Source organism: Vombatus ursinus, unplaced genomic scaffold (assembly GCF_900497805.2).
Source record: "Vombatus ursinus unplaced genomic scaffold, bare-nosed wombat genome assembly UNPS02014812.1, whole genome shotgun sequence".
NCBI lineage: Eukaryota > Metazoa > Chordata > Mammalia > Diprotodontia > Vombatidae > Vombatus > Vombatus ursinus.
This window is the reverse complement of record NW_020954590.1, coordinates 71357344-71501522: the sequence shown is the minus strand read 5'-3', so window position 1 is coordinate 71501522 and position 144179 is coordinate 71357344.

Here is a 144179-nt window from a genome sequence, read left to right as displayed (position 1 = left end):
CTACCTGCCTCCTTCCTCACTCCTCTAGATCTCATCTCACATACATTAGCTTTCCAATGAAACTCCCATAATGCTCCATTCTTATTGCATAACATATGACCTTAAATCTTTTTTAGATTCCATTGATAGTGAAGAGATCTTCTCTCCAGTAGGCTTTCTGTCTTAATCACCACCAAGAGTACAAGTACAGGGATAATCAGCCTAATTCACTTTATAGCTCAAAAGGAGAGGATGAAAAGGAGGCAGAGGAATGAGTAATAAAGTCAAATGAAACAGAATGTCTGCTGGAAATATAGTTCAGTAGACTGGCTTAAAATGATGTAGTGGTGGGGTCAGAAAAAAGTCAATGGAGAATTACTATGTGAGATTTAAAAATGCACTGAGGATGGAGATAAAGAAAATTATTTACAAATGGAAATATGTGCTCCATTTCTGTATCTGATGAAGACAGAACAAGAAATATGATCACACTCATGATTGCTTTTAAATGATAAAACCCATTTACAAACTAATAGTACTGACACTTGATTCCTTTTGGATTTCACATCTTTATCCTCTATGGGTAGAATGCAAGACGCATATTATATAGGTCAAACACCTCCAAATGTTTCTCAAGATGACATTAAAGAAAACTGTCAAATAAAACTGTTCCTTGTAGTTTGGTTTTTGATATTTTATGTGGTATATTGTTCACATTTTATTATAAACCTATATTCAGGGAATCAAAACCATGCTTTCTACTCTATTTCTATGTCCCAATGGATTCTAACACAGTGCTCTGAATACAGTGTATGTTAAAGAAATCCAGGTGACCATATTTGCATGTATAATGCATATAAATTAGCACTTAATAAATGTGAGACAAATTGAATTGATATGATTGCTTATTACTAAATTATTTTATACCAAAAATGCATAAAACAAGGAAGAACAAGTATCTCCATACATGCTGTCTCAGAAAGGAAGAGAAGACAGCAGAAGATGCTATGTTTTGTTGAAATACTTAGTTAACATCACATGCAGCATAACTGTTCCTGTTACTGACTATTCCAGAATTTAAGCCAACAGCTCTTAAACTGGAATCTATGGATAGCTTTCAGTGGGTGAACTTGGATGGGAAATATTATACCTTTATTTTTACTGACATTTAACTGAAATTTACTATTTCCTTTATAATTAAAAAGAAAACACATTATGTTGAGAAGGGGCTCATAGGCTTCACCAGATTGCCAAAAATGTCCATGATACAAAAAATGATTAAGAACTTCTGACCTAAGTGCTTTAAATAGTTTCCACTCTTTTCTCTCACTACTATGCTAACTGTTCCTTGAATTTTTTCCATCTTGACTCTGCCATTTTGAGTTATTGATTTATTTATTGGGGCAGGAAAATGGCGTAGTAGATAAAATGTTGGGTCTGGAATCAAGAAGACATGAGTTCAAATCCAGCATTAGCCACTTACTTGCTGTGAGATGTTGGCAAGTCACTTTACCACTGTCTTCCTCAGTTTCCTTACTTGTAAAATGGGGGTAAGAATAGCACCTCCTTCCCAGGGTTGTGCTGCAGAACAAATGGTATTATTTGCAAAGTGCTTAGCATGGTGTCTGGCTTATAGTAAATGCTATATAAATGCTAACTATCATCATCATCATCATCATCACTGTAATTATTATTATTTCAATGATCCAGTAAAGTCAACAAACATTTATTAGGCAAACCTCAAGATAACATCTCTGAGAGTCCTCTTTTATAAAACCAGACTCCCATCCCCTTCTTTTACATTCCTGAAGTACACATGACTAAAGTCTCTAGCATGTATAGAAGCCAATCCATACTATCATTTGCTCTATGTCATGTCCTCTGATTAGAAAGCTAGAAAAGGGAGAACTAAACTCCTGGAAAGCCAGACTTCCTTTATAAACAGCAGGACTCTCCACTTTCTTTCTATAGCTCTGCTTCTTTGAACTATACAACACAAGATCCCCTGATGCCAGCTACGCCTGATGTGCCCCACATTCCCAGGTTCCTTCTGCATTGTCTTCTCTTATTAGATTGTGAGACTTTTGGGAGCAAGAGTTGTCTTTCTTTTGCTTATTTATAGTCCCAGTTCTTGACAAAGTGCCTAGCACATAACAGACAATTAATAAATGTTTATTGATTGAAATTGAATGTGTAATCTTAATTCATTTCTTGCACACAATCATTCTCTAGTTGTTTCATACATTCCTTATATTATCAAGTAACCTATAAGCTAATCAAGGCAGAGAGTTTCTCATTTATATTTCCTGTAATTTCCTCACAATTTCTAGTACAACGTTATACCCACAAGAGACTCACACTTGGAGCTTGTTCAGTGAATTAATGCTTTCTCTTCCACACATCCTATGGACTCCCTTAGTCCCTTAGAACTGGAGCAGCAATGTGGATAACATGTGTTTGAGAGCAGGCATTCTCACTTTTCATTTGGTTCTTTGAACTTCCTTCTCTAGCATCTCACCATCTGCTTGCCTATATTCCCTTGTTAATGCAGGTAAAAAATCTAGGACAATAAATACCTCATGATAAAAGTCTACTTGTAACCACATAGTTTCCATTAGATGTCCCACTTATTCAAGTAATGGTTAATGAAACAAAATCATACAACCAAAAAAAAAAGAATTCAGACTCTCCAATGTAGTTTTGAGTAACGAAATTGAAGTTACAAAGTCCTGAGGGACCAAAAGTTGAGAGAAATACTTTTGGTCCATACCCTTAAATCAGATTGAGAAAATTTGATGATGTTAGGTTGCTGTGTGGGCCATTGAAAAAGCAAGATGTGAAAGCACAATATTTTTCTCTATAAAATTAAAATGTTCCCTAGAGCCTATTGTGGATCCTGGACCCAGGGAACCTAGTCATGTGTGCTGGACAATGACTGGGTCCCTGGGAGAAGTCACAACACTTTTCCTAATCAATGTATGTGGAAAGGAAAAGTACCCTCAATGTGAAAACATTCAAATTAAATAGAAATAACTAGAGGGATATCTACATTTTAGAGCAAGTACTAGTAGAAATAATAAAGTCCTCAGGCAAATAAATTGGACTTAATGGTTCACAAAAAAGATTCAGATGACCTTAAAATAAAGTAAAACCCAGTCATTAATATTCACCATACACAATCTCATCTGTAGAGTGGGAGAGACTGCTATCTCTCCATATCTTTCCACCTGCCAAAAAAGCCATCTTTTAAGCTGATGGAACATGATGATTTCAGTAAGTCCAAATCTTAAGTAGCTCAAAGGTAACAGAAAGGCACATGGTAAGTCTCAGTATCATACAGTGTCCTGCCAATGAGTATTTGCCCACAAGAAGTGGCAGAAAAACCAAGAATATTTATGAACAGAAAAGATCATTATTTAGAGAGAATGAGGTACAGCAGATGGATAGCCTAATGATAAATCAATATTAAAAGAAAATCCACAAGAAAAATATTGAAGTGATTGTATATGCTTCCTACTTTTATACATGTATGTATATGGTTATGTACATGTATGTGTATGTATATGGTGTATGCATGTATATATTTATATGTATGTGTACATAAATGTATAAGTAACAGTGTGAGTATGGTATATACATATATGTGTGTGTGTGTGTATATATATGTATATATGTATGTACCTATGCATGTGCATGTGTAGATGTAGATATAAACATAGATTATAACAGTGTTTCTGCACCTACTTTCTGGCTTCCACTTATCTTGTCAGGATGTGTCCAGAGACCAGTAATTAGTGTAACAGGCAGCTAGATATTGCAATGGACAGGACAATGGGTTTGGAGTAATGAAGACTTGAGTTTGAATTCTGTCTCAGACACTCCCTTACTCTGTGACCTTCAGCAAATATCTTCTTGGTCCCTCAATTACCTTACTTGTAAAATGGGGATAAAAATAGGAACAAGGTTACTATGACAAAGTAGCTATGAGGATCAGATAAGTTGAGTTAAGTTAAGTGCTAGCTTTTATTACTATTTTCTAACATCAATGTTCTAGGGGTAACTTTAAGATGATTTGGTTTCTAGTTCTGTTGCTCATAAACTTCCAATATTGTATTCTTCATTGATTATTAACCAGAGTTAATTAGCTTTTAGAAAGTGTATGAACTAAGTGTGTGTATGTGTGTGTGTAAACAATTGATGTGGAAACAATAATATTTGGCAAATTTGGATATATGGTTGAATGAGAGTGATGGGTTAGGAAAGAAAGGACAGAAAGAAATGGAGTAGTAAAAGAAGAGAAGAGAAAAGAAAAGGGAGGGAAGAGAAAGACAAAGGAAAAGTACAAAGAGAAAAAAGAAAAAGAAAGATGAGAGAAGAGAAAAAATGAGAAAAAAGCAAAAAGAAAGAAAGAAAAAGAGAAAAAGTAGCAAGACAAGTGAGAAAAAAAGATATAAAGAGGAAAAAAAAACATTTTCATCACTAATATCCTCCTTAGGTGTCTTCCAATCTTGTCTCATAATAAATTTATATAATATATTAACACAATAAAATAAACATTTAAGTGTCTACTGTGTGCCAGGCATTGGGCTGAGTATATAAAAAGAGACAAAAGACCACTCTTGTACTCAAAATGTTTTATTGTTGTTGTTCAGTCATTCAGTTGTGTCAAAGTCTTTGTGACCCTATGAACCATAGAACAACAATAGATGCTGGTGTGGTTTGCCATTCCTTTCTACAGTGGATTAAGGAGAACAGAGATTTAGTGACTTGCCTAGGGTCACACAGCTAGTAATTGTCTGAGGCTAGATATGAACTCAGATCTTCCTGACTCCAAGCCCAGTGCTCCATCCACTAAGCCACCTAGATGCCTCTCTCAAGAAGCTTACACACTATACTATAGGGGTAAACTGACTTCTAGAGGATCTTCAACCTTTCTCTACCTAAGTCCTTGTATAAAGGGAGATCTTCAGTTTTCTTCTCTCAACAAGGATTTGATTTCTCAAGAAATGTGATGACTTCATTTTAATCAGTCTTAACTTCTGAAAATTCTTGAGTGCTTTAGACTTCATTGTCTGTCTACAATCTACAATATGCTTCTTTCCCCTTGCAATTTACAAATAGATTTTTTTTTCTTCAGGCTAAAAAAATAACCTTATCAAATATGTTGAATAATTGGGGATTGAGGTGGAGGTAGAAGAGATTCAAGCTGAGTTTACCATCTGGACATTTGATACTAAGATATATTAAAATCTAGAAATATAAAGATTTTCTTTTTGTTTCTCCTTTCCCACCCTCTTCCTAACAACACGTGTGCTCCACAGGAGCAATATATGCCTGTTTTAAGAGTATTTGTTCACTTTTTTTTTCTTTCTATATTTTTTTCCCCTGAAGACAAAGTTCATCTTGAGCATAGAGTAGGGTGATGAAAGGTTAAGTGACTAGCCAAAAATTATATAGTCAATCTGTATTAGAGGTAAGATTTGAACCAATCATATCTTTTACTTATAGTAATAAAGTATATATAACCAAGTTCATATGTTATAAGGAAATATCTATGATATATTTCCGTGAGTGATCAACTTGAAAAGTGACATGTGGCATATTGAGATTGTTACTAAAATAAGGAAATGGTAATTCCTAACTAAACTCCCAAAGGTGTCAATTTGGAAATATCTTTAGCTTTTTCAGGCTCCAACTTAGTCTGGTCATCTCAAAATGATCAAAATTATTGAATTATTTGGTTTTTCTAGAACTAGATAGCACACAGAGAAAGCTTAGACAGAATTTAAAATAAAAAAAAGTTAAAAAACCACTGTGAAAAGGACAACTAGAATTTTGTGCTAGTTCAAATAAAGATTGCATTTAGCTATTATTTCATTTAAACAAAAGGAAAATGTCCTTTGGTTCATTCCTATTTTAATGTATTCTAAAAAATAAAAGTTACAGTGAAAAGTGATATTATGAAGGATATTGTACTATTTAATTATTTTAAATAAAGACACAAAAATGTGGAATTTCAAATTAAGGATTATGAATAACACCCTTTTGGTAAAGGAAACCAAACATAAAGCCTATTTTTACATATTTACTACACCACAACTTTGTAAAAATATGCCTACTTGCTAATAATCATTCTTTATCTACTTTTAGATATGATATGGGTTTAGTAAAAACCAATACCTAACAAAATTTTAAATAGAACCCAGAGTCATATAAACTGAGGCTTATTTCTCACTTGAGCCAAGCAAAAATTAATAAGGCAATAGATTCCTTAACAAGTGTCAGGGAGATGCTGAGAATTCAAAATTTTTGCCTTAGAAAAATAGAAGAAGTACTGGGACAGGTCTGCCTCTCTCCCTGCTTTCTTTCTTTTAAAAAAAAATTATTTTTAACATTCTTTTAAAAAAATGTTGAATTTTGAATTCTCTCTCTCCTTCCTGTTCCCTGCATTGTGAAGGAAATAAATGTGACATCAATTACATATGTGAAATCATGTAAAACATATTTCCATATTAGCCAACTTGCAAAAAAACCCGAGATAAATAAAGTGAAAAAATATGCTTCAATCCACATTCAGCCTCCATCAGATCTTTCTCTGGAGGTGGATAACATTTTTCATCATAAGTCCTTTGGAATTGTCTTAGATCACTGTATTAATCAGAATGGCTAAACCATTCACAGTTGAACATGTTACAGTATTGCTATTACTATATACAGTGTTCTCCTGGTTCTGCTCACTTCACTTTGCATCATTTTATATGTTTTCCCAGGTTTTTCTGAAACCATCCTGCTCATCATTTACTATAACACAATAGTAATCCATTATAATCATATACCACAACTTGTTCAGGGATTACTCAATTAATAGTAGGTATCCCTTTAATTTCCAATTCTTTGCCACACAAAAAAATTCTTTTTTTTTGTACATATAGGTCTTTCTTTCTTTCTTTTTTTTTTGTTTTGATCCCTTTGGGTTACAGACCTAGTAGTAAAATTAGTGTGTCAAAGGGTATGTACACTTTGATTGTCCTTTGGGCTTAGTTGTATATTGCTCTCAAGATTAATTGGATCAGTTAACAACACTACCAGCAGTACACTAGTGTCTCAATTTTTCCACATTCTCTTCAACATTTGTCAATGCAAGTAGAGGATACATAGGTAGGATTCTGGATAAATCTAGGTTCTATAACCTAAACTTTTACTTCCTTTTCCAACCTCTTGAGGTGGGGCTCAGTAGGATGTATTCTGTAGCTCTTGTCATTAGCTATCTTTCTGGTTATACTAGAAATGTTTTCTGATAATACTTTGTCATAAAAATAGCACAATACTATCTACTCTTTATTAAAATCGACAAGAACCACCCCAACTTAGGAATTTCCCCAATTCATTTTGTACTTTTGAAAATATGAGAAAGGGAGAGGCAGATAGAGTGAGAGAGGGAGAGGGAGGGAGAGGGAGAGGGAGAGGGAGAGGAAGAGGGAGAGGGAGAGGGAGAGGGAGAGGGAGAGGGAGAGGGAGAGAGAGAGAGAGACAAACAGAGAGAGAGAGACAGAGACAGAGACACAGAGACAGAGACAGAGGGAAAGAGAGAGAGGGAGACAGGCAGATAGAGAGATAGAGAAAGAAACAGAGAGAGAGGAGAGAGGGAGGGAAGAAGGAAGGAAGGAATGAATGAAGGTAGGAAGGAAGGAAGGAAAGAAGGGGAAGGATAAGAAAAACAGAAAATTAGGAAACTATAAAAATGCATTTAAGAATTTACTATGTGTAAAACCCTGTGCTAAGTGTTGGACATAAAAAAGAAAAAAAATATGACAATCCTTGCTTTCAAGGGACTCTTATTCTAATAGAGGAGACAATATTTACAGATTTCAGATACAAATCAGATGAAAAGACCCTGTGGTTCTTACATTTTAGCAACAAAAAGCAACAAAAAAAGTACATCTTCTTTAATTTCATTTCCACTAATAAAATCACATCAAGTTCTTATATTCAGCCATTTGACAGTGAATTTCAGTGACAAGAACTTTCCTAGATGGTCAGTAATTGTAGCTTCTGAAGAAGCAGGTCCTATAGCACTTTCTGAGGGAGTCGCCAGGATGAATCTCCACAAGGACTGCTTCCCTGTAAGGTGGATACAGGCGCCAGGCTGGAAGTGGCCCAGTTGTTTGGGAGATGTTGTTGTTGCCAAGGTTCTATAGCTTATCTGCCAATACATGGCAAGTGGTTGGCAGTTGATGGTGGTGGTGATGGGAGATGGCAGGCCCCTTCTCTCAAAGAGTTGCTACCCTCAATAATGGATATTAAGACTGGCTGAAGTGGAATCAGGTAGAGTGGTTTGGGAGCACTGTTATTTCCAGATCACTTGGGCTTAGAGTTCTGATCTGTCTTCACCAGGATCTGAGAAGAAGTGATAGCAGTGGTTTAATCCAACTGAAGTTTACTACTTTCTGTCTCTGCCTCAGGGTGGCTTGCCACTTTCAGTCAGGTTGGCTTGTCTGTCCTATGGATAGCAGACTCATACTTGGAAGGGATCTAATTGTCTATCTAGTACAACCCCTCTCATTCCATCAATAAAACAACAACAACAACAACAAACTGAGGCCTAGGGAAATTAAGTGAGTTGCCCAAAGTCGCATAGCTACTAAACATCAGAAGTGGAATTTGAACCCAGGCTCTCTAATGGCACAGCTTTTCATCTATACCATAATATGTCACTAATGTAATATCATATGCTGTCAATCAAATGATAGATTCTCATTAAAACATAGACTGTATTAGTATGAGTTTGCCACAAACTGGTTCTCCCTGGGCTATTGTTTTTTTGCACAAAAAATAAGTTGTAAATATGTTTTGAATCCTAAGTTACATTGCAATGATCATGATGGTAACCATGGCTTCTTGCTATTTATCCATAATTCATGCTCATGAGAGCATTTACTTTGACAGATGTATATTCCAGAATATAAATTGGATCCTTATATGAAATAATTCCAACTCTACACATTATTAAATAAAAACAATCTAATAAAGGCCCTGGACTCAAGCCGAAGAAAGAAATTGTTATGACACTGGCCTTCTGAGTCCTTGAATTTACAACCTATATAACAACATCAGTACTGTAACTTAAAGAACTCTCACATTCCAATTTCTTTAAGAGGGCAGATGTGACTGTAAGTAACCCAGTATCAGCAACATTCCTGGACAATTTTGCCAAGATATATGATTCTAAACAACCAATCCTGGGGACTAGTTTTGTACATGTAGCATTCTGACAATGATAATGATATTTAAAATATTTAGGAATCTTCTTCTATGGATTTCTAAGCAATTTAAAGATTTTAAAGTATCTGCCTCCCCTGGAATACCTATATACATACATACATATATATACATTCACTCACATATATATACACATATGTATGTATATGTGTGAATCTTATAAAATAAAGTTCACAGTTTTTATATAACAAAAGTAGAATACAATGTTCAGTGGTGGTAATGAGGTAATGGTGATTGTGGTCTAAGTGGAAATAGCATGATGTGTAAATGATTGGGAAGTATAATAGAGAAATAATACTAGGTAAAATAAGGAAAAAGCTTACCTGGTGAACCCAATGTCCGGATAGGGGATGGGAGATATGGGGCTGATGGTCATATTGTAAGTAGCAAAGTATAGAGATGAACAGGATTGATTGATTGCCTTTATATAGAAAAAGTCATCTCATGACCCAAAGAATTTCTGGAGAAAGCACAATTCTAGAGACTGTCTGGTAATAGAGTCAAGGTAGGATTGAAATATGCTTTAAAGAGAATGAAAGTGTTTAGTTAAATAGTGGTTGAACCATTTAAATGTAAAGATGTTCTATCGTTAAGAGATATCTCTATTTATCTAACAATAGCTCCCCTTTGTTTTTGTTTTTATGTGCGTCTCATGCCTTTAATGTGCAGTAAATTTCAGTGCATCAGAGTATCTGAGGAATATCATTGTGGATATATTGTGGATATATATCCTACATTGATATGTCTCTATTCAAAATGCTCAGAAAAGAACTTACAATTTTCCTCCCAAATCCTCCCCCCATTTTCAACTTTTCTCTAATTAAGGCTACTATCATTCTTCTAATCATCCAGGTGCTTAACCATAGTGTTACTCTTGATTCCTCACTTGCATATAGCCCTAATTTCCAATCTATTGTCATATCTTGTCATTTCTACTTTTAAAACAAATCTCATATAAATCCCTTTTCCTCCACTCACTGCCACCACCATAGCAAAGGCCCTCATCTCTTCTCTCCTGGATTCTTGCAATGTCTTTATGGCTGGTCTCCATGCCATACTGTTTTTTTTTCTCTCCTGACTTCTTTTTCTGTCAATCATACTATTAAAGTAATATACTTTATTAGATTATAGTATTAGCAATATACTGTTAGAAGATTCCTTTTTCACTCTATTATTATTTTTATTTATTTCTTCCTTTATGAATATACACTCTTGCAAAACTCACTTGGATTTAAGAGTGCAAAGAAAGGGGAGAAAGTACAGATACAAAAATTGGGTAATCAGAAATAGTGATAATTTGAACAGGAAGAATCTAGGTCTTTGGACTGACCAGGCTTTAGAATATTACATAGAGTATTAATGCAGAATTGATATATCTTCAGGATCTGGACAGTATATTAGCTCACCTTGAGGTAGGTCCAGACATTTCAGCCAGATTTGAAGCTATATCCATATGGCTCAACTAATTGGTGTGGTGTATCTACATCACAGTACTATAAGATAGCAACCTAGAAGAACTGCTCTTAAATTGCAATGTTGGGCAGCTGGGCCATCCTGACCAGTTTGAATGAAAATCATGGTTCAAAGAGTTTCTTTGCCATGCACACAATTCTTCATCTTTCATTCAAACATTCAGTGCAAAAATTCAAATAAAATACATTCCAGGGACAACTGCTCTATCATCCATGAATTTTAAAGTCATGAAAAGCAGTTCAATTTCTGGGTCTTTAGGATTCCACACCTATCCCAGTGCCATTTTCTTGTATATGATGTATATATATATACATATATATTTGAGTTTGCCCTTTGAACTCCAACATATGATTGGAAAAGAAATGATAGAGTTCTACATAATTCTACAATCACACTAAGTAATGCTATTGTTTGAAAATTGGAGTGGTGACCTCATGGTTCAGGTTAGAACATAAATTTATATTTAATACACTACACTTTCAACATGGAAGAAATATCTTGACTATAATTGGATTTTTATTTACTGAAAGTAGTCCTTATCCTTCAAAGGCAAGTCACAAAGTCATTAGAATTTTGCACTTCCTGGGCAAAGTCTAACTTTTCATTGGCTCTCAATTTCTTTGCTACTGTCTATTTAGGTCTGAATATTTCACCCTTTTACTCAATCAATTCCAATGGCTATCTATCTCCTCAAGAATCAAATAGAAAGTCCTTTGTTTGGCCTTTAAAGCCTTCACAACCTAGTCTCTGCCTGTCTTTCCAACCTCCTTATACTTCCCTCCACTTGCTCTATGATTCAGTTACTTTAGCCTACTTAGCAAGTTCCTCTAACATGACCCATGACCCTATATCTCCTGTCTTCATGCCTGCACTGTCTATCCCTCCATACTTTTAAAGCTCTGTCTCTTTACTTCTACCTCCTGGCTTTCTTTAAGACTTGGCTCAGGTCAGAAGGACCTTTATAAGAGGTCTTTCCTTGTCCCTCCAGCAGCTAGTTTCTTCCCTTCTCAGATTACCTTCCATTTAACAATCATGTCTCTGAGTCAGTTCAAGCTGTCTCCAGGATTCTGAGGATCCCTGGGTAGCAAAAAAAAAAAATAGTATTTTAAGCATGGTAACATGAACCTTTCCTCCTTTAGGTTTTTCTTGTTAGTAACCAATTATAGGGGAGGGTTGTTATTGCATTTGGTCATAGTGTGAAATATTTTCCATTACAGCAACCACACATTTACAAGAACATCAGTGCCCCCATGCTTTAAAATGTCATGTATATAACTGAATGAACAGTGAACATAAAAAGTGTGAGAAGATTGTGCTATTTGATGCTTCACATAGTAATTGCTAACATCTGGCATCCTCCCTGCTTACATATGTAGAATTTGATGCAAGTACACATTTAGAAGCCAAAAGATTATAGACAGTTTGAGAAATTGCCAGTCTTAGTAAATATTCTTAGACTTACATTCATTGAAAAAATATCTATTAAATGAATACCCATGATCATGGTAGTACAGAGTAAAGTAAAAGGAGCACAAGGAAGGATTTCACATAGAGGACATAATTTCCTACCCTCCAGAAACATGCAGTAAGGATATGTAACATTTATATACTGCTCTACTTTTGCTAACTTGCCTAGTAATTTTGTTGGTATGGGGAATTCCCTATTATGAAATTCCATATTAACTCCATGTTAACACCTATACTGCATCTGGTAGCCTTAGAGAGCTTCCTGGGTTATTGACAAATATTATTCTTGTTCAAGCTCACACAGACAGTATGTGTGAAAGAGAGTACTTAGTCTGCTTTACTCAGGTCTTCTGGACTCTAAAGCCAGTTCCCTACCCACTATATCATGATCTTTCATATATGTGTGTGTATGCATGCATTATGCATGCATGCATGTATATATACATGCATACACATATGCACACACATACATATACATATATGTATATATAGTGCTTGATAATAATAATAAAATGCATTAAATACATTTTATCACAACTACTCAATAGCATAGATAGTGTATATGGTATACTAATCCTACAAATAAGACAATTGAGGTTCCAAGAGTGTGACTTGCTCTGTACCACATAGCTACTAAATAGCTGAGTAGGTCTGTCTCCCTCTGGTCCTGGGACCTTTCTATTATGCCAAATTGACACCCCACTATTTGATTCTGGAAAATAACATACAGCGTGAAACAATTTAAAACACGAGGTCTTATTGATGGTCAAGTATACTGAACTAGTCACTGAAAATGATAAAAATAAAATTTGTGATTGTAAAGTGTAATCCAAGATAGGGTTTAGTATTTCATGAAATGATGGGAGAGTACTAATGTTGATTCTGAAGGCATAATCAATTAAAACAAATTAGGGACTCATATCTTATTGTTTGGTATAGTCTTGTCAGTGACTTTCCATCCTTCCTATAGCTAGATAGCATCTATATATTTCTTTAAGGCTTGCAAAGAGTTCTATAATTATTTTCTTGTTTTATCCTCATAATGATCCTGGGAAATATATCATATTATTATCCCTGAGGCAGAAAGAGGTTAAGTGACTTGTCCAGAGTTAATAAGTTAATAAGTGGGTTAATAAGTATCTAAGGCTGGATTTGAACTCAAGTTTTCCAGCTTCCAAACCAGTGTTCCACCTACTGTGACTTTATTCTGTGACAAACATTAAACAAAAAGATCGTGGAAAAAATCAATTCAATAACATGATAGTGAAGATTTTTTTGGCAGATAAGAAAGTTCTGAAATACTGCCTTTGTGTTATACTTCTCCTATTTTCAGCCTAAATAATTTTCATAAAGTTTTCCCTGCTCAAGTCTTTCCTCTTTAAGAAGGACATTCATAACCAGGAGAAGAGCTAAGGGAAGCATGAAAATAGTTAATAAGTTTTGAGGAGAGTAGAAAGATTCATATGGAAAAAAAATCTAGAGGAATTAGGATTATTTAGGCTGGACAAAGCGAGATTGAGTGTTGGCATAATACCTATAAATACATGAAGTGTTATTATATAGAAGATGGTACCCAGCTGTTCCCCATCTGCGTTGAGGACAAAACAAGGACAAATCTGCTTAAAAATAATGTCAGGAGAATTTAGGCTAATATAAAGGAAGAAAGTCTTTATGAGAAAGTTGTTAAACACTTACAAGGAATTCTGAAGAAAGCTGTAGAAAAAGGCAGATTGATGCAAAATACTTTAAATTATAACCCTCTGGAGGAGATAGTATGACAAAAGTGAAAAGATAGGAAAAGGTGTTCTATGACAAGAGACATTCAAGAAAATGGTGACAGGGGCAGCTAGATGGCGCAGTGGATAGAGCACAGACCCTGGATTCAGGAAGACCTAAGTTCAAATCTGGTCTCAGACACTTGACACTTACTAGTTGTGTGACCCTGGGCAAGTCACTTCACTTCATTGCCTTGCCAAAAATAAAAAAAGAAAAAGAAAAAAATGAAAAGGAAAGAAAAAGAAAATGGTGACAGGCCACATACATGAAGCTGACGCAGGAAAACATTAAACTTAGACTCATGGATTATATAGTCCAATTATCCTGTTTTACATATGAGCAAAGTAATAAATACCAAAGAGAATAGGGAATTCTGGCAAAGTTATCCAAATCTTGGCAAAGATATCTAGAAACTTTGGACCTTGTTCTTCTCCTAATGTAAAGAATATTAGACTGGGATGCAAAAGACTTGATGTTAGTTCTGACTCTACTCAGAAAATGAACATTCCTTTATTATGCACCTCTTTTGTGAAAAGCACTGTGTTAGACACAGGAATCACATAGATAAAAATGAAAAATTCCCTCCCCTCATCATTTTTATTCTATCAGGGGGAACAAAATATATGTATGTAAGTATATATAAAGTACATCTAAAACAGTAAATTTTTGAGTAGGTATTAACAGTTGGGAAGAATAGGAAAGATCTGAAGAAGGTGGTATTAGAGCTGAGATTTCAAAGAAGCTAGGGATTTTTAACTGCAAAGGTGAGGGAATAAGGCATTCTCATCATGGTGGACTGGCTTTGTAAAGGCATGGAAATGGGAAATTGGATGTGATGTAAGAGGAATACCATGTTTTTTTTTTCTTCCATAGAGTGAATAAAGAGGAATATGTAGTGACTCTGATAGACTTTAGTCGAGTTATGAAGGAGTGTAAATTAATCAGTCAAACAATAAGCACTTATTAAATGGTTACTATGTATGTCAAGTAATAAATAATTATATAAATATATAAATTACAAATGAAGGTATTTGTATTAGATACTAGAGGTAATAGGGAGTCACAGGAGTTTATTGCACAGGGAAGAGATGAGGTCAGACATATGATTTAAAACCATCACTTTGCAGTTATGTGGAGGAAGGATTTGAGAGGGGAGAGATGAGGCAGTGGTACTAAATAGGAGACTATTTTAGTAATTCACAGAGAGAATGAAAACCTAAATGAGGGTTGTTGTACTATACATGCAGGGGCAGCTATGTGGTTCAGTGGATAAAGTGCCAAGCCTGCAGTCAGTAAGACTTATTTTCCCGAGATAAAATCTGGCTTCAGATTTACTAGCTGTGATTTACTTACTAGTTTACAGATTCACTTACTAGCTGTGTGACCCTGGGCAAGTCACTTAACCTTGTTTGACTCAGTTTTCTCACCTATAAAATGAGCTGGAAAAGAAAATGGCAAACCTCTCCAGTATCTTTGCAAAGAAAACCCCAAATGGAGTCACAAAGAGTCAGATACAACTGAAAAATAACTGAACAATGATGACCGTTTATGGAGGAAAAGGGATAAAGCAAGTTATTTCGTGCAAGATTTGAGAGATTTGGAACTGAAAGGATTAAATGGAATAGGGCAAGTGAGGACTTACAAATGAGTCTGATTGCAATCCTGGGTAATTGGAATTACGATAATAACTTCAAAAGAAATAGGGAAGTTAAAAAGAAAGTTGGGTTTTAGTGTAAAGACGTGTTCTGTTTAGATATGTTGAATTTGAGATGCCAATGAGACTTTCATCTCAAATGTCCAATGGGAAATTGATGATGCAGAGTTAGTGTTCAGGAGAGAGGCTAGGACTGGTCACATACATTTTGGGGTCATCTGAAAAGAAATGACAATTGTACTAGTGGGAACTAAGGATGTTGCTAAGAAAGCTGCAGAAACAATGGACAAAAGGGTCCAGGACAAAATCTTAGGGGCCTCCATAGTTAGGCTGTGGAATGTGGATGTTGATTCAGCAAAGATGACTGAGAAGTTCTCAGACAGCTAGAAGGAGAGCCAAGGGGAAGAGAGGGGAGAATTTCTAGGAGAGAGAGGTCAACACTTTCAAATACTTCATAAAGAGATTGAGAAGGATGAGGAATAAGAAAAAGGCCATTGAATTTTAAAATTAAGCAATTATTTGTGACAGTAAATACTGGGAATACTGAAAAATGTCCTGGCAAAAATTATGTTTAGACAAACACTAACACCATATACCACAATGAGCTCAAAAGGGATATAAAACATGAATATTAAATGTCACATCATAAACAAAATAAATTAAAAGAAAATCAAATCAGATACCTTGCATAGCTACCACGAGGGAGAATTCTTAACTAGGCAAGGGAGAGAAGTTATCACAAAGGATAAAATAGATCATCTGGTTTGCAAAAAATTGAGATACCTGTGCAACAACAACATCAATCCAACTGTGATAAGAATGAAGTCTGTCGATTGGACAAAGAGTCTGATATATGAGCCAAATAGAATACCTACAAATATACCAAAGCAAGAGACATTTCCCAATAGATGCATTCAAAAGTTATGAACAAATAGACTTCAAAAGAATTATAAAATAATAATCATATAAAAGATTTTTCAAAAGCATGAATAATAAGATAAATGCAAAAATTTCAAATTAAACAAACCTAAGATTTCAACTCACAGTGAATAAATTGGAAAATATGACAAAAGAAGAGAATAATTAATGCTTGAAGATCTACAGAAATATAGCTCTATTAATGTGCTGCTTGCATAGCTATGAATTTAACCAATCATTTTGGAAAATAATTTTTAATTGTGATAAGAAAGTAACAAAATGTCCATACTCCATTGGCTCAGAGATCCCCAAGAAAGTGAAAAACAGGAAGATAGATTCCATATTGACAAAATATTCCTAGCAGCACTTTTACAGTAGCAAAGACCTGCAACGTAGGATTAGGAGTTAGTAGCAGAGTATAGATTCAAAACCAAATTCTCTAACTCTAAATGCAGATATAAAGATGAATATATTCACAGGCTGTCTGGTTTGGAATGTACCACAGAGGCTGCTTAATCTTTCTAGTACATTTAAGAATAAAAATTCCCTCCACAACACAGCCAACAAACCATTATTCAGATTTTGCTCAATGTCCTTCAGTGAGTGGGAAACCTGCCTTCCCAGCACCAAGGTAATCTATTCTACTTTGTGATAATTTCAATTAAAAAAAAATTAGGGGCAGCTAGGTGGCACAGTGGATAAAGCACTGGCCCTGAAGTCAGAAGGATCTGAGTTCAAATCTGACCTCAGACCAAACATTTGACACTTACTAGCTCTGTGACCCTGGGCAAGTCACTTAACCCCAATTGCCTTAAAAAAAATTAAATAACTTCTAAATTTGTTTTCCTCAACTTCTTTCCAGTGTTTTTGCACTGTACTATATAACTTCCCTTACCATCATGGGACAAAACTGTACACAAACACATGTATCTGATTATTCCAAAGTCAACAATAATCAACTTTTAAATTAGTTATTATTTAAGCTTAGTTTTGTGTTAGTTTTCCTTTCTCAAACCATTAACAGGGAAAATTTAGAACTCATTGTGTATGTGTCATAAACACCCCACACTGGCTATTTATCCACAACCGCAAAAAACAATTAACAGAATCACTTGTTAAGATATCTACTTGTACTCCTATTGTCAATGATAATCATTGATTTGATTTACTTAAGATTTTCTCCCTTGATTAAGACTATTAGTGTCCCAGATTGATTGTACACTTTTACTTTCTTATTATTGTCTTTGAATATCAGATGGTACATTGCATTTTATACCAAATTTGGATAACTATAATCTGATAGATTCCCATCTTTTCTTTTCTGACCCAGTACTAATGATAGTAGGTAGCTTAAAATCAATTATTTAGATAAATAGGTTCAGCTTAAGTGCTGTTAGAGCCTTACTTTAAAAATACTAAAAGCAGTTTAGAAATAAAGGTATTACCAAAATAGTGAAGACTAATCCATTGAAGTAAGCCTCAAGGAAATATCACCTGAACATTGTAACACTAAAAGGTAGTTAATGACAATAAAGAATAGTTGATAGGAGAAAAGGAAATTGCTTCTCTGTCCATTCCAGGCTGAAGCATTTGCAAGTACTAAGCATAAATCAGTATTATCTAATAATGTGGTTCCCTGTAATTATACCTCTGCTATATTTTCACATCTGTAGAATAAGAACTATAGAATTTTAAAACTAGAAGTCAACTACTTTAGCCTAGTACTATAATACTAGTACTAGATGATGAAGTACTAGTTTCATACTTTATTTTTCACTTTTATACAGAATTATAAAATCTAATACTTTATTTTTCATTTTAGGATGTTGAAGTCTGAAGAATTATTTTCTTAATTTCAAAAAGGAAGTTAGTGTCAAGTCAAGGACAACAATCCTGTTCTGCCATTGAACTTTTTCATTACTCTCTCCTGGAAGATTACAGTGGACAGCTAAATGGTCCCCACTTTCCCATTATAGGGTCTCCAAAATCACCACCCACCTTCTCCTATCTTGTGATTGTTGCCAGAATAATCTTCCTAAAGTCAAACTTTGATCATACCATTTTACTTCTCAAAAAACATGAAAGAATGAATGATTATCATACTTCCATGCCAAATCAAAGGCAAATTTCTTACCCTTGGATTCAAAGCCTTCCAAGAACAGTCTTCCAGTTATGTTTTCATGCTCATCTTACACTACTCTGCTTCATATCTTCAACACTCCATTCAAACTGGAATACTCACACTTCCCTGAAAATGGACCACATATTCCAATCTCTGTGTTTTTGCTCAAACTATTCCCTATTTCAGAAATGCTATTAATACCAATTATATCTGTTAAATTCCTCAAATGTCACTTTCTTCCTGAAGTCCTCCCCAATACCCTAGTCAGAAGTCTACCCTCTAAAGTTCACCTCCAATACCTACTGGCTGACTGTTAGATCCTGAGCATTTCATTGAAGCTCTATGACCCTTGGTTCCCTTACTTCAGGCCATTTACTCACCTTATGTGGCACTGGTAAGTATCCAGAGGACAGCTAATTATTTCTTCTATCAGGATGCTAGAGGAAAACCTGAAGGACTTTGGCTTCTAAAACTATTACTCATAAGCCTGTGCAATTTGTGAAGTATTAACCAGTTGATCTCAATTAGTTTTTACAAATAGAGAGTTACTGAGAAGACATAGTAAGGACATAAGTAACTAAAAACATCTCCCCAAACTAAGAGGTGCATTCTCTGCTTATACTCACACACAAATGTACACACACACACACACACACACACACACACACACATGTACACCCACCCACACATATACACGGTGGGGGAGAAAAAGAGAGAGAGAGAGAGTGAGAGAGCATGAGCAACCCTGGGAATAATGGGCTCAAGCTTAAAGTCATTGGTATAAAATATTTCTCCCAACTTGGAGGCATGCCCTGCCTTTTGCACAGTCATTTGGGGTAACAGTGAGGAAGAATTTAAATACCATAGTAGTGAGGCACACGTGTATGAAACACAGAAAGCCAAGGGTTACCTCATGTTTCCTGATTCTGGGAATCCTCTACTTCCTTCCCAAAATAACCATCAATTAGCCTTTGAGGAATGATATCATTACACATTGTAAGCACTTAATGAGTGCTTGACTGACTTGACCATATGAATCACTCCCTTGCTCATTTAGCAGGTTGGCTCCCTCCAGAAGGAGACTCTAGTTATTAAGGGGACCTCATGAGGCTTCTGTTGACCTTTCAAACCACACAATTAGCTTGGTTAATTCTCTCTAGATACTCATTCATCTTATAGGAGAAAAGAATAAATACAAAAGACAACAAAAAAAGCAGAGGTACTATGTGGTCAAAGACACAGCATCAGATGGGGAATCAAGGCAGCTACTGCCTGTCTCCTCCCAACCCTTTAACCTAGTGACTCACACACTATGCTTTGTTACTCAAAAGCCCCCAGGGAATAAAGTGAAAGACGGTATTTTTTAATCATTTGTTCAACCTTAATTCTGGTTCAACCTCTACTCAGCTATCAAAACTTCTAGCTATTCAGTCAATCAGAAGACTTTTCATTATCCCATAGTATTAACCATGAGTCATCATGCCTAAAACCAGTTTCTGGAATATCAGGTGTTGGATTGGTCACCGGCAGACAATGTTTGGTATGTTCTCTATAATCCATCCAGAAATGTATCTTTGAACATGCTTCAAGGATAGGACCTTTATTTTCCTGTCCCCCCATTGTACTCATCTATAAAAGGGGGAAATAATGGTACTTGGCTCATAAGGTTGTAGTAAGGATCAAATGAAATGATGTATATAAAGTGCTTTGCATATTAAAATGTTATATGTGAGCTACCATTACTCTTATTCTTATTATTTATCTATTACATTGTTCTTTCATGTAATGGTTTGTGTATATATCTAAATTGTCCTTGATGGCAGAACTTCACTTTTTGAATACTGGTCCCCCTGGCTTCAGGGCTAGTTCCCTATCTACTATATCATGCTTGTGTTTCTCATGTATGTATGTTCACACGTGTTCATACATGTGTTTGTATGCATATGTTTACACTGTAGCACTACTTCATTGACTCAATGTGATATGAGCTCATTGTCAAAATACTCGACTAGAATAAATTTGATAGTCTAAGGAAGAATTTGTTATCTACTGATCTGTATCAGTGGAAGGAATGCCCACACTGATGAACTGAAAACACTACCAAATCACAAAATATAAGTTGTTAAGAACATATCCAGTGTTCTCTATATCACACTGGTTTCCCTATTACCCATCCCAAATAAGTTAGTGCCCTGGACAGTAGTTTCTTAGTTTTTGTTGTCTTTTGAACCAGCAATTAGAACAACTTGGGTTTTAAAAAAACTTCAAGATAAACATACTTTAGGAAAGAAACCAAAAATTTCCCAGAGCAAAGAAATTGCTACCAGATGTCATGATATTTATCCATATTCTCTTGTGCCCCAAGGAGATCTTACTTTTATAACACCATCTGAAAGAGTTATAAAGTACCACCTTAATGACAGAAGTATGTGATTCTTTGAATGCCAGAGGTTTATGGTTTGCACTGTCCTCAAAAGAGTTTTCCCCAGTTGGTTTCTTTCTGTAGAATGATAATCAATTTGATGGGTCCCCAAATGCAACCAAACTGAACAACTATTTAATATGCAGTAGCTGGCTTCTCCCAGCACATTTTTGCACAGCTTGCTTCTTATGGCAAGTTTGAAACATATGAGCACATGTTCCAATATGTAGAGAAAACTGCCAACACAAGGATGTACTTCTAATAGTCAGTTTTCTTGAGCATTCTATACAGTGAGACCAATGTCTGATATTCAAATATATTAATAATAATTTGCTTTTAAACACATAAAAGTCCTGCATTGATACAGTAACAAGTATTTTCAACACAACCCTCAAACTATTAGTTTGTGGGTGTTATGTTCTAATAGGTAGTTGTAAAGTATTAAGCCTTCATAATAGTATTTGACAACAGCCTAAACAAGAATTATGACTTCAGTACAGAAGGAACTTCTGAGTTCATCTAGATGAGGAGTGACAAACTCCAATAGAGGTGGGGGCCAGTGGTCTGTGTATAAGGATTCCTGCAGGTGGTATATTGACTTAGTTTTAAAAGGTCATCTTATCTATGTTTTATGGTATTTTTAATTATCTCATTCCATTTTTATTTTAATCTGGGTCAGGCTGTCCTTGGGAGTATTGTGGACCACATGTAGCCCTAGACCATCTGTTTAACACCTTTGATCCAAACCACATTCCCTGACTCATTTTATAGGGAAACCTGAAATTCAAAGAAGTAAAATGATTTGCCCAAAGTTGTGAAACTCTTAAGGGACAACCCCAGAGCTCTGTGCTCAGTACTCAGCTTCTAGGCCTGTTCTGATTTTTCCCCATTTATCATGCTTTCCAAGGCAGGCAATGCTATAAAGATATTTTAATTCCCTAAGGGGCCCAGTGTTGTTCTTCAGGTAGATTGCTCATTGTTCACAAATGAAAGGGAGGAATGGAAGAATAGAAGAAAGGAAAGAGGGAAGGAAGGAAACAAGAAAACCTAATAAAAGAGAATATGAAAAAGAAGAGGGTGATCATCAATATCAGAGGCCACAAAAAGATCAGAGAAAATTAGGGTTGATAAAGTCACTGGATTTGTCAACTAAAAGATCATTAATAATTTTGGAGACAACAGTTTTGGATGAATTATGAAGTCAGAAGTCAGACTGTATGGGGTTAAGAAGAGAGTGAAAAGAGAGAAAGTGGAGGCACCTGTTTTTCCCTAGCAAACTGACTGTACATTCAAAATCCCCTATTTAGACAAGTCTTAAATAATCCATATACAGTAATAAACCCTACTAAAATGAACTCTGAAGGATTAAGTTGTAGAGCTAGTAAGTGTTAAGGGGGCACTTCTGAATTAGGTCTCTCAAGATACGAGGTCTATGACTTTTTTTCCAATTATTCCAAGTAATGTCATTTCCTAAATGCACTATTCAATATCTCATATCCTGGCTTGTTCAATACAAAATTTTAGAACCTGCAAATATTGATTGGACTTTGTGTTCTATCTCTTTGATGTGAGTGGTGAATAACTTTAGTAAGTATATATATCTCCCTGCTATAGGACTTTTTGAGTTTAATCACCTAATCATAGAATTTCATGTAGTCCAATCAATGCAAGAAAATCTATATGAAAACAAATGGGCATCTAACCTCTGCTGGAATATGTCCAATGAAGGGGGACCCTTTCACCTCTCTATGCAGCTCATTCCACTTTTTGACAGTTCTAACAGGAAGTTTTTCTTGACATTAAGTCTACACTGTCTTCTTTGCAATTTCCTCACATTGCTTCTACTGTTGCCCTCTCAGACCAAACAAAATAAGTCTAATCCCTCTTCTATGTCAGAGCACTTCCCGTGTTTAAAAACACTTAGATACTCTCAGAATCTTCTCTTTTGCAGACTAAATATCTCCCCCCTTTTCAAAATTTATTATATGAAAAGCCTTCTTCATTCTGGTTGCCCTCTTTTTGAGATTTTTCAATTGACCCACATCTTTCCAAAATTGTGGTGATTACAACTGAACATAATCCTCCAGACATGAATGCAGCTCCAAATAACATTAGTTTCTTTTGTTTTTATTTATTTTTTGTATCATGCCACATTGTTGACTAAGACCTCTATGTCATTTAGAAGCAAACCATTGTCTACTCATGTCTTCACACCTTCTATTTGTGAAGTCATAAAAACTCAATAAATGTAAGTTTATAATTATCCCTATTTAAATTCATCATATTATATTCTTCTTAATGCTGTAAACTTTGGGTTTTTTGTTCGTTTGTTTGGCTCCTGACTCTCTTATCCAGTGCATTAGTTTTTCTCTCCAAGTCTGTATCTATCATCTCTAAGTTTGATAGGCATGTTATCTAAGCCTTATCCAGGTCATTGAGAAAAGTGTTAAACAATACAAGGTCAAGCACAGATTCCTGACGTACTCCAATGGAGAGCTCCTGCCAAACTAAGATTTAGCAAATAATGACAACTTTTTGAATCTGGCCATTCAAATAGTTCCTATCCATTATATCTCTTTCCCTAAATAGCATGAGATTTTTTTTTTTACCAAATGGTTTACTAAAAAATAAGCAATTCAGAACTTAAACTATACTACGAGGCCATAATTGTTCAAACAATCTGGTCCTGGGTAAGAACTAAGTTGATTATAGAACAGCTGAAATGTACAATGTTTGGAAGCAAATTAGTAAAATAACCTACTGTTTTATAGACCCAAATATCCTAGCTATTGGGACAAGACCTCATTATTTGTTTAAAAAAACCATTGGGGAAAATGGAAAGTAATCTGGAAGAAATTAGGTATACACAATACAAGAAGAAAAGCTACAAATGGGTGAAGGCTGTGATATGAAGAGTGAAATCATAAATAAATTAGAGAAACATGGAACAAATTACCTGTCAGATCAATGGATAGTGGAAGAATTCATAATCAAAAAAAGATAGGTTCAGAGGATGTCAAATGGATAATTCTGATTACATAAAAATAAAAAGATTTGGTACACAAGACACAGTAGTCAATGGCTATAGTAATGTACTGTTTGATAAACCCAAAGACTTCAACTTTTGTCACTATTTGACAAAAACTGCTGGAAAAACTGGAAAATAATATGGCAGAAACTAGACATAGACCAACACCTTATATCATATACCAAAATAAAGTCAAAATGGGTATGATTTAGATACAACAACTGATACTATAAGCAAACTAGGAGAGCAAGTAATAGTTTACCTGTCAGATTTATGGAGAACTGAAGAATTTATGACCAAAAAAGAGACAGAGAACATTACGAAATGCAAAATGGATACTTTTGATTACATTGAATTGAAAAGTTGTTGCACAAAGCCAATGCAACCAAAATTAAGAGGGAAGCAGAAAACTGGGAAAGAGTTTTTATAACAAGTGTCTGTGACAAAGGCGTCCTTTCTAAAATATATAGAGAACCGAGTCAAATCTATAAGAATACAAATCATTCCTCAATTGATAAATGGTCAAAGGATATGAACAGGCAGTTTTCAGAGGAAGAAATTAAAAATTTGAAAATGTTGAAAAAATGTGAAAAAATGAATGAAATGAATGAAATTGAATGAAAATGAATGAAAAAAATGAATAAAAATGTTCTAAATCACTATTGATTAGAGAAATGCAAATCAAAACAACTCTGAGGTACCATATCACACCTATCAGATTGGTTAACATGACAAAACAGGAAAATAATAAATGCTGGAAATGTGGGAAAATTTAACACTAATGCCTTGTTGGTGGAGTTGGGAACTGATCCAACCATTCTAGAGAGCAATTTGGAACTATATCCAAAGCACTATAAAACTGTGTATACTCTTTGACCCAGCAATACTACTTCTAGGTCTTTATCCCAAAGAGATCACACAAATGGGAAAAGGACCCACATGTACAAAAATATTTATAGCAGCTCTTTTTGTGGTGACAAAGACAATTTCCAATTGAGGGGATATCTATCAATTGAGGAATGGCTGAAAAAGTTGTGATATATTTTGTGATATACACACACACATATACACATACACCTATATATATATATATATATATACATATATAAACATATAAATGTGTGTATATATATATACACATATATATCTATAATATCAATACTATTGTGCTATAAGAAATGATGAGCAAGAAGACTTCAGAAAAATCTGGAAAAATTTATATGAACTGATGCTGAGTGAAGTGAGCAGAACCAGGAGAACACTGTACACAGTACCAGCCACATTTTGTGATGACTAAATTTAATAGACTTATCTCTTTTAAACAACACAAAGATATAAGAAAATTCCAAAAGACTCATGATGAAAAATGCTGTCCACATCCAGAAAAAAGAACTATGGAGTCAATGCAGATTGAAGCATATTATTTGCTCTCTCTCTCTGTCTCTGTCTGTCTCTCTTTGTCTGTCTTTATCTGTCTGTCTGTCTCTCTCTCCTTTCTCATGGTTTCTCCCATTGGTTCTAATTCTTTACAACATGAGTAATGTGAAATTGGGTTTAATATGATTGTATATGTTGAGCCTATATAAATTTACACAGTCTTGGGGTGGGTGATGAGGAAGATGTGGAGAAAATTTGGGATTCAAAATCTTATGGAAATGAATGTTAAAAACTAAAAAATTAAATAAATATTTTTTTCAAAAATAAAATACATAGATTTGCACAAACAAAACCAATATAACTAAAATTAGAAGACAAAGAACAATTTGGGTGGAAAACAATTCCATAACTTTTTCTGATAGATTCTCATTTCTAAGAATTGTTGGGAATTGCATCAAATTTATTAGAATAAGAGCCATTTCCCTAACTGATAAATCATAGTATGTAAATAGATAGTTTTCAAAGGAAAAAACATCCAAGGTATCAATAGTCACATGAAAAATTCCTCAAATCACTAATAATTAGATAAATGTAAATTTAAACAATATGGATACCACCTTATACCCATCAGATTGCAAAGCTGACAAAAAAGGAAAGTGACAAATCCTGGAAGGGCTGTGGGAAAATAAGCATATTGACACACAGCTTGTGGAGTTGTGAAGTTGTTCAACCATTCTGGAAAGCAGTTTGGTACTGTGCCCCCCAAAGCTATTAACTACACAGTGCATTAGCCTTTTACCAAGCAGTACTACTCAATACTGCTATGTGGTCTATACCCCAAATAAATCAAAGGAAGAGGAAAAAGACCCATATGTATCAAAATATTTGTAGCAGCATTTTTGAGGGGGAGAGGTGAGGGACAAGAATAAGAAACTAAGGAGGAGTCCATCAAATGGGGAATGCCTGAACAACTTATGTTAGCTGAATGAGATGAAATACTACTATATTGTAAAAAAATGATGAAGGGGATGGTTTCAGAAAAACATGGGTAGACTTGTATGAACTGATACAAAGTAAAGTATAGAGAATGAGGAGAACAATTTATACAATAATAGTATTACAAAGACAAAAATCTTTGAAAGAGAGAACTCAGATCAACACAATGGCCAACACAATTCCAGAGGATTCATGATGAAAAGTGCTGTCCACTTCCATATTGAAACCTGATGGAGTCAGAGTACAGACTGAAATATATCTTTTTTTTTGGACATGGCTAACGTGAAAATGTGTTTTGCTTAACTATGTACATTTGTAAAAAAAACTTTTTGTTTTTGCTTTCTCAATGAGTAGGGTAGGGGATATGGGAGGGAGGGAATTTATGACCAAAAATAAAATAAAATAGAATTTTAAAAATAAAGACAATATAGACAAACTATACCTACAGCATATATTTAATCTTTCAGTGTGGGTAGTCCACTAAAAAGAATAAAAGGAAATAGTATTATTCTTTTACAATATATTTTTAAGAAAGTCCTTATGGCTCTTAAAAATCACTGCTTCCTTTTTCTAGATGTTTACTTACCATCTCTTTAACATAAGGTTTTAGAATTTTTACAAAAATACATGTCAAATTGAGCTACAGATTCCATTTTTTTCCTTTATATGAAAATTTTGACATTTATGCTTTTCTAGCTTTACAGTACATTTCCCTTTCTCTATGATATTTCAAATATCACTGACAATGTCTCAGTCCTATCCTATAGCTTTTTGAGCATCCAAAGATGAGATTCACTTACACCTGGTGACTTGAATTCCTCAAAGGCAGCTAAATTTCTTCTTAATAATGTCTTATTATATTAGGTATCATCTTCCTATTAGACATTTTTGTTCTGTCCTTTTCAGTCCAAGAGTCATTTTCTTTGGCAAATATAATAGAATGAAAACACAATTTGAACACCTGTCTTCTCTTTGTTGTCAGTTATAATAATTCTATCAATTAGTTGGTCAACCGTCAATTATTAAGTACTTTCAATGTGCAAGAAACTATGCTAAATGCTAGGGACATAAAAATAATGGAAAAAATGCTTTTGCTCTTAACGAGTATGTGCAATGGTCTAATCCCTTCTTTCCTTCTCTTCTTTCACCCAATATAACTTTAAATAACCTTTTTTGCTGCCTATCTTTTTTTTCACCAACCTCAACTCGTTCAAGGCATTAGAATTTCTATTCCTTTAGAACTAAGCTGTCTTCATGCTCTGTTACTTGATTTTCCTTCAATCTCTTGTGTATATCTTTTTAAAATGTAAGTTTGTTGGTATTCTTTTTTACATTATTTATATTTACATTATATTACATTTACATTATTTTCCTCTTCAAATAGCTTCCATTTTCATCCTTATCAAAATTGTTCAATTATTGTTAATTATTGTAAGATTCTCTTTCTTTTTGATCTGACCTTCTGTAGAATTTTAATCCATGGGGTGCTATCTCTTTTTCTTCTGAGTTCTTTGAACTCTGCTTTCACAAAATATAGATTGCATATCAGAATGTGCTTTATTTGTCTGTATCAAAAACTATAAAGGGAATACTCACATTCCTACAAGGCTTCTATCACTTCCTCCCCAACAACCTTTTCTTTCTGCAAATAAAGATCATATCTATATCTTCATTCCTACATCTTTTGAATGAAAGATGAAATAATCATAAACAAAGCTAAGAAATGATTAGTTGTTCTGTTTCTTTTTTTGACAATACTTATGATGTCTAGATAATTAAAGTTCTCCATTAATTCCATATAATGGTTCTATGGCAGGCTTGTGATCTCTTTCTCAAACTGGATCCATTTCTTTTTTCTGTCCATGGGTCTATGGCATATTTGGATGATAAGTTCATTTCTGTTCCTTCATTCATCTTCTACTAAATATCCTCAACCCCCCTGCTTCCTGGATTTCCCCCCATGGGTGTACTCAAAATGAAATGATAATCCAATCCTTACTGTTTTTACCAATTTTATTTATTTTGAATAGGGTATGCTGTATAGAGCCTTTTTCCAGGCATAAGTCTTATCCAATCATTTCTCAATTGTATCTAATGGGTCAAATGCTTTTTCTTATGTTAGGAACTCTAGAACAGTGGTTTTCAAACATTTTGGCATCGGCACCCTTTTATACTCTTAAAAATTATCAGAAATTCTTTATGTGGATTATACTTATTTATTTATACTATATTGGAAATCAAATGACAAAATGTTGTTTCAGTACCCTCAGCAGGGTACTGATCGTGATGGTAAAATTTTAATGGCTGTGTGCTTAATGCTCTTTTCTAGTCTCAAAAGGCAAATCATAAAAAATGGACACAGGTATGTTTTCAAATTATTTCTTAAAAATATGCTAATTAAGCATAGAGACTCAATGTAAAATAGGCAACATATCATGTACCTAATAATATGAACTAGATTATCTTATCCTTCATTTGGAATTCTGGCAACAAATCCCATTGCCAAGTTTGTCTACCTCTCCCTCAAAAACTGGTTCCACCCTGAGAGGTGACCTCTTAAGGCAATTCAATCTGACATTCACCTCAATCCTCTTTTACCACCTTTTCTCTCACATTTCAATATCACCAAGTTCCAGGAGAACTTATCAGCTTTCTACTAAGTTTATGGAGCCAGTACAATGTCCTTGGAATAGCAGAAAATAAAAAAGAAGCCCAGCATTCCCCAGACCACACTCATAAGTTTGAATAGGTCTCTAAGCAGGCGTTTGGTTTTTTGTTGCTGTTGTTGTTGTTTGTTTGTGTTTTTGTTTGTTTGTTGGTGATTCCCTGCTGAGGGTACTGAAACAACATTTTGTCAATTTTATCACAACAGTAGAGAAGTATGTTGTAGACTCAGAGCAGGCATATTGAAGACACCACAGAGAATTACCATAAACATATTCAAATAAATCTTACCTACACATTTCTGTTGATTCACAGGTGATAGTTTTTAGAAGGAATCTAAAAGGTATTTCTAACAATTATAAATATCCAGCATGAAAATGAAGACCCAGGGGCACAGGTTGTGTTTTCCTCATTGTCCATTAAAGGCAAAGAACGAAGAAGAGAAAAATTAATTTGGGAATGTACAATGTACAGCTGTGTAAAAAGATGGTATCTGAGCGTGAGACTTGGGTTCACTGGTCACAACTTAAAATATAAAGACAACAGATTACTGGAAAGTGATGGAGTGTTCCTATCAAAACCTGGTAACATTGTATTTGTTGGGTATCGTCCAAATCTAATCAAAAGGATTTTGAATTTAAGAGTCTCAAGTGAGAAGGAAACAGACTGTATATAACCCAAGTTAGAAAACAGAGAATATCTGTAGAGAAGAATAGATATTGAGATGCCAGAAGTTTAAAGGAGACAAAATCCATGAAAGAAGCTTGTAGTAAATTCATGGTTTCTACATGAATTTCCAGAGTTTAGGCAACAATCAGAAGGAAAAAAGTTCTAATGCAAGGAGAAAATTTGAGCTCATAGGTATTATTGAGATTTGGTAGGATGGAATCCTTGACAAAATCATGGTTTTGAATCCTGTTTAAAAGAAACAGCATAGGTTCAGAGGATGGAGTAATATTGTACATCAAGGAATTATACTTATGGGGGACAGAGCCAATATGGTGGAATAAAGATTCACTTGAGCTCTCCCAAATTCCCCTCCAAACAACTTTAAAATAATGCCACAAAATGAATTCTGGAGTGGTCGAACCAACAAAAGGATGAGGTAAAACAATTCTCCACCCCAGGACAACTTAAAAGGTCTGCAGAAAAGGTCTGTTTCACTGAGGTGAAGGTGGAGCACAGTTGAGTGAAAGTTGCACTCTGGCAAACCAGCAATAGGTTTTGGGGAACTCAATCAGCAGCTGGGCCTTCCAGGATTCTCAGCCCACAGACGGTAAGGGGAATGGATAACTGGTCAGAAGGAAATTACTGGGGATGCTTTGCTGGTACTGTGTACAGGACCCTGTTTCATTGCCCATACAAAATTCTGGGTCACAGTCCCAGGGCAAGGAGGAACACTATCACGCAAGAGGAGCCGATAGGGTGCAGTGTTTCTAGTCACTGTGCCAGGGCAGGAAAAAAGTGCTTGTGGTCACTTCATGGACCACAGCAAATGCCAGGAAGGCAGTGACTACAACTCTCCTTAGATCATACCACCTTGGAAGTACTGAAGAACTAGCTCAGAAAACAGCAGCATGAAAAACCTGAAGCTTGGGACAGTGCCCCCTCTACACTAGGAACAGATCTCAACTTTAATGTAAAGTTAATAGTCATAAACAGGCTGGACAAAAGAGCACACACATACATACACACAAACATCACACACACACACACTCACACACACAGACTATCAATAGAAAGTTAATTTCAAACATTGTGGAGCCACAGTCAGGATAACACAAGATGTGGCAGCTTTTACATTAAAGAATGAGAGGGTTTTGAATATGGTATTCTGGAAGGGAAAGGAATTAGAATTACAATCAAGAATCACCTACCCAACAAAACTGAGTATAATTCTTTGTGGGGGGGAGTGGCTATTTAATGAAATACAGGACTTTTGAGCATTCCTGTTGAAAAGACCAGGGTGGAATAAAAAATCTAACTTTTAAATATAAGACTCAAGAGAAGCACAAAAAGGTAAACAGGAAAGAAAAATCAAAATGATTCAATACAGTTAAACTGTTAACATTGCTACATGGGAAGATGATGTTGTAACTCCTAAGAATTTTATCATTATTAGGGCAGGCAGAAGGAGCATATATAGACAGAGAGTACAGTGTGAGTTAACTGTGATGGAATGATATTTAAAAATAAAATTAAGACATGAGAAAGAAGGATGACTGTGATGGGATGATAGCTAAAAAAAATAAAATTAAGAGGGGAGAAAGAGGGATGCAATGGGAAAAGGGGGAAGGGAAAGGTAGAATGAGGTAAATTATCTCACATAAAAGAGGCACAAAAGAGCTTTCACATGCTTGAATCTTAGTCTCATTGGAATTGGCTCAAATAGGTAATAACATACATGCTTAGTTGGGTATAGAAATTTATCTTACCCTAAAGGGAAGTAGGAGGAGAAGGGGATGAGAGAAGTGTGTGTGTGTGTGTGTGTGTGTGTGTGTGTGTGTGTGCGTGTGTTTGTGTGTGTGTGTGTGTATTTTCTGATAAAGGCCTCATTTATCAAATATATAGAGAACTGAGTCAAATTTATAAGAATACAAGTCATCCCCCAATTGATAAATAGTCAAAGGACATGAATAGGGAGTTTTCAGATGAAGAAATCAAAGCCATCCATAGTTAGGAAAAATTATTTAAACCACTATTGATTAGAGAAATGAGAATTAAAACAGCTTGGAAGTACCACCTCACATCTATCAGATTGGCTAATGTGACAGGAAAGGAACATGATAAATGTTGGAGGGGATGTGGGAAAATTGGGACACTAACACAATGTTGGTGGAATTTTGAACTGATCCAAACATTCTGGATAGCAATTTGTAACTGTATATTGGAGATTAAAAAAAAAGTGGCATGGGGGAGGAGGAAAGGACCTAAATGTATAAAAAAAATTTATAGCAGCACTTTTGTGGTAGCAAAGATTTGGAAATTGAGGGCATGTCCATCAATTGGGGAATTACTGAACAAGTTGTGGCATAAGATTGTGATGAAATACTCTGAGAAATGTGCTCTAAGAAATGATGAGCAGAATGCTTTCAGAAAAACCTCGGACAACTTACATGAACTGTTGCAAAGTGAAGTGAGCAGAACCATGAGAACATTGTACACAGTAACAACAATACTATACAATGATCAATTGGAATAACTTAGTTATTCTCAGCAATACAATGATCCAATATAACTTCAAAAGATTTATGATGAAACATGTTATCCACCTCCAGAGAAAGAACTGATGGAGTATGCATGCAGATAGAAACATGGTTTTAAGTTTTTAATTTTTCTTGTTTTTTCCCCTCTTGTTAGTCTGTGTTTTCTTTCACAAATGACTTATATGGAAATATGTCTTGCATAACTGTACCTGTATAACCTACATCAACTTGCTTGCCTTCTCAGTGAGGCAGTAGGGGAGGACAGGAGGGAGGGAATTTGGAAATCAAAATTTAAAAAGAAATGAATGTTAAAATTGTTTTTACGTGTAATTGGAAAAATATTTTCTTAAAAAGAAATTATACCTTTTTGAGGAAATCTATGAACCAGAATGGGGTAAACACTATAGAAAATATGTGGATAAATGTCAATGGAAGGAAAAACAAAAGTGATTTTATCATTCAAGTAAAATGCGGACTGTCAGGATAGAAAGAACTAGGCAAACAATGTGGGAAACAGATCATGAGTCTCACATAGAGCTATGATATAGCAGTAATGAGTGATTTCTGTTATCCATATATATGCTGGAACCTTGATATGCAAAAAAAAAAAACAGAGCAGTCAATAATGTATTGCCTTCCCTTAGTGATAATTTCATTCTCCCAAAGGTGGAGGAATAAATAGAAATTATTTTCTGTACCTGATTCTCAGGAAGATGATAGTTATTGAGATGTAAATAAAAGAAAAACTAAAAGAAATCACTACTCTCTCCTAGAATTTGTGATACAGAAGAAGAAAATTTGGCATTGTCTGACATGTACCTTAGATTTGGGGAAAGAAAATTTGAAAGGATTCAGAGAAAAAATTGTTGGGATCCTATGAAGTAAAATGCTGTAGGGGAAATTGGGCCAGGAGGGGTGTGAGATACTCAAGAATAAAATTCTGAAGAAATAGAGGGAGTGAATTCCTGTGAGAAGGAAAAATCTGATTTGTCTAAATAGACCAATGTGGATATACAGAAAACTCATTAATTAACTTAGGTTTATTTAAAAGGTAGATAAGATGGAAGCATGCCCAAGTTGCAGAGGTTGATTACAAAACTGTGATACTCACCTGTCAAAACAGTCTCAGGAATACTGGAGATTACATTAATCTGAGACTGGAAAGGGAAGTTAAAGACTGAAAACAACTTTATTTTAGTTATGAAGGAGGAACAATTAGCATTTATTATCAACAAGCATTTTTAAGCACCTATATGTTTTAGGACTATGCTAAACATCAGGGATATGAAGTGAGACAAAAACCAATCAAACAAACAAACAAACAAAAAAAAACAGTTCCTGTCATCAAAAACCTCACAGTCTAATAGGGGAGATAGCCTTCCAAAAATTATGTACAAATAAAATACAGGATAATTAGGAAATTGTCTCAGAGGGAAGACACTAAGAATAAAGAGGACTAGGAAAGGCTTCTGACAGAATGTAAAACTTTATCTGGGACTTAAAGGAAGCCAGGAAAGCCAGAGGGCAGAGTTGAGGAGGGAAAGCACTGTAGGCATAGGGACAGCCAGTAAAAAATGACCAAAGTTGGGAGATGGAGTGTTGTATGCAAATAGAATAAAGCCAGTATCACTGAGTATGAGACATAAGAAGACTGGAAAGGTAGGAGGTGGTCATTTATGGAGGGCCATTTAAAAATGAGAGGATTTTATATTTATTTTATATTATTTGAGGTGATAGGGATCCACTGGAATTGATTGAGTAGGAGGGCAACATGTCAGATCTGCTTTAGGAAGATCATGTTGACAGATGATTTTAGGGACTGGAGTAGGGAGAAATTTAAAGAATGGAGACCTACCAGGAGACTATTGCAATAATTCAGTAGTGAGATGATGAGAGCCTGTACCAGGGTGGTTGGCATGCCTTGTATCTGAGGAAAGAAGAGACATATATAATAGAGAAGATAGAAGGGCAATCAAAGAAGGTATATATGACCAGTTCTTGAGCTGGATGAGACAATGATATCAACAACAGAAATCAGAGATGTTCAAGTCTTATTTTGATTCTGTTTTCTTTGATAAGGAGAATTATCTTTATACTGGAATTTATAGGGGAAAAATGACTAAAATAGAGATTTGACATTCAGAGATAAGTGAATAACTCATATTAAAGTATGAATCTGCCCTTGATGAATTCAAGTCACCTGAGCTAGAGGATCTACATCCTTGAGTACTGAAAGAACTGGCAGATATGTTTGCTGAGACAATGTCAGGGATATTTGAAAATGTATGGAAAATCAGAGAGGGGGCACAAGATTGGAGGAGAGTAAATGCTACATTTTTTTTTTAAAAAAAAGTTTAAGAAAACAGAATTTACAAAATTTACACCAGTATCCTTGGATTCAATTCCTGAGGAAATTCTAGAATTGAGCACTAAATAGGTGATCAGAAAATATCTAGAAATGGAAGCCATGATTACAAAGAGACAGCATAGCTTCAGTAAGAACAGGTCTTGCTAGATGAAACATTTTGATAGGATTACTTAAAAAGATTAAGAGAATGATTCATACATAGTTTACCTAGATTTTAGGAAAGATTTTGATAAAGCATTTTATGCTCTTCTTTTGGGGAATATTAAGAGACAGGAATTAGAAAATAATAGAATTAGATGGTTTCAATACTAATGATTGGACTCAAAGAGCAGTTGTCAATGGTTCAGTCACCATGTCTAAAGGTCTGTATGGAAGACCACAGGGATCTATGCTTGGCCTTGTGATATTTAACATATTTACTGATGGCTTAGAAAAAGACATAATAAACGGTATATTTATTAAATTTGCAGATGGAACAACTCTGGGAAAGATAGTTAACTTACTGGATTCAATATTCAGGGTCTAAAATGTACTCAGCTGGTTAGAGCCCAGGTTGAATCCAATAAGAGGAAATTGGATAAAGATGAGTGTAAAGTCCTTGACTTGGGTGCAAAAGCAATCAATTTCAAAAATACAAGATAAAGAAGATATAGTTTAACATTTGTTCTGGAAAATATCTAGGGTTTCAGTGAACTGCAAACTTGATATAAATTGGCAGTAAGATGTGATAATCAAAAAAGAGATAATGCAGTCTTGATCTGAGAGACATACTTTTCTGGAAAAGGGAGGTGATGGACCTTCATCAGATTACATTTAGAATAATATTCAATACCCAGTTCCACATTTCTGAAGGACATTAATAAGAGAGAAATGTCCAGAGAAGTTTTACCAGCATAGTAAAGGGAGTCCAATTTCTGTCATATGAGGATTAGTTGATGGACCTGGGGATTATTAGCCTCGAGAAGAGTTAAGTGTGTGTGAGTGTTTGTGTGTGTGTGTGTGTGTGTGTGTGTGTGTGTGTGTCTAACAATAGATATGTTCAAGTATTTGCAGAGCTTTCAAAAAATACGTATTTCATTTGGCCCTAGGAGGCACATCCAGAAGGAAAGGTGGAAACTTCAAAGAGTCAATTTAGATTCAAGATCAGGAAAAACTTCTAAGTATAGTGGGCTTCCTCAAGAGGCTAGCCAGGGTGGGAAACCTGAGGCCTCGAGGCCAAATGTGGCCCTCTCAAGTGCAGCCCTTTGAATCCAAAGACTTGAGAACCTAGAGGGCCACGTGGTGGCCTTGAGGCAGCAGGCTCTCCACCCCTACTAAATTAACACTTATTAGACATGTTATAGTAGGGATTCCTTCTGAAGTTTCTTACAACTCTTAAATAATATGATTTTATGATGCTATCTCTGGTGGAAAGCAGGGAGGAAGGAATAGATGATCCCTCATTTCTCCACATCTTAGAGGATATCACTCCCAAATTTTCTAATCACTGCCTTATCAGCTAAAGTAGGTTAATCAAGGAATAGGATGTGAAAAGAATATTTCCAAGACATTAATCCAGCAAAATCCAGCTCTATTCATATTCTTTTGGCTCCTGTTGAAAAAATTCTTCATCTTCAGGGCTCACCACAGACAAAATCACAGCACAAATGACAATTACTCATTTCCTTTCAGCAAGTTTTCCTTCCACTGGTTCTTCTCTTTGCATTTACTTGCCTAGAATTTCTCTCTTATTCCCAGCCTGATCTCAGAAAAAAACAAAACAAAACAAACCCGAACCAAACCAAAACTATTATCAAGTATTGATACATTAATGTCATTTAAGTTACGTGAGCCTTGTTTCTCATTGTGAAGTTAAAAATCTCCTTTTAAAAGAATTTTTATCATTAGCTAAGTTAGGTAGGATAGAGATGTTTGGGGGGGGGGGTAGGGAAATCTTGTGTGAAATTAGCCAAATGGGCAGATGTCCACTCTATGTTAGGGGCTTTAATCACTGAACAGCCATCAATTAGAGCAAACTTCCTGAAGGTTCTTTCCTCATCCAATGCTGCAGCTGTGCATTCAGGCAGAGTGGGCATAAGCAGCAGGTGGGAACAGGAGGGGATGGAAATAGAGTTGGGCAGCAAGTGATCATTAGCATAAGTCATAAACTCTATAAAGTAAAGACAATGAGACCAGGAAGAATCCATATGGTCTATTGTGTAGATTCATAAGCAGAGCCCCAAAGTTATAATTAGCATTATTTAGGGGGTTTTTGCATTTTTATTTTTTAATTAAATTTTATATTATTTTCAGTTTCAACTTCTTTGCATTTCCCTTCCTTCTCCTTGCCATTTAGTTCTAATGGAAACTGTGCTTGCTACTCAGAATGAAATTGGATAGAGAGAACTTGATTTAAAAGCAGAACAGTACCTATGTTCAAATCCAGGTTCTGACATTTATTACCTGTTAGAATTTGGACAAGTGCCTTTACTGCTTGACTTCCCTTTGCTCCTGTGCATAGTAGGGGAAGGGATTTCATGAGATGACCTTTGATATCCCTCCCAATCTGAATTATTGTTCTATTAAAAATTTCTTATTTATCATCTGATGACTCCTTGGGTATCTGTATTATTGTTCAAAGAGAAATTAAACCATTTGCTTTCTTAAGTAACTTCAATTATTTTGGTGAGTATATACAATGCTAATACTTTGGTGTGTGCATATAATGCCAACAAAAATTAACTTTTGAATGGAATCTGTCACACCAAGTATGAAAATATTGACCTTAATAATACAAAGGAGATTTTCTATTGGTTATAACTTACCAAACATTGATTGAGAGTCCATTTTGTTCATTGCACTCTCCTAAGTGCTGAGAATGCAAAGACTAAAATAAAATTGTCCCTAACTGCAGAAAGCTTAGATATTACATGAAGAAAACAATGTGTATGCTGATAAGTATATACAAAATAACTGTGGTTAGGGATAGCTAGGTGGCACAGTGGATAGAATATTAGCCCTGGAGTCAGGAGGACCTGAGTTCAAATCCAGTCTCAGACCAGATACTTGGCACTTACTAGCTATGTGACCCTGGGCAAATCACTTAACCCCAATTCCCTCACCAAATAATAATAATAATAGTAGTAATAATAATAATAGTGGTTATTAGGAAAGGATTCCTGTAAGAGGTGGCTCTTGAGTTGTGCTTTGAATAAAGTTAAGGATTATATAAAGAGAAGTGAGACAAGGAGAGGATTCTAGTTGGGGAAAGGCAGGGAGGTGTAATTGATTAACTGGAAATATGGACCATTTAGCCAAATTCTCCCAGCATTTAAATCATAATTTAATTTTCAGACACTTTTGACGATTTATCGGTAAGTTAAGGATTCATCAAAAGCTTCCAATTTTCTAATTGGGAAAGAACCATAATAGGGAGCAAGTGGTCTACCAGGTGAGGAGTTTTGCATGATGTAGAAAATATTGGTTACTTTGGCCCTTTGCAACTAGAATAAGAAGTATCCTTTATGTTAAATTTTGATGAGTACCCAAAAGGATCATTACAGACTAAATATTTCCTCTACTAGCTTGCCTGAAATCCCTCCAATTTGAGTTACTCCTTAAGTTTAAGGAATTGTGTCTTTAGAATCCCATTAATGTTCTATATGATTGTGATAACATATCAGAAGCCTCTTATAACAGTACAAAGTAACTTTAAATATTGGTTAGCAAAGCTCAAGGCCTTCAAGGAATAGGTCACAGAAGAGCGAAGGGTGCTACATCCATAGATTATTTTAGTGTGTAGAAACAGTGTCACGTAGGACATAGAATGTATGAATGTGTTCATTATCATACCATAGCCCTTACTAATGGGAGCAGTTATTTCTGGTCAACTGAGTGTTGTATTTGTGGGCATTCATGAGCAAATCTCCTATAAAATGATGAAGAAATTAAATACCTTTAGTAACTTGAATTTTCTCAACTCAGCACACATTTATTGTATTCTTATACATAAGGCATTATACTAGCCCAAGGAATAGAGCTAAAGGGCCTGGGAGGCAATTGAATTGATCTACCCCACTTAAATTAATTCACTCTACCTCTGATACCTTTAGCAGGTGAGAACTCCTCCACTAAATCAAAGAATTAAAGGCATTAAACTAATATAAAATCTATCACACTCTGTGGGTAAAGGTATAAAATGGTACATTAACTTGGAACCCAAGATTAATGAGACAATAATCTATTCCCTTAAAAAGCTTATCCTCTACCAAGAAACATAAGGTATGTCCACATATCAACATAATATAAAAATAAGTAATGAAAAAGTTTCAATGTGCTATGAAAAGTTGAAGGCTGGACAAATCATCTTCAGCTGATATATTGAAGAGCTCTTCATTCAGATGACAGGAGCTACTCTTGGCTATGAAGAATGGCTATGGATTCAACTGATGGAAATTAGAGCAGAACAAAGTTGTACATTCAGATGAGGTTAAGGATCATGAGTAAAAACATAGAACCAGTGAGCCCATAACATATTTAGAGAATGGCAAATAGCTCGGTTTGGCTACAATGTAAAGTAAGAGTAAATTGCTTCTTTAATTGTTCAACAATTTCTGTTACGAGGCTTATTCAGCTTAGCTGTCCTTGGTAATATAGTTATCCATTGAAATTAAATTATTTATATTATAAGAGGTTATACAGATTAATCCACCTCTCCTATATTAATTATAATAATTATTAGTTTTCATTATCATTTATTATATTATTATAGTCAATATAGACATGATTTCCAATGGATCACAGATTAAGGGAAAAGTATCCTATTCACAAAATGAGCAGGATCTCTTTCATTCAAAATTATGGCCCCAAATGACTGACTGATGAGATAAATTTCATTCAGTAATGGAGTAAGACCCCTTCATTTCAATACTGACTTCTTTATTAGCAGAGCTTAGAAAAATGAAGATAAGTTATCACTTCATTTTTGGAAGAGGAAGCCAGGAGGAGTTGTAGAGACCAACAAAAGGAACATAACCAGAAGTAGATAAGCAATTTCTTTGTCTTAAAGTAGGTGGGATGAAGTAGTTTTGAAAATCGGGATCATTAATTTACGTGTTGTTTGGTAGGTAATATATGTCATTGACAGATGTGAGTAGGTGAGTGACATACTCAGACGTTTGCATCATGAAAATTTCATTACAACAATTCAGAAGGTGGGTTTGTTACAATCTGAGTGAGGGTGACATAAGTTAAAATAAGATGGATGATGGAGATATTTTGGAGGGAGAAACAATAGGAGCTGGCAACTAATAGGAGGTAAGAGTGGAAAATGAAAACATCAAAGATTTATTTCAATAAACATTTGCTAAGTCTACACTGTCTTTGAACACTATGTTAGATGCAGGGGGCCTTCAAAGTTATTTAAGTTATAGACCATGCATTCATATAAAGGACTAAGAGATTTGAGGTCTAAGTGACTGGAAAATTGGTGGAACCCTCAAGAAAAATAGGGAAGTTGGGAGAAGGGGCAGGATTTGAGTCAACAATAATGAGTTCATCCTTAGATATATTAAATTAGAGATGACAGGAGGATATTAAGGTAAAGAAATTCATTAGGAAATAAGAAATGTATGATTGGAGCTCAAAGGAGATGTCAAAGCTGGAGATATAAATTTGGCATTCATCTGCATTCATCTGATGTTTGAAACCAAAGGAATGGATGATGTCCAAAAGAGAGAAAATATAGCAAGAAAAGGGGGCTCAAAAAGGAAACTGAGAGGATGCATATACTAATGGGGTAGAATGAAGAAGAATAACTTAGTGAATGAAGTTTAGAAAAAAATATTAGAAATGTAAAAGAACCAGAGTGAAGCAGTGTCATCGAAGTCAATGCAGGAGAAACCATCCAGAAACAGGGAATAGTCAGTGTCAAATGTTATAAAAAGATGGGGGGAGAAAAATTCAAGAAGAGGCTATCTGAGATAACAATTGGGCAGTCATTCATGATATCAGAGAGAATAATTATAGGGGAATGAAAATCAGGTAACAGAATTTTAGGCACAACTGAATCTTAAGGAAGTCAGGATATCAAATCTAGATTACATTTCTTGGGAGCTAAATTCTGGAGCTGATGAGAGGTGTTAGAGATGGGAAGGATATAGGATAGGCTGAAGAGTGAAGGGCAGACTTGAGGTCAGTTCAAGTCAACCAACATTTATTAAATGCTTACTATGAGTCAGGAACTGTGCTAAGCATTGGGAATACAAAGATCTAGGTATAACACAGAAAAACTACTGTTGGGTTCACTGTTACAGGGACACTGGATCTACTCTTTTCCCTCCAACCCCCTACCCCACACTCCCCCTGCAAGAGTCCACTCTGTTTTGGACTCATGCATGTTTCTGGGCTGGGTTCAGGAAAAGCTTAGTATCTAATGAAATGGGGGTCTAGATTCCTCTTTCTCACACTCTAGTTTATTAAACTCCTACCCTGGAGCCCTGAGGAAAAAAAGTTATTCAAAACTTAAACTTTCATTCATATCTAGAGTCCTCAAGAGAGGGGAGTAGAAAGGTATTCAACATATACTGTGAATTAGTTATGGGACAAGTATTTATTTCCTACACAGAAATAAAATGATAATGGACACAAATGACTCACCTAGTGGACTTACAGAACAGTTTAAAATAGATTTCAATACTTGAATAATGACCCGTTATGAACTTTCAGGATGCTACATACTTAAAAACCTCATCAAGACAAAAACAAAAAAACAAACAAACAGATTTTAGGACTGCTAATGCGAATGGCCACTTTTTAGTCACCTTTTGACTTTCCAAATAACTCTAGTTCATCCTGCCAGAAGTCATCTTCTTTAATGAAGAAACTTCTTTGGCAACCAATAGATTCCAATTCATGGACCTGATGGACCCCTGTACTCTCAAAATCACAAGATCACTTCTAAGCTTGAATATGTCTTTTTTTGAGGCTTATGCTTTGCCACATATTCAGGAAAGGATACAATGCATCCAGGAGTCTAGGTGCAAAATCATGTAGTTGAGTCCTTTGTATAGTTGCCATATGGGTGTATGTACAATTGGGATTGGATTTGGCCTATGGAGGTCTCAACTCTACTGAGATGGAGTTAAGGCTCCCTTTATTTGTACTCTTCAATTCATTAAACTCCTACCCTGGTGCCTTGATGACATATTATGCAAAGCTTAGGCTTTGGCTCATATCTAGGTTTGCAGAAAAAAAGCAGAGAGTAGAAAGGTACTGGATGTGCAATGTAAATTGCACAGGGATTTTTGAACAAGTTGTAATTTATCCAGGCATAGGACAGGAATTTATTTCCTACACACACAAAAAAATATTCTAAAAGATTAAAAAAAAAAGACCCACAATTAAAAAGATGACTTTAGACAGGATCCAGTAACTTAACATATAACTGATTTATAATCTCTTGGGAAACTGGTACTTAAACCTCATTAGATTACAAAGCACTTTGAAGGATTGTTGATTAGGCACTCTACTTTTCACCCTGTATCTGTATTGTCTCCATTAAAATCAAGGTTTTCTAGTGTGGTAGGCCTAGGGCTTGTGCTTCTCCTCCTGTTGAATGCTGCCTTCTGCAATGCAGGAGCTTCTGTTTCCGTTACTCAGATTGGTTTATTAGACCAAGGACCTGGACCTCTTGAATTTACCAGGTGAGCTCCAAAACTTGCTATGTCCACTTTTTGAACCATGTTTGCTCACCTGTTCAAGAAAGGAAACACTCAGAAGAAAAAACCAGCCAGTGGCCTAGATAAAGCCTCACCTGTATGATTCCACAATCCTTATGGGAACAGCTATCATGTTGGGGAAAAAAAGCAATATTCATGTGCCTGTTACCTCATGGGAAGCCTAAAAATAGAGCACTAACTGCCACAAGGGTGAACTGAAGCAAGACAGCAAAGCTCTCTCTCTCTCTTTTTTTTATTTTCAAAGTTGTTATTTACTCATTATTAACATTATTTTCTTTTCAAATTTTGAGTTTCAAATTCACTCCTTATCTTTCTCTTTTCCCTCTCTCACCCACTGAGAAGGCAAACGATATAATATCAATTATACATGTAAAATCATGCAAAATGTATTTCCATATTAGCTGTATTTCAAAACAAGCAAGAAAAATGAGAAAATTATACTTCAATTTGCACTCAGAGTTCCTTGGTTCTCTCTCTGGAGATGGATGGAGATTTTTCATCGTGAGTCTTTTGGAATTGACTGGGATCACTGTATTAACCAGACTAGCCAAGTCATTCATAGTTGATCATCATTACATCATTGCTGTTACTGTGTACAATTGATGGGGTATGGGACCAAGTTGAGACCTTTGCCCCTCACCCCAAAAAGAATTTGGGTCTCATTTGTCTATGGGCCCCAGAAAACCTTTAAACTTTCTTTGATCTCACTCTGGTCTCAAATGGTTACCTGAGGATATACTCCACTCAACTGGTCTTTCCTTATGAGCTCTCCCAATCTCCCTTTGAAAACCTAATGAAGCTGAGTCTTTGATCCTAGTTCCACCTTTGATCTTATCCAGACTCCATTCAAACCTTTTCCTACCAGTACCCTTCATTACCTATTCCCATTGTCTATTCAAACTCCCAGACATTCCCATGGGAATTCCCCCTAAACTTACCCCAGTTTCAGGATCTTTCTCTCAGCCCCTCCTCTGAACAACCAAAATTATTTGAGAATACATAAGATCCACCCTGGCCCCATTTAGACTCTGAAATTCCCTCACGTCTGCTTGTCCTTACGGGCTTCACTAATGTTCAGATTCTGGCCTGTATGGTCCATACATAATAAACTTTGTCTCTGGCTGAAACAAGATTTGGGTCAGATTCATTCAGGCAGGGCCCATCATGCTGTTTTGGGGCCCCAGACCCCCAAGAATCTAGACCTCATCACAACTAGGAGATCCTAGTTCTTCTCACTTCACTTCGAATCAGTTCATATAGATCTTGCCATGTTTTTTTTTTTTCCTGAAATCACCCCATCATCATTGCTTATAGCACAATAGCACTCCCCATGTGTGGCCTTCAGACAGATATTCACCAGATCTCTGCTCTGATGTTGCAGAATTTTCCTGCTTATTTCTTAAGTTTTACTAGACCAGAAAAATATCTCACCCCAACTTTTTGTTAGCTCTGACACTCCAAAATTTGATTCAAGACATTATTTTAAAGTTGTTTGGAGGGGAATGTTAGAACAATTCAACTGGACCCTAATCTGTCATGTTGGCTCCACTCCTTAAACTCTCTCTTCTTTTTAAAAGTCCTCCTAAGCCATCAGTTCCTCAGGCTTAGAAGCCAATAAGAAGACTATTTCATCATTTTAAAATGCCCATGGTCTTCACTGCTGAGTCATATGTATAGCTTCAACTGAGTCATTATACATGGTTGGCCAGAATTGGACAAAATAACTCTGAAAATATTTTATGGAATTATCTTTGTTACTCCCAAAAATTGTTTGTTTTTTTGTTTGTTTGTTTGTTTGTTTGTTCATCTTTTGCTCTTTTGATTGGTTTGGTTTTTAGATAGAGGAGACATGACCTTACTTGGCAGAGGAAAATGAGTTAATAGAGAGATTGAAGATGAAAAGGAATGAAGAGTGATCAAATAAGTTCTGGGTCCTGTCTCCAAAGGCATACCGTCAAGAGCATAGGTCAAAAAGTTAGCTTTGCCAAGTAGAAAGTCCATGTTTTCCTCTGATACTAGAAGATAAAGAGGAGAAGATAGAAGATAATAATATTTGTGGGAAGTCAGAGTGAAGAAAAGGTAAATTATTTCTGGTGTTTGCTGTCTTCTCAGTAAAGTTGGAGACATTGTCTATTGAGGGAAATGAAGTTGCAGTCTTACAGAGATGGAAGGAACAACCAATATTCTATCTTCCCAATACCTCTACTTATAATTCTACATGGCACATTCCTCCTTGTCAGTAAATTTTAAGCTCCACAAGGTCACACATTGTTTGCTGTCTTTGTATCCCAAAGAATCACAGTCTCCCTAAACCTCAAGGTAGGAAAGGACCTCATAGTTCCTATGATCCAAACAATATTCCAACAAATCCTTTCTTTAACATTACTGAGAATTGGACAACCCTTCTCTGAGAACTTTGTTTGATGACACCCCTTACATCTTTCTATTCTCTCTCTCTCTCTCTCTCTCTCTATATATATATATATATATTTTATATATGCGAAATTATGTACAAAATTACTTGAGTATTGTGATCTGCTGGAGAATAGGGGTCATGTTATTTATTCCTTTTTTTGTAACCCCAGAGCATCATATTAGCAAGTACTTCATAAATGTTTGTTCTTATTCCACTTTGAGACAAATAAAGAAGCTTTTCCTCAAAATGAGTTGAAATCTGCATCTGTGAACCTTCAACCCATTGTATGAAATTTTCTGCACTCCGGGCCTTAGAAGACATGTTTAGTCCCTCTTCTCTATGTGCAGCCTTCAAATAATTGAAGAAAACTATCATCTTTCCCTTCATTCCCCTCGAGACATTTTTTTCCCTCAAATCAACACATACTTATTTACTAAATTCCAGACCCTATGCTTTCTGTTGGAAAAAGATGACAATAGAGCAGTCCCTGACCACAGGGAACTTGTATTCACAGACTCCCTGATAATATTCCATATCCACAAGAAAACCACTGTGGTTCCCAAGCTTATAACACTCTCTCACAACTGCCAAACTGACTCTCATTCACAGCCTGCTTTGTTTTGTTTTACTTTGCTTCTCACAGTTACTACTATACTTCTTTACTCTGATTGTAACATGAAACTGTCAATCCAAGCTTCTTCTTTCACAGATCCAGGGACCAAGCTTTAGTACCACTATCAAACACAACAGACTGTCCTAATGCTTTCTAAATAATCTCAAGACATAACTGGAAGTTATAAAGGACTGTGTACCCAATCCCTCCCATATAAACTGCACCCCTGTATCCAGGCTTTCTTAGGTTCTGATAGTCACTTTTTTCTCTGAAAAATATTGTTAAAATGTGGCACCCAGAAGAGTTGGGTATAACACTAGTCATAGGTCGCCCTAGGCAGAATGCTAAATGAGTATTATTTCACTGATTCTGGTCACTCTGACTCTCCATGCAGTTTTTTAACTGTAATATTATATTGTTGATTTATGTTGAGACTACAGTCTGATAAAATGTACAGATTTTCATTACACTATCTATTTTTTTTTAGGCAATTGGGGTGAAGTGACTTGCCCAGGGCCACACAGCTAGTAAGTGTCAAGTGTTTGGTCTGAGGTCACATTTGAACTCAAGTCCTCCTGACTTCAGGGCTGGTGCTCTATCAACTGCACCACCTAGCTGTCCCCACACTACTTATTTTTGATACATGCCTTCACTACTCTGTATTTGGAAAGTTGATTTTATTTACTCCAACTGAAGCCTATCATTTGACAGGATTTTTTTTTTAAGATCCTAACTCCGGCATCTAATATGTTAACAATCCTTTCAAGCTTCCTATCCTTTACAGATTTGAAGACCTTTCTATCTATGCATTCATCTAAATGATTGATAAAAGTTTTGAATTATATAAGGTCAAGAACATCCTCAGCTCTTAGCATAATATGTCATTTAAAGTAAGCCTTTAACAAATACTTGTTTAATTAGATTGTGTCAACTGTTGCCAGTTAACTGTTACCAACAAGATTGTTGCCAGCCTTGATCCTATGAAGAGTGCAAGGTAAAGCCAGAAGAGAATTGATGCATAGGGGGAGGCAAAAGATGATGTGGAAGTTCATAATAAGGGTGGAGAATAGGTTCAGTTGGAACATAAGTAAGACAGAAGAACAGAAGAATATTGGTAGAGTAGGGAATTTCACACTTGAAGATCTTGGAATTTTGTGAGTTTAGAATGATAGTGAGGCCTAACTTGTAACATCCCAGATGAGAGCCGGAGAGATGAATAGATTAAGTAGAGAGGTCTACTTGTTAGACGATTGCTAGTGTTAACATTAAGTTTTCCAAGGATGGTAAAAGGAAATAGGAGAAGAAATTTATAAGCTAGGTGTTAAAAAGTCATTGAATGAAGTAGAAAGTGTTTTGGAGGTTTGGTTGATTAATGAGGTGGCATTAGGTGAATATAATACAGTTTGTCAGCATGAACTTCAAAGGAGAAGTGGATTGATGGTGACAGAAAAAGGACTTGGGATTGGAAGTAGGTAGCATAGGTTACACTAATTCTTCCTTTTGGCCTAGGTAGCTAGGGGCATGAGAATGGCTAGCATTGAGATGGTACAAAAACATATGGTATCCTCAGATGACAGAAGGAATTTAATTAATGCCAAAAAGTTGAGGGCACAAGAGGAAAAGATCAACCACAAAAAGCAGTTTGGTGACAGGAAAGTTTTCCAAAAGTCACCATTAGAGTAGTTGGCAGAAAGGGATTAAGGATAGAAAGGGACAGAGCAGAAATAGATAATAGTAAGCCTAAATCGGGCCTTGTCCATCAGGTTCAAGTCTTAAAAAAATGCATCAGATACTACTGAACTATAAAATCCAATTAAACTATGTTAATAACTGAAGTTTAAAAGCACATAATGTGAGAATATAAAGGATATAAAGTACAACTCCCACTGAGTTAGGAGCTTAAGAAAACAACTTTCAGGCAATTGGAGCTCAGGCAAAGATTTCTGATAACCTTCAATGATCCCAGTCTAATCACACTAGTGTTAAATGCTAGGCAGCCAGGGCTGAGTTAAGGCTCATGGGGAGAAAAAAAAGACCAGGCTATGGCTACCACAGATGCAACAGCCCCAGAAGCCAATTCAAGCTCCAATTAAAGAATGCCAGGACAGGTAGAAGTAAAAGAGAAGTTTACACTTCAGGTGTTGGTAATTGGGATGAATGGATAAAACAGGAGTTTAGATGGTATAGTAAGTGGGAAGGATTTACTAATCATAGGGCAGGAATAAAGCAACTACACAGAAGTTTATAGAATGCATAACTCTCAAAGTTCTAATTAGAATACTGGTGTAATACAGACTTTAAAAATCAATCTCCAAAAGCCTGAATCAGTGCATTATGAATTGGGCCTCCAATGGCAGGCTGAGTTAGAGTTGAAATTTCATCTTGTAGGTCTCAGAGAGAGACCAAACTTGATTTCAGGGATTGTTATGATAAAAAATAAATTTAGGAAGACTACTTTGGTTCATGTAGATTGCCTTGTTCCAATTAGACTGGAGAGAGAGATGGTAGTGAATGAGATTACTTAGGAAAAAAAGTGAAGTACATAGAGAAGGCAGCTAATAATCTTAGCAAGGATCCTCATGTAAGGGAGAGAAAGAAGAGAAGGAAGAATGACATAGTAAATAAAGAGGTGGCTTCAGGATTAAGAAGACCTTGTTTCCAGTCCTGCCTCTGACAAATGGGTATGGCATACTGGGTAAATCATTTATCATTTCAGTTCCACAAGGCAATAAGACTATAAATTGCAGAATACTTTGAATCATGCATTAAAAGTTCTTCAATGCAATGAAATCATAGAAAGCCTGAATAAACAACAATAACAAAAAGAGCTGGATGCACTTTGACCAGATGAAACAGAAGCAAATGAACTCTTAGATAAGTCAATTCGTTCCCCTTTAATTCAACAGAGTTATTTCTATGTGAGGGGGCTTAAGTACATCATAGCTCTACAGTACCAGGCTGATTTTCTTATGTAAGCCACGTCAGGGGAAAAAGCAAATCTAATTAATACTAACGACATCAGGTTTATAAAGAGACTTGCAAGACAGATTATTATAACAGTTACATGTCCTATAAAAGCTGAGGAACTGTTTCTCTTGAATAATGAAAACATTGCTGGTCGTACTTGTTTCTTAGGATTTTATATGTTCATCACATCCTCACATTCAAGCTCTGGTCTTCTTCCTGGGACTCTAAGGCCCTTATGGCTCTTGATAATTTACCTCCTATTATATGAAAAGAAAACCAAAATAAATAAAGCTAAAGGTATTTATTTATTTTGTTGCAGAGCTAGGCTTACAAATGTGGCAGCTAAGTGACACAGTGGATAGAGTGCTGGGCCTGTAATCAGGAAGACCTAAGTTCAAATCCAGCCTCAGACACTTATTAGTTGTGTGACCCTGGGCAAGTCATTTAACTCTGGTTTCCTCAGGTGCCTCATCTATAAAATGAGTTGGAGAAGGAATGACAAACCACTCTAGTACATTTGCCAAGAAAACCCCAAATGGGGCCATGAAGACTTACAGTCAAAGGATTGAACAACTATAGTAGAATTCAATAGCAATTCACAATATTGTTTGTATATTCATTTAGTTTTTAAATCATATTATAGATATACAGATGGTGGGTAATAAGAAAAGCTTCTAGTAGTGTTTCTTTTTGCTTTTGAATTTATGCTTTAGGTTCTAATATGTTTAATATATATCTGACATTCAAGGAGAAGAGCTGTTCATAAAGATAAATAACCTTCTTACAAAAAAAGGAGGAAAGAAAGTGTTGACTGAGGCAGTAAGTTCACAAAGTATATGAGAGAAAAGGCTGAAAATTCAGGTGCAAGAATATGAATAAAAAAGTAATATAAGTTTCAAAACTGTTAGTTTTCCTTCAGTGGTAAATGACTATTAGCAAAAAAATTCATTTGGAGTTAACATTTCAGTTGTCTAGAATCAATGATCTTCAAAGACTCTGCCATTTCCTAATTGCTTGATCTTGGGAAAGTTACCTCTACATACCTTTCTTTACCTTAATATGGGGGTGATAATAAATGCATTGTGTTCTCAGCAGTATTGTGAGGCTCAAATAAGATAATGCTTTTGAGCAATGGTGTGCTTGTAATAACAAGGTTGTTATTTAACAACTATTTCTCCAGAAAATAATAAGCATGACATACTTTTAGTTTTAATCTACATTATTAACATTTTTTCCTATCACTTTCATAAGTCTAACAATCAACAAAACAATAAATCAAGCCCAGATTTATAGCATTTGCCAATTTCTGAGTTGTAAATGCTCACATTGAAAATTTAAGTCAACTTTCCTGTGCCAATTAGTGTTGACTTCAGCATAACCCTGCTACAAAAAAGTTTTCTAGTCTAAAATACTATCTAAATGTTTTTTTTTCCCCCAGTTTGATCTGTACTCCCCAGATGTATGGGCTGGATCAAGGATGATATTATTACACTCAACACAAAAAAGGAAAATCAAGTCACTAATTAAATAGAATTAATTAATTAAAAAGGGGAAAAACATAGGATGGGGACATCACATCACAAGAATAATTGAATCATGAAATAGAAAGTGTGGACTACTAGATCTCTCCAAATGCTATCTATTATTAATAAACTGAGAAGCAGCATGGTGAAATGGATAAGGGATGGCATTGAAGTTGGGAAAACTGGAGGTCAAATATCACCTCCATAATATGGATGACCCTGAGCAATCACTAACCTCTCAATGTCCCAGGAAAATTCTCAAGACCAATGGCAGAACTGATCTGAACTGAGTTGATCTGAATTGTTAGAGGGAGTTTCAGCACCAAGAATTCCTTGTAGCATGGATCTCCAAAGTGGAGTTACTGCAGGGTAAAATGATTTTGAGGATGAGGGAAAAATATATTAGAAATTGTCTTTATATTTTATCCGAAAAAAAAAGAGAAAAGAACTAAACCTTAGTAATTCTTATTATACAAATTGACACTAGTCACCTGCCATACAAAATATGATGTTTCCTGAGGGAAGAAGAGGAGTTCAACAGTGCCAATGAGTTGACAGTGGGGCTCTTACTTTTTCATTTGGTTTGTGTATATTGTGCCATATTGAAGTTATTGTGAGCCTGATTACATATATCTAGTTTACACACAAATAGCCATGAAATTAAAAGATGCTTGCTCCTTGGAGGGAAAGCAATGACAAATCTGGACAGCATACTAAAAAGCAGAGACAGTACCTTGCCAAAAAATGTCTGTATAGTCAAAACTATGGGTTTTCCTGTAGTAATGTATGGCTGCAAGAGTTGGACTCTAAGGAAAGTTGAGGGCTTTGTAATAGACACTTTTAAATTGTGATGCTGGAGAAGACTTTTGAGATTTCCTTGGACAACAAGGAGATCAACTCAGTAAATACTTAAAGATGTTAATTCAGACTATTTATTGGAAATACAAACACTGAAGCTGAAACTTAAATACTTCAGTCACATAATGAGAAGACAGGACTCATTGGAAAAGACCTTGATGTTGGGAAAGATTGAAGGCAAAAAGAGAAGGGGATGGTAGAGGATGAGATGGATAGGTAGAGTCAACAGACTTTGAGAGATAGTGCAGGATAAAGGGGCCTGGTGTGTTTTGGTCCATGAGGGCATGAAGAGTCAGACAGGACTGAACAAATGAACAACAATTAACCTCACGGTTCACAATTAACCTAACAAAATTGACCAATGGCTTAAAAAAGATTCCTACCAAAAACAAATAAACAAACAAAACCCCTGCAGATTGAAGATAAATACTTATGACATGAGTAAAAGTGAAGAACAAAAATAATGGGAGTTTATATTTCCAGTTTTTCCACTTCGGAGATCCAAGCTACAAGGAATTCTTGGTGATGAAACTCCCTCTAACAATTCATATCAACTCAGTTCAGATCAGCTCTACCATCTAAAAGTCTTGAGAATTTTCCTGGGACATTGAGAGGTTAGTGATTGCTCAGGTGGGAATGTTCACATTCAGAGAGGAGGTACCTTTCTCTTGCTGCAAAACAATGGCTGTTATGTCAGGTTGATTGGAATAATTGTCTCACAAAGTCTGAAGCCATTATTATAATGAAATGTGCACTTATTACTCCTACTTAAATAGTATTACTAACCCTATTCATAATATATCAGTTACATAAATTATTAATATTTTCAGATGAGTATATTTTGTGTTATTGATAAAGATAAAATTATTTTAAAATGTTATTCAGTTTGTTGTCTTATCTCTTATCCTACCTGGTTTCAGCTCCAGAGAACAAGATACTCCTTCTGGGATAAGCTCATCACTTCTAAATTCACCACCATGCTGCTTACTCAAGCCTTGATTGATACCACCTTCATCAGCCTCCTCTATCTTCTGGAAGGCTGAGGGTTGAGTACCAAACTCTTCTTAATGCCTTCCTATATAGAGGGCAGAAACTGGTCACCTCACTCCTCTTTGCATTTGCTCCCCTGACTGGTTTCAACTTCATAGAACAAGATGCCCCTAGCCTGGGTATCCCCTGGTTTCCCCTCCCCCTTCCCTTCCTTCCTTTGTGTGTTGTCCCCACCTTATGGGCAAGGACTATCTCTCGTTTTACTAGCTGTAGTCCCAGCACTTAGCACAGTGCTTGGAACATAGTAGGTGCTTAAAAATTGTTTATTGGATTGGATCATCCATTTTAATTTCTATTTTGTATATGTTTCAGAATGAATACAATAAATTAGTATAGTACTACATGTATATAGTTTACAAATAAATGATATCAATTTTAAGTGATTGATATGCCCTCCTTTGATGAAATCTGATTATAATAATAGTAGTAAATACATTAAGGTTTGTAAAGCACTTTACAAGTGTTACATTAATTGATTCTCACAACAAACCTATGAGGAAAATATTATTATTATTCCTATTTTATAGATTGGGAAGTCAAGTCTAAATGAGGATAAGTGACTTGCCTAAGGTCACACAGGTGGCAAAATGTTTAAGGTAGTATTTGAACTCAGATCTTCCTTAACTGCAAGTTCAGCATTCTAAACACAACACAGTGTCAAGAAGATGGCAATCAATCAATATTTATTAAGCACCCAATATATGCCAGGTATGATGCTAATCACTGGGGATAAAAAAAAAAAGACAAAAGACAGCCCCTCCCCTCAAGGAGGTTAAAATCTTACAGAGAAGACATCATACAAATTTACATATACAAAACAGGCTATATATAGGAAAATAGATAATTAATAGAGAGAAGGCACTAAAATTAAGAGGGGTTGGCAAAGGCTGCCTGTTAAAGGTGAGTGGGATTTTAGTTGAGACTTAACTGAATTTCCTGACTTCCATTATCAGAGAAGAAGAGGGAGAGTTTTCTAGGCATGGGGGACAGTCAGAGAAAACAATGATGATGATGATGATGATGTCAATAACTATGGTTATTCATGTCACCTTTTGTACATTACAGGTGTTTTAGCAAATGGAATCCTAGCACTTGAAATAAGTGAATTTACCTGCTGTACATGTTAATTCTGGAATTCTAACATTTATCCTGGTTAGCTTTAGGTTATATTCTCCCCACTCTGAGTTTTTCCATGAGAGTTCATTAAGGAAATCCCACTGTCTCTTTGAGATCAGTAGGAACTATTTAATACCCATGACTAAAGAAGACATAACTACTACTTTCAGTTTACAAATGTGGATGTATGGAAAATTTGAGAGAGAAATAGGTCCTAGAGAGAAAAAGGACAATATGACTGCAGGTTACCACCACCCCAGATGCATTGAGAGCTTCGAATACACCCAGTAGAAGCTGCTTAGTTATTTCTTATCAGTCTTATGCCACCAGGACAATGTGTGTGCTGTGCAGTGTAGGTGACCCCATAGATTTAGGTATAGGCACGTTTGAGGTAGAGAGCTAAAAGTACAAAGGACATTCCACCTTACATAGGATCCTGCATTTATAGTTGGAAGGAACTTTAGAGACCATCTACTCCAATTCTGTCATTTGTTGTTGTTGTTGTTTAGTTGTTTCAGTCATGCCCAACCCTTTATGACCCCATTTGGGACTTCCTTGGCAAAGATATTGGAGAGGTCTGACATTTCCTTCCCCAGTGGATTCATTTTGTCAGGCAATCAGAGGTTAAGTGACTTGCCCAGGGTCACACAGTTCGGAAGTGTCTCAGGCTGGATTTTAATTCAGGTCTTTCTAACTCCAGGCACAGTGCTCTATCCACTAAGCCAACAGCTACTTCTACTGTCATTTTACAAATAGAAAATTCAGAGTTAACTCTCCTTTCCCTAATTCTAACCTTTGAAGAAGAGATATTAGTTCTTATATCTGAATTCACTCAAAAACTGTACCTAGAGAATATGGGATAGCTTTCTCCTCCCTCTGCAGATGTCTTTATCAATTGAAGTTTTAAATGAGAGTCATGGGAAAGAAGAAGGTTATTCTCAGATGAATTGTTTAGAGTGGAATGAATCAATTTCACTTAACCATCTTGTAAGAATAGTATCATGAGATGAGTTGCTAGTTAGCTTTACATTAAACCAGAGAGTTAACTGAAGGAGCACACAGTACTTGGCAGAGCCAGGATTGGAAAACTAAGTCCTATCACTCCACTGTACCACACTGCCTCATTTTGCATTTCTAAAGACATTTCTTTATAATAACAAAGAAAAAGAAAATGTGTTAATATTAGGACAAGATATTAATAGACAAAATAGAAAATACCACACAGGGAAAACAAGACCAAAGGGGAGAAAATAACTATGATTGATATAAAAGCTATGATAGTTCACTTCTTACAATTGACTGTGATAACTCTATTTTGACATGAATATACTCATCCTTTTTTTCAGTTCCTTTACAGTCAGTGTGCAAATTCCAGGCTGACATAATTTTTCTACTTATACCACCTATTTTGTATTCACCTGTTCTGATTCTTTCTCAGTTCAGTAAACAACCTTTCTTGTTGAGCTATCTGACTTTTGATGTTTTCCTAAAATTGCCCTGACCTGTCTGTTTTGAGTTTGCCCTTCAGAGATTCACCAGGTGAATAATTCAGTGACTTAGAAACATGGGTCTCTTTAAAGGAGCCCTACTGTTTTATACCTCAAATACACATTAAACAATGTTGACCCACATGAATAAAATTTTTACCAAATGTAATTAGAGCACATGTTTCTTTGCAAGGTAGATGAATCACCTGGAAGGAATGCAGTGAGAGAAACAGTTGGTTTAATATAAAGCTAATTAGCAACTCATCTCATGATACTATTCTTACAAAATGGTTAAGTGCAATTGATTCATTCCACTCTAAAAAATGCATCTGAGAGTAACCTTCTTCTTTTTTCCCATGACTCTTGTTTAAAACTTCAATTGATAAAGACATCTGCAGAGGGAGGAGAAAGCTATCCCATATTCTCTAGGTACAGTTTTTGAGTAATTCAGATATAAGAACTAATATCTCTTCTTCAAAGGTCAGAATTAGGGAAAGGAGAAAAATGGGGGAAAAAATTAACTTTACTGGACCCTTTAATTCAGCCTCCTCTTTTAGCCAAACAATTCTAAAGGACTCATATGTTGCAGACAAGGTGCTGACCTACATCCTTAGAAATTTTCTCATTCAGGGGTTCCTTACACCAATGAAATCATAGGTCCAGTCCCTCTTCCTATGTTATTTTTAGCCCCCAAATAAATGAATTAATTAAATAACTAATTAATAATAAGGAAAAGATTTGCAGGGATGGCATTTAAAAAGCCCTTTTTTTCAGAACATCTTCCAGTGTTTGAGAGTTAGCTTCTTGAGGGAAGAAATCTTTGCTATTTTTTTTCTTTTTATCTGCATCACCTAGTACAATGCACATAGTAGGCATATAATAAATGTATATTGAATTGAATTGACAATTCTTATTGTCATTTCATAATTGGGAAATTCATCCTTGTGTCACCAATCTAACTCCATTTCTTTTAAAACCACTGGTGTCAAAAGTCAAGGTTGTTTACATGGAGGGACTGAATGCAATGTTTTGATGCAATGATGTTTTTCATATTTCTTTTCTATTTTTATTAATTTATTTTGATTTGTCAACAATCACTTCCATAAGCTTTTAAGTTTTAAATTTTCTCCCCCTCCCTCCCCAAGGTGGCGCACAATCTAATATAGGCTATACATATACATTCTTATTAAACATATTTTCACATTAGTGATGTTGTAAGTAAGAATTAGAACTAATAGGAGGAACCACCAGAAAGAGGAAACAAAACACAACAGAAGAAAAAAAATGGCAAATAGTATGCTTTGATCTGCATTCAAACACCATAGTTCTTTCTTTGAATGTGGATAGCATTTTCCATCATGAGGAGATGTCTTAGATCCTTCTATTGCTGAGAGGGGTTAAGTCTATCAAAGTCAGTCATCACTCAATGTGGCTGTTACTGTGTACAACTTTCTCCTGGTTCTACTCACTTCACTCAGCATCAAACCATACAAATCTTTCCAGGTTTATCTGAAATCTGCCTGTTCATCATTTCTTATAGCATAATAGTATTCCAGTACATTTATATATCACATTCACAATTATGATAACTATCTGTGTCTTTCTCTTCACCCTTCCCTCCTCCTTGTTTATGCTTTTCTTTCTCCTTTCTCCTTTTCCCTCTTCACTAATGATTTGCTTTTGACCACCACCTACCTCAGTCCCACCTCCCTTCTATTAGCCCCCTCCTTTATCTTTCCCCTTTTCCCTCCTACTGCCTATACAGCAAGTTATATTTCTATACCTAACTGCTTATGTTATTCTCTTCTTGAGCCAAATCTGATGAGAGTAAGGTTTAAACAATTCTCATCTCCCTCCCTTCTTTCCCTCTGATGTAATAGGTTTTTGTGCCTTTTCCTGTGATGTAATTTACCCTTGTCTACCTCCTCCTTTCCTTTTCTCTCAGTACATTTTCTTAGTTAGATCAGGTTAATTCACTTACTTGGATCCATTTAACCCACTTGATTAGATTTTTTTTTCATCATTACCTCAAAGTCAATTTATACCCACCCCCTTTATGTATACCCCTTTAACATGGTATAATAATAATACAGTTCTCAAGAGTTACAAGTGTCATCTTCCCTTGTAGGGATGTAAAGAGTCTGCCCTTATTAATAACATGTTGTTACTTTCTGTCCTGTTTACCTTTTTACGTCTCTCTTGAGTCTTCTATTTGAAGATCAAATTTTCCATTGAATTCTGGTCTTTTTATCAGGAAGGTATGGAAGTCCCCTATTTCATTGAATATCTATCTCCTCCCCTGAAAGATCTTGCTCATTTTCGCTGGGTAGTTGATCCTTGGTTGTAATCCAAGCTCCTTTGCCTTAATGAATATCATATTCCATATCCTATGGTCTTTTAATGTAGAAGCTGCAAGGTCCTGTGTAATCCTGACTGTGGTTCCATGATATTTAAATTGTTTCTTTCTGGTTGCTTGCAGTAATTTCTCTTTGACCTGGTAATTTTGGAATTTGGCTACTATATTCCTTGGCGTTTTCAATTTGGGATCTCTTTCAGGAGGTGATCAGTGGACTCTTTCTATGGCTATTTTACCCTCCAGTTTTAGGACCTCAGGGAAGTTTTCCTTTATGATTTCCAGAAAGATACTGTCCAGGCTCTTTTTTTCATCGTGATTTTCAGGTAGCCGAATGACTTTTAAATTGTCTCTCCTGGATTGATTTTCCAGGTCAGTTGTTTTACCAATGAGATATTTTACATTTTCATCTATTTTTTCATTCTTTTGTTTTTGTTTGACTGATTCTTGCTCTCTCATACAGTCATTAGCTTCCATTTGCTCAATTCTAATTTTTAACAAATTGTTTTCTTCAATTAGATTTTGTACCTTCTTCCCCATTTGGCCAATTGTATTTTTTAGGGACTTGTTTTCTTCCATGTACTTTTTTTTCCGGTTGGCCAATTGTATTTTTTAAGGACTTGTTTTCTACAGTTAATTTTTGTCCTTCTTTTTCCAAGCTATTGACTCTCTCTTACATACTTCTCATTTCTTTTCCCATTTTTTCTTCTACCTCTCTCATTTGACTTTTAAAATCCTTCTTGGACTCCTCTAAGAAGGTTTTTCAGGCTTCTTGATGCAATGTTTTGAGGCATCTAGGTAGTTCAGTGGATAGAGTGCTGGGCCTGGTATCAGGAAGCCCTGAGCTCAAATATAGTCTCAGAGATGTACTGTGATCCTGGGCAAGTCACTTAACCCCTGTCTGCCTCAGTTTCCTTAGCTGTAAAATAGAAATAATAACATCTACCTCATAAGATTCCTGTGAGGATTCCATGAAAAAAAATATTCACAAAAAACACTTAGCATAGTGCCTAGCACATAACCGGAGCTATATAAATGCTTATTCCCCCCTTATCTCCCCCCTACTTTCCCTTCCCCCTTAATCCGTACTATACTTCAATATTTCTCCCCTTGTTTTTCAAAATCCTTTAAAGTCAATGAACAGTTTGTAGGTAAACTTGTCTAAATGCTGAAAAATGATGAATTCACTAGTCCCACTTCTGTGGTGGTTGAGTTACATGAACTAAGGCACCAAGGTATGTAGGATTTAGGATTGTTTCCTGGGAGAGTAAAGTTTGTGAGACAAATATTCAAAAGATTACAGTGCTACAAGGGAGAGGGAAGAGAGAGAGAGAGAGAGAGAGAGAAAGAAGAAGAGGGTGGGAAACAGAGGGTGAAGAGGGAAGAAGAGTGAGAGAGGGAAAGGAGGAAAAAAGGGTGAGAGAAAGAGAGGGAGGAGGAAGAAGAAGAGAGGGAAAAGAGAAGGAAAATGGGGAGAAGGAGGGAAGAGGAGGAAAGAGGGATGAGGGAGATGGGGGTAGGAGAAGAAGAATTAGAGGGAGAGAGGAAGAGGAAAGGGAGAACAAGGAGGAAGGGGGAGAAAGAGAGAGGATGGAGAGAGGAAGGAAAGGAGAAGAAGAGAGAAGAAGGAAGGGAGAGGGAAGAGGGAAGAGAGGGAGAAGAGGAGAGGTAATAGGAGAGGGAGAGAGTAGGAGAGAAAGGGAAAGAGGGACAGGAAAGAGAGAGAGAGAAGAGGGAGAGGGAAGAGAGAGAGAGGGACTCATTTCTCAGATGTCCCCAAATAGAAAGAGCTTGATGGGAGCAGAAGAAATTTTATTAATTCATACATAGTTTTATAGCTTCACAAAATCACAGATTAAAAAAAATATTCCAGATAAATCCTAGATATACCAGTTTAATAGTAGCTTTGGTTAGGGGTAATTTGCATCTGGCATATGAATTAACACCTCTGCTTTATTTCCATTCTGTTCCTCACACAGGAGATTTTTGAAAGATCTATTCCCATCCCCAATTGTAGAGCCAAGGTTGTTGATTAGAGAGAGTCATGACCCCATAGGAGGGGCTAGGGAAAAGGGCCACCACCCACTTAAGGTTGGGAACCAGAAAAAGAGGGGACCTACCTCTTCTTATCATTCTTTCACTTTATATTCTAGAAATAACTAGGTGGATAATGTTCCTAGTTTACTAATAATCAGAGTGAGGCTTAGGGTAGCTAGGTGTCACAGTAGATAGAGCTCCAGACTTGACTCATTTTCGTGAGTTCAGATCTTGCTTCAAACACTTACTAGCTGTGTCCCTGTTTGCTGCCTCAGTTTCTTCATCTGTAAAAGGAGCTTGAGAAGAAAATTGCAAACTACTCCAGCATCTGAACACCAAATGGGGTCACAAAGAGTCAGACTCAAGTCTTTCTATCTTCAGGTTCAGCATGTAGAAGGTAGTGTGTGTGTGTGTGTGTGTGTGTGTGTGTGTGTGTGTGTGTATGTTCACTCATTTGCCAACCTGCTGCTTCTCCCTAAAGACAACAAAGACATTATAGTGAGTTTTATATCTACTGACAATAGACACCATCCTTTTGCTTTCTCCTTATATATGATCAGTTAAACACTGTCTCTCTGAATGCTGGAAAAATGAATTTGTGTTATCATTTACTCACTTTTCCCAACTTTTCAGGGGTGCCTAATTACAATGTTAACACAATCTTAGATTATCCAAATGGTTAGTATTACATGGTATTTCACATTTAAAACACATTTTATATGAATATCACTGTAATTCATATTTGCATATTATTTTACATTTTACAAAATGTCTATCTCACAATGACTCAGGCAAGGAGGCAGAGGGAGGTTTATTCTCTCTAAACTACCTTTTAGGAAACTGGAACTCAACCTGTTGAAGTGACTTACTTAGGAATCGTCACCTATAAAGTACTGGAGCTAAGACTTTGAACCCATGCCTCTGGATGTCCAGTTCAGTTCTTGGTCTTTCTAAAAAGTTTTGTTGATATGTTTAGTTTTTATATTGCAGATTTTAACAACTCACTTTCACACTGAAAGAGGTCTCATAAAAAAGTAAAACAGTTAAAGAAAAACTAATACTACAGGGACTTCATCTGAAAGTACATGAAACATTTCACATCTGTAACATCCTCCCCCACTCACACAAACAACCCTCAAATTAATAGAAATCTATTTTATTTCCCTTCCACCCTCCAATTCATTGGAAAGAGAGAAAAACAAATTTCCTGTAACAAATATGTATAGTCAAGGAAAACAAATTCTTTCAATGGTTGTGTAAAAATTATGTATTTATAATACACACAAATGTGTGTATATATGTATATATGTGTGTATATATATACACGTATGTAAATATACATGTATATACATATATACATACACACACATATATATATTAATTTCTTATTTGGTACCCTAACTTTGTCACATTTCTATATCTATAATGGATAGTATGTTTCATTATCTGTCTTCTGGATCATGAATGTTCATTGTATTGATAATAGTTGTTAAAGATTTCAAAATTATTTGTTTTTACAGCATTTATTTTATAAATTATCCTCCTGGTCCTTCTCATTTCATTTTACTTTTCAGTAGCTCTTTAATAAAATTTTTATTGCTTTATAATCACAAAACTTTGTATATGATATTTCTGTTTTTCTGCATTTGTTTTTGAGGTTTTTATGTCCTAAGACATGATCAATTTTTGTAAAGATGACATGCCCAGCTGAGAAATAGTTATATTCTCTGCTCTTTCCATAAAAACATACTAGGGGAGGGCAGCTCCTTAAAGATAAATGGGTAGCTTTAAACCAAGAGCCTCAAATGCTTTGGGTCGCAAAGGGTCATGGTTAATCACAAACAAGTCATCAACTATAAAGTTTCTCAAGTTCTGGAAACATGTCTTTGAAAAACCTTAAGTGGCTATTCTGAATCTAAGCAAGGACAGTTTTAACCAAGCACGCATCTGGGATTTGTGGCTGAGAAAATCTGACAGAAAATGTTAAACTGCCTGTTGGAAACACTTCATAGGCACATTTGAAAAAAAAAAAAAACAAGACATGCTTGATATTCACATCACTCAGCTGATAAAGTGGGAAAACTTCTGAAAGTCAAAAATAAGAAAACTTTCAAGCTCTTTAAAATAGATGTTGTTTGAAATCCAAGTGAACATGTTGTTTTATTTTAGCCAGTGCCTGATAGCATTGCCAAATCTCTTAACCATCCTCATCCATTACACCCAACTTTCCATTCAGCCCACACAAGCCTGCTGTTACTTCATTTTTATGATTGTAAATCACTGACATCAGATAATGCTAAATCTGAAGTTACTGACAATGCCATTTCTCCCCTAAGAATAAATTCTATATCAAGCTAAGCTTTTGATACTATTTCTTCCATTTTGGTTTGGTGGTGTTTTCCATTTCAATGGTTATGTTATATGAAGAAAAGGAGAGATTTGAAATGGGATATGAAAGGTTTTTTTTTTTTTTTTAAATCTAGCAAACACAAATTTAGCTATCTAAAAGGGTGAAGAGAAGAACTGAAGTTAAACAATTCAGAAAGCATTATTACATGAAGTGAAGTTATGGCATTTTCCATGTTATCTTTCATTTAGTCCATCCCTTATGTAATGAGAACAAACAGGAGAACTTTCCTACCCTCCTTGTTTATAAGGAAAGGGCCTGTGCTCCACCAGCTTCTGGTCACAGGCTTGGTTCTTTTTAGTTATATTTATGTGTCTGTACTCATATGCAGAAAAGCAAGTAGATCTGAATATCACCTCTAAGAGGATCTGTTATCTTTTTTGTTATTCCCATTCTTTTTCTTATCTACATAATCAGGGAGCTCACTGTTCCCCAAGGTAAGCCATTCCATTTTGGAATAATTCTAATTTTAAAAAAAAGGTTTTTCTTTATAATGAGTAGAAATCTGCTGGTGTAATTTCCAGTTATATTTTCTAGTTCTCCTCTACGGCAATAGAAAAAGTAAATCAAATCTTTCTTCCACATGATAGTCCTTTTTTGGAGTACAACTCTCATATCTTACCTAATTCTGTCCACTTCATATTAAATCTCTCTAGTTACTTCAGTCACTTCTTAAATGGAATGCATCAGTCTCTTCACTGTCCTGATTATACTCCTCTGGAAAAGCTATGATTTGTTCATGGAATAGAGACAGGGACTGGACCTGTGATTTCATTGGCTTTCATGTATCTCCCAGGGGAGGATACTCCCTCTAACAACACTCCCTCTGCCAGGGCAGTTCTGCACCTTATTTGCAAATTATAACTGCAAGTTTGGATTAGAGTTGCTTAGAGCATCAAAAGACCAAATGATTTGTCCGAGGTCACACAGGAGGTTTGTTTCAGAGACAAGGCTTGAATTCAGGTCTTCCTGGATTCAACATTAGCTCTCAATCTACTATGCCATGCTATCTCATAATTTCTTCAACAGAGGAGAGTCATCATGGCCAGAACTGAAAAGCCTGCCTCCCACTTGTCCTCCTTTTCGGTCTAATCTACCTCCAGCACTCTAGTTGTGAGTGTTCCCCTGAAGTGAGCTGGTAAATGTTTAACAACCAACTCTTGGAGGGAGTATGTATACACAACACACTTAATGTTTAATCTGCTTTATTAATATTTTCTCCATTACTTTCATGTCTAGCCAATCAGTAAAACAATAAATCAAGCCCTAATCTGTAGTGTTTTCCAGTTTCCAAATTGCAAATAGTGAAAATTTAATAAACAGCCCTTTCCAGCTATTTCAAATTGGATCAGCTCAACTTGGACTGTGCCCCCAAAGTCTAGTCATTTTCTTTGCTTACTGCATACCATCAGTCTTGGTGATCTCAACAGCTCTCACTAATCAGACTATTGTCCCTAGACAGACAACTCCCAATTCTCTGTACCCAGCTCAAATCTATTGTGAATGCCATCACTTAACCTCCAGTTTTCTGCTGGACTTCTCCATCAGGATGTCCAGACAGCATCAAACTCAACATGTCTAAATATAATTCATTATCTTTCCCCTTAATCCTGTCTAGAGAATTCTAAATGGTCCCTTTGACTTTCCTATTTCTGTTAGGAGCCCCAGTGTCCTTCCTATCATCCAGGTTTGCAATTTTGATCTTACCTCCCCTTTCTCCCCACCCCATCTCTCAAATTCAGTCATTTGCCTAATTTTTTTCAGGTCTATCCCTGTCTCATTTTTCTTATCTGCCCTCTTCTCTCTTCTCACATGGACACCACATAGACTTCTTTTAACTTCTTGCTTGAACTAGTATAGTAGACTCTGAACTTATCTTCCTCCTCTCAATCTCTTCCTTCTCCAATTCATCATATTTATACCTATAAGAATACAAATGTAACATACAAATCATATTTTCCTTTAATATTCTCCTTTTGAAAAAAATAACATTCTAGGAATAGTCAGAAATAAAAGCATCTTTATAGAAGTTCATGGCATTAATCACACTGCAAATTTCGCAAAGTTAGGATCCTTAAAATGTTGGTATCTTACATCCACGTGATGTAATTGAAACATTCTAACTACATTACCAGGCATGGATAAGCGGCTTATCTAGAGTAATTGAAACAGCTCTTCTGTTTCCACATTAGAAATGTATAAAAAGGAAACCTTCAAAATGAGTCCTTTGACATTTAATTGCATACAGCAGTAGAACAATGTAATAAGGAACTTTTGGATGTATAGGGACAAATAGCAACTACTCTGTTTGCTCAGTTCATCTAATTAGTATGTATCCTTGTATGTCAGAGAAAAGTGGCCTCAAATTCTGGAATCAATCAATCAACAAGCACTTATTAAGAGCCTTCTAAGTGTCAAATATGGTGCTGGGAAATGGGAATAGAAAGACAATAAATGAAATAATCCTTACTCTTCTGACACATATTGATTATGACTTTGGGCAATTCACTTAACTTTTCAGTACCCTAGGCAGCTCTTAGAGCAATTATTATTCTACATTGATAGCTGTATGGGTTCCTCATCAGGACTTCACTATTAAGCCAATGAAATCACAGGTCAGTTTCCCCAAAATACTGTATGCGTCTTCATAAATATCAAATATATGCACATATGGATCCATTTTATATTATAGAAACAGATCTAGCACTAGATGTAGTATCTTAACAATAAATTAATCATGCACATATATCAGTGAAGGTATAAATCTGAAAAACACTTTTGATTATTTATTCTTGACTGTAAAAAAATTGGTTAAATAAAAGTAACTAGGATGAATTACAAAATGCATACATTTTCATGAAAAAAATTCAGTTCCTTTCTGTCTTCTTGCTATCTGAACTAAGAATCCAGTTGGGCATAAAGGGGTTGAATATATTTTTCATGAGGCCTCTTTGAAAATGCAAATGCATTTATTTTCTCATTTGTTCTTTCAAGGGAGAAGTTCTCTCTAATCCACTGATGCTGTCAATAATTAACAAAACTTATTTCTACTATATTCCAAAACTCACATTCCTACTACCAGGACTTTCGCAAAAATGTGAGTTTTCTTCTCTTCTAGCACCCCCCCCTTCCAAAAAAATCCCAGCAACATCAATGAAAACCCTGAAGGATGGACATGTCCCCTTTTCTGAAGCAACTTAAAATTGATCATTTAAATATTTAAGAGAGAAACAATTAAAATACAAAAAAACCCCTAAGTAATATTACATGGGGCTCCATTGCTGATATGCCATTTGACCTGTTAGTAGCATTTCCCCACACCTATTCCTCTTCATTTCACTGTGATGGTGATAAAGAATGAATGGAATTTAAACCAAGTATCATTCACACCCTGCCCATCTTCTAATTTCACCTCTTAAAGTCAGATGATAAGTCAGGAAACTCCCACAATCTAAACAATCATTTACATTTGGGGCATAGAAATTTTAATCAAATAAAATGCACATCACATTCAACTGTACCTGAAGTTCAAGCTTTTTTATTTTCAAGAGATAAAGAGTAGATTGATATAATGATAACACAATTGCTTATTCTTCATATTCTGTGACTAAAAACTAACTTGCAACTTTTTTTTTGCAAAACTAGAAGGATTTAATTTCCACGATTTTAATATAACAGAAATGTGCAATATCCATGTTGAGTGGTAAATTCAGGCAAATATCCCTATCCTCTAATGAAAAATATATTCTTTATTTCTTCTCTATATATTTCTGTTCTGTTTATGTTTGTTAATGCTTGTTCAGTTCATAATAAAAATGTATAGTTCAACATTATTCCTATAGAAATGGATATTAACTTATTAAACAGAACAAACCTCAAAAATCAGTATTACATAAAAATTTATTAAATATCTAACTCTTACAAGGTACAGTGTGGGGCTGTGCCTCCCTGTGCCATAACTTTTATCTATTGTGCCTCATTCTGCATTAGAATCATGCATTTAGAAATGGAAGGGAATTTGTGACTTGTCTCTTTTTAACTTTGCAATCTGGCTTTTGATTTCCTTATTCAACTGAAATTTCTCTCTCCTAATTTCCCAATGATCTCTTAATCACTAAATCTCAATTTTCACCTTTCTTGGTCTCTCTGAAGCTTTTAGGTCACCTTCTTCCCCTTGATACTCACTTCTATTTTTTTTTTTTAGCCCACAATTTTTTTTTCAATTTTTTTTTTTTTTGGTGACACTGCTCTCTCCTGATTCTCCTACCTGTCTCCTACCTATACCTTTGTATATATGCTCCGTTTCAGTCTCTTTTGCTGGATCTTCATCCATGTCACACAGAGTTCTGTCCTGGTCCCTCTTTTCTTCTCTCCCAATACTGTTTCACTTGGTCTCAACAGCTCATGGATTCAATGATCATCTCTATGCAGCTGATTCTCAGATCTTTTTGTCCAACTCTAACTACTTTGCAGTCTCACATCTCCAATTGCCTGTTAGGAATCTTAAAATGTCCAAAATGGAAATCATTATTTCATTCTTCCTTCCTCCATCCCTTTCCCTTAACTGCACTACTACTATTGAGGACACTACCACCCTCCTAGTCTCAAAGTGTAGTTGTTATCCTCAACTCCATGCTCTCTCTTACCCTGCCATATTGAATCAGTTGCCAGGCTCTGCTATTTGTATCTTTCTCAAATAGGTCACCTTCTCTCCACTGGCACAGAATATGAGCCATCATCACCTCACACCTGGACTGTTGGGATACCCCAATTGTTAGTCTCCATGTCTCAAGTGTATACCCAACTACAATCCATCCTCCACTAAATTGTCAAATTGATCTTCCCAAAATGCATGTCTGACTGATGCGGTTTAGGGGTTCATGGGTGGTGGGACCCCAAAATCACAACACCCAGGTCCTGCCCAAAAGAATTTGACCCAAGCCTTCTTGCAGCCAGAAACAAGGTTTATTAGAACATCCATCATATTGGGCAGACTCTTAAGGAGTATGAACATGGGTAAGCAGTGGCTAGATTATAAGAATCTGAGCAGTACCTAGATTTTAAGAATCTGAGCAGAGGCTAGATTTTAAGAATCTGAGCATCTTAATGGAGACCAGATGGACCTTATATACAAAAAGACTGTGGTAAGGGTCTAGGAGTGGCCAAGTAGTTTGGGGTGATGGGAGGAAGGGCCTAAGGAGATCTGGATGGGAGTGGCTAGTAAGATGGGGCGAACAGAACTCCTGGGACCTGGACAATGGAGGATTAAGTGTGGAAAATGGCCAGGGGCCATAAGAAGGTAAGACAATGGAGGGGAGATTGGGTGTAACCACAATGCCTTGAGGTAATAGAATTCCCAAGGGAGGGAAATGGAGCCTAGGTGGGACCAAAGGTGGAAAATGGCCAGGGGCCATAGGGAAAATCCAGGGTTTTTCCTTTCTGGGGCCCAGATTCCAACCCCGTCATGACCAGGCTATACTCTTTTTTCATTCAAATCCAAAGGCTCCCTATCACTTCCAGGATCAAATGTAAAATCTTCTATTTGGCTTTTAAAGCCCTTCATAACCTGGCCCCTTTCTATCTTTCCTGTCATTACATATTATACCTCTCTAACCTGACAACATACCCTGAAATACAGTGACACTGTCCTCCTTGCTGTTTCTTGAACAGGAAAGTACATCTCTATTAAGGACATTTTCACTGGTTTTATCCCATACATGGATTTCTCTCCCTCCTTTCTGTCTTCTGGCTTTCCTAACTTCTTTCAAGCCTCATCTAAAGTCTCACCTACTACAATAAGCTCTTCTCAGTTCTCTTTAATTTTAATGTCTTCCCTCTGAGATTATCTCCTAGTTATCCTGTATATTTCCTTTCTGCATATAGTTGATTACATTTTGCAGAGCCCCTCCCCCATTAGACTGTAAGATCCTTGAGAAGAGAGACTTTTTTGCCTTTCTTTGAATTCTCAGTTTTTTGTCACAGTCTCTGGCACATAGAAGGTACTTAAAATGCTTATTGACTGTTGACTGACTAGTCCAACCCCTCATTTATATTTTTATATTATATAAAATAAAATGTATATTTTATATACATTTATAAATGTATATAAATATACATTTATATTTTTAAAATAAAATAAAATTTATTTTACTTTCTTTTTATTTTTTCTATTAGCAAGATTTTTGCTCTATCATCTCTTTCCTTTAAAAAAAATTAAACCTTCATGATAAATATTCATAAACAGAAAAAAAATCCCCATGGGATATATTGAAAAATGCGTTATCTCCTTCTGAATCTTGTGTCCATGAATTTTCTGTCAGGAGGTGGTTTACATGGCTTAGCATTAGTTTTCTAGAATTACAGTTGATCATTGCATAGATTAGAATTCTTAAGTCTTTCAAAATTGCTTGTCTTCACAATGTTTTTGTTTTTGTATAAATTGTTGCCCTGGTTCTTCTCACTTAATCATCAGTTCATACAAGTGCTCCTAGGTATTCTGAAACTGTTCATTTCATCATTTCTTATGATAAATAATATGCCTTTACATTTGTGCAACATAATTTGTTCAACCATTCTTCAAGTGATGGGCACTCCCTTAGTTTTCAGTTCTTTGCCACTATTAAAAAGATGCCATGAATTTTGTTTATATGTATATGTGTGTGTGTGTGTATATATATATATATATGTATATATATGTGTATATATATATATACACAAAAAGTATATGTATACACAAATACACATACATATATATGTCCCTTTTCATTTCCTTTGCTCTGTATGAAGCCATAGGCCAATTAGTCCAAGCACCTAATTTTACAAATGAAGGAAGTGAGGCTGAGAGAAGTGTTGTGACTTACCCATAATCACAAAGGCAGTAAGAGGTAAAGATAGAATTTAAAAGCAGGGTGTTAGGTTCTAAATCCAGCATCCTTCATTTGCATAATACTTCCTTCTGGAACAATAGTGGTTCCTGTTTCCATATGGCAACACTTTAATTGTTTGAAGACATGTATAATTCAATTCAATTCAATTCAACATCTCTAAAGTGAACAGAATGCTGTGCTAGGTATGGAGGGGAGATAATGTTAAATGGATCTTATAGTGCAGTTGGAGGATATGGCACATACAAAAATAATGCTAATACAAAATACTATTTGATGAGGAAAGGAAAGGTAAACAATGTCTTGTGAGGTTTAATGGGGATCCAATCATTTCTTTCTGGATGTATCAGGGAAGGATATTCAGGATGAGGAAGGGAAATTGACCTAAGCTTTAAAGTATGGTTTTAGTTTTAACAGGAAGAGAGATGGAGAAAACACTCCAGGCCCAGAGAACTTAAAGTATCAGATGTAAAAAAGCTGTTGTATTTACCTGTATATTCCCTTATTTGGGCCAAATCTCTCCAATTCTTTTACCTCTTTCTCATATCACTCCATTTCCAGACCTCTCATCATCCTTATCACTGTGCTCATTTGTCACTGTTCCTCTTAAATCTCAGCAACCTAAACTCTGCACAATAGTAGTTCAATCATCCCTATGAATTGTTAGACTATTCCCTGACTTGATTTGGACACTATGCCTCAAATAATGCAGCCTGACAATGTATTTAATTGTGCTAGAAGCTAATGTAAACAAAAAGTTTTCATGCAGGAAGAAAAAATGACCAAAGGTATGCAGTGAATAAACATACAATAATAAAAGGGATTCTGAATTGTAGTCCAATTGCTAAGGTAGATGAGCCATTGAAATAACAATTAAGAAATCTGATTGGCCTATGAAGAAGTCATCAGTTATCTCAAGTTATCAACATAAAAGTAATCCATGTACCTCTTTTCATTTCATTCTCAGTCATTAATGGAAATAACAACATAAAGATAGAACATTTCCTAAAGATTGATGCCTGCCTGGTCTATTGACTACTCCTATGTTTGCCATTTATCCCTAGATATTTTCCTGAACCTTTATCATTACTACTTATTTAGAAAATGTAGCTATGAAACCATGAGACCATTACAAATCAGCTAAGATAAGGAAGCAAGAATGATTAAGGGGTACTTTCTGGAAAAGTATATTCAGCAAATTAGTCCTTCCCAAACAATATCAGTAATTGCCTCCACTATGACCATCCAAAGCCCTAACTCCCTCGAGGTTGCAGAATAGACCAGACCATTTAAAGGAGCTTTTTTTTTTAGAAAACTTAGCTTTAGAATTTGCAATCTAGATCTGTATAATTCTGTAAGCGTGGGTAAATCACACAGCTTTAATTTTCTTACCTGTAAAATAGGGATGATAATAATTGTAGTACATTTCACAATGTTGTGAAGAAAGCACTTTGTAGAATTTAAAACATTTATGTTTTAAAGTAATAATGTTACCTGTTGTTTCTGGTATCATCATTGTTGTCTTTACCCAGGGAGTCCCAGGGTCATGAAACTTCTGAGGCACTTACTCTCAGCTTTGCTTCTAAGTTAAAATGAGGTGATAAAATATCTTCAAAAAATATGTCTCCCTGGTCTCAAGCCATAAGAAGTAGAGTAGAGATTACGGAAACTTTTTTGGTTGACAGAGAATGAGAAGAGTGGGCAGAAATGGTGCCATCTCCAAAACAATTTAATACTTGGGTAGATCTGTGATCAGATCTATGTGGATATTCCCTCTAAAAGCATTATAACTTTCCCTCTAATTCAACATGAATCTTTGCCATGTCCTCCCATAAGTAACCCACAAAAAAATCTAACCAAAGGTAAATAGCTGAGCTCTACAACTTTGTAGATTCTATGGGTGCCACTTCATTTCTTATATTATTCATTCTCATTGTATTATCAGCATAGCTTCTGGCTGTAAATTTTTTGGATGATATCTTTATAAATTTTTCAATCACCTTAGAACAAATATGTAGGAAAACCCCTTAATAAGAAAACAAATTTGCTTCATCATGAGAAAAAAGTCTAAATTCTTGAAATTCATCATTCTTCATGTTTCAACAATATAATATATATATATATATATATATATATACTATATAGATAGATAGATACAGATAGATATACTATATATACAGATGCCAAGCTTACTTATCCATTCCTCATTCATTGGCTATATATTTTGTTTCAAGTTTTTTTGCTATCAGAGATGACATGCTATGAACATTTTGTAAATTGATAAAAAGAACAATTAAAATTTATATAGGATTTTCATACTTACAAATTCCTGGATATGATGTCTCATTTGATCCTTACAACAACCCTGTTCATCAGATGTTACTATTATCCCCATTTTACATATAGGAAACTGATGTTAAGGGAGGTTATGTGAATTGTCCAGGTTCACACAATAAGTATCTGAGGTAGAATTTGATTTTACATTAACTTTTGCTAGGTGGTGCAGTAGACAGAGCACCAGCCTTGGAGTCAGGAAGACCTGAAGACCTTCAAATTCTCACTAGCTGTGTGACCCTGGGCAAGTCACTTAATGCTGTTTGCCTCAGTTCCTCATCTATAAAATGAATTAGAGAAGGAAATGGCAAAATACTCCAGCATCTTTGTCAAGTAAATCCCAAATGGGGTCCCAAAGAGTCATGACCAAAATAACCAAACAATAACAAGAAGTCTTGATGACTTGAAGTCCAGTGATCTCTTTAATAGTTTTAAAAATATTCATATACATTAAGGTACAGTAACAGCAGTATAATCTCTAGGCCAAGAGTTACAAACATTTTTTTCCATTTTCTTTGTATAATTTCAGATTATTTTTAAAGCAGTTGAACCAATTCAGAGTACAACCAGCATTAATATGCCTCTCTTTCTAGAACTTGTCCAATAATGCATTTTGCCATTTCCATTTTTGTTAACTTGATAATGTTAGATGATATTTTAGGGTTGTTTTAAATATGCATTCCTTTGAAAATTAATAATTTTAAGATTAATGTTGCTGTTTGTTTATGAATTTCTTTATTCATTTGTAAACAGTTTGTTCATGTGCTTTGACTATTTGTCAAATCATCATTGATAATCTGTTGCAACCTATTCAATCAACAATTGTCCTGTGGGTCACAATTTTGATTCTCTAAAAGTTTTAGTATTCTATGTTTTGTTGCAAGATAGCACCACCAGGAGAAAATTGATGTCAAAAAGATTTTTGTTTGTATTTGACCAAGATTACTGAAAGCAGAGTATGATTTCCCAAATGCAGTTTAGCTTATTTTCTTCATCCTCTTCAATTCTGGGCTGATCTCATTGCACATTCAATGATTCAACAACCATTTATTAAATATCTAACTTGTGCAAGATACTATGTTGGGCACTGTGTATCCAAAGAGAAATACAAAATATTTCCTCATATACCTGTTTATTTTTCAAATTTAAATGTTTCCCTTGGTTTATGTCCTCTAGGAGTTTTTAGTCTACTTAGGAGAGAGGGTAGGTTCACAAATCAATATAATTCAAAGTTATTTGAGGAGAGAGAGAGCAAGTGGAAGAATCAGTGAAGCCTTCACAAATGAGTTGTATGATAGGCTATGACAAGATTTATACACATTAAAAGAAAAGTAGTAGGTACTAAGTAGTAGATGGGATTTAAAGGGCAAAGTGTTGCTTATGCATTTGAGGCCTTAAAATATGGTTTTGCATTGTTGAAGGGAAATGATTAAGGCGATGCTATTTGCTAATGAAAAATTTTATGAAAGTATGAATGAAGAACTGATTCCGTATATAACCATGTCTTCCCAAAATTTTGAATTTGTAAGAACTTATAAGGACATTTATAATCTTGGGGGTTCTTCACTAAGTACCTCTCCTTCTGTATTTCTTCCACTCATGATTTCCTTTGAGAATATCAGTATTTGCCTTGTTTTACCTCTACCCAGAGTTTCAACTAGGAACGTCAGGATTTAGTTCATTTCTCAGGCTCTGGATTTAATTGTAATACTGCCCCAAGATGGAAGCATAGTTGGACTAATTTAAAGATCTGCCCATCTAAGTGCAAGCAATAGTCTATTAATAGATGTTCTTCATCTATTTGTGTGTGTGTGTGTGTGTGTGTGTGTGTGTGTGTGTGGCTTGTTAGTGGCAATGGATCTTATTTGGTAGCCCCTGTAGTATTTGGGGTTTAATGTCATCATGATAACACGATCCATAATGAGTAGAATTTGTCATCCCTTATCATTTAGAGGGCATTCCTCTTCTATTTTGGACTGTGCTCAAGACAGTGTTGACCACCTTTTCTGATCAAACCTCCCCTAATTTTATATTTCACTTGGCATCAATAATCATAGGATTGTAGAAAAAGGGTATCTTTGGTTTCTTCCATCAAAGAATATTATTTGCTCTTAATATACAACAATGGATACAGTGTTTGACTTGGGAGACAAAAAGACTTGAGTTCAAAAGCTGTTGTGTGACTCTGGTCAAGTTACTTAACTGCTGCCTGCCTGTTTCCTCATCTGAAAATGGAGATAAAAATAACACCTACCTCCCATGGTTCTAAGAAGTTCCTTAAATATGATGTTATATATCCAATATATTTCAGTGAACTGAATCTTCAATGTTGTACAATTCTGGATTAAATGGGCAAACGTGATTAAGTCATTGTTCTAAGAGGCGGCAGAACCTACTATAGTTATGTCAGTATTAGTAGCTCAACCCCACAACCAGAAAAAGTAAAAATACACTCTCATTTTCTTGGATTCTTTTATACTTCAAGGATCTGTCATTTCCTAGACAGAGACACTCCTTCCATTGGTGTAGGTTACAATCCCTATTCTTGTAACAGCTGATCATCATAGGTTACTGTAGTGATCAGACTCTGAACTTCTTTGCTGGCATTAAATGGCAGGTAGTCCTTAAGAGTCCATGGCAGAGGCCACACTTGAAGTCTTTCAGCAGAGCCTGTGCCTAATAGTTATAGCTTCCAAACCCTAGAGTCTCCTCCATGGCAAAATAAAACATCAGAGTTTGGCATGAGTGGAAGCGAACATATAATACATCAGAAGCAAGATTAGCACTCATAGTGGAGATGCTAATAGTGATCATTTTTAAATTCTGAGGTCCTCAGTTGATTCTACTACAGGACTTTGGAATACTGAGGGGCATAAGAGTTAAAACAGAAACAACTAGTTCCTCAGACTTAGAAACAACCTGTTCAAATAAGCCCTTCTGTTTTACATGTGATTGTGCTCATTATGCCCAGGCTTAAGGCAATCCGATTAAATCCAATCAGTATTCCATACAATTCACTTCAATAATTAGATTCAATAAATATTTCAATTTCACCAAATATATTTCAACTCAATCCAAATAATAATTATTCAATTCTAGCTGTCTTTGAGGTGCCAAATCACTTTACTATTCTTGGGTTTGGACACCTTTCTGAGTACAAGCCCATGAAAATACAGTGTCACTGAGATCCTTGTTTCTGGGTCAGTTTCTGTTTGCTTTGCTTGGTGCTGTATTAACAATAAACATTAAAAAAAAAACCTCAATAATTGATTGGATGTTGCGTCATAGAAATGATCTAAAAATGAATTGCAATATCTTAAAAATAATTCCGTGACTTGTCATAGGCAAGTGGGTGCCTCTGAGATATCTGCTGAGCCACTTTCAAAGATCTGAAAGAATGACTCTTAGAATGTGGAACATGAATGTTTTCCTTTGATGTCTGTGTTTCTACTGCCAACATTGATTTTTTTTTTAAAGCTGGTTACCTCATAACAAAACTGTAATGTGTGAAATGGGATTTTAATTACTGCTCAGTGACAACTCTTTGGGCTATAATTTTTCTTGTTGATATGAACCCTTTTAGGAAGAAAACCTATTTTTTAATTTACTTTAATGATTAAGATATATTCCTTAGTACAACTCTTGGGACTGTCTTATCACAGCAGAATATGATGAATTTGATTAAGCAAAGTGACAGCAATACACCACAGGCATGCTAAGTTTTTCATCTATTATCCCAAACAAACACTTTTATGTTGGGGCAGGAGGAGGTTGGGCATCACTCTTTTCATTTAGGAGATAGTTGAGTAACCTTTGTTTTCATTTTTCTTAAATCTTATGAGATGATACTGGCTTTTCATTAAGGATGCTTGGAAACCCCTCCTTTAATGAACAAATCTCATGGGCAATTACATTTGAGCTGCAATTTTTTTGTTTTGATTACATAGAATGAATTAGTGGGAAGAACAGAGAATCATGAATCTAGATTCCCTCTGCAATTTTTAGGCTATGATCATATGAGTTATTAATCTTCTCTTGTACTACCCAGAGCTGGGGGTGGAGGATGGATAGTATTCGGGGAATTTATTGAGATATTACAAAATTTATTTTGCTACTATTCATGAAAATAATGAATCAAAAAAATCTAAATATAAGTAGATAACTTTAATTTTAAATGTACTGATAAGGAATATTCATACTGAGATAATTTTTCAAACATGATAATATATGTAAAGAAGTTTATAATCATAATGTATAACACAAATATCATTAATTGTCATGATAATCATTATCATTATTATCATGTAAACCTTACCTTCATGGAAAATAACTGGGAATTGAAGAGGGAGCAAAAAGGTCTCAAAGTAACCAAAATAGAAATCAGAAAGTCTACTCACTAAATCTAAATGAATTTTTTCATAGGCAAGATATAAGCAAACCTTCACTTATAGACCATTTACTGTTAGGTTACCCTGTTATTTAGAATTTTAACAAGATGGATTACCTGGTTTTCAAACCGACAGCAAAATGAAATGTGTGTGTGTGGGTGTAGATGGAGGGGTGTTTACTAGAAGCAGAGAGACAGTACTAAAAGCTATAACTAATACAGAGAACAGAGCCTCACCTTCTACTCCATCCCTAAAAAACAAAAAAACAAAGAAAAACTAGAAAAAGCAAAAATAAGAACTCAAAAAACATAACAATAAATGAATCTACACACCTCAAATAGTTCCTAAGTACAACAGAGTCATAAAACAACTGAAGATTTTAATAATAATCAAGAAAATGTCAAAATATATTCAGTGCCTGCTCCTAAAAATCAAGATAGTACACAATCTAATTTAAAAAGCTTTTGTGAGAGTACCTCTGAGATTGATATGTCTATTTTCTATGCGTTACTTTACCAGGTAGGTGCACTAGACACAGAGTAAGCCCATTTGCCAAAAGGAACTAATCAGGAGCCTGAAATGAGACAAAATCTTGTTGACTCTCAGATACCTTTGCTGGTGTTCACTGGCTGACCTTGCTGAGCTGTGAACCCCAAACCAGCCTAAACCAGTCTTGTGGTCAACTGTTCATACAAAACATTCTGCTTCCGTGTCTCACCTGTTCCTGTTCATTCTTTTTCCCAATCTCTTCCTGAACATCCCCATTGTGGTTTTCAAGCATAAATCTCCCCTGCCTCTCCTGGGCAGTGAACTCCCTTGTACTTTGTACTGGTAGCACGTGTCTGATTTTCTTTCTAATAAAACCTTTCTGTTTCCAACTGAGCTTGGACTCTTCTGCATTTTGAAGGGTAGGCTTCATTCTATTGACCCTTTACTTATAAGGTTATTTTTTTTCCAGAAATATTTGGACTAAATGGGTTAAGATTCAGTTTTCTGGAAAATTCTCTGTGGTAGAAGACCTTATTTCTCAATGAGGTAGTGCTACAGTTAACAATCAGAGATATAAATAGTTTATTTGTCTTGATTAAAGTTGGACAATTTTAGTGGAACAAGGGAATGGACATTATAGGCCAATGCTGAAAAATTTTGGGGAAAACCTGGATGTATCTCATCATATGGCTATTGATTTTATTAATCTCTGATTGATTATTATGCTTTCCATAGCAGCTTTCCTAAATCTTCTCTCTCTTCAGTTCTCTCACTCTATTCCAGCACCATTCTGTCCTAGTAGATGACCCTTACTTAACTGAGAAGAATGACACCACCCAGGATGAGTTCCATCATCTTCTGAACTTTACACTGTACAGCTCTGTGACTTCACCTATTCCCTCCTGCTTTGCTCCAGCCTCAGAAGACATTGTAGATGGCTAATCTTTGTAGCATTAAACCCTCCACTTATGCTCTCCATCATATTTGCCTTCATCTTCAGGATGAGTAATGTAGCTCTATGGCTCACTCTCTTCCTCTGTACCATCTCTCTTCCTTCCCTTCTGTATAGAAATATTCCATTTCCCCCTAATTAAAAAAAAAAACAAGCAAAAATTTGGCCCTGCCATCTCCTCAAGTTAACCTCACTTTGCTCTACTGCTCTTCCTTACTAAACCTCTAGAGTGCTCCATATGTCTTGTTTCTTCTTTCTAACCACCATTGATTCTAAGTCTTTGTAATATGGCTTTAATCTCCAACACTCTTTGGAAAATGCTATCTCTAAAGTTCCTATTTAAGTCTTAATTGCCAAATCCTGTGGCCTTTTTTTTTCCAACTCTAATCCTCCTAGATAGCTAGTAAAATGATTTTCCTAAGAACCAGTTCTGCCCATGTAACCTCCTCCTGCCTTTTCTCCCAAACAACAACCCCAGTGACTTCCTATCACCTCTAGTTAAAACTATAAACTCTTTTCACACCAGTCCCAATCTGCCTGTTCAGTCTGAACACATAGTATTCCCACCATGATGTCTATGGTCTAGTCTTCTTACTGTTTTTCACATTTCCCATCTCCATGCCTTTTTATTAGCTAGAATCTTCTCACTTCTTAACACTGCCTCTGCCATAAACTCTTAAGGACTACCTGCCATTTAAGGCCAGCCAAAGAAGTTTAGAGTCTCATCACCACAGTAACCTACGAAGATGAGCACCAACTATTCCCTATCTGTTCCTGGGGTGAGGAGAAGAAACTATTTTTCTTCTATCACCAAACTAAACCACAAGTGGCCATGCCACTGCAGGCTATGAGGATCTTGTTAAACTAACAACATCCTGTATATTTTTTTTCATTCATAATATTTCTTCCACCTATCCCTACTTCTGATTGTTAATCAGATGACCTGGTCCTGGTCATCATTACCTTGTGCCTAGATTTTATGGAGTAGTGGCTAGAGTATTACACTTGGAAGCAGGAAGGTCTGAGTTCAAATCCTGCTTAAGAACCTTATTAAATGGGCATTTCACTTAACCTTTTTTGCCTTATTTTCTTCAGGTTTAGAATGAAAGGGTTGGATTTAAAGCTCTAAATCTATGATCCTATAGCAATTTTCTCATAAAATCTACCAGGTTCCACTGTCTGGTCCAACATAGAATTCCACGCTATTTTCCACTGTCAGTTTAATCTCCTTAAGACAAAGTTTTTTCTCACAACACAATGCTGCTCAAAGTGTTTTTAATGATTTCTTATTTCCTCCAGGAAAAAACAGAACTTCTTAGTCTATAATTCAAGCACATCCCCTATCAGGGGGCATTCTACATTCCAACCTTATCTCCTGATTCTCTCCTATAAATACCTACTGCATTGACCAAATTAACCATTGCTAGTTAAACACATTACATGCCTGCCTTGATACATTTGTTATTGCTACTTTTCCTATCTAGGATGCCTTCCCTACTTCTTTCCATTTCTCTACGCCTTCTTTAAAGTCACACCTTTTTTAAATGAGTAAAGTTAGAGCTGCTATGGCAATTTTGTATATGCTTGCCTTTATATTTTCTTTTAATTTGGTGTATAATTGACCTTCATTCAAATTAGTCAGTAACCTGAGAGTTCACAGATTGCTGATTCTGAAATACTGCTAAATCTATAAACAATTGTCTCGTGTCTTCTAGCAATGATAATGATAGCTAGCATTTTAACATTTGCAAAGTGCTTTAAATTGTCTCTCAACAACCCTAGCATGCAGGTGCTATTATTATTTTCCAGATGAAGAAACTGAGGCCAGCATAAGTTATGTGACTTGTCCATGTTCACATAGCTAGTGAATGTCTCTGAGATAGGATTTGAACTTAGGGCCTTGTGAGTAGCAGCTTAACTACTTAGCCATTTTTATGAAATACACATACAATCTTGCCACCATTTTACAGCTGTTCTCATGAAAAAAATTAACTTGAGAACCCAAGAAACTAATTCACAAAATGACTTTTGAAATATAATATAATTACAAATCGGCAACTGTTTGTAGAAGATATACCCTACCCAGCTAGTCCATTTCATTTTTTAATGGTGATTTTCTTATGATCTTCATGTCTACTGTTTTCTAAATATATTCTTGAAGAATTTATTCAAGTTTTATGAGCATGCAGTTTTGGAACGGTCTCTAAGCCTTTGGATTTTTTCAGTTTCTGATGCAAAACTATATTTTCCAAAATATTTTTTACTGTCATTCATTTTCTTACTATTTTCTTACTGAAGCAACTAAGTAGCAAGGTATATGTTCACTTAATTTTGAGGATCTTGTTGAGTTCTTCATAGCATATCTATTTTTTTCTCATTTGCAACAAATGTTGGCTTAAAAATTGCAATTATTTTAGTGTTTGCTTTTGCTTACTGTGAGCATAAGTACACTTTCCATAACTGTAGCTATTCAGACTTTTCTTTCAAGATCTCAATTTTGTGCCAACTCTTCAATGACATTGTCTTATTCCTCCAACTTAAAGCTTTCTTTCCTCCTTCTAAGGCAAGAGGTATATGAAATGATGTGCCTTGTCAATTTTAATTGTGTCAAAAAAACAATTCTACCAAATCATTTATTCACTTGGGCAAAGAGAATCTTCCCACTGTTTTTCTATTTAGCTATAACTTCATGCTCTTTAGTTTCATTTAATTTCAACATGCATCTGATTCCTCCAGTAGACTGTCAACTCAGTGGTTACCAGACATTCTCTATCATGAACTTCACTTCCAAGGTTCCAGCAGTACATCTTCAGGAAAGAACTTCTGTTTATTGGTCAGAACCAGCCACACTATACCAGTTCCATTCATAACTTCCTCTACCAAGGAAAGAACGAATTCATCATTAAGGAAAATGTAAAACAAATGAACAACAACAACAAAAAAAAACACCAACAAAACAAACTACCACCAAAAAATCCCCAAACAAACCTTGTTAGCCTTTCTACTTTTGGCACAAGGAAAGCTCCAGTAGATGTCTAAGACAATTTAAGACTTCTCTCATTACTGTTTCATGTTTTCAGTTAAGGTTTGTGATTTATGTTCTCTACTTTATCATCCATCTTGACTAGGTGTTTTGTATAATACTATAGTCATAATCCATTTCTGTTTCTCCCTCTACTGATTTTCACCCAAATCTCACTAACATGAAGAACTTTCTATTCTGGTTCATGATTTTCTTCAAATAAGCATATCTTCTTGATGAAGAATTCTGTTCTACCACTCTTTTTATCTAGTTCATGTGTTTTGCATAAAGCATTCCCTTCTCCTGTTATGTTCCAGCTAGCAGTCTCCTCTTAATATATTCTAGTCATCCCTGGCTGTGAGCCACAGAATCCTGTAGGACTAGGGAGTGACGTCAAGGTGTCCATTATCTAGTCTTGTATGGTCTTACTCAGTGACTACTAAGAGTAAGAGCATAATCAACATGGTAGTCCACAAAATATTTTTAGGTTAAAAGTAGCCCTTGAACTCAAAAATATTGGGAGCCAATTATGCAATTTAGTCATCAAGAATGACTCAGATTTTCCTTTATGACTTTGTTCACACTGTCCCCCATGCTAGAACAGACTGCCCTTTCCCCTCCTCCACTACTCCATCTGGTAAAGTCTCTCCCTTTATATAAAGTCCAACTCAGATTCTACCATGTTTATGAAGCTTTATGTGACCCTCTTTGATCCCAGAATAAAGTCATCTCTCCTCAGATTTGTCTTACCTTGTTTTTTAGGCCTCTTCTTAGAAGTTTTCCTCATTCTGCCCCTGTATTATATTTATTTTGTGCTTGTACTTTCGTTACTTGGATATGGAGTTTGTAATCTAATCATTAAGCCTAAGTAGCATCTCTATTTATATTATTTGTTTATACAACATCTATATCTATGTACGTAGAATAGCCCCATGCATATAGTAAGCATGAGGTATATGTGTGTTTACATTTACACACATACATTATCTATCTATCTATCTAGAAATACATGCTATCTATCTGAGAAAGAATTGAATTAGTCCCATCTCTTGAAAGCCTTAAAGGGCAGAGCAAATGGGGCTTTGCCCAAGGGTACCAAAGTGCAGAGGGTACTAACAACACATATTCCCTCAGCTACATAAAAAATAACTGAACATTATATCTCATTATCAAGAATAATTAGTTAAATCAGAAAGCTAGAAAGTGGCAGGCTTCTTCTTGGAAGCTTCACCCTAGGTAAACTAACTGGCTGAACCCTACCACATTTTATTCCTAACATACTACTCTGTTTCTTGGAATAGTGCATCCTGTGAATTACTTAGGTTATGCCACTGGTAAATTTTCGTTTATTATTTCTTATCTTTACTGCCTTGTGGAACATTTTGTAGCATTTAACACCTGTTATTGTTGCTTGGTCATGTGTGATTCTTTGTGACCTTATTTGGGGTTTTCTTGGCAGAGATAGTGGAGTAGTTTGTCATTTCCTTCTTTAGCTCATTTTTGCAGATGATGAAAGGCAAACAGGGTTAAGTGACTTGACCAGGGTCACATAACTAATAAGTTTCTGAGGCTGGATTTGAACTCAGGTCTTCCTGACTCAAAGCCCAGTGCTTTATCCACTGTGCCACCTAGCTGTCCATCTTCCTAAATATGCTTGCCTCTCTCAATTTTCATGACTTCTTTTTTTTGGTTATTGTTCTACATGTCTGGCTACTACTTTTTTGTAGGACCATCACTCATTACGGGTCCTATCATTGTGAACATACTCCAAGACTCTATCCTAAGCCATGTTTTTTTTTCCCTTTCTACACTCTTTTACTTGGTGTTCTCATAAATGACCATGAGTTTAATGATTATTTCTATGCAGAAAATTTACAGATTTATTTATTCTATCCTAGTCCTCCTAATCTCAAAAATCCTCCAGCATCAAATTCCCATGGCACATTTCTGACTAAATTACTTATAGAAACCTCAAACTCAACATGTCCAAAACAAACAAAAAAAAGGTTATATTTTTGTCAAGATGTACCCCTATTCTGAATTTCCCTATTTATGTCAAGTGCAACAGCATTCTTCTAGTCAATCAGGTTCACAACTATGATTCTCACACCAAGTAGTTGCTCTATATACCCAATTACTTGTCAAATCCTGTAATTTCTGTGTTAGCAATATCTCTCCTCTATACTTACACAGCCATAATCTTAATTCAGGCCCTTATAACCTGAACAATTTTAATATCTTCCTTGGGGCATTAGTTTTATCTTCTATAAAATGGGAAGTTGTAGAGGTGGGCCTTCTGAAAGCTCTAAATATATGATCTGACAATCTTAGGTCCCATGGTGTTCTTTCTACACTTGAAGGAATCTTAAGTCAGTCAAGAATCATTTATTAAGCACTAACTGTGTGTGAGGTACTGTTCTAGATACTGACTGGAGCTACAAAGAATGATAAAAACACAATACTTTTTTCTAGGTGCCTTACAATCTAATGGAGGAGACAACATGTAAATAACTACCCACAAAATGACAAGACATATAGGTGGTTGCTATGAGGTTATCTAACAGGGAAAGTGGGGCTTAGAGACAACACAGAAAAAGCTCCTTGAAGAAGCTGGGACTTGAGTTAAAGAAATTTCAAGTTTAAAAACTTGAGTTTAAAGAAGTCAAGAAAGCCAGGAGGCAAAGGGGGTTGGGGGGGATGGAAGGAAAAAAGTATTTATATAGCAACTACTACGTTCAAGGCATTGTGCTGTGCTTTTAACACATATTATCTCATTTGATCCTTACAAAAACTCTGTGAGGTAAGTGCTATTATTATAACCCTTTTACAGCTAAGGAAAATGAGGCAAAAAAAAAATTAAGTGACTTGCCCAGGGTCACATAAATAGTAAATATCTTAAGCTAGAGTTGAACTCAGGATTTCCTAACTCTAGGCTCAGTTCTCTAGCCACTGTGTCACCTAGCCCTAGAGGAGAGAGGGGAGAGTATTTCAGGCATAGGAAAGAGATAGTGAGAAGGCATAAAATGGAGAGATGGAGCATCCTGTTTGAGGAAAATTAAAAGAGAATAGCAAGGAAGTCACAGTCACTGGATGGTACAGTATGTGGAGAAGACTAGAGTATAAGTAGATGGGAAAGGTGAAAAGGTGCCAGGTTATGAAGGGTTTTTAAAGCCAAACAGAGAATTTTATATTTAATCCTGGAAGTAACAGGAGCTCATTCAGTTTTCATGGTTTTGAACAACATCTCTTTACAGATTATTGTCAAATCTTCATACCCTGTCCTCATATCTCTCTTGATTTCCAATCCCAAACACTACCTACCTACAGGGCATTTCTAATTTGACATCCCATATCTCAAACTCAACATATCAGAAACAAAACACATCATCTCCTGCTTCCCTCCAAAAAAATGCCCTGAAAGTCACACCATGTCACTCCTCTTTCCTAGAAGCTTCACTGATCTCTAATTGCCTCTAAGAAAAGAAGGATCCAAACATCTTTTTCTTATACAGAGCTTCAAAATCCTATTCTGATTATTTTTCCAGACTTCTAACCCATTATTCTGTATTCCAACAAAACTTTCCTATTTGCTGTCCTCTATACGTGATATTTTCTCCAGCCTCTGTGCTTTTCCACAGTCCATCTACCATGGCTGGAATCATCTTTATCTTTACCTCCACTTCATCAAATCCCTAACTTTCTTCAAAACACAACTTGGGTACTATCTCTTACAAGAGGCATTTGTTGATCCCCTAAGTTATTAGAGCTGTGCCTCCTCCCTGAACTAGTTTTTATTTATTTCTTACTGGTAGAGGAAGTTGCTTTGCTTTCAAATTTCCTCTATTCATGAAATAACCGGTGTGTACTAAATCCAAACAGTGTGTGTGTGTGTGTGTGTGTGTGTGTGTGTGTGTGTGTGTGTGTGTTTGTGTGTGTGGTGAGATTGGGGTTTGGCAAGTGGGTGCTTTGCTTATCACCAGTGTAATTTAAGCTCCTTAAGGGCATGAGGCTATTTCTTTTTTTTTTTTTTTTGTATTTCCAACACCTAGAACATGTCACAATACATTTTGCTAAATGGAAACCTAATGAACCTAACTGAAATGAATACTGGGTTCTTGTTTGCCTATTAATGTGTTGGAAGAATAGATTTCCCTATCACATAAAGATAAGTCTTCCAGAAAAGTGTGTGAAAATTCCTAGTTTCTCCTCAGAATGATCAATTTTGTCTCCTTATGAAGAAGCTCAGAGCACAGAGTGGCAGTCCCAGTTTTATTAAGCTATTTCCCTGATGCAGAGGAATGTAATTGTGTCTTTCCAGTGATCTCTCCCAACTACTACACATCAACTCCCTAGAAAATAATGTCCAAATAGTAGATAGGAACATAAACTCTTTCAGGTATGAAAAATAGAGCCAAACATTGTTTAATGAATGCAAATTTATATTATTCTATCATAATAAATGTTATGATCACTGCCACTGTTTTCTTTTTGGTACTACCAAGCTAGCAGAGGAAAGTTTATGAGTTATCAACTTAAAAGCTAGAAATTCGATGCATATAATAAAATAAGACAATGAAATTTTTATAAAAATGCTTGGTTCAGTTTATAGCAAGATAAAACAAAGCAATACCATTGTAGTTGTTAGTGTTATTGTGATACATACAAAATTAGTTCTATACCCTGTGGTTTCTCACTAGACAATAATGTAAGTACTGAATCATTTAATTCATCTACCTTCAAGAATACAATGAAATGTAGAGGTAAGCATAAATCCCACAAAATGAGAAGAGATTATTCTTATTAGTATATTTATGTTTGGCATTGAAAAAGCCATTTCAAAAGTTTTTCAAATTATCTCACATTACAGTGGTAAAGAACTCAAACTATTGAACTTAATTTTGTGGGCTCTAAATTCAAATTTCAACTTTGCCACATTTTCTGTAGAACATTGAGGAAGTCATTTAACCTCTTTGGAGTTCAATTTCCTCATTTGTTCAATTAGGTCATTATACTAGATGAATTTGCAGGTCCCATCAAGCTCCAGAAGTATGATCCTGTAATGTACACAAGGAGTGACCACTACATAATATAGGACCTCACACGTTTCACGCAGGGCAAATGAACACAATCATTTGTTGAGCTAACTTATTCATTCCAACCTGTTCTTACACTAACAAAAAGAGGCTCCCAGAAAAGGACCACCACCATAATGTTACACTCAAACTCTCTTGGGATCATGGGAGTATCTTTGTTGTGGGGGAATACATTTCCTACTTACTACTATAGTACTTGAGCCCTTACCAGGCACTTCTATTTACACAAACCCAGCCACTAACAATGATGAGATAATTAGGTCTTAAAGATAACTATTTAATTGACAATGGAGGAAAAGGAATAATATCATCACAGGTACTTATATCTTGAAGAAAATTTAGAAATACTAATGAACGTATCATACTCACACATATAAACCTAGGTCACATTTTTTTTTCAACCAATGCACTCAGTTGAGAAAAAGCACAAACTTAAAGAAACCTTGCAAAGAGAATATATATATATGGGGAAAAAAAATATGTTCAGGGTAAGTCCCAGTGCTCACAGTAAATTTTGAGGTCCTCTTTTTATCTCAGAAATTGTCTATAAAAAATCCTTGATAAAAATAACTTCAGTGTTGAGCAGTTGCTTCTACTGTTAAACTGAGATGATCTAGTCTCCATTTGACTAATGCCTAACTGGGCATAACTCTCAAACTATTTGATCTGCTGAGTGATTTCTCTGAATTCTATGCTTCTAATCTATATATCTTCTCAGCAGCTCTTACTCCTCCACAGGAACTATAGTATCTATGATTTCCAGCTTCAGGCTTAGTTGATAGAGTCTCAAATCTGTCCTTTCATCTCTCTTATTATCTTGGATGCAACTCTGGGTCATTTCTGTGAATAATTGCACCTTAGTTTTCAATTAATCAAATTTTAATCTTCTATGGTCAAGTAAACTGCATTTGTCCCATAATCTTTAAATAGTTTTGATATTTATACTTTCCTGGTTATTAACCCCAAAATTCTCTGTTTCTTCACATACAAATCATAGAAGCATAATATGTTCTAAGTTCATTCCAAAATTCAAAAGCTTGCCACATTTAAAACTGAGCAACTGCTATCACAGAACTCTGGTTCAGGCAGCTCCAGTAACTTATTCTCTTAGAACTATAAACAGACCTATGCCCCTAAATAAGGGATCTATCAAATCATACTTAACTCATAAGCTGCTTTTTCTTAGAAAACTTCTGTCCCAGAAAAGTAAACTGTTATTCCCTTACAAATCCATAACATATGTGAATTACATCTGTGATTTTTCATTTTTTCCATAAATTTACATCATTTTTCAAGTTTTCTTAGAAGTGGTTCAATTTTAAATGATATTTTTCATGCTCTATTTATTTATTTATTGCTACACAAATTAAACCTCCTATTCATTTAACATTATCAAAGGTACAATGGAAACAATAGAAAATAGGTTATATTTTATTGTATATATTAATTTCATAGATAAGGAAAATATGGTTTGACTTGGAGTCAGGAAGACCTGAATGCAAACTTGGTTTCTAACACTTACTAGCTATGCAGCCCCTATTGCTTATGTTCTGTCTGCCCCAGTTTTCAAAGCTGCAAAATGGGTATAACAATGGCCCCTATCTCCCTGAGGTGTTGTGAGGATAAAAGGAAATAACATTTATAAAGTGCTTTACAAGCCCTAAAGTCCCATGTAAATGCAAACTATAATAATAATGATAATAATTAGTAATAATTCAAAAACTTTATTTTTTTTTGCTTACTGATATACATAAAAAGCCCAATTTTTATTTAGTAGAATGAACTTTCCTATAAATTCCCATTCTCTGGTCTACGCTCCTTGAACACCTTATAAATACTGTATATCAAGGGATTGCTTGATTCACAGCAGGAGCAAGAGAATGGCTATAACTGATCACACCGGATTATTCTCCAGGAAATTTTTCTCTGCCCACACCTGCCCCATCCTCTCTTTAGGGATGTATAGTATAGATCATTCATCAGGGAAAGGGCCAGGTGAGATGGATGATGTTTTCCTCTGAAGGAGAATTTATAATTAAGATTAAGAAATCATGATGTGCTCTTAGATTAAACTGTTGTTTGGTCGTTTTTCAGTCCTTTCTGACTCTTTGTGACCTTATTTGGGGTTTTCTTGGCAAAGATACTGGAGTAGTTTGCTATTTCCTTTTCCAGCTCATTTTATAGATGAGGAAAGAGAGGCAAACAAGGTTAAGTGACTTGTCCAGGGTCATATAGCTAGTAAGTGTCTGAGGCTGGAGTTGAGCTCAGGAAGATGAGATTTCCTGACTCCAGGCTGGGTGTTCTATTCATTGTGCAACTAAACTGCCCCTAGATTAAACTACCTAGTCCCCAGTGTATCTGATGGTAGAATTAGCAAACTACTGTAGGAACTTATTTACCATTTGGAATTTTCACATTTGAATTGATAGTGGATAGAGAGCTGGCCTGTGAATCTGGAAGATCTGGGTTCAAATTCTACCTCCGATGTATGTTAGTTTAGTTCCTCTGGGCAAGTCAAGTACCCTCCCAATGCCCTGTCAACTCTTCTGGGGTTAAGCAGGGAGATCGATGTGGTCCAGTGAAACTTGGCCATAATTATTGGTAGCAAAACCAGAACTAAAATACTTTCCTCCTGGCTCCTTGAACAGGGTATACCCCCATGTAGCCTTTCCTCATTTTAAGATGGTTGGATATGCTAAGGAATACTAAAAATTCCTATGACTCACCATTTATTTCTATCTCTCAGGCCTATGACTAAATTATATTTCAACAACTGAATCCTTTCCTAGAGACTAGAATTATTTAAAAAATATAAACACATTATTATCAAATTTTGGATATAGACTAACATCTGCCTTAGCACAATCAGTATTTATCAAAATCAAGTGCCTAGGGTGATTATGCAGCTGCCTCTGCAATGAATTAATCCTACACATTTCATGCTTTTCAGTTCTATTTAATTAAAGGGTCTGCTCAGTACCATATATTGAGGAAACAATTTGATTCTTTGATAAGATGTTAAGAACAAAGAACTGAGAACTCTCCTAGTTGAGTGACTATTAACACGTCCCTTAACTTTCCCGAGCTTCACTTTATTCATCTATAAAACAAAGATATAATTCTGATGCAAAGGAGCCCCAAACTTGTGGTCTGGGCTAAATATTGCTTCCAGCAGGACCATGGGCAAGCTCCTTAACTTCTCTGAGTCTATCTTATCACTTCTAAAATGATAGAAATAATGTCTATAGACCTGATGTAGAACTGTTGTAAGGACCAAGTGACATAATATATGTAAAATGTCCTGCAGAACTTAAGATACTTGATTCTTATGATTTTACTTCCAGAACTATTGTGAGGAAAACCATGCAGACCACTCCCACATTTGCATTTCTAGTCCCTGGTGTCTCTCTTGAGTTATAGACCCTTAAATTCAGCTGCTTACAGGACTTGCCCACCTGGCATATCTAAAACCTATAAGACATGCCCACCAGGCACACATCCAAAACTTAGCTTAGTAACCTTTCCTCACAACTAATACACCTTTCAGCTTCATAATTTCTATCTGAAGAGTCATTATTCACCCAGTCTTTTACTTTCATATCCTCAAGGGTTTTTGTTATTCTTCCAAAATCAAACTCATCTCTCATATGCAGGCAATTACTTGGTCTTGCCAATTCTGTCTCTTCAATGTGTCAACAAATCTATGCAATTGATGATTCAATCAACAAGTATTTATATGTGGCAGACACTGTTCCAGGTGCTGGAGATCCAAAGTAAAAGAATAAAACAATTCCTGCTCAGAAGTTTATATTCTAACAGAGGAAACAGCAAGTGCATATCTGAACATTCAGCACAAATCACTTCATCAAATAACTATAAAGATTTACAATAGGTACATGTTGTTAGGATTGCCATAACTGAAAGTACCTTGCCTTTAGATAGAGTCGTGGAAATGGGTAAACACAAGAGGAATGAAAATGATATTATCATAATAATCTCATTCTTCTCATTTTTTTCATGAGGTTGGCATAAAAATGATCCAACTTGTTATCTTGCTACTATGCTTTGATATCTAATGTTCTAGAGACAAGTAGAAAGAGCAATTGTCTTTTATATTTGAATAAAAGTACTTGGATGTGAGCTCTTACTTTGTAGACTCATGGAAATTAGCTTTGGCACAACTCCAATACCAGATAGGACAATAAGGACAACATACATATTATCTTATTTTCATATGATATCTCTTTCCTGGTCTCAATATTAAAAAAAAAAATTGTTTCACATAGGTTGGATAATTTAAGTTTGTTGTTCAGTGTCACCTTTTAGGTTTTTTGTTTGTTTATTTTTGCATTTGTATGGACCAGTATTATGTCTGCATAATTATGGACAACAGTTCACTCTGTGATAACTGTCTGGTGCCAAAACAGCTTACTGATTAAGATCTTTGGGAAATTTTAAAATGTGTATTTTTAGTATGGGAATTTGTCATCTCTCAGTCCATGAAAGATAGTGTTCTTCTGATATACAATTCTAGTTACCAGTTTACATTTTGCTAGATAATAGGTGCTAATTTTTTTAATAGCCTGTAAGGATGTGTTGCCACCCCCCACACTTTTTTTAACCTTTTTCTACATAATCTACATTGATCACTAAGTCTAGACTCCTTAAGGATAAACCTGATATAATTTCTGGTAGTCATAAGCTCCTGGTCTTAAATGGTTATCATAAACTCTTCTGTTTTTCACCAACAAATATGAATGATTAAGCCATTTGTTTGATGCTTCTTAGTTATCATATTATTGGCTGAGTTCATACGGATGTCATGCTTGGAGGGTCTTTAGATTCTGTTTGTGAAGCTTAGCTTTTGAATAGGTTCCATCTAGAGGACATAGGAGCATAATGTGCATAATAAAAAAAATTGGTTACATTTGACAGACTCAATGCTTGTATCTCTTATCAGCCTTTGCTGTTGTTTAGTGCTTTGACACCTTGTGGCAAAAGTATATTTCTAGGTTTACACATTTATTATGGTCTTGTTGTTGTCATTTGTCATATGATCCTCTCAATTTGAATTTTAAATTGTGTGCTCATTGTTTTTCTCAAGAAGAATGATTAAAAGTCTTTGGTTTTGCTGCTATTTTCATATTAGGATATACTTAGTTTTGCAATATAAGTTTTCCTTTAGTACACAACATTTTCTTTTACTTTTCTATATTTCGTATTACAACTTTTTCTTTTTATTTCTACTCCTTGGGGTAAAGTCCTGGGCACTGCAAAGTGGTATTACTTTATATGTGCATTACCTTCACCCTGCAGTTTGGAAGGGTCTCTTTGACCCCAAGTGTCTAGAACTGGGATACTATATTTCTTTGTCAATTAAACTGGTGACAAGGGCCTGAATTAAGATAGTAAAAGTGGAAATGGGTGGATTAGATTCATTGTGTAGATTGTCTATAGAATACTTGTAGAAAACAAGACCAGAATCATATAGGATGAGAAACTACTGAGGGATATTAATCTGTGTCAGTGGAAGAGAAACCAATACAAATGAAATAGCAGATCCATAAAATAACAAAATAAAAGAAAAAAAGGAATAAATACAGTTGAATTGTGGGATAATGTAGATATATGCATTTTGAGCACACTTGGGGAGTTTCAAGATAATTTTGAATACAAAATAATTGCAAAACTCTAAATTGTCTGAAAAACAAATAATCAAAATTTATACTAAGTGGCATTATAGTTGTATATATCAACAGTTACATTTTACAAAATAAAATATATAATTCAATTACTTCAGTAGAGGAAAGGGAGGTGCTGAAGAGGAGGAATGTTTCCTAAAGGAGTGAATGATGTTGACAAACTATCAGGGTTGAGTAACTAAGCTTTCCTTAGTGACATGCCAAGTGTGCACATACGTATAATGGCATGTAAAAGGTCAGTCTCACTTTTAACTGCCAAATAAAAGTCCCAAATGGTGCTCTTCCTTTTGCTGAAATGCAAACAGACCTCTGCTTTGTGGTAGTTCATTTACTACGTAGGGCCAGGACAGCAGGAGACAAGATGCCTTTAGCTAGGTCAGATGGAACAAAGAGCTTCTAGGGAATGCTAAGATTTTCAACATCATCATTTCCTAATCTATTTGACTTTTAGGAAATGTGGAGAAATTAGATTTAAAGTATGCTCATTTCAAAAGGCATCAAGAAATACATTTGTTTTAAAAGGAGCCAAATGAGTGTGTTTTCATGTATTCATAGAATTACATATATTAAGAATTTAACACAGAGAAATTGAAGGTCACACTGAAAGTTCTGTCCATTAATATTTTTTTCTATGATCATTTTGGGAATGTGAGAAAATTTAGATTTGAACATGTCACCTGCTGCAAATGTTAATGTCTGCACAAGTGCAGCTGTGTGCCCAATTAATTGTACAATTGGCAAAATGAAATATGCACAAGAGAGCATATCTTTAAAAACTGAAGCAGAAGTGTTTAATCAAGGCAAATACTCTCCATGGTGTATCTCTCCTTGGAGAAAGAAATGTCTGAAAGTTGCTAAAATTTACACATGCAGACTGAGGATATCATTAGAGGCCAACTTCTAAACCCACCTGACCATGTCTGGAGGCTAGATGCAGATAGACCTCACTTAGCTATTTTTCTCCATGGAAACAGTTGGATGTCTGTAAAATTAATAAACCAAAGCAAAACCACTGTTTAAATACAAAATCAGGCCACTTTTCAGACCTTTGTAAGAAAAATATATAGAGAAAAAAAGCAAGGCCTTTAACCTCACTTGTTAATGTCATTTGCTTTTATCTATCTTCTAGAGTGACTGGGTTGATGAGAATGTCATTAGCATGAGTTTGAAATTTAATTTGAATGCTTCATTCAATGATGGTTATCTCAGAGAGTGCACACACTTGCTTGAGGTGCTACAATTTCATTAAATATTTGCTTTCCTTGATAGCAATTGATGAATTGTGTGCAATGTGGGCATTCAACAGACTTAGCATTGCAAAAAAAAATAAACTCAGAATGATAAAGCATCATGTTTCCCTATTATTTTTATATGAAATTTGAATTTTATTGGCAGAATATTTGATTTTATATCTTCTTACTTATGTCTTTTAGGGTATCATTACTATTTGTGTGTCTTGTGTGAATTTTGTAGCATTGGTGAGTGGGTACTTAAAAAAAGTAACAGAAACTAACCTACATGTCCAGGGGTAAGAGCCACTTTTAAAACACAATATGTATGGGTAAGATAAGTGAGTAAACATGAAAGAAGTTATTCCATAAAAAGTAGAGATGGAAGATCACACATCTCCATCTCTTCTAATTCAAGCTCTGTTCCCTTTTTGCTGCAGATATGTGCTAAATTTCCAAATGCCTCTAGGTCATCTTCACTTGCACTTCCTCTGGATATCTCAAATCTCAAATTGAACTTCCCAAACTGTACTCATGTCCTTGCAGAAGGCACATACCCTATCAATTAACCCAATTTGGCTAAAAAAAATTTATTCTCCCAAGCTGGAAATCTTGGAAGTAATCTTTGTCTTCTTCTTTATCAACTATATACAATCTCTCATTAACTCATATTGTTCTTTCCTTCAAATGTTTCTTGTAAGCTTCTCTTTATCTTCATTCCCTTCATTTCCATCATACTATGAAAGCCCTCAATACCTTACACTTGCATTATGGCGATTGTATCCCAATTGATGTCCCTGCGTCTACTCTTTCATTCTAATAAAGAATCATTTATTCTCTTTCCAAGCTAATCATTTATTCATCCATTCAACAAATAATTAATGAATGCCTCCTATGTCCAAGGTTTATGGTTCCCCAATGCTAGGTCCCAAAGGGGTTGCGTTTCAGAAAAAATTAAGGTATAAGCTTTGCCTAAAGATGACAACAACCCATGAATCTTAAAATGTCCATTCCACTTTGACCCAGCAATAGCACTTCTAGGTATGTATCCCAAAGAGATCTTAAAAAATGGGAAAAGGACCCACATGTACAAAAATATTTATAGCAGCTCTTTCTGTGGTGGCAAAGAATTGGAAATTAAAGGGATGCCCTTCAATTGGGAAATTGCTGAATGAGTTGCGGTATGTGAATGTAATGGAATATTATTGTGCTAAAAGAAATGATAAGCAAGTGGACTTCAGAAAAACCTGGAAAGACATGTATGGACTGATGATGGGTGAAGTGAGCAGAACCAGGAGAACATTGTACACAGTAACAGCCACATTGTGCAATGATCAACTTTGAGAGATTTAGCCCTTCTCAGCAATGCAAGGATCTAAGATCTCCAAAAGTCTCATGATGGAAAATGCTATCCACATCCAGAGAAAGAACTATGGAGTTCGAATGCAGATCGAAGCATACTATTTGCTATTTTTTCTTCTGTTTTGTTTTGTTTTCTCTTTCTTGTGGTTCCTTCTATTGGTTTTAATTCTTCCTTACAACATGACTAATGTGAAAATATGTTTAATAGGAATGTGTATGTAGAGCTTGTATCAGATTGCACACTGTCTTGGGGAAGGAGGAGGGGAGGGGGGGGAGAAAAAATTTAAAACTCAAAAGCTTATGGAAGTGAATGTTAAAAACTAAAAATACATTAATTAATAAAAAAACTTAAAATAAAATAAAATGTTAATTCCAGTCTTGCATTTCCTGATCAAAGCAAAACAAAAACAAAAACAAAACCTCCAAAAAACAAAACAATTTCCTATTGCCTAGTCATTAAACGTAACTTTTTCTACCCACCTATGAAGGCCTCTATAGACTATCCTCTAACTATTTAACTTCATTCCTCAACACTTCCAAATACTGTACCTACCCTCCAATTCAAATATTTATTCGCCTTATTTTACCCTGTAACATACACATAATGCTTATCACCACCTCCATGGTTTTGCTTCTACTATTTCCTATGCTTAGAATGTCTTACCAATCAATTGATAAATTAACAAGCATTTACTACATCAAGGACTATACTAAAACCATGGGGATACAAAGAAAGACATAGACCCTGCTCTAAAGGAGTTCACATTCTAATGGGTAAGATAATGGATAAATAAGTACATTAAAGTGGATGGGAAATAATTTCAGAAGGAATTGTTTTAGCAGCTTCAGGGTTTAGAAATGTCTTCTGAAGTTGGTATTATTTGAGCTGATTCTTGAAAAAAAACTGGGGAATCTAAGAGGCAGCAGTAAGGAGTGAGAGCATTCCAGGCATTGAGGAAAGTTAGGATAAAGACTCAGAGATGAGGAATAGAGTGTTTTATGAAGGAATGGCAAATAGGGTTCTGTAAATTCTTTGTCTATCCAAAATTTATACATCTGTGGCATAGAGCTGGCACAGTGGATAGAGCACTGGCCATGGAGTCAGGAGGACCTGAGTTCAAATCTGGCCTCAGATATTTGACATTTAATATCTATGTGATGCTGGGCAAGTCACTTAACCCCAATTACCTCAAAAAAATAAATAAATAAAATTTATACACCATATTATCTAAATTTTCTATGAAAATTGAACCTCCTACTATCAATATCCAAATAATTTAGTCCTCTTGATATCTTCCATCTCTGAACTGTTGCATATGGGTTTCATATCAGAGAAGTCAGCACTTAATTACTCTTTAACTATCCTAATTATGCTTTCCTTGTCTCCCTAGTAGATCATAAGCTCTTAAAAGGCAACAAGTATCAAATTCTTACTTCTGTGACCTCTGCCACAGCATCATTATCTGCTCTGAGCATAAAATAGGTTACCTTAGGTACTCTTTGATGGATTCTTTAATAGAGAAATCAGTTGATTAATCAGATAGTTCAGAGCACCAAAATTAACATCTACTAAAAGTATCCTATATTGTCACATCCAAACTTTTGCCCAATAATACTGCTTTACAACGTGAAACAAATATCCCTGAGACCTTTGGCCTGACTAAAAGATTTGGCAGGTCAAGAATAATTCACCATTATTGTTGTTTGTGATTCCATGCATAACACTAAGAGAATTCATCTTAGCAGCATAGGATATACTAGCAAGAGCATAAAACATGGAAAGGGAAGGCCTGGCTTAAATTCTTTCTGTAAAGCTTAGTATCTGAGTGACTTTGGGACAATTGCTAAACCTTCCTCAAGCTGTCATGTCATCCATAAAAGGAAGGGTTTGAATTTGAGTATTCTTAAATTCCCTTCTAGCTTTAAATCTCCTTTTCAACATCTACCCTTCTTCGACATTCAAATCAATATTGAATAAAAAATCTGTGATTAAAAAGGTTTGAGAGACATAGTTTCTGGGTATTTAACCATTTTATTAATGAGGCCAACACATTATTAATAGAAGGATGGTCATTTAACTGTCTCTCTCTTAGATCAAAGACAATCATGTTGGCAGGCTCACAGTTTATAAACCCTTCTTAAAGTTCAATAAGGGGCTGAGAGTGACATCATGTCACCCTTGGACATCCAAATCACCACCACCCTTGGGCAATCTATTAAAAAAAATATGGCCCACCCAAGCCCAAGTGGAACACAATAGCTACTTCACTTTGGTGGGATCTGAAAAAGAAAGTTAGTCCAATCTCTTACTAGCAATGTCCTTCAAAAGACCAAACTTTTAAAATCAGGACTTTAGAAAAATTTGGGGAGGGGAAATTCTGGATATTCCCAGATCATTGGTTATGAATAGTCCTTTCTCTCAAATCAGAAGCCAAATATAAAATGAAATCAATAAAGTAAAGCAAAGCATTGTGTCCCATTCTACTCCCCACCCTGCTTTCCTGCCTCCTTGTGTGTGTGTGTGTGTGTGTGTGTGTGTGTGTGTGTGTGTGTTGTTTTCTCCTATTAGATTATAGCTCCTTTGTATCCCTGTTGTTTAGCACATGGTAGACACTAAGTGTTTATTGATTTAGATTGGATTATGTTGTAAAAGAACTAAAAGAATTTATCATTCACATAATTTTCTAATCATGTTTACTACATGTCAATTCACTAAGACACCATAAATATAGGAGATACATGAATACATATGTGTGCATAAACATATAGCTAAATTACACTAAAATTGCATTTTCCTGTTTTACATGTTGCAACCCATGTGAGGAAATAATAGATCGGTATGATGATGGATAACTGCTGTCTACTGAAAAGCTCAGACTCAATGCAATCACCAGTATAGTAACACACAAACACACACACACACACACACACACACACACACACACACCCCTACACACACAGAGTTGAATCTAGGGTGAGTCAAGAAATAAAATAAGAATGATGGATGTCAATAGGACTGAACTCTATGGGACTTGAGGATAGTCAGTGCTATTAAAATGATATAGAAGGTATTCTAGGATTACAAGCTCAAGATTCAGGGAAATCTGTATTTTGAGAGAAAAAAAAGAAGAGATGCAGTAATGCTTTCTCAGATAAAAGAAGATTTCGACTGAGAGGCACTCATGCAGAATATTAGTGTCACCAAGCACAATAATAAGGGAACAGAACCTTGCTCAGTGGGTAGTATATAGCAATTGATCAGTGACAAGTATGTGAAAAGGTAATTGTAGATATGGGAGCCACCTGCTCCCTGCTCTCCCTACTAGTTTTATGGAAATACTGGCATCCACTGGAATTTATCCCATTGGTCACTAGTTTATTGATTTTTTTTTTGGTTTGCTTTATTTTTAGATTTGTTTTCTAACAAATGAACAAAACAGGATAGCATAGCAACCCTATTCACTTTTTCAGTCTGACTTTACAGAGCGAACTTTGATACTTTGGTATGTTTTGTGATGCCTCTTTAATCTGCCTAGATGAACAAAGCAAAGAGTCACAATCTTTAAAGCTGTGTAGCTACATTTGACCTCAAGGCCATTTTTTCTGAGGATGAGAGAAGACACTTTAGAGGAAAGGAATGATGCTTTTGAACAAATACTTATTTAACTATAAATGTCTTTTTGCTAAACATATTTAGAAGCCTTCAAAATTCTTAGGCATTAATTATCAACATCTCCTACATTAAAAGATACTTTTAAAACAGCGCTTCAATTATATACTTAGGGAAATTGTAGTGCAAAGAGTGTTTTACTTAGTATTAGGAGACCTAGGTTCAAAACACAAGGCCCAATGCTTATTAGCTGTGTGACAATAGATAAGTCAATGTACTTAGGACTTAGTTTCCTTATCACTCTAATGGGAATAATAGTAGTTGAACTTTATATCTCAGAGTTATTGTAAAGAAAATGCATTGAATATATACATTTTTATACATGTTATGACTAGTATTATTACCTTCATATTTGCTTAAAGAGCAATAATTTCTTTCCACATATGTCAAATTATTCAAAAATACAGTAACCATTCCTATTTTGTTCAGATTCTGTGCAGCTTTGTCTCAACCTGCAGATCTGCACATCAGATCTGCAAATACCTAGTGCTTCTGTATTGAGGGGAAGTATGGAAGGGAACAAGTATTTATTAAGCACTTACTATGTGCCAGATCTGTGTTAAGTGCTGAAGATGTGAAACAAGGCAAGACAGTCTTGTCACAGAGTAGAAGACTCAGCGAGCCAAGAATATAAACTTATGCCACAAGGTCATGCCCTATTTTCATATTTTTCATTCATGACCAAGTTACTTCAATCCTTCAAAGAGAAAAAAACCCAAAATTGTGCTTATAAAATTATTGAACTTTCATGAAAATTTAGTTTCTTTTTTTTCATTAAGTTGAATATTTTCTGTAGAATGGTTATGCAGTTGCACTTTCAATAGCACTATTTGCCTGTTGAAAACATTCTATACTATTCAGATTGGCAATTAAGACTTGCTAAAATCTAGCTTCTACCTATCTCCAAAAATTTGTATTTGAGGTATTTCTCCTAAGACCCTCCATTCTAGCAGCCAGTCTATTTGAATATCTCATGTACATTCCTAACTTGCTCATGCTCATTTTTCCATCTGTAGATGTAGGAAACCTGCCATCTTTGCAGTAGCTAGCTCAAGCCCTTCTTTCTCCATAATGGCTTCCAAAGCTACCCTGACTAGAGTGCTTTTCCTTCAATCTCATATAGCACTTATTGCATCATGCTTTGGATTTCCTTTGTAATTCTATGCATGCATTATCTCTCCTTATTATTTATTTATTTATTTGTTTATTTTTTTGGTGAGGCAATTGGGGTTAAGTGACTTGCCCAGGGTCACACAGCTAGTGAATGTCATGTGTCTGAGGCTGGATTTGAACTCAAGTCCTCCTGACTACAGGGCCAGTGCTCTATCCACTGTGCCACCCAGCTGCCCCCCCATGCATTATTTCTCAAAATAAATTATAAACATCTTAAGGATAGGCAGCACCTAATTACTCTTTGCATACCCAGTGCCTAGGATGGAGTTTTTACATGTGTTAGGTGTTCTATAAGCTCGTTCTTGTAAAGATGGAAGATGATGTTTATAATGCAAAAGCTGCTGTTAGTGATGTTAGTGATGTTAGTGATGATAAAAATAATTGCTCTGAGAGAACAATAATTCACAAAGATAGCAGATTTAAAGAAAGAACTCTCCATTTTACATACATACATTTTACATACAATATGTTTCATTATGAGGTTTATTACCAATTTTCTCTGCAAACTATGGTTATAGAAAAAAATATTTTAATATAGTGCCTATCATGTGCCAGTTACTGTGATAAGTGCTTTACAATTATGATCTCATTTGATCCTCACAACAATCCTGGGAGATAAATGCTATTATTATGCCAGTTTTACAGATGAGGAAACTGAGGTTAACAGAGGTTAAGTCATTTGCCAAAGGTTACACAGCTAGTGAATGTCTGAAGCCAAAACTGAACTTAGATTTTCTTGACTCCAGGCCCAGTGTTCTATCCATTGAGACACATAGATGACACTAGGATGACAGGAGAAACAATCACTTCTTGTTGGTGAAACATACTTGGTCATACAAAAATACACATGTTGCAGTGGATAGAGCCACCTTTGGAACCAAGACCTGTGTTCAAGTCCTGTCTCTTACAAATACTTGTTGTGTAACATTGAACATAGAACATAAATTATCAGTGCTTTCAGCTACTTTCTAAGACTATCAGCTCCAGAGAAGGTGCTTAACTGTATTGGTAGGAAAAAGTTTCCTCATCTGGGAATTTCTTCAAACCATGAAATTACACATCTTGTCTCTATCCTCTATGGAATTAAAATGGATATGAAGCTTCAGTTTTATTCCGAGTACTTTAAATAAATAGGGTTTTTTCTTGGTAATTGATATAATGAAAAGAAGTTTTAAATGAGAATGTTTGAGTGTGTCAAGTTATCTTGGATTTTGAACAGTTCCAGGAGTATTCAGAAGATTTGAATAAACCTTTCCGCAGCACCAGGTTTCTCTGGAACACCCAAAATGACTCATTTCCTCTGGTTTGTAGAAGAATTTGTCTCCTTGTTATGGGTGGTATAGTTATTACCCTGCAAATATCCACCTTAGCTCATCACAGACTATTTCCAGTGTTATTCTTAACACGAAGAATGCCACTGGACATATTATGGCTAGAGGAGGGTAACATAAAGCAGAATTAATAACAGCTAAATTGACCTACAAAAACTCCACCTTCCCAAAGAAATTAAATCTATCTATAGTCATATGAAAAAAATGCTCTAAATCACTATTGAGTGGAGAAATGTAAATCAAAACGACTCTGAGGTACCACATCACATCTATCGGATTGGCTAATGTGACAAAACAGGAAAATGATAAATGTTGGAGAAGATGTGGGAAAATTGGAACATTTATGCATTATTGGTGGAGTTGTGAACTGATCTAACCATTTTGGAGAGCAATTTGGAACTATGCCCAAAAGGCTATAAAAATGTGCATACCTTTTGACCCAGCAACAGCATTTCTAGGTCTGTATCCCAAAGATATCATAAAAATGGGAGGACCCACATGTACAAAAATATTTATAGCAACTCTTTCTGTGGTGGCAAATAATTGGAAATTAAGGGGATGCCATCAATTGAGGAATGGCTAAGCTAGCTGTGATGTATGAATATAATGGAATAATATTGTGCAATAGGAAATGATGAGCAAATGGACTTTCAGGAAAACCTGGAAAGACTTGTATGGACTGTTGCTGAGTGAAATGAGCAGAACCAGGAGAACATTGTACACAGTAACAGCCATGTTGTGTGATGACTAACTTTGATAGACTTAGCTCTTCTTAGCAATGCAAGGATCTAAGATCTCCAAAAGTCTCATGATGGAAAATGCTATCCACATCCAGAGAAAGAACTATGGAGTTTGAATGCAGATCGAAGCATACTATTTGCTCTTTTTTTCTGTTTTGTTTTGTTTCTTCTTTCTTATGGTTCATCCTATTGATTCTAATTTTTCTTCACAACATGACTAATGTGAAAAAATGTTTAATAGGAATGTATATGTAGAGCTTATATCAGAGTACACACTGTCTTGGGGAAGGAGGAGGGGAGGGAGGGGGAGAAAAAATTTAAAACTCAAAAGCTTATGGAAGTGAATGTTGAAAACTAAAAAGAAATTAATAAAATAAAAAGGAAAAACTGGAAAAAAAAAAACCTTCAACTTCTATCTCCATGCCTTTTCCCTGGCTGTCCTTCATACCTTGACAATTCTTTCATCTTACTTCCTCACCTCTTATGATCCTTTCTTTCAAAATTCTGTTCAAGCAACACTTTCTACATAATGCCTTTCCTAATCCCCTATTTCTTAACCCTCACCAAAAAAACAAACAAACATTTATCTTTTATTTATTCTAAATTTACTTTGTACACATTTTCTCTCCTGATGGAATGTAAGCTCTTTGAAGCTTGAGCGTATGTCAAGTTTGTTAATATTTTCCCAGTGCCTATAATAGTGTATGGTGTATACCATTCATTAGTACAGTACTTATTGACAGGTTGGTTAAGACATATCTAAGAAATGACCATTAATGTATACAGTTTAATTGGAGATATCATAAGTCCAGATGTCATTAATTTCCCTTGATTTCTAGATGTCTCTTCATTGTTGCTAGTCAGCTTGTGGTATTGCCACTTTTCCACCTACCTACTGACTTTCACTCAGAGGATGTCAAAAGTGAAAGAAATTAAATATCACTTAAGTCATCAATCTTATTTTATTTATATTGTTTTATCAAATATTATTATTTTATGTATTATTTTATGGCACAAAGTAAGGAATGGACTTAAGAAAAGTCACACAGAGAATCAAAACTGGAGCTGGAACTAGAATTCAAGTGTCCTACCTACAAGTCTGGAAATCTTGTCATGACTCCATGATGCTGAAGCAGTCTCAGGTAGAGTTCATAAAGGTCCAGTCTAAGAATCCTGAGGCTTGGTTCCCTGCTAAGGACATGTAGATACAACTCCCAAAAGAAAGATGTAGTAAAAGAGAAACACTCTCTCATATCCATATTTTATGATGGGCATTAATATGCTAGATTCCATATTTTAGGATGGACTTGAGTAAAATTAAGAGTGATCAAAGGAAGACAACTGGAATAGTAAAGGGTCTCAATACTATGGTATAGGAGGATCATTTAAAGAACTGGTGTTGTTTAGCTTAGAAAAGAAAAACCTTAGAGAGTACTTGATACCTGCTTAGTACATTTAAGGGCTATAATGTGAAAACAGTATTAGATTTCTTCAGCTTAGTCTCAGATGAAAACTTGTAACAAAGAGTAGAAATTGTGAAGAGACAGAGTTAAAAATTAAATGATATAAGAAAACACTTGCCCATAATTAGAGCCATACAAAAATGGCCCAAGTAGTAGTAGCTACCTCTTCAGTTGAGATCTTTAAGGAGAAACTAATGGCCACTCATCAGGTATGTCATAAAGTTGATTCTTATGCTGGTAGGGGTTGGATTACATGTTCACCAAAGTCTGTTCTAAATCTGAAATTCTGTAATGCTGTGAAGGTCACTCATGGGAACAAACACATTTTATAAAAGGACTAGAATAACTCAATTCAATTCACTAAACACATCAAGTTCCTACAGTGTGCTAGTTACTTTTTGGTACTGGATAAAAAAAGCCAGAAATGAAATCATCCCTACCTTCAGTACTTTCCGTTCTAAAAGATGCCAAATTGAAATCAGATCTTTGGAATTTATGAAAAGTAAAATTTGTAGCTTTGCCCAAAAAGATGATATGGTAGGTGGAAGAAAGAACACTATATTGGGAGTGATAGAAGCTGGCTGCAAATCCTATTCCCTACTATTTACTATATGAGTGTGGGCAATTTATTTAATATCTAAGCTCCAGATTTTTCATCTTTAAAAGTAGAAGTTAGACCAGATGAATTCAAAGGTCATTTGAATTTCTAAATCCAATGACCTATCCTATATCACCAAATGAACTATGTGGTTTGGTTGCAATTAGATGCTCCATATCCATCTGCATGGAAACAAAATCCTATATCAGCTGGGTGAAATTTTTGTTTTTGTATTCCTGTGTGTAGCATGTAGTAGGTACTTAATAAATGCTTGTTGATTAATCATAACAATAATCATAACATTTATATATAGCATGCACTATATGTCTAGCACTGTGTTATGTGCTTTATAATTATTATCTCATTTGATCATTACAACAACCCTGAGAGTTAGGTGCTATTATTATCACCATTTTATAGATGAGAAAACTGAGGCAAACAGAGGTTAAGTGACTTGCCCAGAGTCACATAGCTACTAAGTGTCTGAGGCTGGATTTGAACTCAGATCTTCTTTGACTCCAGGTCTAGTGAACTAACTAGTGTGCTAACTAGTTTTGGCTGACTGATTAAACAAATACAGTTTTATGTGATCCTCTTACCACATACTTCATCCAGTCTGTTCACTGAAGAGGATATATAGTCAATGTGTGCATTTAGGTGATAGGCAGGGCTGGCCTTATAAATATATATTGATCAAGATCTAAATCTACACACACACACACACACGTGCACACTTGTGCATTTGTGTGTACTTCATGAAGGAGGTTATACCCAAATGAAGCCTTGAAGGAAGGAAAGAAGACTCTCAGGAGGCAAAGATGTGAGAAGACACCATTCTAGACATGGAGGATCAGATGCTTAAATTCATGGTGGTAGGAAAAAGGTGATGGAAGATGGAGGAATGGAGAGTACTCTGGATTGCAAGGAAGATAGAGGTCATGAAGGAAGAGGAATAGTATGTGACAAGGCTAAAGCGATAAGTTGGGGCAAGATTATAGAAGGTCTTGAATGTCAACAAATGACTTTTGTTTTTTGTTTTTTTTTTTTACATTTAGTGACCAGTGAAGAGCCACTCAAGTTCTTTGAGTGGCGGAGTGGCATGGTTAGACCTATTCATATGGAAAATTATCTTTGAAGGGATATAAAGCATGGATTAGAGATGGAGAAGACAGGAAGAACAGTTACTAGCGTACTGCTACAATATCCAAGTGATAGGAAATATAATGAGGACCAAAACTAGATGGTAACTATCAGAGTAGAATGCAGAGGGTTGATACCAAAGATGATAAAAAGGTAGAGTAGCCAGGATTTGGCCGCTGATTGGACATGGTGGGGTGGCGAGAAGAGGTGGTCATTTAATTAACAGGGAACATGATTCAGTAGAAAGAAAGAAAAATAGGAATGCTTTATGAAGTTAGCTGAAGTGGAGAGATATACGTAAAATAGCTTACAGAATCAAGTCCAAAATGCTAAGAATAGCCATACATCTTGCAATACACTATAGTTTTAGATATTTTTATAATAATGTCTTAGATACTTTTATTCTTATGAATAATAATGATGAAATATGCTTATGTTTCTATTAATTAGAACCTGACTGGAAATTTAATAGTATTTAACCCTGGGGACTTGATTAATGAAACTCTAAGATACAACAATATAGAGGGTGGAGACCAGTTGTTAAGCAACAAATAAATGAAGCAGTGTGAGCCTGCTCTCACAGAGTATGAGGGAGTGTCTGTCTGACACTTCTTAGAGCTGACATATAGTTCAATTCAGGAATTACTGATTAGGGAAGTACAGTATTTCAGTGCTTTGAAAGTAGAAGGAGAAATGAGAGTAGGATTTAGGAAGAAAGCTCTTTTTTCCCCAAACCTTAATCATCAGATCCCATTTTGCCAGCTTTGGCCCTACTATCTAGGGACTCACTTGAGTTGGACCTAAGATAACCTAATCTAATCCAGCAGACCAACCCTGCTCCCCTGTACCTCTTACCCCCCCCCCCACTTAAAAAAGGTAGGCTATAGGAATGTAAGGTCAGAAACTGCCCCATGAAGATCTGTTCCCAGACTTATGTAACTCCAACCTAGGTGAGACATCTCTCTAGGTGTCAGGGGCAGTCATAGGCGTATTTGCTGAGTCAGTCTACTGAACAAACTTATATTGAACCTGCTTATAACTCTCTGCTCATTATTTTTTCAACTTCCTGAATTGATTGGTCTTATGAAGTCATCCTTCTGGTTCAAGTATTCTGGACTAGTAATCTCCTGGGAGTTACTACTGAGAATGTGCAGAATATCATGCATTAGGAATTTTTCGGGATGTTATTAATTTCAGAGGTTCATTGATCACTACCAAAAGTAAAAGTAACTTAAGATGTTTTAATTGCTGTCCCACAAAAAATAACAGGGTTGTTTTTGTTTGTTTGTTTGTTTGTTGTTTTCTTTTGTTTTGTTTTAGTGAACTACTAGTATTTACATTCACTGAAGAACTTTGCCCTTTTGTGTGGTGGTCATATAAGGATATCAGGCAGTCAAATGTAAACTCTGGAGGGGAGGGACTGTTTAGTCTTTTTAATCTTTAGCAAGCAACACAGTGTTGTGCATATGCACTTAATAAATACTTGCTGATTGATTGATTGATTGCCTGTGATATCTTATTTCTTGTTGCTTTGGATCACAAAATGAAAGTAAATCTCCCAACTCCTTTATTTAAGATAAGTGAAAGTGATCCTGGAAACCATCTTATCCAAGCCTCCTCATTTTTGACCCAAAAGTGTAAAGTAATTTTCTGAAGGTTAAAAATGTAGCACACAACTGCACTGGAATTTGAACTGAGGTCCCATGACACTCTCTGCCCTGCACACTGCATCTTCCTTTTGAAAATTTGAAAACCATCCTTTCACTTATTATAGCTTCCTTGTCTTTCTTGTGTCTTTTGACTTCACTTACAGCAAGTATGTCAGTATTAAGAGAATTCAATTTTTCCAAAAGCATTCATTTGTAATTAGACAAAGATCTGATAAATAGAATAGCAAGGATAAATTAAGCTTTATAGTCAATGTAATTCTCAGTCCCAGCTCCTTTTGCCCCATCCCACCTCTTTTTTATTTTTATTTTTTTTAGCCATTTCACTATTTTTACTTTGGAAAAGGAAAGGAATAACACAAAGTGAAGAATAAAGTTTTTTATTTGTTTCATAGTTTGACATGGCCAAAAACATTACGCAGCTTGGTCAACGTGCTAGTGATTAGCTTTACCATAATTTCTAAGTTGTTCCTCAGACAGAAGACATTGTCTGTCACTGGAGATATATTAAAAGACTTTCCTAATTGTTAGAAAATGCCAGAATTTCTGTTCAGCTTAAATAGTTATTAAGCCCTCTGTCTTATTTCTGAGCCAAGACAAGGCATGAGAGTAGAACTTTTGTTGATTTAACATATCTAATTTAATTAAAGCAGATTCCTTCCAGGCAGTCCTTGTTACTCCCCTTTTTGAATCTATAAATTCCTTCTTTAAAGCTCACCCTATAATAACTTACCCTTATTTGCTACTCTATAGTCCCAGGCTACGCCATCATACCTCATTTACTTTAATTACTGAAGTAGCAAGATTCTTTGGAGGCAGATGGTAAGGTAAAGGCAGGGACTCATCTGAGCTCAAATTCCTGTTCAAACAACTTTAAAATAATACCACAAATCTAATTCTGGAATGGTAACACCAACAAAAAAAAAAATCAAGCTGAAACAATTTTCCAGCCCAAGACAATTTAGATGATGGGCAGGAAAGGTCTATCTCACCTGTGAGGTGTGGTGGTCAGGCCTACAGCACTGTGGAGTGCAGGAAACTCTACAACAAACCAGTATCAGGTGTCAGGGGCTGCTGCATCAAGCGTTGCAACTTTGGTAACTCTCCACCCACAGATTGTAAAGGGATCAGACAACTGGTCAGAAGGAGATTTTGGGAGACCCTTTGTTGGCACAGGGTGTAGGATTCTGTTGCATTGCTTATATGAGGTTCAGGGTAACAGTTCCAAGTTGAAGAGGAGCACTAGCACACTGGCATTGTAGCCAAAGGGGAGTGGGAATCCAGGTCACAGAGCCACAGAAGAGAAGAATGCTTGTGGTTGCTCAACTAGGAAGAAAGGGCTGTAGCCTCAGGTCCAAGGAAGAAAGGAGTACTGACACTTGTGACCACAGGAGAACAGGAAAATGAATCACAATTCCAGGATCATAAGGAGTGAAGGCATTTGTGGTCCCAGGAGAACAGAGGCTCTGTTCACAGGTCCAGGGTAGAGAAGAGTGCTTGTGGTCACTCACAGACAGAGCACAGAACAGGACAGCAGTGAACACAACTCTACTTAGATCATACCACCTTGGAAGAACTGAAAACTTACAGATATCCAGAACTAGCTCTGAAAACAGTAATGTGAAAAACCTGAAGCTTGGGACAGTGGCCCTTGCACCCTGGGAGCAGAGTCTACCTTTAACGTATTTAAAAGTCTAGAAATAGGCTGGGAAAATGAGCAAACAATTAAAACAGCCTGACCATAGACAGTTACTATGCTGACAGAGAAGATCAAAACACAAACCCAGAAGAAGATAATGAAATCAAAGCAGTTGCATGCAAAGCCTCAAAGAAAAAGGTAAATTTGTCACAAGAAAAGAACAAAAGAAAGAAAGGAAGGTGGGAAGGAAGGAAGCAAGCAAGAAAGATGAAGAAAAGAAAAGAAATCCTGGAATAGCTCAAAAAGGAATTTAAAAATCAAATATTTAAAAATCAGAGGTATAAGAAGAATTGGGAAAAAGAAATGAGAGTGATGCAAGAAAATAATGAAAAGACAGTCAAGAGCTTGGTAAAGGAGGCACACAAAATACTGAAGAAAATAACAACTTTAAAAACAGAATTAGCCAAAAGGTAAGAGGCACAAAAATACACTGAAGAGAAGAACTGCTTTAAAAAGTGTAGTTAGACAAATGGAAAAGGAGGTACAATAGCTCACTGAAGAAAATATATTTTTTAAGTTAAAATAGGGTAAGTAGAAGCCCCATGAGACACTAAGAGACAGTAAAACAAAATTAAAAAAAATAAAAATATAGAAGGAAATGTCAGATATCTCATTAGAAAAACAACTGACCTGGAAACTAGGTTGAAGAAAGATAATTTTAAAATTATTAGACTGCTTGAAAGCCTTGATCAGAAAAAGAGCCTCAACATCATCTTTCAAGAAATTATCAATGAAAAATAGCCCTGATATCCTAGAAGCAGAGGGTAAAATAGAAATTTAAAGAATCCACTGATCATCACCTGAAAGAGATTCTAAAATGAAAACTTCAAGGAATATTATAGCCAAATTTCAAAGGAGAAAATACTGTGAGCAGTCAGAAAAAAATCAAATATTATGCAGCTACAGTCAGGATCACAGAAGATTCAGTAGCCTCTACATTAAAGGAGTGGAAGACTTGAAATTTGATATTCTGGAAGGCTAAGGAGCTAGGATAACCACCAAGAAAAACCTACCCAGCAAAACTGAGTGGAATCCGTTGTAGGGTGAGGGGAGGTAGGAATTTAATGAAATAGAGGATTTTCAAGCACTCCTGATTAAAAGACCAGAGCTTAACAGAAAATTCAACACTTAAACACAAGACTCAAGAGCATCATAAAAATGTAAACATGAAAAAGTAATCATAAGAGACTCAATCAAGTGAAAGTGAAAGGTAGATTATTCCTTGCTCTTTTAATTTGCTTGTGGTGTCACTCTTTATGTCTCAATCATGCAACCATTTTGACCTTATCTTGGTACACTGTGTGAGATGTTGATCTATACCTGATTTGTATCCTATTGTTTTCCAGTTTTCCCAACAGTTTTTTGTTAGATAGTGAGTTCTTATCCCAAATCTGGTGTCTTTTGATTTATCAAAGCTAGGTTACTATGATCTCTACCAAACATTTAAAGAATGATTAATTCCAATGCTACATAAACTATTTGGAAAAATAGGCTTAGAAAGAGTCCTACCAAAATCCTTTTATAACGTGAACATATTGCTGATACCTAAATTGGGAAGAGCAGAAACAAAACAAAGAAAGAAAACTATAGACCATTTCCTCTAATGAATATTGATGCAAATATTTCAAATAAAATACTAGCAAGGAGATCACAGCAATATATTACAAAGTGATAAATGAAATTTTCTGTAAAATGATAAAAAAAAGATAGTGTCTATCTAAAACCATCAGCAAGCACTATCTGTAATGGAGATAAGTTAGAAGCCTTTCCAATAATATCAAGAATGAAGCAAGGATGCCCATTAGCATGATCATTATTCAAAACTGTTCTAGAAATGCTAGCTGTGGTAATAAGAAAAAATCAATAAACTGAATGAATTAGAATAGGCAAGAAGGAAACAAAGCTTTCACTCTTTAAAGATGAAATGATGTTATACTTAGAGAATCCTAGAGAATCAACTAAAACCTAGTTGAAATAATTAACTTCAGCAAAGTTGTAGGATATAAAATAAATCCACATAAATCATCAGCATTTCTATGTGTTACTGACAAAATCTAGCAGAAAGAGATAGAGAAATTCCATTTAATATTACTGCAGACAATATAAAATACTTAGGAGTCTACCTGCCAAGACAAACCCAGGAGCTATATGAACACAATCACAAGAAACTTTACACACAAATAAAGTCAGATCTAAACCACTGGAGAAATATTATTTGCTCATGAAGAGGCCAAGCCAATATAATAAAAATAATAATTCTATCTAAATAAATTTTTTTTCAGAGTTACACCAATCAAATTATCAAAAATTACTCTACGGCACTGCACAAAATCATGAGAAAATCCATCCGGAAGAACAAATGCTCAAGAATATCAGGGGAATCAATGAATAAAAAAAATGAACAAGGTGGTACCAGATTTCAAACTGTATTGCAAAGCAGTAATCATCAAAACAATCTGGTATGGCTAAGAAATGCAATTATTCTTCCACATCATGGGGGTTAGGGGCATAGCACCCCCTGTGATCTGGAAAAATCAATGTAAACATTTTTGGCCCTCTCTTTGTACCAGAGAAGCAGTCTGATTTATTATGGTATTAAAATATAAAATATATTGATATCATATAATACTATACATATATTTTATGCATTTCTGAGTTTCTAAACTTTTTAGGTGTCATCTGTTGGCCTTTCTGTGTCATCTGTGGCTTCCACAAAACTCCCAAAAAATTCTCATTTAATTTCTTATGCCAACTCACATTTTATCAAAACCACAATGGGGAAAGTGGTGATGTGGAAGGGATAATTGTAGGTGGTGATTCAGCGGAATTGATTACACAATACACGATAGGAAATGCTTATAGTAATCTAGTGTTTGACAAACCCAAAGATCCAAGATTTGGAGACAAGAAATCATTATTTGACAAAAATTGCAGGGAAAACAGGAAAACAGTTGGAGGAAAACTAGGTATAGACCAACAACTCACAATGTATACCAAGTGGGCAAAATGGGTATGTAGGGATAAAATTTGTGACTCTAAATTAAAAAAAAATAATGTTAAATTGTTATTTACATGTGATTGAGAAAAATAAAAATGAGATGTAAGAGAAATGTTTCTTGTGGGCTTTTTTTTTATCTTCATTGTCTCATACTAGTAAAAGCCCTCAACATTTTGCACTTGGATTAAGCAACAGTATCCTAGTTGGCCTTTTTCCCTCTCCTCTTTCATTCTCATAATAAATCATTTATTCTCTTGCAAAGCTAATCATGTATTTATTTATCTATTTATTCATTTATTCAATAAACATTTATTGAGCGCCTAGTATGTGCAAGGTGTAATACTAGGTCCCATGAGGTTGTGTTAAGAGATAATTAAGGTACAAACTTTGCCCAAAGACAGCAACAATCTCTCAGTCTTAAAATATCAATTCCAATCATATATTTCCTGCTCAAAGACAAACAAAAACCAAGCAACTATTTCCGATTGTCTGTTCATCAACCTAACTTTCTCTACCGAACTATCAAGGCTCTCTACAGACTACCCTCTAGTCTGCCTGTATAAATAAACAATATACTTCATTCAGACATGTTGAGGAACACCCACACACAAACACATAAACACACAGATCTACATACGCATACACATACACACAGACATACACATAGACACACAGTGCTTATCATCACCTCCATGGCTTTACTTCTACTAGAATGTCTTCACACTCAATTAGATCAATAAGCATTTATTATGTCAAAGACTATATTAAAGCCCTGGGGATACAAAGAAAGGCAAACATAGTCCCTGCTTTAAAGAAGCCCATATTCTAATGGGCAAGATAACAGTAAATAAGAGTAGAAGTAAAGTACTTTTAGAGGGGAAAGTTTTAGCAGCTATGGGTATTAGAAATATCTCCTAAAGAGGGCAGCATTTAATCTGATACTTGTGAGAAATCTGAGAATCTGAGAGGCAGCAGTGAGTAAGAGTATTCCAGGCAATTAAGAAAGCTAAACTAAAGACTCAGAAAGATGGAGTGATGGTGGAGTGTTTTATGTGAGAAACAGCAAATAGGTTGTGTAAACTCTCTTCTCTGCCTATCCAAAATTTATACACCATATTATCTAAGTTTTCTCTGAAGACTGAGCCTCCTGCCATCAACATCCAAGTACCTCAGCCCCACCCCTCCCCAAATCTTCATGATATAAAAACAATCTGGTACTACCTAAGAAATTGGGTGGTACATCAGTGAAATAGATTAAGTAGACAATTTTGTTGTTCAGAAGTTTCAGTGGTGTCTGACTCTTTGTGACACCAGTGTAAGGTTTTCTTGTTAAAGACACTGGAATAGGGGCAGCCAGGTGGTTCAATGGAAGGAGCTCCAGCCTTGGAGTCAGGAGGACTTGAGTTCAAATGTGACCTTAGACACTTGATACTTACTATCTGCGTGACCCTGGGCAAGTCACTTAACCCCAATTGCCTCACCAAAAAATAAAAAAGATACTGGAGTGATTTGTCATTTCCTTGTTCAGCTCATTTTGTAGATGAGAAAATGGAGGCAAACATGGTTAAGTGACTTGCCCAGGGTCACATAGCTTCTAAGTGTCTGTAGCCAGATTTTAACTCAGGAAGATGAATCTTCCTGAGTTCAGGCTAGGTGCTCTATTCACTGTGCCACCAATTGCCCCAATGCACGGTAGTAAATGAAAGCAATCAAGGGTTTGATAGATGCAAAGATCTAAGCTTTTGGGACAAGAAGTCACTATTTTTACAAAAATCACTGAGAAAACTAGAAAGCAGTTACACAGACCAACATCCACCACTATACCAAGTTAAGGTCAAAATAATGACACAATTTGGGCATAAAAGGTGATATCATAAGTAAATTAGGGGAGCATGGAATATTTTACCTGTCAAATTTATGGATAAGGAAAAGAAAGAGAGAGAGAGTAAAAAAGAAATCTATCAACAGATACCTACAGTTCTACCTCTCAACATTGGCCCCAATGAAGAACTCTTCTCTCATATCAACATCAAATCTATTTGAAAGCATTCTCTTAAAAAGCATTCTCTCTAAAAAAGATTAATGATAAACTCAAAGTTAAAGAGAATGAATATGAAACATCCCACTCACCTCCAGATAGAGATGATAAACTTAAATTGCAGAAAGAGATTTATATTTTTAGTTACAGTCAATGTGGAAAATGTTTTGCCAACCTATGCAGCTATGTTTTCGTTTTCTTTTGTGTTTGCTCAGTTAGGAGTGGGAGGTGGATGGAGAAACATTAATTTTTTTAATGTTTGTTATTTGAAAAATGAAAAAAGAATGAAAAGTTTTTCATCCTATACAATGTCATCTCCTCTATGAAGTCTTTCCTGATTTTCCTAACTGAAAACAAACTCTGCCTCTTCATATTTTTCATGCCATCGCATCTTGACATTGCATTATTACATTCTGATACATTTGTTAATCTTATCACATCTAATAGATTGTAAACTCTTTGAGAGCAAGGACTTTGATATTGATTTTTTTTATTCCTAGAAACTAAAATAATAATTGCTTGATAAATGTTTGTTAAATTCCATGAAACTTGACAACTTTGACCTCCTGTCTGGTGTTACACTTTCATCAACAATCACTTTTTTCACGAGGGGTTGCTGTTCATTACTCCTAATCACAATGGAAAAAACATTATTGATACTGTGGAAATGCAATGTGTCAAATAAATATTTATAAAGCAATGAGAAAGGTATTTTGCTAGTCACTGAAGATATACAAAGATGAAAAAAAATGACATTAACCCTGCCTTCAAGAAATTTACAACAACAAAAACGATAATAATAACAACAACAAGCATTTATACAGTACTTTAAGGTTTTCAAAGCATTTTATATATGTTAATTCAGGGACTAAAAAGGTGGAAAGAATGGATAAATTTTTGGCACCAGTAAAACAATACAAAGGAATACTTTATTCTAGATAATATAAACACAACCTCAGTACGGGCAGAAGTAATTTTTCTTGACCGACCTATTAGGTTGGGCTGTTACCAGGGCTGAGAAAAGAAGAATAATCCTTACATTGCATCTACTGTTCAGAGGGAAAGTTCCCTCCCTAGTTCTCTCTAATATAGAGAAAGATGAAGAGGAGTTAGTGGTTGACAGGGTGAGAATTTCCACCAGTGGTATTTAATTATGCCAAAGAGTGGTATGGAGAACAATTAGTTAGAGGATGAAATGATCAAGGATCATTGGGTGATGGAAATTAGAACAGCACTGGATGTATTCCATGTTGGTGACAGACTGTAGATAGTGAAATGAGTATTGGGTAAGTGAGGTATTGTTCATCACTAACTGCACAGTTTAATCTTGGGCCTCCTTATCATGTCACAGGTGTGTGTGTGTGTGCGTGCACGTGTGTGTTTTGAGGGAGGATAGATCTATACATGAACATTTATATTGATCTGGATAAATGGCTTGTGCTGCAAGCCTACCTACCACCCTACCCTATCCTAAAAATGTATACCAATATGGGAAGCAAGTGCTGATGAAGCTGTGAAGGCAGCTCTAGTTCAACACTTACTATCAGAATTGTATTGAGTTATCTTCTATTTTTGAAACAGAGTGCCAGAAGTGGACATTTAATTAAGTTGTTTGTTTTTCCTCAGAGACAGTTTGGTGTAGTGGATGGAGAACTAGTTTCAGAGACAAGATGACTTGAATTCAAAAGCTGGTTCTGACATTTACTGATTTTGTGATCCTGGGTATAATCACTTAAATTTTTAGTGCCCCAGGCATCTCTACAATATTATTTGTTGCGGGGAAGATGCCATCTTGCACTAGTAGAGGGAAATTCCTTCACTGGGAGATTACTATGCCCACAAAATCACAGGTCAAGTTGCCATCCCTATTCAGACTTATTTTTTTCTGATATCATACCAGTTACCTTTTATTTTTTTAAGGGGGATCAGAGGATGCTTTTGTTATGTTTGTAGTCCTATTCTTCTTTTTTTTTATTATTTTTGTCAGGCAGCTAATGAGACAAATTTAGCTCCTCCTAAATATTCATAAAGGAATTCTCATTTTTTTTTCCTGACTCTCTGCTTCATTCGCCATACCAGTCTAAGATATTAAGGGTGAGGGAAACACCATGTGGAATCTGAATAAATATTTAGGGAAAAGCTACAGAGTTTCAACAACCCAAAATTGATGAAAACATATATCTAGCCCTTTAGCTTGTGTTCAACACCTTCTGGTTTCATTTATTTATTTTTGAAAAGGAACAAAAAATGATGTTTACCCAGAGATAATGTCTGTATGCTCTGGAAGAGGCAATACTATCCTATGTGATATTTCAGCCAAACCATAGACAGAGCTCACATAACCTCAATTTTCCCAGCCTCCCACTAGGGTGCCAGTTCAGAAGAGATTCATTTTCAGGTTTTGCCATTCATTTCCAAGAGTATGAATACAGTGGAATCAAGATAACATCCTTCTCCCTAGCCTTTCACACAGGTGAAAAACACGGAGGTAAAAGGTTTCCTCAAAAGTAATCTAACAGTAATCTAAGAAAAAATAAGGTTATATTCTAGATACACACATACATTTAATGTGCACGTCATCCATTTTAGCTTTCAGCTCGGTGGTTTTCATTTGAGTCATTATATTAGCATAGCTCACGATCTTATAAAATTATTTGTACTTTATTGTATAGTGATCAGTTGAGCTTAATTGCCTGCCTTTGGTTGCTGTTAGTTTTTCTTTTAGTTAGGCTACATAATTATGTGGTGGGAGCTATCATAAATAAGCCATAACAAAACCTCATTAGTTTGGGGAAAGGCTTTTGGCAAAGACATCCATAGATATTAGTATTACATGTTGTGCGGAGCCTTTCAATTTCGTTTAAGGCATCTGGTTCTTGGTATAGGGAATGCTTTTGTGCTTACAGAGGCACTGACAACTTTTGCTGATTCAGCTGTCCTACAAGCCTCTCTTCCACTGTCATTTCAATGAGTCAATGCAGATTATAATGGAGAAATATTCAAACAACCACATTTGTTCATGTCATTTATTCCGATGACATTTTCCATTATGATTTTAAGATGCTGCAAAACATACATATATTGTGGAAATGTCAGCTTCCCTCCCCTCATAAAAATAACTGGCACTAGCTCTTATTTTTTTTTAATAAATTTATTTAATTTTGGTTTTCAACATTTACTTCCACAAGATTTTAAGTTCCAAATTTTCACCCCATCTCACCCCTCCCCCCACCCCAAGATGGCATGCATTCTGAAAACACCTTCCCCTAGTCTGCTTTCCCTGCTATCTCTTCCCCCCTTTTCTTATCTCCTTCCCCTTCTATTTTCCTGTAGGGCAGGATAGATTTCTATACCCCATTTCCTGTATTTCTTATTTCCCAGTTGCATGTGAAAACTTTTTTAAACATGTGTTTTTAAAACTTTGGGTTCCAAATTTTCTCCCTTCCTCCCTCCCCACCCACCATCATTGAAAAGGCAAGCAACTCAATATAGGTTATACATGTGCAGTTATGCAAAGCACTTCCATAGTAGACATGCTGTGAAAAAGTAACTCTATTTCCCTTAATCGTATCCTGCCCCCGCCATTTATTCTATTCTATCTTTTGACTCTGTTCCTCCTCAGAAGTATTTGCTTCTGATTATCCCCTTTCCCAATCTGCCCTCCTCTCTATCATCCCCCTACTCTTTTGTCCCCTTCCCCCCATTTTCCTGTAGAGTAAGACAGATTTCCATACCCAATTGAGTGTGTATGTTATTCTCTCCTTAAGTCAAATCCTATGAGATTAAGATTCACTCATTTTCTTTCACCTTCCCTGTTTCCCCTCCACTGTAAGAGCATTTTCTGGTTTTTTTTTGTGAGATAATTTACCCCATTTTATCTCTCCCTTTCTCTTTCTAGTATATTCCTCTCTCACCCCTTAATTTTATTCTCCAGATATGACCCCTTCATCTTCAACTCACCTTGTGTCCTCTATCAATCTATCTATCTATCTATCTATTTCTGTCTATCTATCTATCTACATATATATACATACATATAATTTTTTCCCCTCCAACTACCCTAATACTGACAAAGGTCTCATGAGTGACAAATATCATCTTTCCATGCAGGAATGTAAACAGTTCAACTTTAATAAGTCTCTTATGATTTCTTGTTCCTGTTCATCTCTTCATGTTCCACTTGAGTCTTGTATTGGAAAGTCAAATTTTCTATTCAGCTCTGGTCTTTTCATCAAGAATGCTTGAAAGTCCTCTATGTCACTGAATGACCATTTTTTCTCCTGAAGGATTATACTCAGTTTTGCTGGGTAGGTGATTCTTTTTTGTAATCCTATCTCCTTTGACCTCCAAAATATTATATTCCATGCCCTGTGATCCCTTAAAGTAGAAGCAGCTAAATCTTGTGTTATCCTGATTGTGTTTCCACAATACTTGAATTGTTTCTTTCTAGCTGCTTGTAATATTTTTTCCTTGACCTGGGAACTCTGGAATTTAGATACAATATTCCTAGGAATTTTCCTTTGGGGATCTCTTTCAGGAGGAGATCGGTCGATTCTTTCATTTTCTATTTTGCCTTCTGGTTCTAGAATATCAGGATAGTTTTCCCTGATAATTTCTTGAAAGATGATGTCTAGGTTCTTTTTTTGATCATGGCTTTCAGATAGTCCATTAATTTTTAAATTCTCTCTCCTAAATCTATTTTCCAGGTCAGTTGTTTTTCCAATGAGATATTTCACATTGTTTTCTAATTTTTCATTCTTTTGGATTTGTTTTACAGTGTCTTGATTTCTCATAAAGTCACTAGCTTCCAATTGCTCTATTCTAATTTTTAAGGAAGTATTTTCTTCAGTAAGCTTTTGGATTTCTTTTTCCATTTGGCCAATTTTGCTTTTTAGGGCATTCTCCTCATTGGCTTTTTGGACCTCTTTAGCCTTTTGGGTTAGGCTATTTTTTAAGGTGTTATTTCCTTCAGTATTTTTTTGGGTCTCTATTTGCAAGTTGTTGACTTGTTTTTCATGATTTTCTTGCATCACTCTCATTTCTCTTCCCAGTTTTTCCTCTGCTTCTCTTACTTGCTTCTCAAAATCCCTTTTGAGTTCTTCCAAGGCCTTTGGATGTAGGAGCTTTGGCTTTGTTGTCTTCTTCTGATTGTATGTTTTGTTCTTCTTTGTTACCAAAGTAAGACAATAAGTCTGACTCTTTTTGCGCTGCTTACTCACAATCCCAGCCAATTACTTGAGTTTTAAACTCTTTGTTAAGGTAAGAGTCTGCTTCTAATGTGGAGAATGTACTGTCCCAAGCTTCAGGGGTTTGTACAGCTGTTTTCAGAGGTACTTCTAGGGACCTGTAAATTCTCAATTCTTCCAAGGTGGTATGATAAGGGGTGGGGTGTTTCCTCTCCACCTCCACAACAAGTTCCACCAGGCCAGCCCTCCTCCTCACCCCAGGACCACCTCTCAGAACTGTGACCCAGATCCAAGCACTGGTAAAGTAAGAGATTCCTGCATCAGCATTGGCAGAGAGATCTCTGCAATTCCCCTCTGATCAGCCACTCGATTCCCCCTCAGTCTGTGGGCTTGAAGCTCAGGAGGCAGCTGCTGCCCCAGAGGCCACACTCGGGACTTGCTGTTGAGACCTAGCTCCTTTTCTCACCACAGTCACAGACTTTTCCCACTGACCTTCTAAGTTGTCTTTGGCATTCGTGGGTTGAGAAGTCTGGAAACCACCACAGCTTCCCAAGATTCAGTCCTCTGAGGCCTGCTCCAGGGTCGCTGCTGTGGCCTGCGCGCCCATGATGAACTGTGTTCCTCTCCCCACCTGGTGCTATACACCTTTCTGATCAACCATCAGGTTGTCTTTGGCTGGAAATTTGTTTCACTCTGTTTTTTTGTGGGTTCTACTGCTTTAGAATTTGTTTAGAGCCATTTATTACAGGTGTTTGGAGGGGTTTGAGAGAGAGCTCAAACAAGTCACTGCTTTCACTCTGCCATCTTGGCTCCACCCCTCTTGTTAAAAAATTATTAAATGGCCTTTATTACATTCATTACACAGAAATCAACTTTCCAAGCATAATCTTTTATTACTTATATAAGCAAGTTCCTATTGGTAAATTATTTAATTTAATAAATTAACTTGTTAGTAAGTTACAATTCTTGTGTGTATATATTTTTGCCACCAGAAACATACACATATGGTCATGTAAAAATCAAGTTCAATCAAAAACTCTTAGTATCTTAGGATCAGAGACATCAAGCTGGATGGGATCTCAGAGGCTATCTAATTCTACCCTCTTATTTTACCCTTCTGGAAACTAAGGACAAGATTAAATGACTTGTACATGGTCTCAGTTTTCCAATGGTAAATATTAATTTACCTCACTGCTAACATAACAATATGGAATACAATCACTCAATGGTTAATCAATCAATCAATCAATCAATAAACACTTATTAAGCATTTACTATATGCCAGGCACTGTGTTCAACACTGAGGACCCAAAGATAATAGTAAAAAGATCCCTGCATTCAAGGAGTTTGCATTCTAATGAAGGGGAAAACACATATGGTTACAATTATATATGTAATATTTACACAATTAATACAAAGTAGTTAAGGGAGGAAAAGCACTAGCAGCCAGGGGGAATCAGAAAAAGTATAGATGGTGACACTAGCTGAATCTTGAAGCAAAGCCAAAACTTCAAGAGGTGGCAGTAAGAAGGGAGTACTTTTTAGGAATGAGAAACAGTCAATAAAAAGGCAAAGAAAAATTTAGATAGAGTATAATGTGGGAACTCCATCAGGCAGGCCAGTATGGCTGAATTCCTGAACAAAAGGAGCGTAATGTTTATGAACATTGGAAAGATGAGAAGCAGGTCAGGTTTTGTAGACTTCTAAATACCAAATATATTTATATTTGATATGAAAGGCAAAGAGGTAGTCATTGGAGTTTCCTTAGCAGGGAGGGTAATATGATCAGTCCTATGTTTTAGAAAAAATCAATTAGTTAGTTACATGGAGGATGGCTTGGCCTCAGAGGACCTAAGAGAAGAATATCAAATAGGATGCTACTACCATAGTCCATGCAAGACATGATGAGGGCCTGAACTAGGAGGTGGCTGTATGAAAAAAAAGAAAGAGACAAATACAAGAAATATTATGGAGATAGGACTTAACCTAAGGACATGTTAGTTAAGACACTTTATAAGTTATATGAACTCTTATTGGCTGCTAGATTTTTTTTTTCTACTCAAGCAATAATTTGCTGAATTAATTTTTTCTGGCCTAAAGGAATATAATTTTCCAAAGACATCTACCATCTTAGAGAATGACCTTGATTTTTCCTGAACTTAATTAAATCCCTGATAAAAAGTAAATTAGTCTGCATCTCATATTTACTAATTTTTTTTTCCACTAGGGAATCATTTCAGGTAATGCTGAAATGGACTGAAATAATTAGGGAAACATTTACCACTGTTTGCCAATGTTAACCAGTATGGTTTCCAAAAGTACCTAACAATGTAAGTTCATGACTCAGACACTGGAAAAACTGAACTAAATATTTTTTTTTTAGTTTTTCCAAGGGTACATCTATTCTTAGTGGTTGATACAGTGACAAAAAGGCCAGTAGTCCTAAAATAAGGCCTCTCTACCAATGGGACCTTGTGGAAATGGTCTTTCTTCTAAGAGATCCAACCACTACCAGGGCTGCTCCCATCCATAATGGAGAGTGGAGGAAGGAAGAAAGATTACAAGCCAATATTCAAAATGGAAGTTTTAGAAACCTGAGAAATGTGTACTAAGCTTCTTTCTAACTGGGAACTCCAAAGTAGCATGAAGAGATTAGCCTTCTCCTCTTTTTAGTTTTAAAAATGTCAAATATGATTGTTGCTATTCTTCTTGAAAGAATTTTTCTAAAAACTCATTCCAAGAAGAACATGAGTAGTAAAAATACTTCAAATTTCTGCAATATTATAAGTTATGCAGTGAAATTTGCATATATTATATAATATAATTCTCATTATTCTCATATAATTCTCATTCTCATATAAATTCTCATAATGCTCATTCTTATATGAACCCTGAGAGGTAGATACCATTATTATCCCCCATTTTATACAAGAGGAACCTGAGGAACAGAGGGGTTAAGTGACTTGCCCAGGGGAACACGGCTAGTATCTGAAATATGACTCAAAGGTCTTCTTGACTCATAGTCTAACACTCAATAGAGTACACCACAAAGTGGTGCTTCCTTCTTCAACTAACATAAGATCTTCAGGCAAGAGGTTGTTATTATTGTTTTAATAAGATATGAAGAAAAAGATAAACTCACATATTATCACTCTCTTAAACTGAAACTTCTTGTATATCCTTATCTTTAATGCTATCCCTAGATTCATATAGACAAACAACAAGGGAGAAATGTTTTAAACAAAATTATACATCATCAATCGTAGATGCTTGCCTCATGTTTCCCAAAATACATCTTTTCTCCAAACACACATTTTTAGCAGATAAAGGTGCCATGTGAACTCCATCAACAAGTGGAAAACTCACCTGTGAAGGCTATGTTGATTATTTCTTCAACTTCATCCTCAAGAGTTGAAAGTTAGCTATGTGCTTAAAGGTCGATAAGAAAACCAATAGGAGACTAAAAAACTAGAAAAGGAAATCTACTGAGAGTGAGAAGTATCTGATGAGTTGGCAAACTGGGATAATTAAAAAAGAACAAAATCATCAAACTAGAAGAATTGGGCAAAACAAAGTCTACTACAGAAAATTATCCAACCAAGACAGAGGTGTCCTAGAAACAAAAGTCTTATTTACCTTGGGACAAAACAAAACAAATATGAAACTGTTCATGTCATTTTGTTATTCTTCTATGCTTTTAGATTATACAAATTTATATTAGAGTTCTTTGTGTCTTACTTCTTCCGCCTCTGCTCCATCTCTGTGAATGGAAGCCACATCAGGGCAGACAACTCAGAATTCTGGGAAATAGCAAATACCTGGGAAATGCTTGTTGATAATTCTCTGCATTGACCTCCAGACCTACATCTACTACTGCCTACCAGACAGCTTCACCTAGATTTCAAGTTCATGCCTTCAAAACTCACTAATCATGTTCAAACAGAAAGCTATTCTCTTGCTAACTTCTCTGTACTTGTGAAGATCAAAAGGATAATACCATCTTCAAATCACCCAGGCACATAACTTCTGGCTGATTTTGGATTTACTCCTCCTTGAAATACTCCCATATCCAATCGCTTACCAAATTCTATTAATTCTACCTCCAAAGCATACCTCTCATCGATTATCTTCCCTCCACTCACATTGCCACACCATAGTTCAAGCCATCATTACCTGGCCTAGCAAAATAGTCTTTTGCAGCCATGGTACAATGCATGGATTTTGACAGCATTACTTATTGTTTGTTTGATGTTAGGCAAATTATCTAACATTTCTAGGACTGTGTTTCCTCTTCTATAAAATGTGTGGGCTGTACAAATGATCTTAAAGGCCCTTCTAGCAATAAATCAGACTCTGTGCTCTTGTTTCCATTTCTAGTGCCATGTCTTTACAGGGTTCCCAAATATTTAGTGGTTTTCTTTTACTTAGAACACAAAATTTCTGACCTCTTATTTAAGGATTTACACAAATTGAACACATAGGATGAGAATGATATCAGACCTTATTTCACATTACTGCTCTTTATGCTACCTACATTAAATACAAATGTGGCTGCAGGCTAGAATTCCATCTCTATTCCATCTTCTTATCTCTATGTGTTCACATATTCCCTGCCTATATCTGACAGCTGATATGCTTCTCTTGAAATAAATTCTTTCCTATAGGAAAGAATTGGAAGAAGAATAAATAGCCTAGAAAAGAAATTGGTACACATTACCTAGGTTACGGAATTCCTGAACTTCAAAATAAATGAAATAAAAATCAAAAAATTCATAAGAAATCAAGAAATATTAGAATAGAATCCCCCAAAATGGGAAAATAGAAGAAAACAATCATCAAAAATAGCTGACGTGGAAAACAAATAATCTGGAAAACAGGTCAAAGGAAGATACTTCAAGAATCATTGAATTCCCTAAAAACCATGTTTAAAAAAATCTGGATACTAAATTTCAATAAATTATAAATTGAAATGTCCCCAAACTATTAGTACCAGAAAGCAAAGAAAATAGCAAGAATCCACTGTTCACCTAATAAAAGGACCTACAAAATAAAATTTCACATGAACATCATAGCAACAATAATTTCCACATAAAAGAAAGATTGTTGTAAGCAGATAGAAAGGAGTTCAAGTATAAGGAACTTTAATAGAGTTTATACAAGACCTCTAGCCTTCTATTATAAAGGAGGAGATATTGAAATGCAATATATCAGAAAATAATCTTAGAACCAGGAATAATAATATGCAAAGATGAGTATAATCCTACAGAGGAAAAGTGGACCTTTAGTGTCATAGAGGACATCTAAGCATTTTGGTTGGAAAGAGAAGAACTGAGTATGGATTTTGAAATGAAAATAGAAAAGATCTGAGAAATCTATAAAAGTAAATACATTCAAGCAATGGGAAGTGGTTATATGATGATTTGTTGTTAACATTCTATTAGGGAGAAAAGAAACAAGTATACCTTAGGAACATAAATGTTCTCGAAGGATACTGAGAGAGTTAAAAATAGAAGAGCTAGGAATAGATTGAGAAATAGTTGGTTTTTTTTTTAGGATTTCATGAGAGGAGAGTGGAGTTAAAATACATTAATGTATAAAGGAGGGAAAAGGCATGGCTTTTGTTATTTGTCATAATTGGGATATGTAAGAAGAAAAATATAAAACTCTGAAGTAAGGGGTGGGGAGAATGGGAATCAGATCAATCCCACTTTTATTTCAATTGGAAAATACCCAGAATTCCATGTAAAATACATTAAATGCTTCAGGTAACTAAGCTAGAATAGAGAGAAAAGAAGTAAAGAGAATGGATAACATCTATGAAAGAATAGCCTACAACAAAGCAGTCTTCCTGATGGGAGGATAAAGGAAGTAGAATAAGAAGTGATGTACTCTAGGTGTATAAAGAGGTGCATATTTTTGTACATGGCCACTGTGTGAATTTGTTTTACTTGGACATGCCTATTTGTTACAGGAGTCATTGTTTTTTATGTTTTTAACTGATGGCAGGATATTGAGGGGGTAAAAATAGTAATACAAATGCAAGATAATCACTAAATCATTTTTGCACAGAAGAGAACAGAAGGAACTTCAGACAATAGCACATATAAGCAAGACAGAGTGGATGGTAACACATGGTATGAAATGGTGATTCACTGTTACATAACCAAACCTATTCTTGCATTGTGATGTGTCTATGGAAAAAAAATGGTGTTTAAGTGCAGAATGAAAAAAAAAAGTGAAAGAAAATGAATGAAGCATTAGGCAGAACATTATTGTTGTGGGAGGGTATCTGGATCTGTGATTTCATCTCTTAGTGTGGACTTCTTTCCAGAAGTCTTACAAAATTGTCTAAGGTACTTAGAGGTTGAATTATTTGCCTGGGGTCACACCACAAGTTTATATCAGAGGTAACACTTGAGCCTTTATTAGAGTTAAAACCAGATTCCAAGGTTGGTTCTGTATCTACTAAGTCAGGCTCCCTCCCACCATCATTAAATTAACAATTGCAAAATATGGAAGAAATGAGTTTTTATCTGCTAAAATTTTAAATCATAAAAAATAGACTAGAATTTTGTGATGAACATTATTTGTAGCATGGTTTTAATAATCAGGGCCTTGGAATGTACTTAACATCTTTTAGTTACATTTATAACTGTTACATTTTGGAAATAAATGTCAAGTTCTTTAAGTGTCATGAGGAGAACTATAAGAACTTGGCTTTCTCTCATTTTTTTGGTTGGGGATATTTCTTATCTTTCAAAATTCTTTGTTTTGAATGTAGGTCTTAGGAATGATATTTTAGCTGTGGACAGTTAATGGAATTAACCTAAATGTAAAGGTACTATTCAGTCATAGCACACACAACTACAGCCTAATGAAAGCCTAGCTGATCTACTGATATGGGGAAATTAATCCTTCTAATGAGTAACAGGAGCTATATTGATAGAACATGCTTAGCTGAAAAGTATATAGGTAAGTGGGTCGAGGGGGCAGGAAAAATTTAAGGCACATTGCAGTGGAAAGGCCCACAGTGGGTAATTGTGCATGATTCTCATGTTGTATCTAAGGAGAGACTAAAAAGTAAAGTGCAAATATTTGCTGCTTTTGTAATACAGTCATAAGATATATTCCCTCTAGCATGTTGATAGTAATATAGATTGGGAGTTCAGAAAGCAATATTTCAATATATTCCATACCTGATCTTTTTTAAAAATCCTGTTGGAAATAACTGGATAAGAAGATCATTGCCTCCTCCTTTTCCAGAGGTAAGACCCAAAATTCCCAATGTGATAATACAAAGATGAATCAAAAAGAGCCTGTGGTCTGAAATTTAACTTCCAGATCTTTTTCAGGTATACAGTATCTTAGTCATGTGTCTCCAACTTTACTTAGGAAATCATTTTTTAACCTGGTATAAGATTTTACATTATTAAAGTTTATCTTATTAGAATTAGCCCATATTTCTCAACTGTACAAGACAACTTTATAAAAATTGTCATGTCAGGACATAAAATCATTAAAAATACAGAAATATTAAACTTATCCTTTACTGACTATAATACAATAATAAATTTAATCAATGAAAATTCTTTGAAGAATGGATTCAAATTAACAGGAAACTAAATCATTTAATACCAAAGAATTGGAGAGTTAAAGAACAAATCATGAAAACTATACAAAATGATATTATTGAGACAACATACCAAACCCTTTTGAGATACAAAGCAGTCTTTAGTAGGGAAAATATATGTGTGTGTGTGTGTGTGTGTGTGTGTGTGAGTGTGTGTGTGTGTGTGTGTGTTTATGTGGGTGTGTGGGTGTGTGGGTGTATATGTATGTATGAGAAAGAGAGAGAGGGAACAAGTATAATCAAGTCAATGAATTGGATATCCAATGAAAAATATTTGAAAAGCAACAAATAAAAATTAAAACTATATACAAAAAGAGACATACTGAAAATCAAAGAAGAGATTAAAAATCAAAATCAAAAGGCTCCACTGAATTTATTTTTAAAAATCTAAAAAACATTTCTTCTTTTTAAAAAAAAAACTAATAAAATCAATAAAATATATAAACAGATAATCTGATTTTTTTTTGGTGAGGCAATTGGGGTTAAGTTACTTGCCCAGAGTCACACAGTCATTAAGTGTTACACGTCTGAGCTTGGATTTGAACTCAGGTTCTCCTGACTTCAGGGCCAGTACTCTATCCATTGTGTCACCCAGCTGTCCCAGATAATCTGATTTTTAAGGGAATGAAATGAAATTGCAATTATACAAAATGATAACTCACAAAAAGAAGAAAAAAAATTAAAATTATTTTGTCTAAATATGAGAATATGATTAATATACAAATGAAATAAATTACAAAAATATAAAATATCCAGATTAATAAAACAAAAAATAAAGAATTTAAGTAACCTAATCCAAGAAAAAGAAAATGAACAAGTCATAAAGAAATTATCAAAGAAAGGAATCTCCAGGACCAGATGAATTTACATAAAAATTCTAGCAATAATGCAAAGAATAATTAATTCTAATATTACTTAAGGTTATTTGCAAAAATTGAAAAAAAAGCAACCCTGCAAAATTCCTTCTATTATGCAAATATGGGCCTGACTCTTATTGGTCAATATCTCTAATGAATATTGATGTAAAAATATTGGATACAACATTATCAAAATGATTACAACAACATGTTAAAATATTGTAAATACTCTATGACTAGATTAGACTATAGGAGGAAAAAAAGTTGAGCCATTATAAAGAAATTATGAATATAATAGACAAAATTACTAAGAAAAACAACAAAATCACAAGATTATTGCAAAATATGTAGGAAAAGGCTTGGCAAATTACAATGTTCCTTTATGATTAAAAACAATTTTCAAAAATTTGGAATAAATGGACCATTCCTAACATGGTAAATTATACTTGTTGAAAACCAAGGGCTATTATTATCTCTAATGAAGAAATGCTAGAGGTCTTTCCATTAAGATCAGTGATGATGCAAGAATGACCACTGTCAGTAAGAAATAATGGGGATACAAAAAAGAAAAGATCATTAATAATAATTTTTAAAGTAGTTTTTTACTTTTTAAAGGAACTATGACCTTCAGATCACATACCCATTATTCTCACATTTCAAACCCAATATTCTTAAGATTACTTTAGACTTAAAGAAATAGTTATTGAAAATAAGAGAAACTAAACTTTTGATTTTTGATTTAGTATACAAGAAGTTACTAGAGGGCAGGGACCATGCACAGGAATAATCAAGAGCTGATTATATTTTGAATTCTTAGGAAAGGGATATTTTTAAAAAGAATATGTTAATGGTCTTTATGATTTAAAGTCAGGATAAGAACTACATCGATGTTTTTATTCCCAATGTCTACATACATATCCAAAGAATCTTGAATCAAAAATAAACTTGAAAACAAAAATAAATCTATTTTCCATAAAATTAAGAAAAGTTAAAAATTTGTGAAGTAGAACCATATTTTCCACTTCCTTTTTCATACCCCAGTATAGTATTATAGATATTGTACTACTATTTATGCACCAAATACTTTATAAATGTAAATTGTATGACATTAAATATGTTGTGGCTAAAATATGTATAAAAGTAGAGGAATCCTTTTCCCAGGGCATTCACACAGAGAAATTAATCTACTTCTATATTTCTTTCTTTGTTTGTTTATTTTCTTTCAGCCAAAGACAAGGTTTATTAGAATATCCATTATATTGGGCTGACTCTTAAGGAGTCTGAATATTAGTGAGCTATTGGCTAGATTTTGAGAATCTAAGCAACTTAATAGAGACAAGATGGACCTTATATACATTAAGACTATGGGAGGGATCTAGAAGTGGCTAAGTAGTCCATGAGGTAATAGAATTACAGGGACCTTGACCACATGGCTAAGGGAGAATGGAGCCTACATAGGATTAAGGGTGAGAATTGGCCTGGGGCCATAGGGAGGTCCACAATGAAAGGCCAGTTGATGGGATTATAGCCTCAGGGGAACTCCAGAGATTTGGCCATGTAGGAAAGTCCAGGGTTTTTCCCTTTTTGGAGTCTAGATTACATCCTCATCATTCTCCCCTCAAACAAATGGGACCCAAATTCTTTTGGGGTAATGGGTGAAGGTCTTGGCTTCTGAAACTGCTTCCTGCTGACAATGGGCTTAGAGCTGTCCCTGCCTTGAAGGGGTCCCAAAGAGGAGGTTGACTGGAACCTAACACAGGCTGCATCCAGGGAACAATGGGGGGACATTGGCTGGTACCCACTGTTTGCTACCAATTGTAGGTGAATGGCCTGTAGTCTAGAAGACACAAATCTGACAGAAAAGACTGCAGGGACCAGATATGACAAGATAAAACACCCTTAACTCTGTTTGGATTCAGATAATTCTGTTTTCCAACCTTGCAGTATCAAACCCACCTCATAGCCAGACTCAGGAATAGCTAGATGGTAATATTACCTTTCCAAGGAACATAATGGAGAAACTGAGCCAGTAGGATCCCATCTTAGACTGAGGCTAAAATTGTCCTCTCAGCTTTTCCTGATGCTCACTTCCCACCAGTATCACATTATCTGAGTAGCTTGTGGCATTTTTCTCAGACGATTGATTGATTATTGATGGATTATGATTCATCAGACAACTCAAAATAAAATCCTAGGAACTTTTGCCTCAAACAGCAAGTTTCATTAATCACAGCTTAGGAAAAACTTTTCCAGGATTTACATCTCAAACTTAAATTTGGCCTGGTGTAAAAAACTGATCATTAGAGATTTCTATACACCTGTAAATTCTCAGCAAGCCATAACTCCAACAAGCTTTTTGGCTAGTTTACACATTAAAACAATAACTAACAATAGCCAAATTATTTTAGTGGTAACCAAATTATGAAAAGTTGCTTGACATAACTGATATAAAAAGTTCACCAGTTTGAAACTTGAAACAAACCCATTACCAATCAAGTGACTTCACTTTTGTTAAATGCATTTCCAAATTACTTTATGTAGACAATCAACATCTCATCACTAACAGTTAAAACTATAACTTTAAGAAGACTGTGTTTACCCAAGTTCAGAGGCCAGCTTCTTTACCTAGAGCAGGATGTGTTGAACGTGGGTGATGCTTCCAGGCAAAGGTTGCCTGAGGGCCCAGGGCCATTGCCAGGGGGTCCTATGCTGCAGCTGCTACTCTTTCCCCCTCCTTCCTTTATCAGGTGGGAGAGGGTAAAATTAAAGGTGAGGGGTAAAGGGTGAAACTCTCTTCTCCTATGAGAGGGGTTAACGGATACCCTCTTTACTCAAGCAAAAGGAGGGAGAAAAGAGTAAACAGGTTTGTAAGGAGGAGTTCCAAATTCCTTTATGATCAATCACAAAACTTCCAGAATATGCCAAGATATTTTTAGCTGTCCTAACTTTCCCTGTAACCTCAATGAAGGAAGATTCAGGGGTATAGAGGGAAGGGAGTAAGTAAGCCTCAGGGAACCAAAAAGCAACTGCAGTTTCCCATAATTCTTTAGCGCTGAGAGAACGGAAAGAATTGGGCATACACTTCCAGATAGGGCATCTATCCTTGTCCTCTATACTGCAGAAGGTGCACCCAGGTCCATGGCCTCGAACTGATCCATTGGATCAAGGGCCTGAGAGCGTCAGGCCAAGTGCTAGACAGCCTCTTAACTGTCTGCCCGAGAAATACCTCCAAGTCTTGGTATTTGGAGAGCAGCCTCAACTGTAGAGCAAGAAAAAGGGTTGTTGGGAAGGCTTACATACCTTCCAATGTTGGCTACCGAAAAACTTGGGTTAAGCAGTTTCCCTGTACGGGCCACCAAAATGATGAGAAATAGGGGTGTTAGAACTCCAAAATCACGACACGTGGTTCCTGCCCAAAGAATTCGACCCAAGTCTTCTTTCAGCCAAAGACAAGGTTTATTAGAACATCTGTCATATTGGGCCGACTCTTAAGGAGTCTGAATATTAGTGAGCTGTTGGCTAGATTATAAGAATCTGAGCCTCTATCCTTCTTTAGAGATTATCACTCAAAACATAGGCAAACAACCATTCTTGAAAACCTACTCTCTTCTGGGTACCATATACATGACAATATATAGACTTGGCCTATTCCATCTATTATAATGATATCAACCCTATTCATTGTGTTACATTTTCAGGTCTTATCAAGTAAACCTCTTATTTTCTCATCATGCCAGCTGCTGCCCCAATTATGGGTTCTACTACTTTTGTCTTGAACGTCTCTTTAAATAAAATTATAAAATCATTAACATTTTAGGAAATGTTTTTTGTTTGTTTTTTGTGAGGCATTTCAGGCTAAGTGACTTGCCCAGAGTCACACAACTAGTGAGTGTTATGTGTCTGAGGCTGGATTTGAACTCAGGTCCTCCTCACTCCAGTGCCAGTGCTCTATTCACTTTGCCACCTCACTGTCCCTTAGGAAATGTTTTAAAACACATTTTGGAATAAATAGTATTACAGCCATGGTGAAATATTGAAATTCCAATTGCAATTTGAATTTAGAAAGAAGTCTGATGTGTGATATGTTATGCTCTACCTTTATCCATGGTGGTCAGTTACTGAATACCGTTGATGGTCTGACTTGCTGTCTAGGATTGGAAGCTCAACTTTTAATGATAGGAGGAACATGCTCATGGTAATGAACTGGGCTAAAGTCACCTAAATATTAATCCCATTTGAATTTAAAAGGAGGAAGGGATCTAGAGATCCTTTAGTCTAGTTATCTCATCTGATGGATTAGGAAAGAAAGATAAAGAGAAGTTAGCTAAGTAAAAGCCTTAAGTCAGTCTTTCCCATCTCCAATCCTTCTTCCACACAGCTGTCAAAGGGATATTCCTAAATGACAGGTCTGACAATTGTCTCTGTCTTCCACAAGATATTCTACTGGTTTCCTGCTACCTCTTGGATCAAATACAATCTCCTCTGTTTGACATTTACAACCTGTCTCCAATTTAACATATCAGTTATTATATACTCTTTAGTCAAGGCTAACTGGCCTTCCTGCTATTCTTCCCACATAACACTCCATTTCTCATCTCTGTGACTTAGCATAGGCTGTCATCCATGCCTGTAATGCAGACAGCTCTGAAACTTTTCCTCTTAGAATCCGTATTTTCTTTGGAGGCTCAACTCAGATATGCCTCCTACATGATGCCTTTCCTGATGCCCTCAGCTTCTGGTATCTGCTTCTGTCAACTGAGTGAAACCCACCTCTCAAAATGCAAAAGAGTCTAGCTGAGTTGAAAGCAGAAAAGTGTTATTAGGAGGGAAATCAGATACTTAGTGCCGAGGTACCCCAGTATAAAGTACAAGAGAACCCCAACAGAGGCAGGGAAGATTTAAGCTTGAAAATCACAAAGGGGAGATTCAAGGAGGGCTTGAGAAAAAGAATGGGCAATCTTTCCCAGGAACAGGTGGGAAAAAGAAACAGGATGTTTTGCAGGAATAGTTGACTGCAAGACTGATTTGAGCTATTTTGGGGGTAGGGACCCGTGGTTCAGCAAGGTCAGCCAGTGAACACCAGCAAAAGCTGGAACAAGACTTTAGCTCACTGCAGACTCCTGATTTGCTCCTTTTGGCAAATGAGCTTACTCTGTGTCCACTGCACCTGCCTGGTGAGGTCTGTTTTAGAAAACAGGCATATTAATCTCAGTGGTAACTCCATATTCTCCATTTGTTGCCCCCCAACATTACTGTGTATTTATTTTCTATATATTTATTGTGTGGAGACACTGTCTGACTCAATAGAACATTAGCTATTGGGATGGCAAATACTGTTTCCTTTTTGGATTTGCTTTCTCAACACCTAGCACAATGCTTGCCATATTTTAGCTCTTCAGTAAATGGTTGATAGATTGATTGATCCAATGATTGATTGACTTTACAGCTTTTTTAGTTACTTAATTATTTAATTTTAAGTTATTAAATTTTTTGTTATTTAGTTATTTAATTTTTAGTAATTCTAAGACTAGTGCTCTTTCAATAAAACTAAAGAAACAGACAACAAAGGTCTAACATATACAATGCTTCATTTTTTAAGCAGAGTCATTCATGTGACAGTCTTACAATGAAGCAACAAAAATTTTTAAGTAGAAATTAAAATAACTTTTTTTTTGGTTAACCTAAAAACATTTCCCAAGTTATACATAATTTTTCTTAGTTCTATCATCAATTACTTTACTTAGATGAAATGAATTCTTGACTTTATAGCTAATTTCACCTTGGACTGATGAGGACATAATTTTGATTATGAAGAGAAACAAATTTACACATAACTGGGTCATTAAAATTACCATTTTAAAGACTATCTCTCATTCATAAATATTCATATATATTAAAAAAAATTCCTTGGGAATACAAGTCATTTCCATCCAAGAAGACTTGCTTTACATCCTAAAGAATATGTGCCTTCAACTTTCTTAAATTTAAGGGGAAAATTACTTTCTGCTTACAACTCTTCTAAGTTGAAAATGAAATGATAACATGTATTTTGCTTAATGTTTATGTGTTTCAGTATTTTACTTCAGTTAGTTATTACATGTTTTATAAGAAAGGAAGCTTAGAAAAAGTCCAGGTCTTATCTAAATTGAAAAACAACAGCAAAGATAACAAATCTACCATCACTAAACCAAAATAATAGTTCTCAGTTCCCAAAGGCTTAAAACAAAACAAAATAAAAATAGCTTTTAGAAAACATATAAAATAAACCAGGAGAATGACATAATCATAACTGTAGCTTAGAAAGATTATATTGACAGCTTTATAGAAGATGCATTGGAGAGAAGTGAGACTATAAACAGGACTCCTAATGAATTAAGTGATTTTTATTGTAATCCAGATAAGAGGTGATGAAGACCTGAACTAGAATGATATCTGTTTAAGAGGAGTAAAAGGATCTTTCACTTGGTCATACCCTATGTATCCTAGTAATTCTGAAACCCTGTAGGTCATCATCCAAAATTTATTCCCTATCCTCCAACACCCAATTCCTTGTTCCCATCCCCCTCAATCTTTCTACCACAAAGTTCCAACCAAATACCATCCATTCCTTCCACTGTACCCTCTAGAAGGGCTGTTCCATAGGCAATAAACTTCCTTTCATACAAAATCTTTTTCTTATTTCACTCCTATCACCTTTTAGCAGCCATTAAGGCCTGACTCTCCCTGAGATTCAGTTTTTTTTTTTTAGCTACTCTTTCTAGTACTGGCTGTACCTTCACTTCTTCCCCTCCCACTCACTGGTCTCAGTAGGAGAGTTGTAATACTCCTTGTTCCCCATTGCCATTTCCAGGTTCTCTCCTTACCTCTATCACTCAGTAATCTCTTCTCCTTTGAGATTAATGCATTCATTTCTACTGCCCAATCAAACCCTGATAGTTATTGTCTACAGATTTCCAGGTCACTCCCCATCCTTCCTCAACAAGTTCAATACATATCTCTTACTTTGTTCATCCTCTTCTCCAGCTCCTGCCCTCATAGTAAGGTACTTTTATATATTGGCTAACTCTCAAACATTCTAACAATTCATATCTTCAACCATCTCACATCTCATGACTTACTCCTTGAAACCACCTTAGTCACACAAAAAGATGGTCATACTCTCACTTTTGCCATCACTTACAAATGCATCTCTTCCATGTTCAACATTTCTGAAATCCCCTTATCTGACCATCATCTTTTGACTCTCCACCTCTTATTCTAACTTCTTTTTTTAAAAGCTTGCTCTTTTCCACACTGTGACCTTTCATCCCTCCATCATATTCCAACCATCTCCCCTACACTAAACACTTTTTCCTCTTTCCCCCATCTTCATCCCTTTAGTAAACTAATTCAACTCTTTATTGTTCTCTTCTCTTGAGTCACTGGCCCCTTTATCATATCACTAATTGCACCTTGCCAAACCTCAACTTTGGATCACTCCCACCATCTGCCACCTCTGCTCCTACATATGTGCTGCTGAACAAAGGTGGAGAAAAATCACACAATTCTTCTGATGGGGTCATTACAAATTTATGTTACACAATCTCAACTGAACCCTCACTGCTGCTAGGCAAAGCCTTCTACACCTCCCTTATCACTCTATCCCACTCTCCACAGAAACTCTTCCATATCTTGTCATCCCTTTTCAAACCTCTCCTTCTCCCTCCATCTCAGAGGAGAACCATACCTCATATTTTACAGAAGAAAATGAGACCATTCACCATGAGCTTCCTCTTCTTCCCTCTTGCTCATCTCACATCACTTATATAACTTCTGCCATTATCTCCTCCTTCACTTTTATCTCACTGGAAGAGGTGGCCCTAATCCTTACCAAGGCAAACACTTCTGTCTTCACAAGCAATCCCATTCCATCCTATCTGCTTCAACAGATTGCCCCCTTTGTCAGCTCTACTTTAGCACTTATTGTCAATCACTCTGTATTCCCCATCCTCAAAAAAATCCTTTTGTGATCCTTCCATAACTCTATGCTCATTAGCATTCTCAAATCCACATATCCTGTCCTAATCTCTCACATCTCCAGCTGTTTTTAAGACAGCTCAAACTGGATGTCTAGTAGACTTCTTTAACTCAATACATCCAAAACTGAATTCACTATCTTTCAGCCTAATCCTCGTTCTCTCCTAACTTCCCTATTACTGTCCTTGACTCCTCATTATCTCTCCCCTGACAAACCCACATCCAATCTGTTGCCAAGTCCTATCAACATCACCTCTGTAATATCCCTTGATGTTATCTTCCCTTCTCTCCTCTGATACCACCCTGAGGAAGGCCATCATCACTTAACACCCTTGCTATTACAAGAGGTTGTTGATGGGTCTGCCTGCCTCAAGTCTCTACCCATTCCAATCCATCTTCCATTCAGCTGCCAAAGTTGTTTTCCTAAATCACAAGTACATCCATGTCACCTCCCAAACTCCTGTAGCTTGCTATCACCTCCAGGCTTAAATACAAAATCTTCTATTTGTCATTCATAGCCCTTCATTGTCTATGTCAATCTTTCAGTCTTCTTACCTCTTACTCCACTAATCCAGTGACCTTGGCCTCCTTGCCATTCTATGAATAAGACACTCCATCACTTTGCCCTGGACATTTTCTCTGGTTGTCTCCCATTCCTGGAATGATTTCCTTCCTTCATCTCTGCCTCCCAGCTTCCCTCATTTCTTTCAAGTTCCAAATAATATCTAATTTTCTAAAGGAAGCTTTTCTCACTTTGTGTTAATTCTAGTGTTTCTCCCTTTTAATTATTTTCTATGTATCCTGTACTTAGTTTGTTTCTATTTATTTATTAGCTTGTTGTTTCCACCATTAGATTGGGAGTTCCATGAGGTCAGGGACTGTCATTTATCTCTTTTGTATCCCCAACCCTTAGCACAGTGTCTTACTATTAATAAATATGTATTGACTGGTTGACTGAAAGCCATCTTCTAAATGAAGGATAAGGGAAAGGGAAGAAATAGAATTTCTCACAGGTTATGAAACTGGTTTGTAAATGATCAATGAAAATACAAGGAGCAGGATTTGGATGATGAAGAATATAATATATATTTCAGAAATAGTGAATTTGAGATGCCTACAGGACATCCTGTTGATCATTAACATTGTATATTATAGCTCAGGAGATAAAAAAAAATGTGAACATTTGCTGCATATAGGTAATAGTTAAATCAATGGGAATTGATTAGCTCTCTAACAAGGTTTGTATAGAGAAGATAAAAATCGACAGGACAGAGTCCTAAGAAAACTTAAAATTATGTAACCCATATGAAAATGTAGGTTGGCTATAGAAGATGATGAACACAGACACAGACACAGACACACACACACACCCACACACACCTTTCCACATGGAGATCATTATTCTTTTTCTTTTTCAGTCACTAATTTTCCTCCTAGTGGCAAAATTTTTCTAGTCATTTTTTATCAGTTCCATTCCCCACAAGTTGATCATTATGAGTGTAAGTGAACAATGAGGAAATAAAGATGACTGACATGAGTCTTAGTCCTACCATATAGCCACAATGCTACTTTTTCAATCCACAATTTTAGAGTAGGGGGAAAAAATAAAAGATCAGATAAGAATGGTTTGATCTCTGATGGAGAAATTTATCAATAAGAAGATTCTCTCCTGAACACATTTTGAGGAGGCAGTGGAGAAAAAATTCTTCAGACATCATCATCATCTTCATCATCATCATCTCTCTCTCTCTCTCTGTCTCACCCTCCCTCCCTTTTTCTTTCTCTGCCTGACTCTTCCTTCCTCTTTATTCTAACTCCTCAATCACAACAAATAAAGCATGCAAACTGTTGAAGTTACATTATGATCAATCAAATCTTGATCTAAAGTCAGTTATGATAAAGATAAAACAGGAAGCATAAATGAACTCTAAAGAATGGGAAAACTCTCAATTTCATATCTTATCTTTCAGGCAGCGAGGGGTGTGTGTGTGTGTGTGTGTGTGTGTGTGTGTGTGTGTGTGTGTGTATGTGTGGTGAAGGGGAGTCACTCACTTCACCATCTTAATCAGATCTTTTGAAATAGAAAGTTCTATAAGGACTGGTTTACTCCAAACACAGTCCTTCTTAGGGCCCACACAGAAAGAGGAAGCATTAGCAACAATAGAGTGAATTACTCAAATACTTGACATGCCAGTCAGGCCTTTCTGCATTCACCATTTCTCACACTATTCTCTCATCCATTTTTTTGAATTGCCAGCTAACAATCATCTCTCCAAATCAAGCATGTGGCATCTTTTATTTTTTTATCCTTATGTACATCTTTACCTCTAAAGATATTCTCCTTCAGTGAGTAAAAAAAAAGCAATACTTTACCTTTAAGAAAAGGACAGCTGGGTGGCAAGATGGATAGAGTGAAAGACCTGAAGTCAGAATGACTCATCTTTATGAGTTCAAATCAGACCTTAGATACTTAATAGCTTTGTGATCCTGGGCAAGTCACTTAATCTGTTTGCCTCAGTTCCTTATTTATAAAATGAGCTGGAGAAAGAAATGGCAAACCACTCTATTACCTTTGGCAAGAAAACCCCAAATTAGGTCACAAACAGTAAGACATGACTGAAATGACTGAATAATAATAATGACAACAACCTTTAAGACACAATCCCTCTGTAGTCCATGGCTCCAAAAATCTGATGAATTTCCACTGCAAACAGCAGAATTGTCTCTGGCTCAAAAGATACAAGAAATAGAAGATGATCCATAAAAGATCATAAAAGATGCATTTGGTAATCAAATGATCAGGAAGAAACCCAAGATAAAGCAGTATCAAGGAAGCCAAGGGTTAACAGTCTGTCCAAGAGGAAGAGGTAGTTAACAGTATCAAAAATTTCAAAGGGGTCAAAGAGAATAAGGAGTAAAAATTGATTTTAATATTTAAAAGATTATTGACAAATGAAGAAAGAATGATATTTGTCTAGAGGTAGATTCAGAAACCTGAATGTAAAGAGTTGAGAAGTGAATGGCTGGTAAAGAATAGAGACAGTGAGTAAGGGGTGGTGCATGACTAGTTGTTGGGATTTTTTTCCCTATAGGTTATATGTACCCATATGGGCTTGTCTAGACATAGCTCAAAGGGAGGCAAGAATAGATATATCTAGCATCTCCTCCCACCTTTCTCCAAGGAAGATTTTTATTCCTGCAAAAAGGGGAAATAGGAGTTTGGGGCCAGAGGCTGCAATCTGCTCTCTTCAGAGAAAGGTGGGTACCAGGCTAGAATTATGTGAATCTAATTCATTAAATATTGTTAGCATAGAAAAAGTAATTTTTAGATTAAAGCCATATTCCTGATCACTATCCCTTAATAGAAAAGGAAGAACCTAAGCTTTATATATACATACATATATTGACCCCTTTCAAACCAGATGCCAATTCCACAATGAACACACATAGTAAATACATAGTAAATAGAAAATCAATCCCTTTTCCCAAACAGATAGCAAAGAAAAATCAAAGACAATAGTCATATGAGAATAAATGCTAGATAATACACAGAATGAATGAGCTTTCCCTTTGGGAGTAAAATAAAGGAAAAGAAATCAGATCAACCAAGAGGGAGAGAGAGAGAGAGAGAGAGAGAGAGAGAGAGAGAGAGAGAGAGAGACAGAGAGAGAGAGAGAGAGAGAGAGAGAGAATCCCAAATCTCACCCAAGGAGAAATTCTATAAAGCATCTAGTGTAGCAAGCTGGAGGTAGGATCATGATAGAGATTTCTAGCTTCTCTACATGTCTACTTCTTCTAAGAGTCTTTCTCTCTTTTCAAGGACATAAAGAAAAGCTGGAATTGCATTTTACTCTTGAAGTTGGAAACCAGCTTCTTTTCTCAATATTAAACCGACTCTGCCAACTCCTCACACAGTTTCAGGTCATTAAGTTTGCTAGGAAAAGGATGAGCAATATTGGGTATAGTTTAAAGGTATAGTAGATTCAAATTAGAGTTTTGTATTTGTTTTTAAGGATTTGTTGACCTGGGTATGTTTGTAGGCAATGGGGAAAGAGAGAGAAATTAGTGACGAGGCAAAGTGAGATAAATTTTGGTGGGTTGGGATGTTCAGGACACTTTGGCAAGGACTATGCCCACATTTTACTCAGAGATAAGAATAAATAAAGGGAGCATGGTATTAGTAGTAGTAGTAGTAGTAGCAGCAGCAGCAGCAGCAGCAGCAGCAGCAGCAGTAGTAGTAGTAGTAGTAGTAGTAGTAGTAGTAGCAGTACCACTGTAGATAGAGTGGTAGAGTTAGAGTCCAGAAGACCTGAGTTCAAATGAAGCCTCAGACATTTTCTAGTTGTGTGAGTTTGAGCAAGTCACTTAACTTCTGTCTACTTTAATTTCCTCAAATGTAAAATGGTAATACTAATAGTAACTCCCTCCCGGGGTTGTGTGAAGATCAAATGATATAACATTTGTAAAGTGCTTACTATGGTGTGTGGCACATAGTAGTAGGCACTTAATAAATGTGTGCTTTCTTTCCTTCCTTTGTACTAAGATATAGAGGGAATTATGACATGAAGTGAGAGAGAAAAGACAGCTTACCATAGATTGCCTTCATTTTCATAGGAAAATAGGAAGCATGAATATCTGCTCAGAATAGGAACCATAAAAAGCATTGGAACTTTCGAACATTTATTGAAGGGGTTACAATGAAGAGTCATCTGGGACAATGAAAGTTTTGCTATGTTTCAAAGAGTGTACAATTGAAATAATGCACTTATTTGTAGTAGGCCCATCTGTGTCATGTTTCCTGCAGTAGGAATCCAGTATTTTGGGGATAGGTACACAGAAGGAAGATGGCGGGTATGATAAGGGAATAAGCATTTATATAAAGCCTACTATGTGCCAGGCACTGTGCTAAGTGCTTTACAAATATTATCTCATTGGATCCTTATAACAATCATGTGAGGTAGGTAGATGCTATTATTATCCTCATTTTATAATTGGGTAAACTGAGGCATATAAAGGTTAAATGGCTTTCCTAGGGTTACAAAGTTGGTAAGTACATGAGATTAGATTTGAACTCAGGTCTTCCTAATTCCAGACCCAATGCTCTATCCACTGCACACCAGCTGTTTATGAAGGTTTGAAGAGTAGGCTTCTAAAGCAGGACTTGAAAAGTGGTAGAACAGTGGTAAAAGGTGTGAGTGAATTATGGGTCCAAGATGGTGTCTACTTGAACTGTTCAACCACAGGATCAAGCCTGTGAAAAGAGCAGAATGAAGCCAGAGCTGGGATGATAGATTTGGAGAACAAGGAAGAATGGACAGAAGTGAAGTTACCATGAGGATAAATAAGAGAATGGAGTTAGGCATAAGGAAAGCTTTAAGTTCAGGAAATTATTATTAAAGATGGGAATTTGTGAGTTAAAAATCTAGGAAGTGGTGAAGTTATAGCAGATGGTAGGCTTGAGTTAAAGTCTTGTTTGATGAGCTGGGAGGCCCTGTAGTTTGAGACGACATCAATGTGTATACTAAAGTGACCAATTAAAAGAACAAGGGTATGTTGGAGAGGGAAAAAATCAAACAAACAAACACATCTACATGTTAGATATTCAAGTCTTTAAGAAAGGGAGTATAGCTTGGAAGTGGGTAAATCATAGCAACAAAAACCTGGACCAGATGGTATAGACAGATTGAAATCAACCTGAAAGGAAATGACAAGTTTGCTGGATGATGGTGGCAGAGGAAGAGGCTAGAGCCCTAGAGGGCAATGAGTATAGCAGCTCCTCCTTCTGACCCCAGTTTGTCTGGTGGTGTGAGAGAAAGAACAAAAAGCACTGGAAAAGGTGGCCAGTTGTACAGTGTGTTCCAGAGAAACAGACGCATAATTGCAAGAAAATGGAAAGAGTAAGAAAAAAAGAGATTAAGAATCAAGGGAAATTTGTCACCAATTGTACAGAGATTCAAAGAAGCTGAGGGTAGAAAAGAGGAATTAGAGAATGTTAGGACTAACCTGGATGGGAACAAGAATTTAGGAGGTAGAAATGAAATTTGATTCCTATTTCCTATAATTGAGGACATAAGTCAGCACATTTACACATCATCACTACAACTTATTGGGAATATTTACCTTCCATGTTCCTGTAACAGTAGAAGATGATGATGGTGCTTTATTCTCTCCTTAAACATTAGGGAGCTGAGTGGTGGTAGCAGGGAGTGGCTAGAGATCTAATTCCCCAGGAAATAGAATGAATTAAGATGTGGTACTAAGGTGGGTGGCTAAGATTCACCCAGAAATATCACACACTTTGAAACATGGACCTGGCTCTTTGTCAGGCATGACTGCTGAGCCCTAATACTGTTTTTTATTAATCTATTTTGATTTATCAACAATCACTTCCATGAGCTTTTGAGTTTTAAATTTTCTCCCCCTCCCTCCCCAAGACAGCAAGCAATCCAATATAGGCTATACATATACATTCCTATTAAACATATTTTCACATTGGTGATTTTGTAAGGAAGAATTAGAACCAATAGGAGAAACCACCAGAAAGTGGAAATAAAACAAAACAGAAGAAAAAAATAGCAAATAGTACAGTTGATCTGCATTCAAACTCCATAGTTCTTTCTTTGGATGCGGATAACATTTTCCAACATGAGACATTTGGAGATGTCTTAGGTCTATAGTAGCTCTTTTTGTGGTGGCAAAGAACTGGAAATTGAGAGGATGCCCATCAATTGGGGAATGGCTGAACAAGTTGTGGTATATGAATGTAATGCTGCTATAAGAAATGATGAGCAAGCAGACTTTAGAAAAACCTGGAAACACTTCACACTGAGTGAAGTGAGCAGAATCAGGAGAATGTTGTATATGGTAACAGTCACGTTGTGCAATGATTAATATTGATAGACTTAGCCCTTTTCAGCAATGCAAGAACCTAATACTTTTTGATTTTATGGAAGTGGCTGACACATTGTAAGCACTTCACAAAATGTTTGTTTCCTTCCTTCCTAAATCTAATGCCTTTGCCTAAGGTCCTAATCTTTCAGTCACTAAGCATGGTACCTGGCCTAGAAACAGATACAGATAAAAGATTCAGACATAGCTATATCAATCTATAGACAGACATAGATAGAGAACTTTAGCTATCAACTGTGTTTCTATATTTATAAGTGAACATATTTTATCTAACTATAGATATGCACATATATGTCTCTATGTAAGTGAGCATATCTATCTAATAAAATAGTTATATACATATATGTTTCTACATTTATAGGTGCACATGTTATACCTATCTAATAAGATAGAAAGAGTGAGAGAGAGAGAGAGTGAGTGAGAGAGAGAGAGAGATTTTATAGAGAACTTTACAAAGATTTTTCCTTACCAAGAACTCTATGAGACCAGAAGTGAGGAACCAGGCAAGAAATTAAGTGTATTGTCAAAGATTATACTTAGTAAAATGGAGATCTGGTCTTGAACTCAGGCCTTCTGACTCTGGGTAGCTCTTTGCCCAGTAGTCTGTTTCCTTTCTATGTAGAGCTAGCACTAGTGACCTCTTTCCAATCTCTATTCTGATACTCATTATCTGTGTTGCCTTGGGCAATTCACTTCTGTTCATTTCAGTATAACCATCTGTAAGATGGGGATTCCATTTTGATTTCAGCTCACTTGTTTATCAACAGTGGCTGAGGGACAGCTAGGGAGCAGAGCGGATGGAGCACCTGCCTTGAAGTCAGGAGGACCTGAGTTCGAATCCAGCCTCAGACCAAACACTTGACACTTACTAGCTGTGTGACCCTGGGCAAATCACTTAACCCCAATTGCCTAAAACAAAACAAACAAGCAAACAAAAAAAAAAAAACAGTGGCTGAGATGTGTACTTATATACTAATTCAATGTATATCATTAGTAACTATATGCAATAGTCATGCCATAGTTTAATCAACAGAGGCAGCTAGGCAGCATAGTGGATAAAGTGCTGGGCTTGGAATCAGGAAGAACTGAGTTCAAATTCAGCCCTTAGATCCTTACTTACATTTAACCTCTATTTGCCCTATTTTCCTCAACTAAGAAATAGGGATAGTAATAGCACATACTTATATCACAGGGTTGTTGTGAAGATCAAATGAGCTTATATTCATAAAGTGTTTAGCATGGTGTCTGCTACGTAGTAGGTATTATTATAAAATTTAGCTATTATTATTGGCAGGTGGCACAGTAGATACAGAGCTAGGCCTGGAGTCAGAAAGATTCATCTTCCTGAGTTCAAATCTGTCCTCAGATACTTACTAGCTGTGTGACTCTGGGCAAGTCATTTAACCCTGTTTGCCTCTATTTTCTCGTCTACAAAATGAGCTGATGAAAGAAATGTCAAAGCACTCCAGTATCTTTGCCAAGAAAACCCCAAATGGGATCACAAAGTGTTGGATATAACTGAAACGAATGAACAATAACAACAAATTATTATTCGGCAACAAGCACTTTTCGATTGACTTTCCCTGGGTAAATAGCTAGGCCTATCTCTTGAGTGAATGTAGATTTAACCATAGTATTCAGGTGCTTGATAGAATTAGCATAATACCATCCATAAACAGGACGGTCTGGAGGACATCCATAAGGAATCAATCTTAATTCCATTTAGACTCTTCAAAGAATTTTCTATGACAAAGAAGAATACCTTTGGCAAGCACATAACATTTTCTTGTGCCTTCTTTGATATTTATAAAAAGAGATTTTGAACAAAGATATTCCTGTGTTTACATCTATTAGGGACTTATGTTTGTTTTTAATATATGCCTTGGATATACCTACATGGAGAAAAACCTGTATGACTGACTTTTGCTCTACCATCTCGAGTGAGCAATATATTATATTCTTTATATCTCTTAGAGGGAAAATGTGAATGGGACGATCATCAGCTGCAGACAATGTTATAAAGTTTGCCTTTTGGTCTTTCATGTTTTCACCAAGGACAGATTTGATACATACATAGTTCATTCTCAAAAAGACTTTATAGACATGAGAAAGCAGTCATATGGGTCAGTGATTGCTGATTTCTTTTTAATTACCAATTTTTGGTTAATAACATTTTAGTGATTTTCTGTATCTCTGGAGGAAATACTGACTTAGATAAGATCACTGATCCACTGAAATATTAAAATAGAAAAGAGGAGTCATAACAATTGTATTCCCTACCTACCTGCTATTGAGGAAAGTGACTGGAAAATGGCAAAGCAGGGTAGGACAGGAAAGACTTGTTTTTGATGGGATAAATAAGATGTGTTACTAATGGTCTTACGATGGGCTTTTGGAGCAAGAAAATGCATCAACTTGAAATAAAAAGGAATCTGAAACTGTGCTATGGCCTCATGTACCTAAGTCAAGGTAGACCTAAGGAAAATCAAGGTTAAAATAAATCAAATCTGTTTCCTTTCCTTTTTTCCCCTTGTGTTCCATTCATCAGTAGAAGCTAGGCTAGTGGTTGAAACTTGAACGCATTTGCTCTAGGCAAATTCTTTAACCTGGTCCTGAGTTACATCTACCTTATAAACAGCCTAGTATACCAATAGAGGCCATCCCTGCTTCCTCCTTCTCTAATTTTTTTGATCTTGGGCCCTAGTTGCTTGCTGCCACAGAATCCATTATGATAGAATTTGAGGAATTTGGAATCTGTAGGCTTCACAAATAGAGGAAGGGAAGAAGCTACGGAAAGTAGGTACAGCTCAGGGGAAGCTAACAGAGTGAAGGCAGGCAAGGCAGATTTATCTGTATAGGATCATAGCTTTTGAACTGGAAGGGCTTTTTGAGATCATCAAGGGCATCCCTTTATTTCATGTAGGAGAAAAATGCAGAGTAGGGAAGTAAAGTACTTTAGCCAAAGTGACACAAACAATAAGATGAGAACCTAGAATAAAATTCAGGCTTTTTTTCCATTATCATGTCTCTGTGAAAATGATCCCTCACCCAGAACACCCTCCTTCTACCCATCATCTAGGGAATTTTGCTTGTATTTCCGGCTAAACAGAATTCTTAGGCTTATAGGACGGATAGGGGACCTTTTTAAAAATCATCTAATCCAACTTCATTATTTTACATATAAGGAAATGGAAACCCAGAGACTTTAAGTGATTTGTCCAATGCCGCACAGGTAGCAATTAAATTCAATGAGTTATAAATGACTTGTTTTCCATTTACATACTCAGATGCTCAAATGACTCTGTGATCCCATTGATTTAGATCTTCCCTCAAATGAAATACAACTCATCTAACCCTTTGAGACTCTTGCCAATGTTCTCTCATAAGTTTGCCAAAGGTTTTCTGCTAATACCCTTGAGGCCTCCTTCCCTTTCTCCTGAGTAGGCTAGAAATATGACTGGAGGGCTTTACTATTGGTTTATTATCCCCTGCCCTCCCCATCCTGACCAACTTAACTCTTCTTCCTACTGTCTGTTGCAGTTATGCCATCTTTTACTTTAGTTCTTGGAAACTCCATTATATTAGGTGGTTATGCATTATGTTTTTCTCAAACTCACCATGCTTTTCTCCTTTGCCCTTTGTGAGATATTCAATTTTTAGTTCTTGGAGACTGATATTTGACATCTCTCAGCTATACAATAGGGGCAATAGAATTTTTTTAATGGTTTCATTTCCCAAGGAAGCTTGAGGTTTAAGGAGCTTGGCAGTTTCCTGAAGGCAATCTACCATGCTCTCCATTGACACAAAAGAGTGAATTACTTCACCCACATGCACAAAAATATTTATAGCAGCTCTTTTTTTTGGAAATTGAGGGGATGCCCATCAATTGGGAAATGGCTGAACAAGTTGTGTTATATAAATGTAATGGAATACTATTGTACTATAAGAAATGATGAAGAGGGGGCAGCTAGGTGGCACAGGGGATGGCAGTCTGGTCTTGGAGTCAGGAAGACCTGAATTCAAACCCAGCCTCAGACCAAACATTTGACACTTACTAGTTGTGTGACCCTGGGTAAGTCACTTAACCCCAATTGCCTTAAAAAAAATGATGAAGAGGTAGACTTCAGAAAAACCTGGAAAGACTTGCATGGACTGATGCTGAGTGAAGTGAGCAGAACCAGGAGAACATTATACACAGCCACAGTGTGCGATGACTGACTTTGATAGCCTTAGCTCTTCTCAGCAATGCAAGGATCTAAGACAACTTCAAGAGACTCATGATGGAAAATGCTATCTACATTCTGAGTCTGAATGCAGATGGAAGCATACTATTTG